The sequence below is a fragment of the Pinus tabuliformis genome, chromosome 5_1 (assembly GCF_031772625.1).
Source record: "Pinus tabuliformis cultivar Carrire ecotype Pingquan chromosome 5_1, CPIR1, whole genome shotgun sequence".
NCBI classification, from domain to species: domain Eukaryota; kingdom Viridiplantae; phylum Streptophyta; class Pinopsida; order Pinales; family Pinaceae; genus Pinus; species Pinus tabuliformis.
Genome location: NC_142305.1, coordinates 692,384,243 through 692,528,421, shown reverse-complemented (window position 1 = coordinate 692,528,421; position 144,179 = coordinate 692,384,243). Strand labels below are relative to the sequence as shown.

The following is a 144,179-nucleotide window of genomic DNA, read 5'->3' as shown; positions in this document are numbered from 1 at the left end:
CGCAAATCCCGACGGCCTCCCATGGCGGACGAGAAGAAAGAAGAGGGGGCAGGAGATCCCATCAAAATATTGCTCGAAGAAGCCCTCGAGCGACAACGGAACGCGATGATGGACAGCTTTGCCCAGATCCTTCAGCGGCTACCCAGAAGCGGCGCATCGGCTTCCAGCAGCTCCTCTGGAAACGCCACACCCTTTAAGGTACAAGTTAATTTTGAAATCCCCATATTCGAGGGTCAGATAGACGCCGATGCCGTAGATAAATGGTTAAATCTGCTAGAGGGTTATTTTTCTGTTCATGAATTTTCGAGTCGGGAAAAGATTGTTTTTGCTCTTCTCAAAGCAGCCCCCCACGTCAAGGACTGGTGGGAAACCTACTGCGAGCAGAAGGATGAAAGTACTGGCTCACTATTTTCAGCCGCACCCACCTGGGATTCGTTCCGGGATGCCATCAAGGAGCAGTACTACCCTGTCAGAAGCTATGAGGATGAATACATAAAGTGGACCACGCTGCGGCAGGGAAGGGACCAAGATGTGTCGGAGTTCACCAATCTTTTCCATACCCTTCGCACAAAGTTGGGTATCAAGGATTCGGAGCAACATTTGATACTCAAATACCGTGGCTGCCTGCACAAGTACATCCAGGAAGAAATACAATTCCTAAACATCCCCTCGCTCGGCGCAGCATACCGATATGCCGTCAATGTCGAGCAGAAGTTTAAACAAAAGAAGCGAGACTTTGGATCTGCGAATTCAAAGCAGGGGAAAGGTGCCCCTAAACCACAGAACAAAGGACAGAGCCAAGGCGGGACAGCCCAAGACAACCAGCCGAAGCTGCAAGCAAAGAACAACGCCGCGAAGCCGAGAAAGGACACTGGAAAATGGTGCGAGTTCCATAAGAGCTCCACTCACAACACAAGTGAGTGTCGGGCCAAGCAGTCACTGGTGGCTGAGCTAAAGGTTTCAGAATCAGATGCATGTTCCGACTCTGAGTCAGAACCCGATAAGGGGTATGAAAAAGGGAAGCAGATCATTGATGCGGATCCCAACGCCACTGTTGCTACCGCAAAGATCCAGAAAAATGAACCCGAAGATCCAGAGGAGGAGGAGCGTCTCTTCCACTCCCAGATGTGGGTAAAGGGCTCCCCGATACAGTTCATTGTTGATAGCGGGAGTCAAAAGAACCTCATTTCGGCAGAGGTCGTGAAGCGGTTGGGCTTACCGACCACAGCACATCCACAACCATACACCATTGGGTGGCTTCACCAAGGGCGAGATCTTCGCGTGAGCCAGCAGTGTCGCCTTCCATACAACATCAAGCCCTTCACGGATGAGGTATTGTGTGACATTGCTCCCCTTGAAGTTTGTGATGTATTACTAGGACAACCATACTTGTGGAAGCGACATGCTGTGTATGAATCAAGGCCCCGTGCTGTTATTATTACATTGGGAAAAAAGTTGTTCAGGATACCAGAGGTAGCACCACCTGCCGCCATCTCTTTGATTACTGCAAAACAGTGCAGTAAGATCATTTCCAAAACCAGGAAATTTGTTTTCCTGATGATACGCCCTCAAGGGAAGAAAAAGACAGTGGCCGCGGCCTCCAAACGGGGTCCCTCTGCACGACAGCTACAGATGGACAAGATTGTGGAGGAGTACGAAGACATCTTCACCTCCCCGGCAGGGGTTCCTCTGCACTATCAAGTCAAGCACTCCATCGATCTGACCCCAGGTGCGCCGCTACCCAATGGACCAACTTATCGGCGCTCCATTCTAGAGAACAATGAAATCAAGAGGCAGATTCAGGAGCTCCTGCAGAAAGGTCACATCCGTCCGAGTTCATCGCCCTGTGGGAGCCCGATTGTGCTGGTACAAAAGAAGGACGGGACGTGGAGACTCTGTATTGACTATCGAGCGCTGAACAAGATCACTGTCCGTAATAGGTACCCGATCCCGCGGATTGATGACCTCCTAGACCAACTAAAGGGGGCGAAATATTTCAGCAAGATCGATCTGAAGTCAGGATATCACCAGGTACCAATCGAACCCTCAGATGTGTGGAAGACTGCCTTCAAATCCAAGGAGGGCCTCTTCGAATGGTTGGTCATGCCTTTCGGATTGACGAATGCTCCTGCAACCTTCATGAGGCTAATGGATGACATCTTGCGGCCATTCACCAACTCCTTTGTAGTAGTATACTTGGATGACATTCTGATCTTCAGCCAGAGTTGGGAAGAGCACCTCCACCACATCCGACAGGTTCTCCAAACACTGCGGCAACACAAGCTATGTGCCAATTTGGAGAAATGCACTTTTGGCATGACCGAGGTTCAGTATCTGGGATACATCATTGATGAACAGGGGGTGCATGTCGATCCAGCCAAGGTCCAAGTCATTCGGGATTGGCCCTCTCCAACCACTCTAACAGAGCTCCGCAGCTTTCTAGGTCTTGCCAACTTCTACCGCAGGTTTGTGCTGGGGTTTTCTCATATTTCTTGGCCCTTGAGTCAAGTCACCAAGGGAGGGGCGAAAGCCAAATTCTTTTGGTCTGAATCTCAACAGAAGGCATTCAGGGAGTTGAAGGATCGCCTCTGCACGGCACCAGTGCTCGCGTTACCATATTTACAACAACCATTTGAGGTCGAGACAGATGCCTCTAACTATGCTATTGGGGCAGTCCTTACTCAACATGGACATCCAGTGGCATATCACAGTGAAACGCTTTCAGACACAGTCCGGAAGTACCCCACTTATGATAAAGAGATGTATTCCATTGTACAGGCCTGCCGACAATGGAAGCATTACATTTTGGGGAAGGAAACGGTCATCCACACAGACCACCGACCCCTGCAGTTCATACAGACCCAAGGGAAATTGCAGAATGATCGCCATCAGAAGTGGTCTACATACCTGCGACAGTTTCACTTGAATATCAAGTATAAAAAGGGCAGCACTAATCATGTTGCAGATTGCCTCAGTCGACCACCGATCATGGCGCTGACCACCGTGCTCAACTCTTGTGGGCACGAGACTTCTGATTGGCCACTTCTTTACAAAAACGACCCAGAATTCGGCCACATATACCAGACACTCTTGGAGGGTCGGCATGTTGCAGATTTTCACCTCCAGGATGCCCTATTATGCCACCTCGGTCACCTTTGTGTTCCTTCAAGCGAGCGTGCCAAGATGATTTGGGAAGCACACTACAGTCGGGCTGCTGGGCATTTCGGGGTTGAGAAAACAGTGGCAGTACTGCAAAATTATTTCTATTGGCCGAATCTTCGACAGGATGTTGGGAAGTACATCCGATCATGTACTGCCTGTGCCATTGCCAAACCGACCATTAAGAAGCAAGGCCTCTATACCCCGTTGCCTACCCCTAGTCGACCTTGGGAATCCATCTCCATGGATTACATGTCAGGCCTTCCTTCCACTAAGCATGGAAATGACTGTGTTTTTGTGGTCGTCGACAGGTTCTCGAAGATGGCCATTATGGTGGCCTGCAAGAAGAATATCACAGCAGAAGCCACTGCTAAACTCTTCTTTGAACGAGTGTGGGTGCACTTTGGGATCCCACAATCTATCATCTCAGATCGGGACAGTCGGTTTCTCAGCACATTTTGGTCCAGTCTCTGGTCAATGCTGGACACCAAACTCACGAAGTCCACAGCCTTCCATCCTCAAACTGATGGCCAAACAGAGGTGGTCAATAGGATGATTGTGCACATCCTGTGCATGTATAACTCAAAGCATCCACGCACATGGGACGAGAGCCTCCCCTATGTTCAGCACAGCTACAACCGAGCTCTTCACAGCTCCACTGCCCATAGCCCTTTTCAGGTGGGTTTGGGATTCCAGCCACTATGCCCCATTGATGTGGCCATGCCACTTGCAGCTACTCACATGAATTCAGCTCATGTCCAGTCCGAAACAGATAAGGCCACCAGCTTCATTGAGCGCATCCAACATATTCGCCAGCAGGTCCATGACATTCTTGAGAAATCAAATGCCAAGTACAAGCAGCGACATGATCAACATCGGGTGCCACACAAGTTTCAGGTGGGCGACAAAGTCTGGTTGCATTTGCAAAAGGAACGCCTTACTGGAGCCTATCGGAAATTGAGACCACTCCGATATGGTCCTTACACCATTATTAAGGCTATGGGAGACAATGCATTTGAGCTCAGCATTCCCCCATTCCTTGGCCTGCACCCAGTGTTCAATGTGGACCGCCTTCGGCCATACTTTCCACCATTGTTAGACACATCCGACATTGCAGAACAGCTCAAACCCACAGAATTAAATCCAGATTGCATGGAACAAGCTGCAACTGATCGAATCATGGACACACAGATCAAGAACACTCGCCAACAGAATATCCAACTGTATCGAGTTGTCAAAGCAGGCCAACTCCTTCAGCAGGGCAAGTGGCTCACCAGGGAACAAGTTCAGCAGAAGTTCCCTCATCTCATGGAGGAGCTCAACGCAATGGGGACCATTGCTTCCTAAGGGGGGAGGAATGATCCAGGTGGATATTGGTGGCCACCTGCCAAGTCCACCTGGACCCCCACCATTGTCTTTCTCTGCATTTTCAGTTTCCTTAATTGTAGCACAACTTACTATTTTTAGCAGTTTTTCAGGTCCTGAACTTCCGGAGCCGTTTTGAGGCCCTAAACGACGTTTTTTGGGGAATCCAGGGGCAAAATGGGTCCATGGAATGGACCGATGTTGCCCGTTCCAACAATGATAGTGCTCGGATAGATCTTTCTAATGAGCTATTGTACGCGTCAAACGGAGATCATATGCCAAAGTTACGACCCCGGGAAGTTGATGTACCAATTTACCCCAAACAGGGCCCACAGTTTGGCGTTTCATCTCCTAGGGTTAGGTTTTGGAATGTTAAGGGTTTTTCCATTGTTTCTCAACAATAAATAGGCCTTCGAGCCTCATTGTAATACAGTTCAGAGGCATGTAGCCATCACATCTCTTCTCAGAGATAAGCTACCATCGCCCTAGCTGGTTTATTTCCATTTTCTGGTTGTAAGCATATTTCAGTATTTTCCATTAATGAAATGAAGTATTATTTCCGCTGCATCTTTGTGTATATGGTTATCTCTGTAATTTGTTGCGTTCCTGTTTAAATCCGGCTCAATTCCCCTTGAATTCCTTCAAATTAATTTTTCAAACCAATCTTATGCAAAATTAAAAAAAAAACTACACACCTTTTTTTTCACTTTGTAAGACCTCGATATTGAATCTGTTGTATACCTATAACTGCAGATCTCAAATATCTAAAATCTCATCCTGTGGTAGCCCTTTGAGTCCTCTTTCTAACCCCGCAATTCTGATCAAGATTGGATTCTCCAAGGAAGAGTTATGCCAAATCTCCCATGGTGACCTGATTATAGACTAGTTCAGTAGAGCAAACTTGTATGACGTGCCACGTGTCACTATTTTGACCTTAGTACCTAAAACTGGTACACAGAAAACTACATGCCATCCTCCTTCTGAAACTTCTTACGAAATTTCAATCTAATGCTCAAAACAAAAGTTATGACGATTTTCCCTAAGTCACCTATTTGGAATGTAATTCGAGAGTATGCAAAAACCCTAACTTCCTCAGATCATATCTCCGCCACTATAGCGAGACAATATCTAAAATTTGGATCCGAAATTCAAAACGATTTCGGCTCAAATGGGTTTTTTTTGTAGCTTCTGAAATGTCGCAGAAAAAACGTTATAGTGAAAATTCCACGATGACCTGTTTGGAGCAACGAAACCCTAGAATCCAAAGCTCTGATACCAAATGTTATGAAACCAGCTCACAAACAGATAGAAAAAATAGATCAACGTCTTAGAAATAAGCCTCTTCGAGGAATCAACCTCCTTTACATTACACAAATGAACAATTCTTAGATGATTCAAATGACAAAACCTCATTTCTATATATAAGAGTCTAAGGGGTCACAATATAACCAAGCCGAACTAACAATAATAATATAAAGGCACAAAAATAACAATAGAGGGATTCTATGGGGCACAATAATAACAATATGGGGACAATAGGGGCACAACAATAATAATAAGGGATACAACGACAATGGTAATGGGGGAATCACTAGTATTATAGGGACCTAACACTCTGGAATCTCTTGTTGATGTGAGAGTGGAGGTATTAACTCTTGATTTCCTTTGTTGTTTTGAGGGTGTAGGCATAGCCTCTAGATTCCCTTGTTGAATTGAAGGGTGGAGGTGGTGGGTCTCTAGATTCCCTATGAGATTTTGACTGCATGAAGTAGTTGGTGGGTGGACGTGGATGGTCCTATGGAGTCCCTGTTTCAGCAAGTAGATTTGGTTTAATCCCTTAAGCACTCATCCTCAATCTCTAGAATGTGTCTTGGGGGTGACTACTGCAAGAAAGGCATGGTTGCAGTGTATCTAAGGTGGGGTGGAGAGTTGAAGTCCTAGTCTCAGTTGCCTGGTTCAACCTATCAAAGATACGTATATGCTTATGAATATTATGTTCTAAATGCTTTATGATTGTTTAATGTATAAAATTATCATGGCTTATAATGCTAAGGTATGAGGAATTCTTGTATGAATGGACATTGTTGTTTTAAACACATAGAGATAGAATGGTTTAGATTCTTCTGTTAAATTGAGCATAATCCTAATCTAAATGGCTTGTATGCAAAGAATGTGTGAATCTTGTAAGTGCTTGAAACAACGATTGTTGAAAATGGCAACAAGAAATGCTAAAAATAGAAATCTTATAAATAGCATTGCTATAAATAGCATTTCAGGATATACTCCAACTCTGTTGGAAATAGCAAAAAATAGAAATGCTAAAAATAGCATTGCTATAAATAGCATTTCGAGATAGATTCCAATTTTAATTAGTCCTTGAATTAAAATTTGAATTTGATCTCACTAGTTGTTTGAAAAATAATTAATTAATTCATCTTGAGTTAATTAGTTGGACAAAATCAAACATGAAGTCTATGTGAAGACATGCAACAGGTTTCCCTTTGATTGAGGAAGTTATCCCTTGATCAAAGGAGATCATGATGAGTTGTACTTTGAGTTGTAATTAGTTAGCTCAATTATCTGAGTTAAGTCCAGTTAGATTAGTTCCAACAGTTTGTGGAACTGATTGTGAGTTACATTAGTTAATGCATGCATGCATGTAACTGCTGCACTTCAGATAACTGAATATTCTCTCATAAGTAACTCATGCATGTCAGTTCAGTCAGAGACCCAGTTGAGATCAAAGGAAGGAACAGTGTACTATCAGTTGGAGGATTTTTCCTATATAGGAAACTCATCCATGCAGAAGGAATTATCTCCTTCAAGTTTGTGCAGTTATTTCTAAGTCAATTGAGCAGTGTGAGGTGGGAATTCACACAAGTGGAAGCACTGGACCCCAGGAAAAACTGCGCAAGGAAATAGGAGGCTTGGAGGGCAAAGGAGAAGGTTTGTGAGAAGCCTTTGACTGTCTACGAGTAGCAGAGGGATTGTATTGAGAGCTGGATAGCTTGTGAGCTAAAACTTTGTGTAATCCGAACATATTTCCAGTTGTATGATAATACAAATAGCGAGGTTTTTAGCTGAGGCTTTCCCCAAAGTATTCTTTTGTGTTCATGTGTGATTGATTTCTCATTCTCTGTTATATGTGTTCTATTTGATCTTGCTCAAATCGATTAAGCTTCTGCAAGTTTGTTTGTAGAAGTAGATCAAGTATTTTGCTTTAGTATATTGCATTATCTGGTGATCTACAGTGGGAAATTCTACATGGTATCAAAGCTAGCTGATCTATAGAGAAATTTCTACAAGGATATGGTCTGAGTGCTTACGTACCAAAGAGGTATGTGAATCTCTCCAATTATTATACTCGATTAAAAGAATGGCTAGTAGTTTTTGTTCCTAATCTATAAGCCTAGCAAGACTAGAGATTTGCATAGGGTAACGTGCTAGTTTAATTCCTATGTTATTGTTGAGGAATGCTAAATTGTGAGGTGAATGAATCATGTTGAATTCTATTCAAATGATGAGGGATGGTTAATCCCTAAACACTAGTATATTAATGTTTGGTCATGCTCTTTGTATTATTGTTACATGTTGGAACAATGTTGATAATTGCTTAAGTTAATATGTAGGAGTGGGTTACTCATGTATTCATCCTGAGTCCTTATGTTGGTCTATTGGCTGAGTATAGAGAAGATAGACAAATCTTTGATGATCAAGTAAATGTATGCCTGCATTAAAATGACTTGGTTAACAAGTTGGTATTTACTAGTAATCTCAAGAGAGATAGCCTCGTAAACGTATCTGTGAACAAATAGTTATGTTATGCATTTGCAAGACAATTTTGGACCAAAGTAGTACAAGCTTAGGAGGGATAGACGAGACAGCTTACATATACTATCATATGCCTATATACTATGCATCGGAGCCTAGGCAAAGTCCCCTTATGTATGCATTAATAATTACCAAGTCATGGTGAGGGGGCTAGAAACATAGAGATTCGGAGGAAAAGGTTTAAGACTTGATAAACCATGCAACATTAGAGTCATGACCAAGGGCATAGCTGAGAGAGATCTTAGTCATCGGACTCACAATGAGTGAGTTGTCCACATGTCCCAGAGGTTTGGTGCCTCTGAGATTTTGATGGGAGGCTAGGAAAGTCCTATCGAGAAAGAAATGTCGGAACAATGTGGAAAATAGGATCAGTTGGTGCATTGAGGCAAAGGACCCCCAAAATACTTATAATTTGAAGATTAAATTTCAGTATGCATAGATAGACTTGTGTGGGACCTGGGCCATGTGAAGGGCGTGGAAATGGATGACGTCATCCCGGACTCCTAAACCCATAAGATTTCGAATGGAGAGCAAGGAAGAACGCCCAGGATCTAAGTCCTGGGGTGACATGATGAGCCAGGTCTATTGAGTGAGGAAAATTGTTGTGTGGAGTGAATGTGTTCATTTATATGCCAATGGGGAGACAAAGCTCTATAGAAAGGTGTACATTGTCGTGTAACCTCGGTACTTTTGTAGGAGATACCCCAGAACTTTACAAGGGAGCCTTGGGAAGAAATTCCTAGGATTTAATCCTTGGGGTAAGGCATTAGTGGTGGAGAGCGTGTTACGGTAACCAATGGCCTTGGGATGTGTCGAGGAGGGACCACCAAGGATCCACATAGCCTACAAGGAACCATTGGGATTTTGTTCCCGGGGTGATGTGGCCATAGAGGGGCTCGCACCTGCATCCCTTGTGTATTACGCACATATATATATTACATGATGGGCTTGTTAAACCATGGGTCAGGGTCAACAGGTGGTATAGTGTGAATGGGTCATCAACAGGGTAGTACTGCCATGTGGAAGTGAGGTGGATGACTAGTAGTCAAATGGGCGCCATGTGGCAGGTTAGGTGAGGTGGATCTATCTAATATGATAATATTTGATTGGTCGTATATTTTGATCTTGGAGTTAGATTGGGACAAAATTTATATCGTTGGAAAGCTCTCGATGAGACGAACACAACAATATTATTTGTTCTAAGTTAAAAATATCGAAAATTTTAAACCCCGTTTCCATAACTAGACTTTGGATTTTGGGTCGTCATGGTAACTGCCTCCTTCTACCCTTGGTAGTGGTTAGGGATAGTAAGGGGGTGTGTTAGAGAGTGGTATTAGAGTTTCTAGGTTCAACACTTGGCGTAGATGAAATGAAGACAAGGTTCAACTCAAGACCTTAAAGAGATCAAATTAGGTTATAGCACATGCAATATGAGTCAAGCTTGATTGTAGCATGGATTGATTATGCATGTTGTTTGGTATGCCTTCATTGTGGTGTACATATGTATGTAGGATGGTACTAATGAGTAAATATGCTTGTACTAATATTGATGTGCAAATTGAATTGTAATGTTGTAGCTAGCTTTACATCAACATATTTCTGACAACAAGCCAAGATGATAATATTTATTATGCATTTGAATTTTGTTAAATATATAAAAACTAGCAATTGTCCCAAAAGGTACAAATAGAGGCCGATAGGATTATTAAATTGGAATTGTTGAATTTTTTTAGAAGAGATATTGGTTCAATCAGCCTGGTTGCCTACACTGCCACAACTCTTCCCGGTAAACCCTGACAACGATTCTGCTTTTGTGAAAAATTAAAATTTGCACCAGTAAACGTCACACATATACCTATACAGCTGGATTGTTGATTGATATCTTTGGACATTGAATATTTTAAGGTAAATCTATACGCTATTACGCATTTGTGAAAAAATGAAAATTTGCACCAGTAAGCATCACAAATATATACAGTTGGATTGTTGATTCATACCTTTGGACATGCTCGATTAATGAATAATTTAGGGTATAATCTATTACGTAAACAAAGGATCAAAGGGGGAAGGGGTGGGGTTTTTGTACTGTATCAAGCCTCTGAGATTCATGGGAGAAACGAAGGAAGAATCCCCGCCCAAAACCTCCTTTGCAATCATCCATTGTACCCTCTCAGTTGGATGAAATTTGTCCCAGTAAACATATTCCTTGGGATCCTTGCAGATTGAGCACCCTGGATCCAACCCACAGCCTACATGGCCATTGTATGGACCATCTCCACAGAAAAGCTGTTGACCCACCCCGTACCTCCTAGTCTTCGTCATCCAAAATGAGGTCTAGTCTGCAGCACCCTAGGCCGATGGCCTAGGCTACCCTGGTTCGAGTCCTCCTGCCGACAGAACCCTCATCGCTCTCTTTTTCACATCCCCCCTCAAGTGAGAAAGGATTCATAACCCTATATAATCTTATTAATGAATATTATTATATATAATATTATATTAATATTAAGGTTTAATCCTATTCATATTACCAAAAATAATTTAAGAGAGTCATAAACTAAGCAATATGGGGATTAATACAAAAAATTAATTAATTAATCTATAAATAAATAAAAATAATTTTTTAGGAAGAAAGCGCAGGAATCTAGCATCTGTTGATACTCCAGCCATCATCTCTATTTAAATTAACAAGTCTTTTTTTTCAATTTCTAAGGCCTCTCTAAATTTACAATAATGAAAATGGTCAATCCTCGCAATGACCTTAGCCTCTTCAATGGAGATGTGATGATTGGTTTTTTCTGCATGCTCTACCAAAGCAGAGGAGCGAGACCTTCCATGCCTGATGTCGGCAGCATGTTCACAAATCCTTTGGTTAATGGATTGACCGGTCTCGCCAATATAAGGAGCTCGACAAGAACAGGGAATGATATAAACACCCTTCTAATCCTTAGGGTTAATCGGATCCTTAACAAAATGAAGAGAACTTCATATAGTTTTAAGAGGTCTAAAAGAAGAATGAATCTCATGCTTCCTCAAGATCCTAGCAATTTTATCCGTGGTCCCTTGAATAAAGGGAAGATGAACACCGGAAGACCAATCCTTGGGGTCAATCTTACTCTTAGGACCCTTTTCAGCATTTTGAAAAGCCTTAAGACCTTGAGACCTACTATAACATTCTTATTAAAAACTTCCAGGAGATCAGTTTTCTCATCTTCAAGGTGATTTTCGTCATAAACTTGCAACGCCCGCCGAAGTAGCTAAGGTGTTGAGAACGCCTATCTTTTGAGCAGGAAAATGATGGGAGCTAGCATGGAATTAAATTGAATTTAATTATTTTAGAGAGATGTTACAATGTTTAACGTTTTGACTTAGTCAAATTAAAATTAAAATATAAAATATAAAATTTTCCAACCCATGGTTTTTCCTTATCATATTTTTAATCTATGGTTTTTTCCCATGGTATTTTTCTCTAATGTGAGTTATTTAAAGGTTAATATTTAAACTAATCTAAATTCATTTTAACTCTACATCTACCAAATGCCAAAAAAAATCAAATCTCTTTTCACTCTTAAAAAATATATACCTCAAAAAAAAATCCCTCTTAACACATAATAAACTTACAACTAAAAATAAATCTAAACTAATTTTTAAATTTAAAATTTAAAATTTATATTTCAATTAAATTATAAAAATAAATTAATAATACATTGCATTTAAAAAATAAAAATCCTCAAAAATTTTTGCTTTTCTGAGCTTTTTTCTTTCGATCTTTGATTTTTATGATCTTTTTCGTGCTTTCTTGATTTTTTTTGCATAGAATCTTTTTTGAGCTTTTGTGCTTTCTTGACTTTCGGTGCTTTTTTGATTTTCCATTGTTTTGTTTTCTGGTTCAGATCAACGGTTGAAAGTGTTTCATCTGATCTAACGGATCAAAGTAAAAGTGTTGACGAAAAGTTGATGCATAGGAAAGGCCTATCGGCCTAATTATGTGTGTGTATTGCAACACATAAAATACACTAAGATTCAAAGGAGATGAGGAAAGGAATTGTGAAATATAGCTTTAATCAATCACAACATGGATATGAAGTAGAAAGGATAGTTGAAGAGAAAAGAGCAGTTGGACAACAAGGGGAAGCAGACTCTCCTGATTGGATGGATACTCTGAGGAGCTTAAGCATTGAAAGAAGGAGTTGTAAGGCTGATATGAAAGGCTTTTCAAAGGATAGGAAAGGAAAGCAAAAGTGAATGTTGTCATATTGCAAAGCCTCTTGGACTTTCAAAGGAAAGAGCATCACGAATTGGGAGCTAGTCATAGAAACAAGAAAAGTCCTTTGGGAATATAAGAAGAAAGAAATAATGGCGTAGATAGTAGTGGATCCAGGAAAAGGCACAAGTTGTCAAGTGAAGACACAATGAAAGGAGGCACTTGTTACGTACTCTTGAAAGGAGGGCAAGCACCCGCGAACAGTAGTATGAAAATACTCATAGAAGACCACAACATCATCAACAACAACAACACCATGAAGAAAGGAGGGGAAAAGGTTGTATGCCATAAGACTTTAGGAAGGTCAAGCCTCCTACATTTGATGGTGAAGTGAATAAATCAGAAGATGTTGAGCATGTCTCCTTGGGATGCAGAAGTTATTCAAAATTCTTAACTATTCAAAGAACATAAAAGCAAGTATAGTCATCTTCAGCTTGAAAGGTAAAGCTCACATATGGTGGGAAGATTTAAGGAATGTAAAGGGAATAAAAGAAGAAGAGTTATCCTAGAAGGAATTTGAGGAATATTCCTAGGACAAGTATCTCTCTGAGATATACTTTGATAGCAAGACTAAGGATTTCTATGAGCTTAGATTGGGTCAAATGACAGATGAGAAGTATACCACCAAGTTCTTAGAACTTTAAAGGTATGTTCCCTAACTAAAGGAAGAAAAAGCAAAGATTAAAAGGTATGTCAGTGGACTGCCACAATCCTTCAAGGATATAATTGAATTCGATGAGCCTAAGACTTTGGAGGATGTAATACGAAAACTAAAGCACTATTATGAACAGTAAAAGCACAGGCTAGAATTCAAGAGGTATTGGAAGGTGAAAGGCATGCTGAAATATAAAGAAAAGGAGCATACTAGAAATCCCAAACGGCAGACAAGAGAGAAAATATAACTTCAACTGGTCAAGGTTGACCTAGTAGAGAGGGAATGCAATAGATAGAGGTCGTGTTAATCACCCCGTGGGAGGAAAAAATAAGGGCTAAATAAGGGAGCCACTAAATTGCTAGACTTGTGGAGGAAATCACTAGAAAGTAGATTGTCCATAACATAGGGATGTTGGGTCACACCTTTACAATACTCAAGAAGCCCAAATAGTGGGAGGTATGGCTCACAGCTTGCCCAAAATATATGTAGTGGTGGATAACAGGGAGGCTGACCACCAAGCTTAGATAATCGAAATGGAAGGTAATCTTTGCAATCAAATAATTTTTGTTTTGATTGACCCTATATCAAATTTCAATTACATTAGCCTCGTGCTCGTAGAGCACCATCAATCAACCTAGGAGGTACATGAATAATCATGGATAATTCAATTGAAAACAAGGACAAGGAGAAGAGTTGAGTATTGGGTGAGAGATTACCCAATTGAATTGAATGCCATGCCAATTGTTGCAAATCTTAATGTGCTTCCACTAGGAGCATATAATGTATTGTTGGGTATGGATTGGTTGTACATGCATCACACCAAGGAATATTTCTTTGAAGAGGAAATCAAGTGCTTAGATGAGCGCGGGGAAGAAGGATATTGCAAGGAAAACAGAATCCCATATCAGTAAGATTAGTTATAACCATGCAAGCTAAGAGAAGCTACAAGAAGAGATGCACCCTATTTGTTGTGCAAATTTCTAGCGGTGTTGAAGCTAACAACAATGTTGGGGATAAAGACAATGATGTTCTGTCAAAATATCCCATTTTGAAACGATTCCAAGGTGTCTTTCATGAAGAGATACCTGGGTTGCCTCCTCATAGAGAGGTGGATTTCTATATTGAATTAATGTCAGGAGCAACTCCAACATCCAAGGCTCCATATAGAATGAACACTCCAGAATTAGTTGAGTTGAAGCTACAACTCAAGGAGATGTTGGAAAAGGGATACATAAGACCAAGCATGTCTCCATGGGGAGCACCACTTCTATTCATGAAGAATAAGGATGACACATTCAAGCTATGCATTGATTATAGGCAATTGATTAAAGTGACCATCAAGCATAGGTATCCCTTAACACAAATTGATGATCTATTTGATTAGTTAAGGGGAGTAACAATCTTCTCCAAGATTGACCTGAGATCAGGTTATCATCAAGTGTGCATTAAACATGAGAATATCCATAAAACAACCTTCAGAACAAGGTATGGGAATTACAAGTTTGTGGTAGTGCCCTTTGGGCTTACCAATGCACCTGCAACTTTTATGTGCCTTATGAACAATGTGTTACACCCTTACTTGGATAAGTTTGTATGGTTTTGTTGGTGACATTTTGGTCTTTTTAAAGAACAAGGAGGAACATGAAGAGCATTTGGTCACAATACTATACTTTCTAAGAGAACATAAGATTTATGCAAACCTTAATAAATGTGATTTCTTTCAATCACAGATCCACCATTAGGGAACGTTGTCACAAAAGAGGGAGTAGCAGTTGATCTAGAGAAGGTCAAGGCCATCATGGAATGACCAACACCTAATAATGTGGCAAAAACTAGGTGTTTTATGGGACTGACAGGCTATTATAGGAGGTTCATCAAGAATTAATGCATTGCAAAAGAAGGGAAATAAGTTCGAATGGACAGTTGATTGTGTTGTGAGCTTTTATCAGTTGAAAAGAGTTGTTAACTAATGTACCAATGCTAAGAATAACATATTCAAAGAAGGATTGCGTTGTATGCATAGATGCCTGCAACAAGCGACTTGGTGTAGTCCTGATACAGGAAGGCCAAGTGGTTTGTTACGAGTCTTGAGAATTAAATGAGCATGAGAAAAACTATGTAACTCATGACTTGGGAATGCCATCATCCATGCATTGAAAATGTGGAGACACTACCTCCTTGGTAGAAGATTTACTCTGATGGCTGATCATGGAGGGTTGAAATATTTGTTTGATCAACCTAAGTTAAATGTAATTCAAGCTAAATGGTTGGCCACACTCGACGAATTTGATTTTTAGATCAAATACATTAAAGGTAAGAATAACAAAGTGGTTGAAGCACTTAGCAGAAGAATGCAAATAAACCATATAGTGACCATAATTTTCTGTGAAACTAATCTTGAGAAAGGATCAGAGATGTTGGGCAACAAGATGAAAAATATTAGCAGTTGAAGGAGAAATTCCGGCAGGAGTCTAAGGGTGATCATGATAAGGAATATTGCCTCTCATAAAATGGGTTGATTAGATTCAATAATATAATCTATGTTCCAAATGAGGGCAATCTAAAGAAGATGATATTGAAGGAGTTTCATGCTAAACCATACTCTGATCACTCGGGTTATCAAAAGACTTTAACAACCATCAATAAATTCTACTATTAGCCCAAAATAAAAAGGGAAGTGGTTGATTTCATCTCCAAGTGCATACAGTGGCAACAAGTAAAGGTTGAGTGCATGCACCCAACTGGATTATTGCAGCCTATTTCATTTCCAAAATGGAAGTGGGAAGTGATTTCTATGGACTCTGTTTCAGGATTGCCAAAGAATTCTAAATAACATAATGCAATCATGGTAGTGGTTGATAAGCTGAGAAAACTGGCTGACTTTGTAGTTGCTAAGACTACAAATTCAGCTAGCGATGTGGCTCAAATTTTCATAGAGGAAATCATGAGATTGCATGGATTTCCTAAGAAAATCATCTCTAATAGAGATCCCAATTTTACTTCAAAGTTTTGAAAATAATTATTCGCAAGTTTGGGAACAAAATTGGACTTTAGTACAACTTACCATCCTCAAACTAATGGGCAAACAGAGAGGACAAATATAATTCTTAAGGGCATGTTAAGAATGTATGCAATGCACCAACCAAGGAAGTGGGGATAATATCTTCCACTTGTAGAAATTGCATATAACAATGGTGTTATGAAACCAGCTCCCCAAACAAAAATAGAAAATATAGATGAACGCCTTAGAAATAAGCCTCTTCAAGGGGGCAACCTCCTTTACATTACACAAATGAACAATTCTTGGATGATACAAATGACAAGACCTCCTTTCTATATATAGGAGTCTAAGGGGTCATAATATAATCAAAGCCAACATAACAATAATAATGTAAGGGCACAATAATAACAATAGTGGGCTTTTGAATAATTTGGAAGTAGCGCTATGCAACCTGCGAGATCCTCTTTTTGCACGATCTAAGCCTGCGAGCGCTCCCGCTATTCGTGCGTTCTGAGCCTACGGGGTGTCCGCGGAAGTCCTACTTGGAGCCTGCGAGGGAGCTTGCAGCGGGATCTGCTCTGTGCCTGCGGGGGTCCGCCGAGGGTTCGGCTTCAGGCCGCGGCCGCCCTGGCTGGAGCTATTGGCTCTCCATGGAGGAGCCATCTCCCCTTCCTCCTTCACCTTCCGTAGCAAAGGCCTTCAAAACCCTGTTGGCCTCCCTTCCTAAGAAGAAATGCATGGAAGCAGCGAAGTTTGTGAAAAGACTTGAAGACATCCCTGAGATCGCTCTTCTGCCAGAAGGACCGATCCAAGTAGCACTTTCTCTGGCAGATCGGGCTCTGGTTGGACAGTTTACAGGACTTTGGCCTTCCCCGAAGTCGACCGAGAACTGGGTAGCCAGGAATTGGGCACCTCTGATCCAAGAAAAGGTAACCTCTTACTTCCTCGGGAGAGGATATTTTTTGTTCGAATTCTCTGCAAAAGAAGACAAAGATCTCATTTTCGAGAATGGCCCCTACTTCATGGGACCCAAGGGCTGTACTTAAACAAGTGGACACTAGACTTCGATCCGGCGATGGATGTACCCACAATGGTCCCAGTGTGGGTGAGACTCCCCAATCTCCCAGTTCATTGCTGGAACTGCGATTCGTTGAAGCACATCGGAAATACCCTGGCAAAATTTATAGACAAGGCTAACAGTAAGGACCAGTACGATTGTGTAAGAATCTGTGTGGAGGTAGACCTAGAGGTCAGACTACCGGAAGCCATCAAAATAGTTGTAGGTCCCTAGACTCATATATAGAAACTGGATTATGAGCAGCCGCCATTCAAATGTCGGAAGTGCCACGTATACAGGCATTTTTCCAGGGACTACCTGTCCAAAGGGGTGGAAGAAAAAGGAAAGGAAGATGCATGGAATTAGGCAAAGCAATCCAAAACCGCCCACAGGAAGAACACAAATGGAAGTGCAAAAACTCCTCAAGAGGGCCCTGCTCAAAAACCAACCAGGAAAAGCCAAGGAAATAAATTTGAAATCCTCGGATCTGAAATCATGAACACTTAGGAGACAGAAGTTCCAAAGGAGGCCTCCCCTCTTAAAGCCTCCCCCTCCATCAAAATCATTCCAGAGAGATCCAAAGAGAAGGCTTCAGAAGAAGAGGAGGAAACCCAAGAATCCGAGGAATCAGAGGAACAAGGGGAAATCGAGGAATCCCAATCCTCTCCTAGAAGATCTACAAGAGGACGCAAATTGGCAAAAGAAAAGAGAGAACAATAAACCTATAAAGACAAGCTCCAGGGCAGCTAGCCAACGCTAGAGAAGCTTTTAGCGAAAACTCCGAAGATGACTAGGATTCAATCCCAGGGCTCTAAGGGAGCCCACCAAGGCAAAAATAAATGATGAAGATAGTCTCCTGGAATTGTAGGGGAATGGGTACCACAGCTAAGGAATAAGCAATGCAGAGCCTAATAAGATTGTAATCCCCAGATATCCTCCTCATCGAGGAGACCAAATTCGAGGACGCAGCCTTCCTCCAAGCAAGCAAAAAAATTTGGAATAAAAATGGAGCGCATGCAATCTCTGCCTGCGGAGCATCGGGAGGGCTTGGGTCACTCTGGAACACAAATAAGTTTTTATTAATCTCTGAGTCCTTGAATACCCATTGGATTTTTTAAAAAATGCAACATTTAGAATCAAAGGAGATTATTTGTCTATTCAATGTGTATGCTCCTAACAATGCAGGTGAGAAAAAGAACTGCTGGGACTCCATAAAAAGTCTAGCAGATCGAGAAAATTTGGAAAATATAATTATAGTTGGAGATCTAAATCTCACCCTTCTCGCATCAGAAAAAAGAGGAGGAAGCATAGTCAGGGATCCGGCAAGAGAATGGGTGGAAGACATCATGCAAGACTGGGATCTGCTAGACATAAAACCAGTCACAGGCACATTCACCTGGTCAAACAAGAGAGTGGGACCGGGTCATGTAGCGGCAAGACTTGTTTGATTTCTTGTTCAAATCTCCTTCCTCCTTCTGGGTTTAGAGGCTAGAATGTGTATTCTTCATAGTAGTGTCTCAGATCACAAGCCTATCAGCCTAGATCTGATATCTACTAAGGATCTAGGACCTATACCTTTTAGATTTAGCTCTCTATGGATCAAAGAGACAGATTTCTTGCAAAAAGTCAGAGATGGCTGGAAAGAGCCAGTCAAGGGCTCCCCATTCTTTGTATGGGAGGAAAAACTTTGCAGAGTTAAAATGATGCTGAAAGGCTGGGTAAAGACCTTGCCCAATCCTGCATTAGAAAGGAAAAAAATTCAAATCGACCTGGAAAATCATCATCTCCACCTGGAAGTTGCCGAAATCACCAAAGAAGAGCTAGACAAGGAATATCAGATCCAGCAAAAATTCCATAGGGCTTGCCTGGCATAAGAAGAATTCTGGAGGCTCAAGTCAAGGAGCTTATGGCTCAAGGTTGGATGAAATTCCTCCTTTTTCCACAAGCAGGCTCAAGCTAGAAAATGTTGAAACTGTATATCAAAAATTAAAAATGATAACAACACGCTAAAAGACTTTGCCAGCATCAAGAGGGCAGCTTCAAACCACTTTGAGAAGATGTATACTGAGGACGTGGAGGCCAGCCTAAACGACAATCTGATAGACACAGTCCCCAAGCTCATCACTGCAAAAATGAACCAGGTTCTCGAAGATAAAATCACCACAAATGAAGTTAAAGAAGCTCTCTTTGCAATGGAGCCCGATAAAGCCCCAGGTCCAGATGGATTCACGCCCAGATTTCTTCAAACGTGCTGGCAGATAGTTGAGAAGGAATTTATGAAAATGATCCAAAAGTCTCAAGAGTGCCAGAAGATTGGAGGCTGCACAAACTCAGCATTCCTCGCCCTCATTCCTAAAGAAAAAGGTGCTAATTCTTTCAATAGATTTCGTCCTATATCCTTATGTAACATTGGATACAAAGTGATCACAAAGGTTATAGCAAACATATTGAAGAAAATCCTCCCTAAAGTCATCCCGGAGAGTCAAGGCGACTTTATACAGGGCAGGAAATTGGTAGATAATTTCATTTTGGTCCAAGAGGCGATCCACTCGAGTCTTCGTCGAAAAGAAAAGGGTATGGTTATTAAACTCGATCTAGCCGATGCATTTGATCGTGTAAGACATAGATTTCTATTTGATGTAATGCACAGACTTGGTTTTAGTCAAAAATTCATCAAGTGGATCAGAGCTTGTATTTTCGAACCCTGGATTGCACCTTTAGTGAATGGCAGGGCTGCAGATTTCTTTAAAGCATCGAGAGGGCTGAGGCAGGGGTGCCCTCTGTCACCTCTCCTCTTTGTGTTGCAGGCCTCTGTCCTCAATTTTCACTTAAACAAGAAACAACAAGATCAAGAGATAGGTGGACTATGCATAGCAAGGGGGATCAAAAGCATCAACCATGCCCTCTTTGCAGATGATACTCTGCTTCTTGGGGCTGCATCTCATTTGTCGGCAAGTAAATTCAAAGAAGTGCTGGAAGACTACTGCCAAGCATCGGGCAATGAACTGAACAAGGGTAAGTGCCATGTTTATTGCTGGAATATTTCAGCTGTTGCTGCAAGTTCCATAGCTAGATGCCTAAGCTTTGCAGCTTCAGTATCTTGGACCTCATTTAAGTACCTTGGGCTACCCATCTTTCATAAGAGGGCTCTAAGCAAGGATTGGCTCCCACAGATAGAAAAATTCAAAACAAAAATGCAAGCCTGGTGGTCAACTTGGCTCAACATTGCCGGGAAATCAGTGCTTATCAAATCCGTATTAAGCAGCCTGCCACTCTTTAATTTCTATGTTCTTTTGGTGCCAATGGGAATTATCAAAAACATGGAGGAGCTTATTAGAAAATTTCTTTGGAAAGGAGGCAAGAATAATGAGAAAAGACTCTCCTTAGTAAACTGGGAAACAGTCTCCAGGCCACTTCAGGAAGGAGGATTAAATTTTAATAATCTAAACACTCAGAATTTAGCAATGGGAGCCAAACTGATTTGGAAGACCATAGCGCTAAAGCCAGGATGGGTTCAGCTGATGATGTGGAGGAAATATTTCAGAGGTCAGAGGCTCCGGTGCCTGGAGTAGCCCAAAGACCATATTCAATCCCCTCTCAGCAATCTAATTTTTAAAGTGGGGCCGCTTATAAGAGATAATGCATATTGGATACCTGGGAATGGTAAACGTATCAGAATTTGGGAGGACAACATTATGAACAGGCCTCTTCTAGTGAACTCGAGCCTCAGGAATGAGCTGAAGGTGTTAATGGAAGAAGAAAATATTAAAATGCTCTGGGACATATCAACTTGGCGTGGAGACAGCTAGGCGGGCTGGAAAAAGATCAATGTGCTATTTGCGTGGCTGCCAGACTATGATACGCTGCTACAGATGTAACATGGAGTAGCACCTCTTCACGCAAGAAGGAAAGACTCTAGAGGTTGGGGAACAAAGCAGATTGGGTACTCGATGGCTCAGGGCTATGCTAAAATCATGAAGAGACCCCACATTCCTCCTAACCCGATGCCCTGGACTGGTATCTAGAATTTCTCCACCATTCCAAAGATTTATTTTTTCTGCTGGCTACTATGCCACCAAAAAATTCTAACAGATGATAGGCTTCAGAAAAGGGGATTTCTAGGACCATCAAGATGCACTCTATGCAAAGAAAATCCAAAATCTATTGTTCACCTTGCATTGGAATGCAAATTTACAGGTCTAGTCTAGTATGAGCTCCTTGGAACTTCGAATTATATTCCCATCTTCCCCCACTCAGTCCCAAATTTGTTTGCTGGATGGTTGGCTAGATATCCAGGCCCAGGCCCAAAAAACAGGATCGTCAAATTAGCATGGAACGCACTGCCCAAATTTATCAGCTAGCAAGTCTGGTTGGAGAGGAATAGAAGGATTTTCAGGGATAAGGAATAGAACTACAAGCTTGTTGCAAATACAGCTAAAGGTCAACTAAATGAGTGGCTGAGAGATAAAACTGATGACACAAATCTCAACCAGCATGACATCGAGTTCGGAGCAACACTCAATCTAAATTTCCAAAAATCGAAAATATCGCCATTCGTCTCAAAGACTGGCAAATAAAGAAAAATGAGGAATATTTCAAGCTTGGTTGTTCAATCAAATACTCTCCTCTCTGTTCTTCGACAGGGCAGCCAAGGGAAATCCAGGTTTGGCTGGAGCAGGAGGCCTAATTATAAACCCAAAAGAATCTTCCACCCACAGGTTTGCATGGGGTCTGGGCCACACCACAAGCATCCAAGCTAAATTCATGGCTCTATTCCAAGGAATCAAAATGCTTAAAGATCTGGGGCACACAGAATCAATTGTTTTCGGAGATTCCCAAGTCATCATCAATGCAATCGTGACCAATACAAATCTGGCAGATCTTCGACTTGCAAGGACAATCTCAAGAATTAAAGGCTTGACCAAGCTCTTAAGACTGGAATTCTTCCACATCCTAAGAATCAATAACAAGGAAGCAGACGTAGAAGCGAATAAGGCAGCCCTATTAGACGCTGGAACTATTCTCAGAGATAATGATATCTCTTGGGAACCAATTCCCTAAAAATATCTATGTTTTTTCGTCTTTTGCTAAAGAAGTTCGTTTCTATCTATAAGCTTGGGAATTCAGCAGAAAAATTCCATGGGAAAATTGTAAAAAGATGCGATTCACAAGCGTTTGGGGCATGATCAGCTGGTTGGAGAAATACCAAGAAACCAGTCTCAGCTCATGTAACCGAATTCATGGTATTTTGTCAGATAGTTAATGAAAGACCCATAACCGTTTCTATTACAAAAAAAACAATAGTGGGCTTCTATGGGGCACAATAATAACAATATGGGGACTACATGGGTACAAAAATATAATAAGGGGGTTGTACTAATAACAATAAGGGGTTACACTAGTAGTATAGGGGCCTAACATGCCCCTCTCCTTCAAAAAGTGTTGTCCTCAATGCTTGAGTAGTTCTTGATGATTCTGTATAAGATTTTTGTCCTCCCATGTGGAATCTTCAGCGAGTAAGTTCTTCCACTTGATGAGATACTCTGAAATTGATCGATTTCATAATTGTCGGGTTCTTGTTTCTGTGACTGCTCCAGGTTCCAAGATGATTTTTCCTTCCTCTTCAAGTTCTGGAAATATTGTTGAATTGGGATATTCTGCAACTTTTGAATGAGTGGCCACACTTCTTTGTCTTTCTTCCATTCATCCCTTGCTTCGTTTATCCAATCTGGTTGGATAATAGAAATAGCACAAAACAATGCTTCCACATCCTCATCCTTTCTTGAGAGTGCATCTGCAACAAAAATTTTCTTCCCTTTTATGTAGATGATGTCAAAGTCATAACCCAACATATTTGTGACCCATTTTTTCTATTCTTCAAAAGATAATATTTGTTCTAAAATGTATTTAAGACTATCATGATCCATTTTTACCTTGAAGTGTCTTCCCATTGGATAAGGTCGCCATTTCTTAAGTGCATGTAGTATTGCCAACATTTCCTTCTCATAAATAGCTTGCTTGAAATGTCGCTGTAAAAATACCTAATCACCTACATCAAATTTTTTTCACTGCGATGTTGATCTACTTGTTGTTTCATTCGATTATGCACCAAAGTGGCGTTATCCTTTAAAAGTTGGAGAACTTGTTGTTGATGCTTGATGTGATCTTTCACTTCTTGAACCTTTTTCTTCTTGATATGTCCTTCTATCTTGAGAGTTTCAGGAGTGGTAATTTCTTCCAATGCTTTACAAGATATGGTCGGATTCATTTCTTGATGCTCGATGTGATCTTTCACTTCTTGAACATTTTTCTTCTTGATATGTCCTTCTATCTTGATAGTTTGAGGAGTGGTAATTCCATCCAATGCATTACAAGATATGGTTGGATTCATTTCTTCTTTCTCGATGTGATCTTTCACTTCTTGAACCTTTTTCTTCTTGATATGTCCTTCTATCTTGAGAGTTTGAGGAGTGGTAATTCTTGCCAATGCTTTACAAGATATGGTCGGATTCATTTCTTCTTTCTCTGGGGTTGGGTCCTGCCGTATATCCTCTTCCTTTGATGTTTCTTTATCCTTTTCTTCCTCCTCTTCATACTCTATGTAAAATAATTTCTTCTCAGCACACTTATGACCTTTAGTGCATTTGCTATCACAATTGTAACAAAGCCCTTTTTCTCTTTTTTTCTTCCAATTGTTGTGGTGTAAACCTTGTAGGTTGTGGAAGGCTAGGAGAAGAAACACTTCCATAATTATAGTCATGAGTGGTGGGATTCCTTGTTTCCATAAGTTTGCTTTCAATTTTTCTTGCCCACCTGAATGCCTTCTTCAGTGAATCAGGTTCCCAAAGACGAACCTCATGTTGAATGTTATCCTTTAAAGTATCTATGAAGACATCAATCCTTTGCTTATTTGGAATATCATTTACTCTTATATTCAATTTTTGAAAGTCCTCAATGTTCTCTGCCATTGAACACTTTTGTTTGAGATTTATCAATTGGCTAAAGAAGGTGTTTCTCTTTGTATCCTCAGAATGTGCTATCATTTCCTCCGTGAAAATTGACCATGTAACAAGTGGTTTACGAGAACAAAACCCTTTATACCGTAAAAATTGATCCGGTTCTAAATATGAAGATGCAATATGTACCTTTTGTACTAGTTTCACCTTATGTAGATCAAAATATTGCTCCATCTGTCGTATCCAATTTACCAGATCCTTGCCATCAAACTTCCTCATATCGCCTTTTCTTGATTTTAGGAGCTCAATCTTGAAATGACTATAAATCTGTAATTTCGGCTCTTCCAGTTCTGAAATTTCGACCTGAAGTAGCCCTCTATGTCCTCTTTCCAATTCCACCAGTCTGATCAAAATTGGATTCTCCAAGAAAGAGTTATCTACAATCTCCCAAGATGACTTGATTATATACCTTTTCAGAAGAGCGAACTTGTATGAAGTGCCACGTGTCATTGTTTTGACCTTTGGATCTGAAAAATATACAAAAGAAAATACAGTCTGTCCTCTTTCTGTAACTTCTTACGAAATTTCAATCTGATGCTCAAAGAGACAGTTATGACGATTTTCCCAAGGTGACCTGTTTGGAATGTAATTTGGGGGTCTATAAAAAAACCTAACTTCCTCAGACTATATCTCTGAAACTGTAGTGAGACAGGATCTGAAATTCGGAGCCGAGGTTCAGACCGATTTCTTCTCAAATGGGTTTTTGTTTTAGCTTCTGAAACTTCATAGTGAAAGAGTTATAGCGAAAATCCCATGATGACCTATTTTAGTTGAAATTCTGGAGCTTGCAAAATAGTAGAATCCAAAGCTCTGATACCAAATGTTATAAAAGCAGCTCACAAAAAGATAGAAAAGATATATGAACACCTTAGAAATAAGCCTCTTCAAGGGGGCAACCTCCTTTACATTACACAAATGAACAATTATTGGATGATACAAATGACAAGACCTCCTTTCTATATATAGGAGTCTAAGGGGTCATAATATAATCAGAGTCGACATAACAATAATAATGTAAGGGCACAATAATAACAATAGTGGTCTTCTATGGGGCACAATAATAACAATATGGGGACTACATGGGTACAACAATATAATAAGGGGGTTGTACTAATAACAATAAGGGGTTACACTAGTAGTATAGGGGCCTAACAAATAGGTACAAGGAATCACTGAGAATGAGCCCATTTGAATCATTGTATGGGAGAATTTGTAATACCCCTATCAGTTGGAGTGATCCAATGAATAAGGCCTATATTGGGCCTGATATGTTAGAGGATATGGAGCAAGAAATTCAAACCATTAGAAGGAATTTAAAGGTGGCACAGGATAGGCAAAAGAGCTATGTAGATCAATATAGAGTTCACAAGGTGTTCCAATTTGGGTAACATGTTTACCTGTGAGTTAGACCCAAGAAAATCCCCTTGAAATTTGGGTCGTGTGCCAGGTTGGCAGCACAATTTTGTGGGCCATTTGAAGTGATTGATGTTGAAAAATGTGTAACTAGGTTCGGTCTTCATAAGTATGAAATGTATTCTTGTAAATATAAAATGAAAAATAAATTATTATTATTATTATTATTGGATAATGGGTTTCATGCTCAAGTTCTTCTATTTTATAGGTCAAGCACCCATTGAGTACTTCTAAGGTTTGTCCTATGTATAAGAGTCATTGGCATATATTGAAGACCCTATGGGCACATTGTAAATTGTAAATAAAAAATTATTTTGTCTTTAAAGTGTCAAAATACCTCCAAGATCAAGTCAACCTAATGAGATGTCAAGTTGGCCTACATGAAGAGCCACATCCACCCTTGAAGAAGCCTAGATATAAGAGGAACTCATCCTCCATTTGGATCACTCACTCTCTCATCTCTTATGCGAAGAAGTAGAAGAAGGAGAAGTCGAAGGAGGAAGTGAGAAAAAGAGGAAGTCAAAGAAGTCGAAATGTTTCTGGGCTTGATCTATTCTTCTGGAAGATCGAAGTTAGAGTTTCTGTGCTGGATGTTTTGGAGTTCGATTTTGAAGCAAAAGAGAAGGGAAGGCTAGCGAAGGTCTCTTAGGGCATCTTACTAGCCCTAGGACTCAAGTCAAAGGTAAGCAACGCGAAGAGGAAGGCTATTAGAGGGAGATCGAAGTCTCATAGAGAAGCAACAGCAGTTGCTGGGGAGCGGAATTTCAGATCTACTGGGAGGACAAAGATATTACAGTAGGAGGCCATGGTAGACTTGATCTTGAAGGGTATTTGTCTGAGTCTAGGTCATGGTATTCATCAATTGAAAGATTTGATATATAAAGAAGAGACTTGCGGGTTTTCCCCTCAAGAGGAGGGGTTTAGGTCCTGGCTTGTAGCCTATATACTGTGTCACTGTTCTTACTGTTTTGGTAGTTGTTTGATGTATTGGACATTGGAATAATAACGAATAAAGCTAATAATTAAAAGGTAACACAAATAATTATCAAGTTAAGAGTATTAACATATTCATTTCCCTATTGAATTCTCAACATGGTTTCAGAGCTTTGGTTCTCTAAGGGCATCATGAAGATCTCCTCTACAATGAAGAAGTTCATCAAGGAAATTGCAAGCCATCTCAAGAAAGGTATCAAGGAAGCATGGAGTTTCTTATTCTCTTCAAAGAAGGCATCAATCAATGAAATGGATGAAGGTCTCTTCTTGGCTCTCTCTAGTACATTCCAAGATGAAGACATTTGGGTAATTGATAGTGGTGCATCAAGGCACATGACTAGTCACTCCAACCAATTGAATACCTTATCAAAAGGAAAATTTGCTTACTCTGTGGAACTTGGAGACAACAAAAGCTATATGGTGAAGGGCATTGGATAAAATTCCATAAAACTTAAGTATGGAAGCAACATCCACCTCGACAACATTTTATTTGTTCCATGTTTGCACAAAAAATTACTTTCTAATTCAAGTTTAGAAGATAAAGGAGATAGAGTAGCCTTCATTGATGGAAAATTAGTTGTTTGGGGAAAAGACTCAAGCATAGATCAATCTAAAGTTATTGGTATCCAAGAAGGAAGGCTTTACAGATTAATATACCAAGCCCTAGTTCACACTGAGATTAGTCCATGTGAACTTTGGCATCGAAGGTTTGGTCATCTACATTTCAAAATACTTCCAACTTTAAGTTCCATAGTAGATGGAATCCCAAATCTAAGGGAAGATCATGAAGGTGTCTGCGAGGGATGTGCATTGAGCAAGAATACCAAGAGACCATTTGGAAGCAGTGCTTCATGGTTGAAAGAAATCTTGGATCTCATTCACTCTAATGTGTGTGGCCCTATGACTCCAAATCACTTGAAGGCCATATATACTATGTCACATTCATAGATGATCATTCAAGAAAGAACTGGGTTTACTTAATGAAAAATAAGGATGAAGTATTTACAAAATTTCAAGAATTCAAATCTGAAGTGGAGAATCTTACAGGAAGAAGAATCAAGATACTAAGATCTGATAATGGAGGAGAATATACATCCAAAGAGATTATAGCATTCCGTAAGGAGTCTGGGATTAGGAGGGAGTTGATAGTCCCATACAATCCCAAACAAATTGGAGTTGTAGAAAGAAAGAACAGATCATTGAAGAAAATGTAAAAGCAATGTTACACGATCAAGATCTCCCTAAGTTTTTGTGGGAGAGGCAATAAAGACAACAATATATATTCAAAATCGATGTCTCATAGATCTCTAGATAACAAGACTCCAGAAGAAGTGTTCATTGGGAAGAATCCATCTATAGATCATCTCCGAGTCTTTGGGTGTCTTGTGTATATTCATATACCAAAGGAAAAAATAAAGAAGTTCGATCCTTCCGGTATGAAGGGAATATTTGTTGGATATAATAACTCATCGAAATCTTACAGAATCTATATGAAAGATGGACATCACATTGAAGTTAGTCGTGATGTCATATTTGATGAGAGTATAGCATTCAATAAGTCAAAATAAATTTCCATAGATTCTGATGATGAAGAACTTCTAATATTTGAGGAGGAAGTTGATAAGGAAGGAGAAGAATCACACCATGAAGAAGAAGGGCCTAGTGAACCTGTTCAACCCATGGTCATTCCAGAAACAAGGAAAAGACCTAATTGGTTGAAATCCATATTACTTTATGTAGAAGGTCATGGGGCAACACAAGGATCATTTAGAGAAAGTAAGAGACACAAGAAATATTTTGGGTATGCTACATACATGACAATATTAATAGAAGCAGAACCATCCACCTTTGAAGAGGTTGTAGAACATCGAGAATGGAAGGATTCCATGAATGAGAGTATCAATCTATAATGAAGAGTGGAGTCCTGGAGATCATACCTAGGCCCGAAGGCGAATCTGTGGTTACTTCCAAGTGGATCTATAAGATCAAGCATGCAACTAATGGAAGTATAGATAAGTATAAAGCAAGATTTTTGGCTATAGGGTTCTCTCAACTTGAAGGCATCGACTATGAAGAAACATTTTCTCCAACAACAAGATATACAATGATTTGATCATTAGTCTCTCCGGCAGCATCGATGGGATGGAACATCCACCAAATGGATGTCAAGATTGTGTTTTTGAATGGCACTATATATGAAGAAGTCTATATAGAACAACCCTAGGGATTTGAAGTCAAAGCTATGAAGGCATATGTTTGCAAATTGAAGAAAGAATTATATGGCCTCAAGAAAGCACCAAGGGCATGGTATGCTAGAATGGATGCATACCTACAGAGAATAGGCTTCACAAAAAGTTTTGTTGACTCAAACCTTTATATTAAGGTTGTAAATAATGAACCTATAATTATTCTTTTGTATGTAGATGATCTTCTCTTGACAGGTGTAGAAGGTCAAATTGAAGAATGTAAGAAGCAACTGGCAACAAAATTTGACATGAAGGATCTTGGGCTGATGTATTAATATTTGGGACTAGAAGTCTGGCAAGGACCAAATGAAATAAATTTGGGTCAAGGAAATTATGTGATCGAGATTATAAAGAAGTTCGACATGATGGACTGTAAACCTATGACCACTCTGATGATCACAAACTTGAAGAGACTAAGGAGTTATAAATTAAGCCCTGTGGATCCTTCCAGGTATAGACAACTCATTCGCTCATTGATGTACTTGGTGAATACTCGACCACACATATGTTTTGTAGTAATGTACTCAGTCAATTCCAAGTGGAGGAGAAGCATCATCATTGGACAACAACAAAACATATTCCGAGATATCTGCGAGGAGCCATCAACTACTATCTGAAATATGATAGAAGGAATGATGTTCAATTGATTGGATTTACAGATTCTGACTCGGGAGGCAGTGAACATGATGGAAGAAGCACTATGGGAGGATGTTTCAGTTTAGGATCCTCCATGGTCTCATGGATGAGAAGAAAGCAAGACATTGTTGCTTTGAGTAGTGTTGAAGTTGAATATGTTGCAGCATGTGAAGTAAGAAGAGAAGCAGTATGGTTAAGGAAGTTGTTATCCAACTTGTTTGAAGGATCGATGAACCCTACAGTGATACTTTGTGATAACACTAGTTGTATTCTTTTGTCTAAGAATCCAATGTTTCATGGAAAGACAAAGCACATCAACAACAAGTATCAGTATATTCGAGAGCTAGTAAAAATGGTGTGATGCAACTACGGTATATCTCCACTAATGAATAGGTAGCTAGCATATTGACAAAATCACTTCTGAAAAAGAAGATTGTATACTTAAGGGACAAGGTTGGTATTGTGGATTTGTCCTCCCTAATTGACAGGGGGAGATATACACTACATTATTGTCTTCACTTGGGAAGAAAGAATGGAGGATTGGGTAACCATCTGCCATTTGATACTCTTTGAGAATGTGGTGGGAATTTAAGACAAGAGTAGTCATGGACCGATATTCTTTGAGGATTAGCTACCCAAAATAAGAATCCAATGGGAGGTCATACTCTGTGAACACCCAGGTGGGGTATGTACCTTGGGAGACAATGATGATGGTGTCAATACTTCATTGGTCTCACCAGCATTGTGCTCTGATATTGTGGAGAGATAGAGCAGTTAGTCAATGCCTTGCTATGTGATAATGCTGGTTAATATGATGCTAGACAGATGGGTTACCAATCTGACTCTTCTTATGAGATCTCTTCATATTGAGAATGACCATGTACCTCTTATGAATACCTCCCTAGTTAAGATGGAGCGTTGAAAAATGTGTAACTGGGTTCGGCCTTCATAAGTATGAAATGTACTCTTGTAAATATAAATGAAAAGGAAATTATTATTATTATTGGAGCATGGGTTTCATGCTCAAGTTATTTTATTTTAAAAGTCAAGCATCGATTGAGTGCTTATAGGGTTTGTCCTAGGTATAAGAGTCATTGTCAAATATTTAAGACCCTATGGGCATATTGTAAATTGTAAAGAAAAAATTATTTTGTCTTTAAAGTGTCAAAATACCTCCAAGATAAAGTCGACCTAATGAGGTGTCAAGTTAGTCTACATGAAGAGCCACGTCCACCCTTGAAGAAGCCTATATATAAGAGGAACTCGTCCTCCATTTGGATCACTCACTCTCTCATCTCTTATGCGAAGAAGTAAAAGAAGGAAGTGAGAAGAAGAGGAAGTCAAAGAAGTCGAAGTGTTTTTGGGCCTTGTCTATTCTTCTGGAAAATCGAAGTTAGGGTTTATGCGTTGGATCTTTTGGGGTTCAATTTTGAAGCAAAAGAGAAGGGAAGGCTAGCGAAGGTCTCTTAGGGCATCTTACTAGCCCTGAGTCTCAAGTTAAAGGCAAGCGAAGTGAATAAGAAGGCTATTAGAGGGAGATCGAAGTCTCCTAAAGAAGCAACAGTAGTTGCTGGGTAGCAAAATTTTGGATCTACTAGGAGGTCGAAGACATTGCATCAGGAGGTCGTGGTAGACTTGATCTTGGAGGGTATTTGTCTAAGTCTAGGTCATGGTATTCGTCAATTGAAAGATCTGAAAGATAAAGAAGATATTTACGCGTTTTCCCCTGAAGAGGAGGGGTTTTGGCCCTGGCTTGCAGCTTATATACTGTGTCACTGTTCTTACTGTTTTGGTAGTTGTTTGATGTATTTCACATTGGAGTAATAATGAATGATGCTAATAAGTAAAAGGTAACACAAACAGTTATCAAGTTAAGAGAATTAACATATTCATTTCCCTATTGAATTCTCAAAGATTGAAAGGACAAGGATAATAGCCTATAGGTTGGCCTTACATCCATCAATGAAAGTTCATGATGTTTTCCATGTTTCTTTGCTTAAAGGATATGTACAGGATGTTAATCATATAATTGATTAGTTATGTTATAAGTAGATTTAGAGTGAGAGTTCCAACTAAAACCTCTATGCATCTTAAATAAGAGGTAGCTCACGTTCCAAAATAGAGCAAGTCAAAGTGTAGTGGAGGCACTTTGGGCCCGAGAAAGCTATGTAGGAAATGGTTGACCAGATGTGGGGAGCATATCCTTTTTTGTTTATTGGTTGAGGAAAAAGTATATATATTATAAATATTGTATAGAGTTGTGTATATAGAGCTCCAAATCAATTGTGCTTGGTTTTAGAGCATGTTTCTACTTTTTGTTCTGTTATAAAACACCGAGGAAGATGTTCCTCCATGAGGGGTTTGTGATAGCCCCGAGCTCATTCCACTTTATTGTAAATATTTCATATATTTTTATTATGATAAAAAAAGGCCTGAGAATTGGGACACAGATTCCAGAGTTTGAGGAAGGAGGTTGCTTGGGATTTGAAGGAAGCTTGACTTGTTTCATGACAACCATTCAAGGTTGGCAGGTGCACCTTAAATAGATTGGTTTTTCAAATTAATTGGGCTGGAAAGAAGGATAGCAAAACCATGTTAGACCTAGATAAATCCATAAGGCAGGAATGACAAAATTAAATAGAGAATGGGTTGCATTGGCAATTGGGGGACAAAGAAGTCAACCAATAAGAAGTGGGGAGGAAGGAAGTGTTGACACGCAATATTCTCACCACCACTCATGACATAACCATTGTAGCCGAGAAGGAAGAGAGGCGATAACAATGTCTACTCATGCAACCAAAAAAAAAACAATTGCAACAACATAAGGCAAATGACAAGCATTCTTAGATAGAGACATTCCATGCACGACAAGAGGAAGAGAGCACTCTCACGTAGAGAGGAAGAGGAATGTTGATACAAAGGTTGATAAAAATAAAAAATAGAGAGAACGTAGGAGGGCACAACTAAATAAGAACAAAAAAAGAAAACTATGTGATGTTATCAGAACGTAGGGAGTAGAGCCATCCTTCGGTTGAGTATTGGGAGGTGTAAGAATAGCTCTCAGGTGAGGGTAATAGTCTCTAGATTCCCTATAAGGGTGGAGGGTGGAAATGGTTTTCTTTGGATTCCCTTAATAGCTTGGGTGGAGGCTTATTCATTAGACTCATAGAAGGAGAGTTCTTTAACCCCCTCTGCTTTTTTTCTTGGTTTTTTTTTTTTTTTTATAGTGAGCTATGGACTCCCTATTCTTTGAGAATGGAGGTATAACCTTTAGATTCTCTTGCTATTTTGAGGGTGGAGGTATAACCTTTGGATTCCCTTATTGTTTTGAGGGTGGACGTATAGCCTTTGGACTTCCTTTCTATTTTGAGGATGGAGGTATAGCCTCTGGATTCCCTTGCTAATTTGAGGATGGAGGTATAGCCTCTAGATTCCCTTGTTACTTTGAGGGTGGAGGTATAACCTCTCGACTCCCTTGCAGATTTGAGGGTGGAGGTATAGCCTTTGGATTCCATTGTTATTTTGAGGATGGAGGTATAGCCTTTGGATTCCTTTGTTGTTTTGAGGATGGAGGATTATGCCTCTGGATTCCCTTGTTGATTTGAGGGTGGATATATAGCCTCTAGATTCCCTTGCTACTTTGAGGGTGGAGGTATAGCCTCTAGACTCCCTTGTTGATTTGAGGGTGGAGGTATAGCCTCTGGATTCCCTTGTTGATTTGAAGGGTGGAGGTGGTGGGCCTATGGATTCCCCATGAGATATTGAATGCATGAAGTAGCTAGTGGGTAGAGGTGGATGATCCTATGGAGTCCTTGTTTCAGCTGGAATATTTGGTTTAATCCCCTAGGCACCCATCCTCAAGCTCTAGAATCTAGCTTGGGGGTGACTACTGCAAGAAAGGCTTGGTTGTATTGTGTCTAAGGCTAGGTGGAGAGTTGAAGTCCCAATATCAATTGCTTATATTTTGAATAAGTATAAGTATATGCTTATGAATCTTATGTTTTGAATGCTTTATGCTTGTTTAATGTATTGACTTACTGTGCCTTGTAATGTTGAAGAATGAGGTGTTCCTATATGAATGAACATTGTTGTTTTAAAGGAATGGATATGGAGTGGTTTAGATTCATGTGTTAAATTAAGCATAATCCTACTTTAAATGGCTTGTATGCAAAGAATGTGTGAATCTTGTAGGTGCTTGAATCGGGGATATGGTTCAAGTGCCTACATATCAAATATATAGGTGAATCTCTGCAACGACTATACTCGGTTAAGATAATGGATATGTTCCAAATCTATAAGCTCAGGAAGGCTAGAGATTTGCTTAGGGTAATGTGTTAGTTTAATGCCTATGTTACTGTTGAGGAATGTTAAATTCCTAGGTGAATGAATCTTGTTGAATGTTGTGCAAATGACGAGTGATGTTTGATCCCCGAAGAAAGATATATTAATGCTTATTCATGCTCTTTGTATTATTGTTACCAGTTGGCAACAAGGCTAATAATTGCTCAAGTTAATATGTAGGAGTGGGTTACACCTGTATTCATCTCAAGTCCTTAAATTACTCTAATGGTTGAGTATATAGGAGATAGACAAATCTCTAATGAACAAGTAAATGCTTGTGTGCATTAAAGTGACTTGCTTAATAGGCTAGTATTTACCCGTAACCTTAGGAGACAGAGCCTTGTAAACATGTGTGTGTGTGTGTGAAAAAATAGTTCAGTTATGCATTTGTAGGTCAAGTTTGGACCAAAGTAGTACAAGCTGGGGAGGGATAGCCCAGTAGGGCTTGCATATACTCTCATATGCATATATGTTATCTGTCGGAGCCTGGGAAAAGTCCCCTTATGTATGAATTAACACTTACCAAGGCATAGTGAGGGGGATAGAAACATAAAGATTCAAAGGAAAAGGTTTAAGACTTGTATAAACCATGTAAATTGGACCATGACCAAGGGTGTAGGTAGGAGAGATCCTAGCTGTCGGATGTCACAATGTGTGGGATCCATCCACGTGTCTCGGAGGTTTGGTACCCTAGATATTTCGATGGGAGGTTGGGCAAGTCCCATTGGGAATGAAATGTTGGGATGACATGACGAATGAGATTGGTTGGCGCGTTGAGGCGAAGGACCCCCAAAATACTTATAACATGAAGATTCAATTTCATTGTGTGGATGAAGATTTACATGGGACCCAGGCCACATGAAGGGAATGATAATGGATGACATCGCCTCAGACCCTCGAGGTTTCGAATAAAGGGCATTGCAAAATGCCTGGGATCTAAGTCTTAGGGTGACATGCCAAGCAGGGCATGTTCAGTGGGGACAAGTGTCCATTTATAGGTCAAGGAGGGGGACAAAGCTCTATTGCAAGTTGTACAATGCGACATAACCTCAATACTTTCACAGGTTTACGGGAGAGCCTTGGGAAGAAATTTCCAGGATTCAATCCTCAGAGTGAGGCGACAATGGTGGAGTCCAAGCGTGTTATGTTAACCAATGGCCTTGGGATACGTGGAGGAGGCACCACCAAGGATCTGTGTAGCTCGGAAGGCCATCCCCATCAGTTTGAATGGGGGTCTGTATTGGAACCCGTCGAGATTTTTTTTCTCGGGGTAACATGGCCATAGAGGGGCCTGCACCCGCATCCCTTGTGATATATATATATATATACCCAACTTCCAACTCGTTCACACCATACCACATGGGGAAAACATGTGGTATGGTGTGAACGAGTTGGCAGTTGGGTAGCACTTCCATGTGGCAGTGACGTAGCTATTGGGAAGCCACATGGCTGGTTAGGTGACGTGGCTCTATCTAATAGGCCAATCTTTGAGCGATCATATCTTTTGATCCGGGAGTCGAATTGGGACAAATTCTATATCATTGGAAAGATCTTGATGAGACAAACATAACAATATTATCCATTTTAAGTTTTGAGGAAGACGAAAATGATCGAAAAATTTAGACCCCATTTCCATAACTGGACTTTGGAGGTTGGGTTAGCATAGTAATTGTCTCCTTCTACCCTTAGTATGGGTGAGGGATGGTAAGGGGATGTGTAACAATTGTTATATTTGCCCAATACTCGAGTTGGCAGGGTCAGTCCTTAGTAGAACAGCCAAGGAAAAGTCCTTAGTAGAGTGGCCAAGGAAAACAATGAAATTAACACGAGGCAAGGGTAGTCTACCCTAGCCAAAACTCAGCCTAATTTTCCTCCACCGTTGGATCGCCTTATGCGATCTCAGTAGTACCTCGATGCATCATTGTTTACCAACACCGCCAAATGTATATGTAGAACAAAGTAATGAATTAGTCAAGACTCAAGGTCCACCAAAGGATTAAATTATATACTATTTTACAAAGTATTCCCCTTTCTTTTGACTAACTTTATGGTTGATAATTGGAACAATATTTCCATTGATCATGATATTAATATGATAGAATGTAATTATACTCTAATGATAATAGAAGCATAAATGTGAATAAAGAGAAGTGTCATAGAACTCACAATGTCTCATTATAGAAAGAAAAGTTTGTTGGCGTTCCCATTGCAAGGGTCATCTACTTTAACAATTTTGTTGAATGGTTTTTGACCACATTTTTATTTTCAATAAGGATTGAACAATATCCAAAGAGAACACATATATTTCATTTTGTCGACCCCAACCACAAATATCATCTCAGAGACAAAACCCAATTAAAATGATTTTATTGAATAAAAGAGAGATCAAGCCAGTGAGTCATTAAAGAAATTGACATACACGTTTAACATGAAAACATATTGTCCATCTTGAAAATTACTATAAAACAAAGGATGAACACACATAACATAGGTTTAACATATTGTTAAAGAACGAAACATATATAACACATCAACCCACAAATTTGAATATAATAGAACAACCAACAATTGGACAACAATGATGCAATCTTCAAATTCCAAAGCATTGATCTTGAAGCCATTTCCTCATCCAACTTGGCCTTCACACGTGCAAAAAAGTTGAACACTCAGTGTTTGATGGCCGAGAATAAGAAGTTGGCAAAGAACTTGCAAGCTGTCAGGCAAGAGGTTGAACAACTCCGCATAGCAGCTCATAACACAACTTCCGCACAAGTCTACTTGGAGGAAATGAAAGCAATTATACTTAATGAAGTATTGGCACTTGGAGAGACCACGTGGGATCTCTATGAGGAGCTTGTTACCATGCATAAGGCAATCGTCTGCATGCTTGGCTTGCAACAGCAGTGTAAATACTTTGTCAAAACTCTCAGAAATGTGCAAGCTGCAATCGTTGTCGTGCATGAATGGACAATGTGATACAAAGGGGCACCGCTTGACTTGGGTAAGAAGATGAAGCCACAGGAAGAGCTGGAGAAAGCAAGAGTGTGGATGTTGATCTAGAACAACAAACAACTCACCTCATTCATTGGTAACATTTAGTCCTCGTATGCACGGATATACAACAATTTGGATTTCTTGGTGAAGACCCATAAGATCCCATCAGTTGGCTCACTCACTGAAGCCAAACCTAGGAACCAAGTCAGAAAGGAGATAGAAGAATACTTGGAGTAGCTGAGACAAATTTCCACCAAGGAGGAATTGGACGTGAATAGATAGAACATGCATAACTACAATGGTGGCCCTGTCCAAGTGCGGATGATGTTGACCATGCTTCAAAAGGAAATAGAAACTGGTTCCAAATCATTGTACCCAAATGCCATGGAGAGTAGAGTCTGCTTCCAGCTAGACACCATCACACAGTTTAGGGATGTCATCGCACAGTACCAACCTTAGCATCGCTACCTAACTGACAAACATCAAGTCGAAGTTTTTGATCTAGAGTTTCCCCAAACTCAAGCATCATAGTACTTTGTCATGTTAGGCCGTCAAGTTGTCTCTACCTTATTTTGTCTTATATGGGTACTAGTGTAAATTGTAATATTATTTGTAATTAATTTGTAAGTGTAATTCCAAGTGTCAATATTGGAATGTGAAGAGTCATGATGTAATGTAATGAGTTGTTTTGTCACAAAGGGGAGTTGAAGGGTCACCCCCTCTTGTTATAAATAGAATCTCATAACTCATGTAAATTACTTTGGGAACCAAGGTTTTGGCTAGGCTTATGCTTAGAAAGAGCTTGGGAGTTTTGTGAGAACCTTGGCTTCTTCGTAGCATAGAGGGATTATACTTCTTTGGAGGAGCAGGTGTTGTTGACTTCACGTTCCACTATTGAGGCTAGTGGTTCGTCAATGGTGTATGTATGATTTGAACTTTCACTTTTAATAAAAGCTCAGAGCTGACACACTTTCATGCATATGTTATGAATATAGTAGGACTATTCTTGTTTTATATGCAGTATATGTTATTTAACTTATGCTTATGCTTATGAACTATTTTGTTTACATTCGTATGAATCTCATTGAATGTGTGTTGTTGTATTAATTCGTCAACTTTAACTTGTGGACTATTCTGCATATTATCTTGTGATGTCATTATCCATGTGTGTTCCTTTCAAGTTATGTACTATTACAGGCTTCTAAGGGCTCACTTCCTTTTCCCTTCATGTGTTGGAACCTTCATACATCACACTTGACCTTCCGCATGGTCACACACTTGTTCTTACCAAAGACATCGTGCACCACTCTATGTGTATTCGCAACCAAGGCATAACATTAACACCCCATTGTTGGGACTCCTACTCCAAATGGTACGAAGTCTAGTTGGGACTTCATATCAAGGAGATCCCCTGAATTCTAGTGGGTCCAACACTCTCAACACCTGCTTTGATAACCCGACATATTCGTATGTGTTTCTAACAATTATCCTTTATCTTGGCTTCCATGATCTGATCCATTATAGCCTATTCAATACAATCATGATTGAGTTATATGGGGGCCAATTGCTTGACTGCCTCTAAGGTGTCCATCATAGGTGGAAAATATGATCAAAGCAACTCCACAGTAAGTATTGGGTGCAAACCAAGGAAAGGGGATACTCAAATCAAAAGTATTTTCACTCACAACTCTTGTGATCAAAGGCCTGTCATCAATGTGGATTATTGTATCCTTTCCTATAATATAATGCTTCCACCATCGGTATTCCTACATGATGGATTGCATCTCCTTGTCACAGGTGGGGTATCTTTGGATAGTATCAAAGAGATTTTCACTACAATAGCTCGCAATATGTCCTTGCTAAGTGAGGACTACATTGATAACATAATTGGTGGCATCTATTTCAATATCAAATGGTTGTTGCAGGTCTGGAAAAATGAGGATTGATGTACAACAAAGGCAGTTTTTGAGATCCTCGATGCTTTCTATTGTGAATCGGACCAGGACAACTTTTCTTTAGCTCCATCCTTGGTCACTTTACTTAAGGCACAAGTGGTATGAGAGAACCCCAATACGAAGCTTTGATAGAAGTTATTAAGGCCTGAGAAGCTACAAAATTCTGTTCGAGTCATTGGGGGCGACCACTCTTAAATGACTTGGATCTTAGATGGGTCCACATGCTCCCCTCGCTCGTGCACAATTTATCCCAAATGTTGAATTCTTTGCATGCCAAATGAGAATTTCTACATACTGGCATACAACTTGTGTTGTCATAGGGTGTTAAAAGCCTACTGAATGTGATACAAAAGTTGCACATTTTGTCCAAGAATGTTTGGGATTGGGGAATGATTTTTCCATGAGAATTTTGAAGTCCAAGAAAATTGATTTCAAAGACTTCAATTGACATTTTATTGGACTTATTTGAGAGCAATATCCAATTACTATATACAAGATAATGGAACTTATTTAGTTGTTATATGTGCTCCTAATTCCTAGTAAAATCAAAATGTTACACACACACATCCAAGGGACAAAATCAAGAAATTTTATTGAGACAACAAAATTACATAGAAAGGTGTATTTGCACATTGATGGGTTGATACCCACTATTGAGTCGAAAAATATGATCCAAAAATCTCTTAGCCATATACTTCCTATAATAACTATACATAGTTAAACAATATTCAATTTATGTCTCATAAGTACTCTTATTAGGGTTCATAGTAGAATCAAGGTGCATCAAAAGAGATAGGAAAGAGAAATATATGTTGCATATTTACATTATTTGTTTAGGAGAAGCCAAGAGTTGTGATTATATTCTCATTGGACACCATCTTTTGATTCTTTAAACTTTCATATACATTTGTCGAGAACTAGTCACAACTTGGAAAGTAAGTTTGCATCCTATTTTTTCCCTATAAACATGATCAAATGTGATGTGAGAAAGACATGAAGTGAGATTTTCTATTTCTTGAAAGAGGGTTTAAAGGGGTTAGTTTTGTAGAACTGAAAGAACTTTCATCCATTTTATGGCTAGTAATGTGTCCCCATATATATGAATTTGATAAGCACCCTATTCATAAGCATTGTGTATGAGGAGTTTTAGAGGCATGAGTTCTGCAAATTTGTTAGGTGACTCCTTGTAACCTGCATAGAAAGTAAAATAATGAGAGTCAAAGAGGAAAATAATAGCCCCATTTCCACCATGTGGAGGGACACCTTGGGTTGACCCATTAATAAAATCCCATGGGAAGTTAGTCTTAATTTGTATATCAGGATGGGGATCCTTATTATTTGGCTTGAGCGATTTTCGAAAAGCATCGAAAATTGCAATACTATTTATGGCCACCTAGAGGGTAAAGGGATCCTTCTTTTCAAAGATAACTTGATTCCAATCTAACCAGGCTCCCTGAGAAATGGTTAGGGAAATAAATATATGGTGTTTCTTTCATTGGGTGAAGATCCAAGTTTGTAGACTAGACACAATGGAAAAACCATTCCACTCATATTCTTTCCCTATATACTTCCTTAATCCTCCCCAAACATTTTGGATGAATGGATAGGAAAGAAAAATATGTTCAATCAATTCCTTTTTTTATTTTCGCAACATACATATTCTTGGCCCATGGAAATATCTTTTTTGGACGTTATCCCATGTGAGAGTTTCGTTTTTTGATATCAACCACGTGAAGAGCTTGGATTTTTTCAACAATTTTAATTTCCGTGACATTTTCCCCTGCCAAGGATCTGGTCCCTGATGATTTTCCTAAATCAAAGTAGAGTATTTGGATTTTGGAGTGTACTCACTAGAAGAGTTGAGCTCCCAAATCAATTGCTCAGGAGAATCCAAAAGGGAGACATAGGAATTTTGTATTTCCATACAAGAGGTAGTTCCTCGTCCAACTATAAATTTGGACTTGAAAGCCACTTAGTGCTTTCTTGAATCATGTATCTTCTCACTACTTGATCCATGCAGTAAAATCCTTCTCTATTGATTATTATAATTAGTTAATATGGAAGAAGGTGGTTATTGAAACTACAAATCCATGGATCCTTACCAATTAATATATATGAGCTATCTCCAAATTTCTATTGCAATGCTTGTCTAATTAAGGGAAAAGTATGTACTATAGCTTTCCAAATAATTGACACATTCCTTGAGGCTTTTACTAGTGATCTAATCCAATCCACCATGGTGGATGGGTCAATGTATTTTACTTTTTTCACTCTGGCCGAAAGACCATCACCCTTGATTAAACACTATACATTTTTCGTAGCAAGAGATTTTGAGAATAATAAAATGTTTGAGGCCCTAACTACCCTAGACCTTTGGGACTACTATTTTTTTCTAGGAAGCAAGAACCATAGTTTGTTTTTCCTCTTTACTAGCCCAGATAAATTGAAAATATAATTGCATGATTTTTTCCAAGTTTCCTTTTGGATCCATTCCAATGATGCCCAATAAATGTGGATAGCCTCAATGACTGTTCTAATCAATCCTAGTCTCCCAGCTAAAGAAAGCCACCTTTTGCACCAAATATCAATGGTTTTTTCAATTTTCACAATGAGTGAGTTCCTATCGGCTTTCTTGCAATTGTTTGGCTTTAGAATGAAGCCTATATATTTGAAACCTTGTCCAATATCCTCAATCTATAGACAGAGGATATTGGAGATGTGTTGTCATTCTTTTGCTAACAATGCCCAAGAGAACTGTTTGGTCAATTTAGTGTGTTCTAAATTGCTATTTAAAATGTCAATCCGGGGTTCGTAAACTAACGAAGTGAAGTGTACTATATGTACTAGATAACCATTTCCTTAGTCTTTTGTAGTTTTTGAGTTTTTTTTAGTTTGTTTTTGGATTTATCTTTCCCTAATGTGTGGTGGCGAAAATGAAAGTTAAGTATGGATGGTGATGGTGATTTTCTACAGTGATTTTCCAAAACTTAAAAGTGCTCAAAAAGAAAGCTTTGAAACAACTGTAATGAAATCAATTCTTAAGAGGAAGTCAATGTATTAAACAGTGAACTAATGACAATGGCCCAGTATCCTTGCTGTTGAATGAAAAAGAAAGTAAAAACTGAACTTAAAGCAACTCAAACTAAAAGCAAAGCAACTAATTCACACTACTTCAACTATTCAGATCCTTTACCCTTCAGCTCAATCTACCTTGTGGGAAGCAATCATGAACAAGTCAAGCAATATGATATCTAGATGGCAAGAAATTAAATTGCAGAAAGGAAACTAATCACACTACTTCAACTCTTCTGATCCTTTACCCTTCAGCTCAATCTACCTTGTGGGAAGCAATCATGAACAAGTCAAGCAATATGATATATAGATGGCAAGAAATTAAATTGCAAAAAGGAAACTAATCACACTACTTCAACTCTTCTGATCCTTTACCCTTCAGCTCAATCTACCTTGTGGGAAGCAATCATGAATGAGTTTAAGCAATATGATAACTAAATCACACTACAATAAGTAATATTCTGATTTCTTACTAATAGAGTCACTTGACTATAGAAAGAAACCATAAACTGATGAGTAGTATGATGTCCAAGTAACAGAAAAATAAATAAGCAAATCACAACTTGAAAAAGAACATTTTTGGAATTAAACTTCAGAAAATGAAAGTTAGCAGGAAGGACAAGATGATCTCATATGTCAATAGTTATCAAAAAGATGAAAATTTGCCTGGGCTGCCTAAGAAAACCTGCAAAAAAGCATTGATCAGCTGACAGCTATAAAAACGGAAGTGAGCATGTAAACAGTAGTGAATTTAAAAACATCTAAACAGCATGTTATATACAAGCTAATGATTATGAAGACAAAAACATAATGAAATCAAATGACAACTATACTGGGCTTTAGTGCACAGGGGCCCTCTGCCACCTCAACCAGTCAACGAACAGTCACAATAACGAGCTCAACAAAGTAGTTTTCTCATGTATTAAAGCAGCAGCAACATATATAAAACAAAGTACAGTGGGGTGCTAATAGAAACAATTCCAAAAATTACATCGCAAAAGCTTCTACACAGCGTTCATCAACGCGTTATTTATAATGAAAAAGTGTTGAAACTAACTAACTGAATCCTATGCTATTAACTGTGTTGCCAAGGACACGTAGATCTCCTCAGCCGAGATCTAGCGTAACTGTCATCATGTCTATTAAAGCTTCGGAGTGGTAGCAGGTTACGGGGATGATCTCCAGGTGTGCCGGTGTCTTCGTGGGCTGAGGACTATGCCACGTAAACGTTCACGTGCTCAAAACAGAGACGTGCCACCACTAAAATCCTTGGTTGGCTTTGCCTTTGACCCTTGTTGACCGTGACCTTCTATGGATGATTTGGCTGATTTGAAGGGACATGTTCCATGTACCTGTCACCTGTAGCTTGCCCATGTGGCTCATTTCTTCATAGGACACCTGTAGCATAGCTTTTAACAAAATAGCTGCGGAATCCTGTGCTGGCTGCGGAAACTTGTGCTGGCTGCGGAAACTGACAAGTTTCCGCAGCTGCCTGAACAAATATCTAAACCAAACAACAGTCATAAGCATAGTCAGAAAACCATGTAAAAAGCTCTTTTTAGACTATAATGCAATGATTTTAACAGCTTGGTGGATGAAGTAAGTGGAAAAAGAAGGCTGAGAGGGTGTATAGGAAGGTGCAGGTTTGAGGCTCAACACACCCCCACTGTGAAGGTGTTGCATGTCCTCATGCAACCAAAATTTAGTTATTTCCCTCTAATCCATATGTTCTGAGGCTTCTACAAGGACATCTAGCCCTCTTTTCTTCTTCTTTGATGCTAACACCATCCTTGGTTTCCTGACTAGACATTTGAACTTGAGATTAATCAATGCTCTGCTTAACTTTTTGCACTTTTTCTTCAGCCTCCTGTTTTTCTTTTGCCACAGTCCTAAATGGAGCATAGTGTTATCATGGACAATCTTGTCTACCTTACTCTGCTCTTTGAGTGCTTCATTTTCCTGTTTGATATGCCTATTTAGGACTTCTAATTCAAATACTTCCTGTTTCAAAGACTGAACTTGTGCATCAAGTGGCAAAGTGGTACTTGGTCCTGCAGCTGATTGTTCTAAGGATTCCAGGTAGTTATATACCTCTTGCTGATTAGGATCTACCTCAGGTGTCTTTCTCGGACTAGGCTCAAAATCTGGTGGAGGAGGAAGACTGCTCTCTCTTTCCGGCCGAAAAGGGCTTTCCTCACGTGGAGGACTTGATTCAATGCTTGGCTGAGCTGGAGATTTCTCAAGTGTCTCTTCACCTAAATCAATAAAGTGAGATTGTTTTTCTTGGATTTTATTCCCTCTCCCTTTTAGCCTAGTGCTCCTCCTTAAGTATGGACTAATACTCTTCTCTTATGCACTCCGTTTTCCTTTTTGTTTTTTCTTGGCTATAGCAGCAGCCTGAAGGTGTACTAATCTTTCTGACAGAGGTTGATAATCCTCTTCTATGGATTGCTCAGGGGATGGATAGACTTCTTGAATGGTTCTTTTGCCTTTTTCTTTCTTCTGTTTCTTATTTTTAGCTCTATCTTCTTCCTCTTTTTGGACAGTTTCTTGAATTTCTATTGTAGGGGAGTCTTGGACTGTAATGTTCTTTTCTTTCCTCCTACTTTTCCTTGGAATCTTTGGTGGACTGCTTCCAGAGGCCTCAGACGGCTCTTGGAAGTAGTTCCTTGTCAAGAATTGCTCCCAAGTATCCTTAGTTTTCTTTAACTGGTCCTCAATAAGAATTTTTATGAATCCATGATGGTAAAGATGAGGTTCAATGTTGCCTACGTGTTTTTGAACTATAAAACTCATCTTTTTCAAACTTAATAGCAGAAAATGAGGCAAATTAAGAGTGTGACCCTCTATGAAATTCATCATCAGTCTGGCATGATACATATACATAGAACTAAAACGACCTTCACATGTGATAAATTTCTGGATCACTAACAGTAAACTAGACCATTCCTCTTTTAGTGCATGAACAGGGATGCCTCTTGTAAATACGGTGGTATCCATACCTTGGTTTTGTAGCATGATTCTCCATATTTGATCGTCCACACTTCTATTTTTAAACCACCTTTCACCTTCTTGAGGTAGGCCTGTGGCAGCTGCTACTGTGGCCTCAGTCACTGTAAACTTTAAGTCTCCACTCTCCGCTGTTGTCCATCAAAAGACCTCGCAAAAGCTTTGGTCACCTCCTTGTTATGCCCTTTAAACTTTTGGATAAATCGTAGCCATCTGGCTTTCTTCAACAATTCCTTAGTTTGAGGATAACCCTCCAAGTATTTCGGTCCTTCTGGCTCGGCTCTCAGTAATTTTCCCATCTGCTGTTTTAAATTCCAACTGAGAGTTCTTCTGCGTGTGAGGGTTCAGAAAAAAACGGCTCTGTTATAGGGTTTAGGATAGACTGTAGTGACTGCAGTCGGGGTTTTAGGATGACTGTAGTGACTGCAGTCGGAAATGGAGAACAGGGAATGGAAGTACTCAAATTACCGGAAGAACAGAGGGTGAGCAGCAGTGAACAAGTTTAAAATGTGGATGCATGCGAGGAGTATGGTATTAGTGGAGTGGTAAACAAGTGGAATAACGGCGGGATTCTTTCGAATCGGGTGACTGTGTATGAAATTTTTACACGTCTCAACAGACGACTGCGGAAATTACGGCTAAGAAAAGTCGTAACACAATAGGTCACGTCTCAAGAGTATGGGTAATAAATAGAAGTGCATTCAGTCTTGAGTTTAAACTTGGAATAATCATGAGACCGTTGGAGAAATGAATGCAAGGTGTGTGGAGTGATATCGTGGAATAGGAGTGGTAGTGGAGTTATCGTATCAAATCATTGCACATAGTAGAACTTGTTATGGTTTAATAACTATGCATAATTACGACTTGTATTGTTATTTGATAAAGATTTTTTATCATACCTTTAGGAACTTTGTCATTTCTAGCTCAAGGCTTCTAACCAATTGCTCTTCTTTGATGTCTTGGAGATGCCCCATGTCTTTAGCTCAATTACACCTGCATTTCATGATTATGGCACTAACAGTTGATTGTGAATTTTGAAAACAGAGTGATGCTGGCTGCGAAAATTGTTTCTGGCTGCGGAAACGGTTTCCAGCTGCGGAAACTGAGACAGCACCCCCTTAACTGCACAAAGATAGTTAGAGAGAACTAACTGAATGAAAATAGTCCTGGATGGGACTTTTATTGATGGAGTGAAATGGAATGAGTGGAATGAAATGAAAATGAAGTGGAATGAAGTGAAATGGAAATGAGAATGAGATGGAGGTGAAGTGAAATGGCAAATGAGATGGAGTGAAGATGGCAAGAGAAGGAGAGGAGATTTTTTTTTGGAAAATATAGAGTGTCAGGTGTCCCTGATTTTCACTCTATATTTTCTGTATAAGACTGCCAATCTATGATTGGTTTTCAGGCCTATACGATTTTTTTTTTTTTTTTTTTTTTTAGCTGAAAGAAACAAAGGCTAGGCTGATGGGGAAGAAGGATTCTTCTCCACCAGCCTTATTGCAGAATTCTCTTGGAACATTTTGACAAATTCCTCTTTTGAGAGTGGCTTATGATAAATTTTCAATCGGTAGCCATTCACAATGAGAGGAGTTTGAAACTCATCAATGGTCTTGATTCTTACCGCTCCATTGTTAAAGACTTTGTCAATCTCATATGGCCCTAGCCAATGAGTCTGAAATTTTCCTTTGAAGTCTTTAAACTTGGAATCAAACAGTAACGCCCAATCTCCCTCTTGAAACTTTCTCTCTTTGATATATTTGTCATGCCACTTAGCTCTTTGATGTTGAACTAGATCAGTCCTTAAAATTGCATCTTGTCTGATCTCATCTAGCTAATTCAGCTACTCCATTCTGTGCTTTTGGGCTTCTGATAGATTCATCCCCAACTGAACTGCCATCTTGAAAGTCTTGACTTGAAACTCAATGGGGAGCAGGACTTCTTTCCCATAAACAAGTTCATAGGGAGAATGTCCTGTTGTGTTCCTCCATGTAGTTCTGTAGGCCCATAAGGCTTCAGGGAGCCTTTCTGCCCAATCTCTTCTGTGTAGTTGAACAGTTCTGGTGATGATATTCTCAAGAACTTTGTTTGTAGATTCCACTTGGCCATTTGCTTGCGGATGGTAAGGAGTAGATTTTTTGTGCTTGATTTTGTATTCTTCCATCAGCTTCTCCATCAAGTTAGATGTAAATTGACTTCCCTGATCTGTCACAATTTCTCTTGGGACACCAAAACGAGTAAAAATATCCTCAAAAAGAAATTAAACAGTTGAATTTTCAGTGGCAGAAGGCAATGCTTTAGCTTCTACCCATTTAGTGACATAATCAGTGCATACCAATATATACTTCTTTTGTTTAGATGGTGGATTAATGGGTCCAATGAAATCTAAAGCCCATTTTTCAAAGGGTTCGATGAGTACCTGTGGTTGTAATGGCATTTCATTCGAAAGAGTCGGTCTCCCAACTCTTTGGCAGCTGTCACACCTTCTGACATATTGTTTTGCATCTTTGAAAAAGGAAGGCCAATAATATCTTAAAGAAAGGATTTTATAGGCCGTCCTTTTGTCAGCAAAGTGTCCATCGCATGGTTCATCATGACATGCCTTGAGGATGTCAGGTATTTCGTCTTCCCGAACACATCTTCTGATCACACAATCTAGCCCTGTTTTAAACAATTCATTAGAAATCCATGAATAACTTGAGCTCTCCTGAATAATTTTTCTTTTTTCACCAGGAAATAGATGTGGAGGTAGCTTCCCTGTAACCAAGTAGTTAGCAATATCTGCATACCAAGGAGTCTTAGTAGTTACTGCAAACAAATATTCATCTGGAAACTTATCCTCTACAGGAGAATCTTCGTTAGTATTTTGGATTCTAGACAAGAAATCAGCTACTGTATTTTGTTTTCCTGGCCTATCCAACACAGTAATATTGAATTCTTGTAAAAGTAAAAGCCATCTTGTAACTTTGCCATTAGTAACAGGTTTGTTTATGAGATATCTAATTGCAGAATGATCAGTATGGACAAAAGTTTCATAGCCTGTTATATAATGTCTAAACTTGTTGATTGCATGAACAACAGCTAAGAACTCTTTCTCAGTCACAGTATAGTTTAACTCAGTGGCAGTCAAATTTTTACTGGTGTAGTAAATGGCATAGGGAACTAAATCCTTTTGTCCCAACACAGCCCCTAGAGCTGTATCTGAAGCATTTGTAGAAATATGGAAAGGAAGTTTCCAATTTGGACCTCTCAAAATGGGTGCTTCATATATTCTTGTTTTCAAAGTTTCAAATGCAGATTGACAATTAGGATCCCATTTGAATTCACTGTCTTTTGTAAGTAATTTGAAGAGTGGAGATGCTATTTTGGTGAAGTTTTCAATAAATCTTCTATAGTATCCAGTAAATCCAAGAAAACTTCTAACATATTTTTGACAATTTGGAATAGGCAACTTGGAGATGACCTCAACTTTTGATCTATCAACTTTAATCCCATCTCCTAAAATATGATGTCCTAAAACAATCCCTTCAGTAAACATCATAAAGCATTTTTCATGACTTAATGATAGGTTTGTTTCTTTACATCTTATAAGGACTTTTTCCAAATTCTCTAATGCCTCTTCAAACGAATTACCATAAACTGTAAAATCATCCATATAAACCTCTACACAATCATGGATTAGATCGGAAAAGATTCCTAGTACTGCCCTTTGAAATGTTGCGGGTGCATTACATAATCCAAAAGGAAGTACTCGGTAAGCAAAAGTTCCCCATGGACAGGTAAATGTGGTCTTGTCCTGATCTTCAGGTGCTACCTGAATCTGATTGTAACCACTAAAACCATCCAAAAATGAAAAATACTTTTTGCCTGCTAAAGTATCTAATACCTGATCGATAAAGGGTAAAGGAAAGTGATCCTTCAAAGTTGCTTTGTTCAATTCCCTGTAATCAATGCATACTCTCCATTTACCATTCTTTTTAGGTACTATAACCAAAGGAGAAACCCGTCGGCTATCTGAAATTGGATAAATGAAGTTCACATTAAGTAACTTTTGGAGCTCTTCTTTCACGATCTCCCTAAGGTTTGGATTCATCCTTCTCTGAGGTTGTCTGATTGGTCTACTGTTTTCCTCAATGTAGATGTGATGAATGCAAGTCTTAGGGTCAATACCTTTCATATCGGTATACTCCCATGCAAATGCAGTAGAATGTTTTTGCAAGATTTTGGTTAGTTCTTCCTGTTGTGATCTTTCCAAATTTTTGTTGATATTCAATGTTTTTCCTGGAAAGATCTCAATGGCGGAACTACCAAATTCTTCCATAGAGGAAAGAGACATTTGTCTAGATGATAGATACTCAATGTCGGAATCTAACTGAAATTGTGTGTGGTCATATTCTGAAGATGTTTCAAGATTTTCTAATGTGTTCAGAATTTGACTATCTTCACTAACTTCAGAAATGGTAAAGACAGGTTGTATAGTATCTTCGTCATCAACCCACTCACTATCTCCTATTTCTGTAATTGCTTTTGCTGGAGGATACAGATTGAATTTCTTTGTCGAATTACCATCAGAAATATACATATCCCCAGACCTACAACTGATGAAAGCATCGGCTGTGGCTAGCCAAGGTCTTCCTAAGATGAGAGGATGTCCTCCTAAATTACTCTTGGGAGTTAAAATCATGAAATCCACTAGATATTCCCAAGAGTCTAAGGAGACCGAAATGTCTTCTAATACACCATCTGGTTTAATAATTGATCGATCTGCAAGTTGCAGTAAAGTAGGTGTAAAGAGAAGATTAGGAAGTTTCAGCTGTTCCATAGTCTGTCTACTCATAATGTTGATAGCAGCCCCTAAATCAATCAAAGTATTTGGAATTTCAACCCCATTGATATGTGTTTTGACAATTGGACTACCGGGATCTACATACTTCTGCATAGTAATTTTTCCCATCATGATGCCTGCAATTTTCCCTACCAGGTGGATTCTTCTTGTGTCTCTAGGTTTCCTTCCTGGTCTTTTAAGACTCAACTCCTTTATTGTTTTTGTTAGAATAGGAATCTCTTTAATGGCTTGTAACAAGGGAATCTTGATACAGACATTATTCAATTCATCTAGAAAATCATAGTCAGGCAACAAGATTTGTTTTTCCACCCCTTTGTCAATTTGTAATCTTTCAGGAAAAGGAGGTGTGGATGAAGATGCAGGTTGCTCAACTATAGGAGTTGTGGGGGTTAGCTCTTTTTCTTTTTCTTTCTGAGTGTTTGGGTTTTGAAGAGATGCTTCAGAACCCTTATTGGCTTCAAGAGACTCTTCCTCAGAAATGCTTTGATTTTGGGCATCTATAGAAGGTTTATCTAGAACTCTACCAGATCTGAGTTGTACATCATTGAGAGGAACAATCATATAGGCAGGAAATTGTTGACCTTCTATCATGTAAGCATTTTGAGGGTTTTTATTATTGGAGTTTGGCAATGGCTGAGAAGGAAGTTGATTTGACTTCTGTTGGAATGGAAGCAAGAGTTGAGAATTTGGGTTTTGTTGAGAAGGTTGTTGTTGTTGAAATGGCAATGATAGTTGTGGGTTTTGATTTGGAAGTTGTGGAGCTTGTTGGTTTTGAAAAGATGGAGGATATTGATAAAATTAAGCAAATCTCCCATAAGGATTTTGCATACCTTGTACCCATGATTGAAAAGGATTCTGAGGTTGGGACCAAGGTTATTGCTAAGTATTCCAATTTGGTGGGGGTTGAAAGTTCATAGAGTTGTTAAACCCTTGATTTTGTTGCCCCTGCCAAGGTCTCCTTGCAACAAAACAAAGAGACTCAATTGTATTTGGATCTTCTTGAAAGACAGCTTTGAGCCCAGGAATTGAAGGACAATCCTTGGTCTCATGATTCTCTGAACAGATCACACATGTTTCTACAACTTTTTCATCCAAGGGACATTCCCTGAGAGCATGCTTTTTTCTACATTTTGGGAAAAATATGGCTAAAGCTTCAGCTTCTGCTTTCTGCTTATTGTGGATCTTAAGAGTGTCTAGTTGCTCATTAAGACTCCCTAAGATATCATTTTTGAATTCATCAAGCATGTTGCCAATCTCAGCCCTACTTACTGATCCAGTTGCAGATTTGTTTGCTATGATGAGAGAAGGATCTCTAGGCCCTTTTCCAGTTTTAGATTTTCCTCTTGAGAGATGGACACACAGTTCTGCTATATCATGAAGTGGAAGTTGAGATATGTCTCCTTTCCCATCATGTTCAAAATATCTATCCATTCATCTCTAATGGCTTTTAATAGAAGGGCTTTCAAGGTCTCCTCATCTAAGTTACTCATTTTTGCTCTTTTCAGGTTGTATTGAAATCTTTCAAGTAAATCCTCCAAGTTTTCATCTTCTTTTTGTACCATTTTGAATACCTCATCCTTGTGATTGGTGGGCATACAATAGTCCAGGTATCTATCCAAAAATGTTTGTTTCATATCATTCCAAGTCCTAATCGATTGAGTGAGTAATCCCATGAACCATTTCAAAGCTGCTCCTTTCAATGTTGAAGGAAACAGTCTGAGTTTTTGAGAGTCTTCCAGATAATCATAGGTTTGACACACGACCTCAAACTCAAATAGAAATGTTTCAGGATCTTCATTTCCTAACCCATGAAAGTTTGGGAGGACAGATGGTGAAATATTTTTCATTGTTGCTTGAGAATCCTCATCGACTATAGGAAATCCGAATGAGTTATCTCCATCCCTATTTCCCCCATTGTTACCTCTACCTCCTCCATTATTTCCTCCTCCTCCTCCTCTACCTCTACCTCTACCAAATCCGTTTACTCCCTCTTCTGTCATGGTAGTTTTCTCAGAGATTTCAGAGTCCTCTGGTTCTTCTACTAATGGCGAATGAGGAGGAATTTCTCCCTCTTCTTCCTCGGGATTCTACTTCTTCAATTACAATGTGTCTCCTTGTAGAAGAAAAGAAAGGATCTATTCCTAATTCATATTCGATGGATGGCGTGGGAGAGTCAACTACTGCCTCTTGAATTCCAGGAATCCTAGGGCTAGGAGTGTAGGTTGGAGATGATGGAGGTGTCTCTTGTCTATTCCTTGAAGTAGAAGGAGTTGTAAAAATCGAACTCTTGGCTCTAGCTAAAAACCTTCCCCTAGAGTCTCTTGCTCTATGCATGTCATTTTTTTTTATTTTTTTTTCTTCAAGTCGGGCTAATAATTCTCTTTCTGATCTTCCAGGTCACTCTAGGTGCAAGAAGAGAGCATGCTCAAGAAACTATTAAACCAATAACTTTCTCTTTTCTGATCCTCCAGATCACACTAAGTGCAAGAGGAGAGCATACTTTGAGAGGTTATCAATTCTCCTTCCTTGAAATTTTCTTGTGTGTGTGTTTTTTTTTAAGAAATTGGCTACCTAATTTCACTTCCCCGGCAACGACGCCAAAATGTTTGGTCAATTTAGTGTGTTCTAAATTGCTATTTAAAATGTCAATCCGGGGTTCGTAAACTGACGAAGTGAAGTGTACTATATGTACTAGATAACCATTTCCTTAGTCTTTTGTCGTTTTTGAGTTTTTTTTAGTTTGTTTTTGGATTTATCTTTCCCTAATGTGTGATGGCGAAAATGAAAGTTAAGTATGGATGGTGATGGTGATTTTCTACAGTGATTTTCCAAAACTTAAAAGTGCTCAAAAAGAAAGCTTTAAAACAACTGTAATGAAATCAATTCTTAAGAGGAAGTTAATGTATTAAACAGTGAACTAATGACAATGGCCCAGTATCCTTGCTGCTGAATGAAAAAGAAAGTAAAAACTGAACTTAAAGTAACTCAAACTAAAAGCAAAGCAACTAATTCACACTACTTCAACTCTTCAAATCCTTTACCCTTCAGCTCAATCTACCTTGTGGGAAGCAATCATGAACAAGTCAAGCAATATGATATCTAGATGGCAAGAAATTAAATTGCAGAAAGGAAACTAATCACACTACTTCAACTCTTCTGATCCTTTACCCTTCAGCTCAATCTACCTTATGGGAAGCAATCATGAACAAGTCAAGCAATATGATATCTAGATGGCAAGAAATTAAATTGCAGAAAGGAAACTAATCACACTACTTCAACTCTTCTGATCCTTTACCCTTCAGCTCAATCTACCTTGTGGGAAGCAATCATGAATGAGTTTAAGCAATATGATAACTAAATTGCACTACAATAAGTAATATTCTGATTTCTTACTAATAGAGTCACTTGACTATAGAAAGAAACCATAAACTGATGAGTAGTATGATCTCCAAGTAACAGAAAAATAAATAAGAAAATCACAACTTGAAAAAGAACATTGCTGGAATTAAACTTCAAAAAATGAAAGTTAGCAGGAAGGACAAGATGATCTCATATGTCAATAGTTATCAAAAAGATGAAAATTTGCCCGGGTTGCCTAAGAAAACCTGCAGAAAAGCATTGATCAGCTGACAGCTATAAAAACGGAAGTGAACATGTAAACAGTAGTGAATTTAAAAACATCTAAACAGCATGTTATATACAAGCTAATGATTATGAAGACAAAAACATAATGAAATCAAATGACAACTATACAGGGCTTTAGTGCGCAGGTGCCCTCAGCCACCTCAGCCAGTCAACGAACAGTCACAATAACGAGCTCAGCAAAGTAGTTTTCTCATGTATTAAAGTAGCAGCAACATATATAAAACAAAGTACAGTGGGGTGCTAATAGAAACAGTTCCAAAAATTACATCGCAAAAGCTTCTACACAGCGTTCATCAACGCGTTATTTATAATGAAAAAGTGTTGAAACTAACTAACTGAATCCTATGTTATTAACTGTGTTGCCAAGGACACGTAGATCTCCTCAGCCGAGATCTAGCGTAACTGTCATCATGTCTATTACAGCTTCGGAGTGGTAGAAGGTTACGGGGATGATCTCCAGGTGTGCCGGTGTCTTCGTGGGCTGAGGATTGTGCCACGTAAACGTTCACGTGCTCAAAACAGAGACGTGCCACCGCTAAAATCCTTGGTTGGCTTTGCCTTTGTCCCTTGTTGACCGTGACCTTCTATGGATGATTTGGTTGATTTGAAGGGACACGTTCCATGTACACGTCACCTGTAGCTTGCCCATGTGGCTCATTTCTTCATAGGACACCTGTAGCATAGCTTTTAACAAAATAGCTGCGGAATCCTGTGCTGGCTGCAAAAACCTGTGCTGGCTGCGGAAACTGACAAGTTTCTGCAGCTGCCTGAACAAAAATATAAACCAAACAACAGTCATAAGCATAGTCAGAAAACCATGTAAAAAACTCTTTTTAGACTATAATGCAATGATTTTAACAGCTTGGTGGATGAAGTAAGTGGAAAAAGAAGGCTGAGAGGGTGTATAGGAAGGTGTGGGTTTGAGGCTCAACAAGAACATTAAACATTTTAACCAATTTATAGACTCCCCATGGCCTTGTAGAAGATGTCAAGTAGGTCCTCCATCTTTTCAATGTATCTAAAACGTCCTTCACAAATAGTTAGGATGTCATCCACAAAAAAGTAAGTGAGAGAGTAGTCAATTTTGGTTTACAACTATGACTTTGAAAGTATTCTTGTATGAGGCATAAAAAATAAGTCTATTGAGCCATTCAACTACAATAAGAAAAGGGAGCAGTAAGATGGGACATCCTTATCTTTGTCCCCTTTCTGCATAGAAGAAAGAAGTGGTAGACCCATTGATAAGAATAAAAAAAGAAGCATAATTGATGTATTTTAATACCCAAGATACAAAGGAGTGACAAAACCGCAATTTTATAAGCAAAAGATGAATGTATATCCAACTAACTCTATGAAAATCTTTGAAAATATCCACTTTATAAACAACAAATTTCTAATTGTAGGTGTGGATGGAATGTATTCGTTCTTGGGAAAGACTAATTGCCTCATGAATTGGTCTACCTTTTATAAAATTGAATTGCTCCAGGGATATGTGGTCAGAGAAGATATTGTTAATGTCGAGAGAGATGAATTTTGAGATAATCTTGTAGATAGATTTTCTAAGAGATATTAGGTAAAATTATTCAAAAGATGATGGATCTTATTCTTTGGAAATGAGGATAGTAAAAGTGGCATTAATGGGGGTTGGAATTGGACTAAGAGTCTCAGAATATTCCAACACCATAATCAAATCATCACCTAAACAATTGAAACATCAGTGATAAAATTCAATAGGGAGGCCATCTTAACCATGGCCCTTATTGTTTTGGAAATTATGGAGATAGATTCCAATTACTCCATAGAAATCAGGGAAGAAATATGCCACTTGGAGAGTAATATTTACAGCAGCTCTCGAGTCCTCCTTATAGAGATTTTTAAAATATGATACGCCTTCTTTAGCCAACTCTTGCAACAAGGTGTCTTATGAGCCATATGATTTTGTGATAGGTTGTTCAAATTTATATTCTTCATGTGATTTGCAAATTTGTGGAAGAATTTTGTATTTTTGACACTTGCTTGGAGCCAAAGAGATGACTTTTAATCCTCCATTCTTTCTCTTTGTTTAAGATATTATTCTGACATTTTTCTTCAAGATATTTGAGAAAATTTTTTCTCTAGGTTAAAGAATACCTCATCCCCTCTTCTTGAAAAATATTCCTTAGTTGAATTTCAACATCCCCAAGGAGTTTGTTGTCTCTTTCCTTGTTTTATATTTCCCATGCATAGGTGGTAGCTTTCATTCATTTTAGACTTTGTTGAAATTGCAGAGGGGGAGAACCCCTTTCAATTTAATCGAAAGGTCTCCAAGATTCCTTAAGGGCTTAAAAAAGGGAAAGGTATTTGAACCAATGTAGGTTCAATTTGAAGGGGTGTGAAGGTTTTTGCATAGAGGATTCCAACTCCAAAATGATAGGGATGTGATCTAATCCCCCCACCCCCCCATCTGATACCCATCAGTGGATTCTCATATTATCTTCTAAGAAGTGTTATGAAATTAAGAATCTATCCAACCTTTTGGAAAATTTTCTCTTCCCCACTCTTTTGTTCCTCTAGGTTTGAGAGATCTCAACAACTAGATGTCTACTAGGCCAAATCCCAAGATTTTATGAAAGAAAATATGAAAAAGGCTCAATTTGCATAATTGGACCAAAGATTTCACTTGCTCTTAGAGTAAAATTTAGATCATCTCTAATTATGATCCTTTTTTCAACAGGAAAAAATCAAACTTTGATTTATATAAAATCAAGTTTACATAATATATATGGGTTTATTATATGTCACTAGGAAATAAGCATCATCAACTGTTAATAGAGTGACAAAAACATCCAAAAAGGACCAATTGAAAAAACTAGGAATACAGGCTACAGTCCTCGAAACATTCACTAGGAGATATAATAATAGTCTACAAAAAACATCAACAAAAGGAAGCAAAGCATTGCCTCGCTGATAGTACCATCATCCAATAAAGATATATCACATAATAGAAAGACATTGCAATGAGAGTCAATCCTCCATACCATACCGTGACCTGAGTAGCAGAGATTCACCCCCATGGAATCTGATCTGAGGCCAGTAGACAACCCAAGCGAAACGATTGGAACCAGATGTATCTTGGAGCCTTATGTAGACTTTGTTTGGACTAATCATCAACATATAGGTTGTGTTCATGGTGAATATGTGAGATAGTAATAAGTCAAAATAAGCCTTTATCTTGTGAATCCACTATCTAGTGCCCCATGAGTGGGGGGGGGGGGGGATTCCATACCTTTGTTGATTCAATCAATTGTAACTTGTGAATTGCCATATATATGTACCTCATCGAGGTTCAATCACCTAACATAGTAAAGGCCCCCCAGAGGCCAATGATATATGTCTTGTTATTCATACATGCACCAACATTCCAATAAAATTTCCAATAGTTGTTTGTGTTAATGGCAATCATAATGCCACAACCACATATAGAGTTTTGTGTTGCCCCATCAAAATGACTAGAAGGAAGAGAGAATGGGTTATCCATGTAAGCAACTATTCTTAGGGACTTTGGTGTTGGTATTTTCCTGCACTCCCTGAAGAAGACACAAATATATGTACCAACACGTTCACTATTAAAAGGTTTGTCTTTGAAGATTTGGGCATTTCGTTCCTTCCATATGCCCCAACAAATATGAAAGGGAAGAATTATGTTTTCTATTGGCCCATCAAACCAAAATTTGAAACAAGACTCAATTATTGTATAGTTATGATCCGCATTTATTCACAGCAACTGTAGAACATAAGTCCAAGTATTTATAGACACAAAGCATTCATTGAATAGATGCAAATTATTCTTGCCCGTTCCATGACATAATGAACATATACTAGGGCCCTGAAACTCTCTCTTGCATAGATTGTCGCACGTCATAATCCTATTTCTCTAGACAATTCAGCTAAACAACAAGACCCTTTTTGGTAAATGTCATTTCCATGCTTTGGAAAACCAACATTTGTCCTTTGGGCCTCTACAAGAGGAGGAAATGAAATTATAAATGTCATTAGCATAAATATGACCATTTGTAGGGGTGTCGAACCAAAATACCTTGTCAACATCTTTGCCAATTGTAACGTAGATTAGGGATAAATGAGAGATGTATCTGTCCCAAGTTTCAGCTAGTACACCATGGATGTCCAAATCGGTCAAGTTCATCCATGTAGGAAAATTTTCAAGGGGGTCCCAACCCTTCAAGATCTGTGAGAAAAGATATATATTTCTTGTGTGTAAGAATTCAATGATTCCAATGGGGATCACTTGTTCTCCAATGACTCCATAAATTTGGTCTCTCCCAACCAGGGCCTTCCTACGCGAACCAATGAACCAACAAAGGTTCTCAAATGACCACTTCCTAGTCATTAACAAACTCCTCCAAATGTAAGATGTTGTTTTTGTGTATTTTGCACCCTGCCTCATCCAGTCCACAGGGTCTCTATTTTTTAAGTACTTAAATCCCCCCCAATTATGATCCTATCAACATGAAGGAGGATATTTTGAAAGCTGACCTTCCAAAATATATTCTTGTCAACATATGGACTCATGCATGTTTATACAGAGAAAGATGATGTCCAGTTCCATAGCAAATAAATGAATAACTAGATTGGATTTTATTAACCAACCAATGTTGAGGCTCGTGGACCATTGTTCCCAATTAAGCATCACAACACTTGAATGTCCAATTGCCACTAAGGATAAGACTTGTGAGTGTTTTTTTCCCTCGTGAGAAGAAATCATGGCTTATGAAATACCACTAAGCACTAAATTGCCAATTTTTTAAAGGAGTTGGAATGCTCCCTACTATTTAGGGAGAGACAAGCCATTTGGAAGGATCTGATGGGCCTAGAGCTCTAAGGCCCCCTACAATTGATTTTTGCTTTATGGATCTAATTTTTGCATCTGCTCGTCGTTGAGTGAGAGATATATAGGTTTTCCTACCTCTAATCGAGGGTTTTAACTTAGATTCTTCAAGAGTCCCTAGTTGCCTTATAGAGTTGTGATCATAGGGAAGGTCATTTGTGGTGATGGGATTCAAAGGAAAACACCCTTTTATTATGGAACAAAGGTTATACTTCAGCCCAAAATTAGACGACTGAGAACTCTTAGAGGGAAGGGAAGAGGAAAGAGAAGGGGAAACCGTAAAAAAAGGCAACACAATTGGCTCTTCGAGGGAAGAGGAATAGGGATTAATGAAAATGAAAGAAGAATGGAAATCACAAATAAATTGGATAAGAAATACCTAATAGGAAAAATAGGAGGGGACAATCCTGAAACCACAAGGGATGAGATTTCAATAAAAAATAGTTGAAGATAAAGGAGGAGAAGAAAAGGAGGTTGTAAATTGTGTACATGAGGAGGAAGTAGCCATAGCTAAAGTGACTGCACTATCTATGAGGGATGCCATGACTTCCACCTCCACTCGCTTGTTGACTGGAGACTGACTTATTGTATTCAAATGACTCACTGGAGAGGCACACTTCTATTGATCTTCTTTGACCCTTGAAACCTTCCTGACTCACTTTTTCCTCTTCGGGTGAAGAGAGTAATTGACCCCAAGATGATTATAGGCCTGACAACGACCACATTTAAAGGGAATACCATTATAGTGAAGTACTTACATGTATACTCGATTGGTGTTACTAATTGTGATAATATTTGCAAGTCCATTAAATAGGTTTAGGCCCACCAATATATGGGTCATGCCCACGTACCTTGTCTACTAAAATGAAATATATACCCATATTAAAACTTGGGTGATTATTGGTGTCCTTGAAAACATCCTTAGATTAGAAAATGAATAGAAGCTTAAGGAGACTAGCCCATACGAAATTCCCTCTAACTTCTCTGAACGAGCATCACAGTCAACCTTCCACTTCTTTAAGTACAATGCTTATGAACATTAGTGCCATCATGACAGGAGAGGCTTCTGTGCACTTTCTTTCGAGGTTGTGACCCACAACATCTAGCCTTTGTCCAAAAGCATGCACCAAGGAGAGTAGCCCAAAAATCCTACAAAGTTTCCCTTTGTCCATTTTTTTAGGTAAACCATGGACATTCTCTTGTTAGCAAACCACCCTATGACTGCAATGTTTTCCACGACTTGTATTTCATTTAGCTTAATTCCTTCTCTTGAGACTAGATTAGGTTCTTCAACTTTCTGGTTAATGCATTTCTATGATTTTTATGTTGGACCAATGACATATGGTGACATGGAAGTTGATGTTGGACAGTTGGAAAGGACAAGTCTATCATCACTAAGAATCTCTACCATAAGAAAATTTTTAATAAAGCTAACTGATTGTAACAACCCCGAGTTAAAAGTTCGTGTAATAAAAGTCAATAAAGGTAAACTAAGACCACAGCCAAGGGACACTTATTCCAAGCTTAATGTTGGGCAAAATATCCTAGTGGGCATCACTCGCTGTGTTTTATGGCTAAGGGGAAATTGGAAAAGGCAATTGTTAAGGCTTTGGAAAGACAAAAAGGTATTTTTGGCACATTATTTATGAAAATGATGGAAATTAGGAGAAAAGGAAAGTGAAAGGTCACAGGTTGCATGTGAGGAGTAAAATGAAGGAAAATAACAGAAAATTGAAGAAATTAGAGGCCTCATCGATACAAAGACCTCAGAGCATCAGTTGGTAGCTTTCATTAGCCTTTTGTCAGTGTTGAAAATAGCAACAAGAAATGCTAAAAATAGAAGTGCTAAAATTAGCACTACTATAAATAGCATTTCGGGATACATTCCAATTTTGATCTTAGCAGCTGTTTGTAAAATAATTAATTAATTCATCTTGAGTTAATTAGCTGTAGAAAATCAAACATGAAGTCTATGTGAAGACATGCAACATTTTCTCCATTGATTGAGGAAGTTATCCCTTGATTAATGGAGATCAGGATGAGTTTTACTTTGAGTTGTAATTAGTTAGCTTAGTTAACTAAGTTAAGTCCAGTTAGATTAGTTCAAATAGTTTGTTGAACTAATTGTGAGTTAAGTTAGTTAATGCATGCATGCATGTAACTGCTGCACTTCAGATAACTGAATATTCTCTCATAAATAACTCATGCATGTCAGTTCAGTCAGAGACCTAGTTGAGATCAGAGGAAGGGACAATGTACTATCAGTTGGAGGACTTTTCCTATATAGGAAACTCATCCATGCAGAAGGAATTATCTCCTTCAAGATTGCATAGTTATTTCTGAGGTTGGTGAGTTGTGTGAGAGGTGAATTCACATAGGTGGCAGCATTGGACCCAGGAGAAACTACGCAAGGAAATAGGAGGCTTGGAGGGCAGAGGAGAAGGTTTGTGAGAAGCCTTTGACTGTTTATGAGTAGCAGAGGGATTGTGCTAAGAGCTGGATAGCTTGTGAGCTACAGCTTTGTGTAATCCGGACATATTCCACTTGTATGATAATACATATAGTGGGGTTTTTAGCTGAGGCTTTCCCCATAGTATCCTTCTGTGTTTCATGTGTGATTGATTCTACTTCTCTGTTATATGTGTCTTGATTGATCTAGCTCAAATTGATTAAGCTTTCACAAAGTTTGATTGTAGAAGTAGATCTAGTATTTTGCTTTAGTATATTGCACTATCAGGTGATCTATAGTGGGAAATTCTACATGGTATCAGAGCAAATGTGATCAAAGCGAAGAACAATATGCAAAGAAGTTTGAATTTCGAAGTTTGAAGTTCCTGATTATAGAATTCAAATTCTTATCACATCTCAAATTTCACCAATGGCATTCAACGGTTTAAGACTCAAGGATGCCCTTGATGGCAGCTCGAATTATATAGCTTGGAAGGATCACATGGAAGTAATATTAGAGGACAACGGTCTAAAGGACTTCATTGATCAAGAAGTCCCCAAGCCAGCAACAGCTAATGCCCAAGAATTGGTGGAATGGAAGAAATGTGTGGCTAGAGCGAGGAGAATCCTTCTGGAGGGAGTTCGAGACCACATAGTCTCAAGTCTCCATGGGAAGGAGACACCGTTTTCAACATGGAAAACATTGAAAGATCTATATCAGAACAACAGTGATCAGAGGAAGCTGGCGCTGAAAGACAAGCTTCGGAAAATCAAGTGTGAAAAGGGCGACACGATCTCTACATATCTGAACAAGCTCACCACCTGTAGGGAAGAGCTTGGAAGTGTAGGGATCATGATTTCTGATGATGACATGGTGAGTCTTGCTCTCCTTGGTCTTCCTAAGAGCTGGCACAGCTATTAAGACTCGGTAAATGGAAGAGAGAAATTGCCAGATTGGGAACAACTTTGGTCGGATCTGATGCAGGAGGAGATAAGATGAAGCACCAAAGATGGTTCTTCATCCAAGGAGGATGAAGAAAATTGAGCATTGGCGAGTAAGGCAAAGAAAGGGAAGGAGAAGGATTCTCATCCCAAATCGAGTTCTTCCCATGGTGGGAAGAAGTTTGACAAATTGAAAGTTTGATGCTTTCATTACCATGAGGTGGGCCATTATGCAACAAATTGTCCATTGAAGAAATCCAAGATGGGATCCAAGGAAGGATCTAAAGGTGAGGCATTGGCCTCTCAGTTCGAATTGGATTTTACCCATATCGCATGCATGGTTTCACCGATGATGGGTTGTGGTTGGTTTCTTGACAGTGGAGCCTCATCCCACATGACCGACGATAAGAGTTTGTTCAGTACCTTGGAGGAGAAAGACCTTCAGATACTCATAGTGATGGGTAATGATGAAAAGTATAGTGTTTCAAGTGTGGGCACGGTTTCTTTTTAGAGGGAGCATGGAGCTCGCATTGCCTTGACAGATGTGAAGTATGTGCCAGGACTGAAGAAGAACTTGGTATCGATCGCAATGCTGGAAGACAAAGGCTATGATGTAGTCTTCAGTAAGAGAAAGGTTTTCCTTAGACACATCACCATGAGACAAGTGAAGCAGATCAGTTCACGAGTCAAGAACCTGTATGCTCTTGAGGTTCAAGATTTATGCAAAGCCTTGAGGAGCAAGGCAACTGTTGGAGACTTGGTGGTTGAGAGGGAAAGTACATTACCTCTCAACATGCAACGCCTGAAGAAGTCTTAGACAATTATGGAGGAGCCACAATTGGTGAAGCAGCTTCAGGAAGTTGTGGATCAGCCACAACTAGAGAAGCCAAGAGGAGACTCAATGGAGGCATCCGCTCATGCAGAGACCTCCAGTAGGGGGAAATTCCGAGCCAAGTGGGCAGAGGGATCACATGCATCCATATCTCTAGGTCGGAGGTGGGGCGATGTGGAGTGACAGTCCCAAGAAGGCTGAAATAGGGGCAGGATCATTGAGGTACCCAACCTCTTTGATTAGACCTTGCTACGGGAGTCCCGGTGAGGAGTAGCAGGATTGGCTGAGTGGGTAGAGACAAATGCGGATGGAGCGACAGAGGAAGCCTCAACATCAGAGGATGTTCTAGCTCAACAGGGAGGTTAGTTGGGAGATCAGTTACTTACTTCTCAGTAACTAAGTTGCAGTGCAGTAATGGGCAGCACGATGCAACATGATGAGAGGAGGTGCAGTGCTGGGAGATAGGACCAGCAGCAGCACGGATGCAGTAGAAGGAATCAGTGTGATTGATGCAGTCAGAGATCAAATGATAGAGGCTAGAGCAGTCAGATACTGAAGAGCACAGAGGTGAAGAGTTTTCAATCGACAGAGGCAATAGCAGTCAGAGACTTTGATGATAGAGGCATCATTATGATTCAAGTTAGATATTTTTTTTGTTTCTAGAGTTGCTAAAGCAACAACGCTAGGGAGAAGTGTTGGATGCAGAACATTCCAAAGGTTCAGGATCGGGTTCGAGTTGAATGCCTTTCTTGTTGAGAGAGAGTGTTGAAAATAGAAACAAGAAATGCTAAAAATAGAAGTGCTAAAATTAACACTGCTATAAAAAGCATTTCGGGATACATTCCAATTTTAGTCAGTCCCTAAACTAAAATTGTGAATTAAAATTCGAATTTGATCTTAGCAGTTGTTTGTAAAATAATTAATTAATTCATCTTGAGTTAATTAGTTGTAGAAAATCAAACATGAAGTCTATGTGAAGACATGCAACAATTTCTCCATTAATTGAGGAAGTTATCCCTTGATTAAAGGAGATCAGGATGAGTTGTACTTTGAGTTGTAATTAGTTAGCTCAGTTAACTGAGTTAAGTCCAGTTAGATTAATTCAAATAGTTTGTTGAACTAATTGGGAGTTCAGTTAGTTAATGCATGCATGCATGTAACTGCTGCACTTCAGATAACTAAATATTCTCTCATAAATAACTCATGCATGTCAGTTCAGTCAGGGACCTAGTTGAGATCAGAGGAAGGGACAGTGTACTATCAGTTGGAGGATTTTTCCTATATATGAAACTCATCCATGCAAAAGGAATTATCTCCTTCAGGATTGCACAGTTATTTCTGAGGTTGGTGAGTTGTGTGAGAGGTGAATTCACACAGGTGGTAGCATTGGACCCCAGGAGAAACTGCACAAGGAAATAGGAGGCTTGGAGGGCAGAGAAGAAGGTTTGTGAGAAGCCTTTGACTGTCTATGTGCAGCAGAGGGATTGTACTGAGAGTTGGATAGCTTGTGAGCTAAAGCTTTGTGTAATCCGGACATATTTCCACTTGTATGATAATACAGATAGTGGGGTTTTTAGCTGAGGCTTTCCCCATAGTATTCTTTTGTGTTTCATGTGTGATTGATTCTACTTCTCTGTTATATGTGTTCTGATTGATCTAGCTCAAATTGATTAAGCTTTCGCAAAGTTTGATTGTAGAAGTAGATCTAGTATTTTGCTTTAGTATATTGCATTATCAGGTGATCTACAGTGGGAAATTCTACAATCAGTTTAGTGTTAGAATTTTTCTAAAAGAGGAGCAAGCACCAAGAGGAGAAGAGAGTAAGCGAGGAAGGAAAAGAAAGGAAAAGCAAGGAAAGGAAAGCAAAGGAAGGAAAGAATAAAACAACCTAAGTGGGAATAGTTGCAGGTAACATATTGCACGAGTGATTTCTTAGTTGGTTTGACATGCATGGTATGTGCATGTTGGTATTTGGTTCTTTTGCTATCATTGGCATGTATTTTATTGGGATTCGACATTGGATTTTAGCCTAGCCTTGCCATTTCCGGATAGCCATGGTGTGATGAGATTGTTCTCGATTTGAGATTTAGATTGCCAGATGGTTTTTGGAATCCAGGGTGAGGTGGTCTTAGGGAAAATTCCCAAAGTCCTAGGAATCCCTTGACTAGTAATGGCGGGATACACAGTAAAGCCTGAGGGTGGAGACATGAAAAATCATCAAGGATGGTGAAGAAATTCTGAGGCATCCAAGCTCGGTTCAGTTTTGTGTTCTCGACATCGGTTTCGGTGTGATCATGATATGGAGAGGGTGGAGGTGGTTTAACCTCGGGATTCCCTTGGTTGTCCTTGGATTGGTTTATCCCATGAGATCACACATTCATGTTTGGAATATGGCACAAGGATGATTGGATGAAACAAAGAGATGGTTTAGCTAATCTATGGTTGGGTGGAACGTGGAGGTATCGAACCTGGTTGGTAATTTCCTATGTTCAATAAAAGTTAAGTTTTTCTTGCTTTGATGAGTAAATGTAATTGTGATTATGTGGATTTAATAATTGTTCTCTTATGGTTATTTATCTCGTTGTATGTTGGTTATTAGCATGGTTTTATGACAATTCTCTATCATGGCTCTATTCATGTTTTCACTTGTAACTGAATAAATAATGAATGCAAGACCTAATTGATGTTATGACATCTAAATGTGACAAGGTAGAGACCCTTCTTGTTAAACCCCATATAAGTTTTCAGTCCCTTAGGTTCAGACTTGCATTCATGACCTGTAAGTGGCATATCTACCAAGTGTTTGACAAAATGTCAGTCCCGATTGGGGATGGTCAAGTCAAGTCATGGTTCCGGTCTTTTGGTTTACAAGCATTGTCTTCATGTCTTTTACGAGTTACGGAAGTTTCATAGCTTTCTGGGCAGAACCTGAACCCCAACCCTGAAAAGTAGCCTTAATTCTCGTAGTCACTAGCACAACACTGCTAGAAAAAGGCCACAGTCGCATTGATGTAGGCCTATGGGAGCGACTGGGAACCCATAGTTGTAGGGAGGCCTTGACAAGGGAGTGGATGGGGCTCTCGGTCAGGGAAAAGGTGAGTTGTCTCAGGGGTTGGAGACCTAGAGGGGTTGGGTTACTCCTGGAGGTCCTATGGCACCTTAGGGAAGTCAGTAAAGTCTTGTTGTGTCAAATCCATTTCCTTAAGGTCATCTAGGAGGTTGAGTCATGTCAGAGTAACCCCTCATCTCATATTTACCTCGGGTAAGCCAGTGAAAGTGGGTAGATGTGAGGGGAGGTGAAGTTACGGGGTGGCATCAAAGCGGGTTACACTCTCTTTGTGTCATATCTGATACCACAAGGTGGTATCATAGCGTGGTTTCACTCTCTTTAGGTAAGTCTGATGTTGCCAAGGTTATGGTTGTCATTCATGGGATCAGGGTATACAGTTGGTATGATCATGCTAGATGTTGTTGTGATGTTATGTTATTACATGAATATGGTTATGATTATACATGTACATGCTAATGTGGACTAATCTTGCAAATGAGATAAGCCTCGCCTAAACATCACTAAGGTATGGATTTGCTTTTGGTATCTATTTTGTTTATCTGACATGGTATACTTGCAAGAAGAAGAGAATTCAAGATGACAAGAAAAATGGTAGACTACGGTTCCCGTGACTCTCCCTACATATCTGTTGGGTAGCAAGGAGAAGAGTATTCTTTTGGTATAGCAGATACATTGAGGAGATTGAGGGCAGAGACCAGAAGTTGCTAATCAGACAATGACAGGTTGGTTGAGGCTCAGGAGAAGCAGGTAGAGGTTAATGCAGCAATCCTTAAGAGCTTGTGAGAGTTACATATACAGGGACAGTTGAGAATCAGCGAAGAGAAGAAAGAGAAATGAATGGAGCCTGTGGTAGCAGGTCTCAGTCCGGATACATGTTAGATAGAGGGGACACAGTTAGAGGTGGCAGATACTTAGATACACCTGATTGGAGGACAGGTATGTATGGGCATGATTCTATTTCCTCATCCAAGAGACATCATCACAGTCATTGTCGTCATCATCCTTATAGGAGGGGTGAGTATTTGCCTGAGGAGTTCAAGAAGGTGAAGCCTCCTACATTTGATGGAGAGATGAAGAAGCTAGAAGATGCAAAGGCATGGTTATTTGGAATGAAGAATTTATTTAGATTGCATAGCTATTTAGAGAACATGAAAGCTAAGATAACCACTATCAGTCTTAAAGGGAAGGCACATCTCTGGTGGGAGGATGTAAAGAATGTTAAAGGTATTCAGGAAGAAGACTTAATTTGGGATGAGTTAGATAGGCTCTTCAAGAAGAAGTACTTATTAGAGAGGTACTATGATGCTAGAGCTAAGGAGTTTTATGAGCTATAGATGGGTTCTATGACAAATGATGAGTATATTAGTATATTCTTGGAGGTGTTGAGGTTGTTCCATATCTTAAGGAGTAGAAGGTTAAGGTTCAAAGATTCGTCTGTGGATTGGCAACAACATATAAAGACCAGATTGAGTTTGATGAGCCTAGATCATTAGAGGAAGCGATCTATAAATTGAAGGTCAAAGCGAAAAGCTGAGCCTAAACTTGACTTGCATGGAAATGATAAAGTAAAAGGAAAATGGCCATCGAAGCGGGGAAGACCTCGAGATGCAGGTGAGAAAGAAAATGTTGCTCCTTACAAGAAGTTTAGTACAGTTGAGAAGGGACATGTGTCGCAGCCTAGCGTGAAACAAACTAGAGGTGAGCACCATTGCAGTGTTGGATATGTGGCAAAGATCATCGTAAGAAGGATTGTCCACTATACCAGGGAGGTAGGCCTCAAATCTATAGTGCTCAGAAGGCACAAATAGTTGGGGATGTTGGTCAAAGTATTCCTTAGATTCATGTGGTTGTGGACAACATCCAGGCGGATCACCAAGCATCTATCACTGAGATGGACGGTAAGATTTCTGATCAAGTTATTTCTATTTCTATTTATCCTGGATCTAATTATAGTTATGTTAATCCTGACCTGGTGGATAAGTGTGGCCTGAGAAAAGAAGTGCATGCAGAGTCTTGGTTGGTGCAGTTGTCTACAAGTACGAAGAAGAGAGTTCATCATTGGGTAAGAGCTTGTGCATTTGGGTTGAATGGTATGCATACAACAACACATTTGAACGTACTTCCATTGGGATCGTATAATATGATTTTGGGTATGGATTGGTTGTATCTTCAAAAGACCAAAGTATATTGATATGACAAGGCTATTTATTGTCTAGATGATAATGGAGAGAAGAGAATCTTGTAGGGGAAGAAGAAGGCTACATCAGTGAGGATGGTCAAAGTTATGGAGGCTAACACAATTGTAGAAAAGAGTGTGTGATGTTTGCAATTCATATTTCCAGTGACAAGGGTAAGGATGTTGAGGATGCAGAAATATTCAAGAAGTACCTTGTATTGTAGCAGTTTCTGGATGTGTTTCCATCAGAGATTCCAGAGTTGCCTCCGCACAGGGAAATAAAATTTTATATCGAGTTGGTACCAGGGGCAGCACCAACATCGAAGGCACCTTATAGGATGAACACTCCAGAATTAGTAGAGTTGAAGTTGCAGCTGAAGGAAATGCTTGACAAGGGATACATTAGGCCACGTGTATCGCCTTGGGGTGCACTAGTATTGTTCGTAAAGAAGAAAGATGGTACTCTCACATTATGCATTGATTACAAGTAGCTGAAGAAGGTGACGATCAAGAACAAGTATCCATTGTCGAGGATTAATGACTTGTTTGATTAGTTGAAGGGAGCAACAATGTTCTCAAAGATAGATCTGCGACTAGGGTACCATCAGGTACGCATCAAAGAAGAGGACATCTACAAGATTGCCTTTAGGACCAGGTATGGGCATTATGAGTTTGTTGTAGCTCCATTCCGTTTGACTAATGCTCCAACTACCTTTATGTGTTTGATGAATAGTGTGTTGCACCCTTATCTGGACAAGTTTGTTATTGTATTCATTGATGACATCTTGATATATTCTAAAAATGAAGAAGAGCACGCTGAGCATTTAGTAGCAGTGTTGAGATTGCTAAGAGAGCATCAATTGTATGCTAATCTTAACAAGCATAATTTCTTTCAGACAAAAGTACACTACTTGGGAAATGGTGTTTCCAAGAATGGCATAACAGTAGATCCAGAGAAGATAAAGGCTATCATGGAGTGGGAAAATCCTAAAAATGTGGAGGAAGTTAGATCATTCATGGGCTTAACAGGTTACTATAGGAGGTTCATTAGGAACTTCTCACACATTGCATATCCTATTACATCATTATAGAGGAAAGGTAAGAAGTTTGAATGGACAGAGGAGTGTGCAGCCAATTTTGAGTGGTTGAAGCAGTTGTTGGCAAATGCTCTAAGGTTGAAGATTGTAGATCCAAATAAAGAGTTTGTAGTATGTACAAATGCTTGAAAGAGAGGGCTTGGTGGAGTCCTTATGCAGGAGGGACAAGTGATATGCTATGAGTCTAGGAAACTGAATGAGCACGAGCAGAACTACGTGACTCATGACCTTGAGTTGGCAGCTATTATTCATGCCTTGAAGATGTGGAGACATTATCTTATTGGCAAGAGGTTTGTGTTGATGAGCGATCACAGTGGATTGAGATATCTATTTGACCAACCGAATTTGAATGCAAGGCAAGCTAAATGGTTGGATACCCTTAGTGAATTTGATTTTGAGATCAGGTACATTAAGGGAAAGGAGAACAAGGTTGTGGATGCTCTTAGCAGGAAAGTGCAGTTGAAAATGTCGCAACAGTGAGCTCATATGGGACAGATTTACAGGATCATATCTTACAGGCAGGACAATAGGATGATAGGTACATGGATCTTATTATGGATTATCATCTTACAAGAGATGGCTTGGTGAGATTTAGGGACAAGATCTATGTGTCGGAACTCAAGAAGCTTATCTTGAGGGAGTTTCATGTAAAACCATATTCAAGCCACTCATAATATCAAAAAACGTTGACAACAGTTAATAAGTCATACTACTGGATGAATCTGAAGAAGGAAGTGGCAGAGTTCGTGGCGAGATGTTTAGACTGTCAACATGTCAAAGCAGAGTGTAAGCATCCAGGTGGGTTGCTTCAACCTATTCCGATTCCAGAGTGGAAATGGGAGGTCATTTCCATGGATTTCATTACAGGTCTTCCGAGGACATCGAGGCAACATGATTCTATCATGGTTGTGGTAGATAGGTTGAGCAAGGTAGCTCACTTAATTCCAGTGAATACTACCTATTCAACTAGTGAGGTAGCACAAGTCTTCATCAGGGAGATCATGAGATTGCATGGTGTTCCAAAGAAGATTGTGTTAGATAGGGATGCCAAGTTCACTTCCAAGTTTTGGAAGGAGTTGTTTGTAGGATTGGGGATAGAGTTGGCCTTCAACACAACTTATCACCCACAACAGATGGACATATAGAGAGGGTCAACATGCTATTGGAGGACATGTTGAGGATGTATGTCATGCATCAACAAAGGAGATGGGAGGAGTACCTTCCAATGGATGAGTTTGCATACAACAAATGTTATCAGAAGTCACTGAGGATGAGTCCATTTGAGGCACCATATGAGCGAAGTTGTAACACTCCCATTAGCTGGAGTGATCCAGTGAACATGGTACTTATTGGACTGAACATGTTGGTAGATATGGAATAGGAAATGCAGGTTATAAAGAAGAATCTAAAGGCAACACAAGACATGCATAAAAGTTATGTAGACCAGCACAGGGTATTTAAGGAGTTTCAGGTTGGGGGGCATGTGTATCATGTGCCAAGTTGGCATCATGTTATTGTGGGCCTTTTGAGATCCTTGAGAGGATTGGCCTAGTGGCCTACAGACTTGCACTGCATCCAATAGTGAAAGTCCATGATGTTTTTCATGTTTCATTGCTTAAAATATATGTAATTGATGTTGATCATGTCATTGATTGGTTTATATTGTAGGTGGAGCAAGAAGGAAAATTTCAACCGGAACCCCAATGCATATTGCAGCGGAAACATTTCGTGCTCTAAAATAGAGCACTTGAGCAGGTTAAAGTGCAGTGGAAGCACTTTGGGTCTGATGAAGCTACATGGGAGATGGTTGATAAGATGCAAGCTATGTATCCTTCATTGTTTGTTGGTGAAGGCAAATGAGTCTTGGTATTTGTACATATTTATGTATGGTTTCTATTGTAAATACCATAATGAGCTAAGTTATAAAGCTCCAATAAGTGGTATGGTTGTCATGTTGTCATATTTTACATGATGGTTTTGCTTTTGAGCAAGATGTTATTGTAAATACTGCAACGAGTTGGGTTATAAAGCTCCATAGACAATATGTTTTACTGTTCAACGGTTTTTCTGGGTCTAGGTGTGGTTTAACACCAAGGACAGTGTTCCCCTAAGGGGGAGGGGTTTGTAACAACCTTGGGTTAAAAGTTCATGTAATAAAAGTTAATAAAGGTAAAATAAGACCACAGGCAAGGGACACTTATTCCAAGTTGAATGTTGGGCAAAATATCCTAGTGGGCATCACTTGTTATGTTTTATGGCTAAGGCTTTGGAAAGGCAAAAACTGTATTTTTGGCACATTATTTATGAAAATAATGGAAATTAGGAGAAAAGGAAGGTGAAAGGTCACAGGTTGCATGTGAGGAGGAAAATGAAGGAAAATAATGGAAAATTGAAGAAATTAGAGGCCTCATCAATAAAAAGACCTCAGAGCATCAGTTGGTAGCTTTTTTCAATTTAGTGTTAGAATTTGTCTCAAAGAGGAGAAAGCACCAAGAGGAGAAGAAAGTAAGCAAGCGAGGAAAGGAAAGGAAAATCAGGGAAAGGAAAGGAAAGGAAAGGAAAATCAGGGAAAGGAAAGGAAAGGAAAGGAAAGCAAAGGAAAGCAAAGGAAAGCAAAGGAGGACAAGGAAAGCAAAGGAAGGCAAGAATCAAGTAGCTTCAACGTGAATACTTGCAGGTAACAGATTGCATGTGTGATTTCCTAGCTCGTTTTGACATGCATGGTATGTGCATGTTGGTATTTGGTTCTTTTGTTGCCACTGGCATGGATTTTGTCGAGATTCGACAATAGATTTTAGCCTAGCCTTGCCATTTCTAGATAGCCATCATGTGATGGGATTGTTCTCAGTTTGAGCTTTGGATTTCCGGATGGTTTTGGAATCTGGGGTGAGGTGGTCTCAAGAAAAATTCCCAAAGGCCTAGGAATCCCTTAACTGATAATGGAGGGATACACGGTAAATCCTGAGGGCAGAGATAGGAAAATTCCTCAAGGATGGTGAAGAAATTATGAGGCATCCAAGCTCGGTTCGGTTTTGTGATCTCGACACCGGTTTAGATGTGATCACGGCATGGAGAGGGTGGAGGTGGTTTAACCTTTGGATTCCTTGGTTGTCTTTGGATTGGTTTATCCAATTAGATGCCACATTCATGATTGGAATATGGCACAAGGGTGATTGGTTGAAAGAAAGATTTGGTTCAACCAATCTATGATAGGGTGGAATGTGGAAGTCCTAAACCTAGTTGGTAATTGCCTATGTTTAATAAAAGCTAAGTTTCTCTTGCTTTGATGAGTAAATGTACTTGTTATTATGTGGTTTTAATGGTTGTTCTCTTATGGTTATTTATCTGGTTGTATGCTGGTTATAAGCATGGTTTTATGACAGCTCTAAGTCATGGCTCTATTCATGTTTTTACTTGCAACTGAATAAATAATGAATGTAAGACCTAATTGATGTTACGACAACTAATGTGAGAAGGCAAATACCCTTCTTGTTAAACCTCATATAAGTTTTCAGTCCCTTAGGTTCAAACTTGCATTCATGACCTGTAGGTGGCATATCTACCAAGTGTTTGATATAATGTCAGTCACAGCTGGGGATGGTCAGGTCAAGTCCTGGTGCTAGTTTTTTGGTTTACAAGCATTGTCTTCATGTCTTTTATGAGTTTTGGAAGTTTCATAGATTTATGGGCAAAGCCTAAGCCCCAACCCTGGAAAGTAGCCTTAATTCTCGCAGTCACTGGCACAACACTGGCAGAAAAAGGCCACAGTTGCACTGATGCAGGCCTATGGGAGCGACTGGGAACCCATAGTCGCATGGAGGCCTTGGAAAGGGAGCGATTGGGGCTCTAGGTCATGGAAAATGTGATTTGTCTTAGGGGTTGTACAGCTGGAGGGGTTGGGTTACTCCTGGAGATCCTGTGGCACCCGAGGGAAGTTAGTAAAGTCTTGTTGTTTTGGCTCCATTTCCTTAAGGTCATCTAGGAGGTTGAGTCATGTCATAATAATCCCTCATCTCATATTCACCCCATGTAAGCCGGTGAAAGTGGGTAGATGTGAGAGGAGGCGACATTACACTAATAACATATCAATAATGGGAGATAAAAAGTATATTGGAAGACCTATATAGAGACATCAAAGCTAGAATTTGGGGAGGGTGAGTCACTATAGGGAGACATATGGGATGTATCCACAGGTTGGAGTGAAAATTGAGGGGAGGAAGAATTACAAGTAAGCCATCATGAGAATATTTAGACATGGAAGAGTTGCAATTTGTTCGAAGCAAAAGAAATGCAGGATTTGATGAGGGAGTGATGGGGCCTAAGGCCATATAAGGAAATATCTCCACGAGAAGAGCATTACATGATGCGATATTATCTAGAGGCAATTAAGATACGTGAGAAGGACTGATAGGCAGTGCCCAAATCTACACTTCCACAAGGGGATCATTGGAGAAGTCCACCAAGTCATCCTTTGTGACTAGGAATTAAAGTGAGCTAAGTCAATAGTTGATAATAGAAGGGAGAAGGGGACAACATGACTGATTTAATATGGCTTTCGGCAACAGGGAAAACCATAGAGCCAAAGGGCTGAGGAAACCCTATTACTGAGCCATAGATTTATCTCTATATCTAAACATTGTATACACCCAACCAAAATGTCACACACACACACATATGGCATGGTAGCCCATTCATACTATCTCATAGACACGACAATTGTTGTTTTATATCTATCTTCAAGCTTGATAGCAATTTGCCAAAATCTATATTGTATAGAAAACTTGGAAAATATATGACATCCTTTCATTCTTATAATTAAATCATCTTTGTCAAGAACATGATATTTGATATATTTGGGAAACTTATTGAGAGGAGAATAATCAACTACCATTTTTATCTTAACTCTCCTTTGGAAAAACGATTGTCAACGTACAACCTTATGCATGCCCAACTTGAATTTTGAAGGAACGATTAGTCCTTTAGCCAAGAGGTCATAATCTTTTTGGCATTTGCTAAGTTTTTAGGCTTCATTTATTGGTGATTCACTTTTGTAGGTTTGAATATGGAACTTTAGGTGAATTGGATGCATACATTTCTCTTTTCCAAAATGCATTAGGTTGTTTTGAACAATAATCTTTTAAAATATTATTCTTGATCAATTTTAATTATTTTTCATGCTTAGATTTTTCACTATGGCCGATCCTTTGGTTGTGCTTCTCAGGGGATTTTGGGTTTCTTATATTGGAAATGTCCTTGTTAACTTTTACTTGAAATTTCCTTTTAGTAGGAATAAAAACAAGTTGTCCATCAACTTGCAAAGTGACATTCTCATCACAAATAGTTAGTGGTAGATGCACACCTAAATATTCATTTCCTACAAGAAGATCCATCCTTTGTTCCTTAATTGAATGAAACTAAGTGGAGATGTTATTTTTGAGAACTTGATCAAAATAAGCTTATTATGCACCAAAGACCTTTTTTGCTACCTACATACAAAAGTTGACACGTTAGTGCTAAGAATACATTCATCTAATGGGAAGCCATCTAATTTTGCTAAAGAAAGAACTATTTAATGTCAACAAGAGCATCTAAGCATCAAACCTTCATTATTTTGAATTGAAATTTACGACTTTCAAATACTTACTTTGATTCTTGGATAAAAGACATCGAAGACTTGATCATTCAAGTATCTTCCTCTAAATACACTGTATCATTAAAGTGCATATAGTTTTTTATTTCAAAATTTTCCACTTTTAAATATCGTTATTTATGGATGGGGTTTAGATTCATTTTCTTTCTCCAAATATTTTTCTTTTCACAATTCTTTAATCCTTTTACATTTTTGTGAATTCTTTGATATTCTTTATCCATCAAAGTTAGTAGCACATAATTAATTAGCGATTTTTAGTTCTTTTGTCATGCATTCTTTTTACAACATTTCTTCTTTTAGTCTTATTTTTATTTTTGCAAGTTGATTATCTGACGTTGCCTTTCTCTCTTTCAAGGAGCCTTGCATACTTTTCTCCTAATAATTTGCTAACATTTGTTTTTTCATTGCATACTGAGAGGATGATGATGGGAGTAAAGATTGATAAGCTAGGTCCTTGGGGAGGGGGGTGTGCTTTAAACTTTGGCTATGATACCAAGGGAGCGTGCTTCACAAGCCCAATCACTAGATCGCTTCTATGCTAGTAAGATCAATTCACTACTTACATAAACATATAAGAATAATAATATAAATGTAGAATAATAATTTAAACATAATTCTAATAACAAGATAACAATTAGAGAAAAACATAAACAAATGCTCATTCTAATAGAAAAACTTACATGACACAAAATGCTTGAAATTCAATATGGTATATGCTCTAAGACTCTCCCTAAACCCACACTCATTTATGATGACTTATCCATTAACCCACTTGGAATTGGAATTAGTCTATTATATATTAAAAAACAACAAAATGATAGATTCACTAAAAACACTATAGAGTCATAAACAATAAAACACCTATACACTACTTAATTTTTATCACTATCTATTCAACTTTTATTATTGGCTTGATGCACCTTGATCTTGGACTTGTGTCACTTAAATTTCAAACATTAAAAAAATGATGTGCACACTATACTTACCAATATATTAATAGGGGAAAATTAAAACGTTTAAAATCCCTTGCTTTCATTTATAAAATTTTATAGCAATTTACCGTACACCTGCTTTGACAAAAATACATTTAAAATTTAAGAGTTTAACAATTTACTGTACATCAACTTTGACTAAAATGCATATACCAACCAAACCCTACCCGATCGACCAACGCAAATCTCGAATGACAATTTTTATCAATAAAAACAGTAAATGTATTAACAGCTATAAGAAATCGAAAACCAAATTCTTTACTTCTTTTACGCTGCCTGTCAGCGGGCGTTGGACTATCTCATCCAATCAAAACACCATAGCCCAAATTATCTTTCTTCTAGATCTCTGTCCGGTTACTGGTTCGAATCTCTGCGTGGATTGCTCTCAATTTTGCTGTTGATTCGGTAAATATAAAACCAGCCGCAAAAGATCCTCTCCTTTCTATTGAATTTCGGAGGATTTTGAACTAAGCCTTTACCGCTTTCAGACCTCAGACCAAGCGGGACAAACACCGAGGTAGGGCATTTCGCCAGGTTTTACGAGGGGTTTTTGAAGAAAGAAAGAAAATAAGTATTTGAAATTGCATTTGAACTTAGTCTATTAGTTTATCAGGAGGGATTTTATCCATGATGTCCCATGCCCTTACCTCGGTACCATTGCCTCAAGCGACCATGTCATTGCCATCTCAGTTTCTTCATAAAACCCTCGAGCCGGCCTCGCCCTCGGCTTCGGTCCCGGCAAATTCGAAGCCGTGTTTCCCTTGTCCTCATAGCGTCAAGTTTAAATTGGGACCGCAGAAACACAAGCGCATGTCCGGTCGGCAGTTTGTTCTGAAATTTTGGGTTCCTTCGAGGGTCCGGCTTGAGGCCGTGACTGCGGGTATGTCCGGCGTGGTAGATGATAATTCTACAGTGATGTTTGATGGGAATTGGAGCGGTTCGCTAGAAGTTTTGAAAGCTTCCGTTTCTATGGGGCCTGTGATGAAGAAGGGTTACAGTTCTCTTGGGGGAGTCACGCTCGAGAAGGCTAAGTTGGATTTGTCGCAAACTTCTAAGACTTTTACTCCTCAGGTACGCTGTGTTAACCATCTATTACAATTTATATTTAAATTTGTTGGTAAAGGTCCCTTTGTCAATTCCGCTTAGGTGCAAGACCCTGGGGGCAATATTCTTTTAAAACCACTTCGGACTTGCACCTGCGGGCACTGAGATCCATTGCCTAGGATGAATTGTCTACTCTCAGTTAACCATAAGATATCACAAGATGGAACAACAATTGGCCACATCATCACAACATCATGTTCTTGGGGGCATTGGATCCAGGTCTCTGTGAAGGAAGCGGACTTGATTTACCACTTGATCATAACCCACCAGGCATTCTCAAACAATCTCAGTTAATTTTCAACGATTCTAGAATCAAATCTTCATGTGAACAAAGGGTGTTTGGTGTGATTTTCCTGTAGGAATATCCAGATAATATTATTCTCTTGGTGATTTTGCAATAGTGATATCAGTTTGGCACTGTAAAATTTAGGATCCATTTTTATTCGGGAAATGCGTCAAAAAACACGTCCCAGAGGGTTGCACAACGTAGAGCAGGCTTCCTCTTGCTTAGATGCCAGGTCCAAGGGTAATTTTATGCCAAAATTGAACTGGACCTGCCCCAAGCCTCATTCCCTTGAAACTCATACCATTCAGGTGGCGCAGACCACAGCTAGATTTATGTTACTTGGATTGTTATTTTATTGAAGTTTGGCAATAATGAACTTTGGAAAAATATTGAGAGTGCAAAGAAATACGATAAAACCCATGATTAAGTTTGAGACAGAGAATTAGCCAGGGAGCATCTATTAGGATGGAGGCATTACAGCTAGAGGCATCCTGCCTTTTCAAATCTGGAATAGATGATTATGAAGAACAATAATGCTAATTCAAAAAATTAATGATGACTAGTATTACAAAAGAGGATGCCCTTATAGAGGTTAAAGCAGGGGTCAACAAATTATTTCGCTTAATAACCTGCTCCCTGAGGGGATTGGCTTGGACCTGTAGATTTTCCAATAATAGTTTGCCTCCGAGGTGCATAACTTTTTATGCCCTCCTTGTGACATTTTCCATCTGGCTGCCCTGAAACATTGTGAGCCATCCTCCTTCCAACACTGATTCCCTGTTGATGCTGCTGTAAGAAGTACAGCTGAGAAAGGAGTGTTGTTCTGTTTCCAGCTCCTCGGAACTGCATGCCTGGCAAGTCCTGCTGTTCCACTCCTCCTTTGGTCTTTGCCCATTCCCGTCTAACATTTTAACCTGTGTAAGCTTGTCCTGAGTTGAGCCAAGAAGTGTATTTCTCTCAAGTTATTCTTGCACTTTGATGTCTACTGCTGGGGTAAACTGTTCATTATGCTACTGTTGTTTCTATGCACTATTCTCGTCCATTCCCCCCTCCTATAGCAGTTGGCGGTGTCCTGGTGTATTTTTTTAATTATTATTATTATTTATTTATTTATCTAGAGGATAGTCCTCTTCTTTTATGTCCTGACATTTCAGCCATCTTTTGCACTGAAGCTTCCGTGTATTCTTCATTCTTTCCAATGTTTCTTTGCTGTTTTGGTCATAGATCATGCACCCCAAGACAAATTAATACATTGGTTTTAGATGGTTCCATAACTAAGGCCCACTTGGACATCTAATTTCCCTACAATTTCAGCTTGGTAGCTAGGTTTTTGTAAGTGTTTTTTTCCCAATGGCCTGGATAGCTGAAGAGCGAGGCTCCCTCGATCTTATGCTTCCCCTAGGATTGTATAGTTTGGTGCCTTCAATCTTGATCATTCCTTAAAAGGGTATCATTTGTATTTACATGACCTTTTCATAGGGTATCATCTCAGTCTCCCCTCATGTCCTCGATCACCAGGTCTAGTGGGTCTTGACATCCTCTTCTCTTGCTCAACAACAAGGTCTCTACTCTGTTGCATTCTTATTCTATCATTGTACTTTCTATCCTATCATTTTATTAGGTTGTTTGTTTATAGATTTTTGCTAGGCTCTTACATCTTTATCATTTTGCTTTCAATATTTATTATTGATCTAGGAGTTATTCTCACACTTACACATTGTATTTACCCTAGTTGCACCTTTTAATCCCATTGGCCTATTTTTGTAGACATTTGATGGACTTTAATAAACTTATTCTACAACATTTGCCCCATTTATTTGTTCGCAACATCTGTATTAGCATATGTTGGCCCAAATAATATGTTATACAAAACTAAAAATATACTAGTAATAAATCTAATGTGGGCTAAATAATAAACATTCTCAAATCTCTCTGTATAAAAATAACACTATAAAAACTAAATCATATAAACTTTTGGAAGAAGAGGAATATGAGTCAACTAAATAATGCACAGCAACGTAGATCCATCCTAACTTGGGATCTTTTAAGCATCGAGAGATTTGTAGCTCAATTGTTTTCTAATCCCTCGTTGTGCTTAATATATCTTGAGTCAAGATAGATCTATGTTGGTCTTATCTTATCTATCACCTTTGCAGTCCCATGTTTTCTCCATCATGTGTCATAAGGTGAGGCAATGGTTGATGGTGGAGGGCTTGCCTTTGACCTCTTTTGTCTACCTTCTTTTCCCATTTACGAAGTTTCTTTTCCAATGTTCCTTCCATTAGTTTTGCGATCATTGAATTGATCATTATTGCTCTAATTTCTTAGGTTTTTCTTCTCTCCTCCTTTGAAGATTAATAAGATGAGATTTTTTTGGTGTGAATTAGTTAGTTCAATTTAAGGTGATAAAATTTGTGGTATCAAGAAAAGCTAATTGCAAGTGCTTGAGATTTGGTGCTAAAAGATCATCAAATGTGGCTTCTAAAGCTTCATATTTCGTTGACCATAATAGTGAGCCTAAAGCCTTGTTTGCATGTGTCAAGGGTATCGTTGTGGTTTAGAAATTATTCACACCATTGCTTTTATGGAACATGATAGAATATGATTCACTATTTCTACCATATGGTTTTGTTGATTATTGGTATTTAGTAATTATTGAATCACATTGCTTTTGCGCATTTTGCCATAAGCCTAATTTGGGTATCAAGGTATTTATCAATTTGACATAGTGTTTTAAAAGTTGTTTGTCTTTTGGAATTTGTTTCATGTTTTGTGGGGCTACAATCTAATTGTTGGGAACTTATTTAGTTTCCCTTCATTCACTTTTTTACCTTTGTTCTAGTTGCATATTTTTTTTTGAAAAATTGAAGGTTTGCTTTCATGGAAACATATCTTCCCAAAATTGCAAAAGATGTCTCTAAAAAATTGACAATTCAAATAAAAGATATTGATGAGGAAAGAATAAATTTAGTTGAAGATTTTATTTATTGAACATTTCTCTTGGGTAGGGATTTCCTATTATATTGAACTTGGTGAATTAAAATGTACATTTGTTGTTTAATAACCAAAAGGGTAAGTGGCCCCCGGGGGTAGCTCAACTAGCAATAACTATGTAAATGAAGTATTATGTGTGAGGAGGTCCGGTGTTCAAATCCCCCTGATTCACCTTGTGCGTATGGATAAGGGCCTATGTACGCACCTAAAGTTTATATAGTGATAGTGGTTGGAATCGACCCTATGTCACGCGAGTACAAGACTAGCCTATAGCTGTCAATTCTTCTAGTCACAAAAAAGGGCAAGTGCTTTGTGATTTGTAAGCTACCTTGCATATTCTAATGGTTGGTTCATCAAAACAATTCTCAAACTGTTAGTTTTTGAGCAACTTGGACAAGCGTTCTAGTCTCTATTGGCCTCTAAGAGGCTAAGGAACATAAGAGGATAATTATCTCCAAGACCCAAGAAAAGTTTCCAAGTAAAATGCCTTAATTAGATTATTTAGTCAATTATTAAATATTTTCCTAAGTCTAACTTAGGAAAATTGGTAAATCGGATTAATTGAGGTAAATCGAATTTGCTCTAGAGACTTTTGGAAAAGTCACTTGATGGGGTCAAGATGATCTTAGCCATCGATTGTGAGTAGATCATGGCTGTTGGTTGCCCAATGAGAAATTATAAGAGCAAATTGATGGGTTAGTTGGAGGCACATCAAGGAGTTTGAATTACCTAGTTGCAGAGTTAGCAAGGGCGCAATTTGAGCGAGGGAGACACTGACAAAAAGGTTTTAGTAGAGAAGATTGAGTAGAGAATTCCAAAGAAATTCTCCACAGAAATTCCAACATTCCGAGAGAAGGAAGGAGGCCAAATTATTCTACAAGCGGGAGGTGATTTAGCGAGTGCGCATTGCTATTTTATCCAGTGCGAGTTGCAGAGGCTACAATTTGATTTCCAGTGCCAGAGTTAGCTATTGGAGGAGGTGTGAGTGGCTTTAGAGTCTTGCAGGAGGCTATTTATTTGCCAGAATGAATTTCTAGAGGCTGAGAGAATTCTTAGAGCAGGTCGTGCAAATTTTTCTAATTAGCAGTACGAGCAACAAGAGGAGGTGCGAATAGCCAGAGGGAGCCCAAATTGTTTTTTGCAGAAGGAAACTTGAATTTCTAGTTGATTTTGCCAGTGAAGAAAATATTTGCCGGAGCTTTGCCAGTGAGAGGCAAGGATATTGTAATTCTCATGCTGAAGATTAATAATAAAACCCTCATTTGGAGAATTGGTTTTCCCTACACTAGGGTTTTTCTAGGGACAATTTGTCCAAAAATATTGGTGTCAATTATTTGTTTCCTGTTATTATTTGTGAGAATTGTAGTAGTGATTTAATCATTATATGCCATAATTAAATTTTGAAGTAAATAATCTACAATAGATAGAAGATTAAATTCTAATTGCTGCATTAAGGAAATTTCACACAAATTACAACTATTATAGGAATTTGTTGGGGCTTTTCGACCTCTCTTTTTGCCTTAGTGTGTTGATCTGGAAAACCTTTCTTTGCTGAGTTGAATACACAAGTCATCTAGTGCATAATGAGCCAAGTTTGTGCCCTTTTCCTCTTTATAAAGTCGACTTGGCCGTCCATCTTCCACGAAAGGTTGAGATTAAATCTCAATGGATGGCTGGGATTGATTCACTTTTTGACTATAGGAAAATTAGAATTTCCTAAATTAAAGTTAAGAAAAAGTAAAATTGTGTCTTTGCTTCACTTGTGGTGTTGAGAAATGTTACTAGTGTGGGTCTTCATAATTGTTGTACTCACTTCAATATGTATCCTATGTAACAAACCTGAAAAAGAAAAGAAAAATTATTATTATTAAAGCATGGGTTTCATGCTCATTATTGATGGTCTTCTAGGTAAAAGCGTGTTCTTCGTGCTTCTAGGGTTTTGTTAGGTCTTAGGATTTATTGTCATAAGTCAATGGAGTCAACATCATGTTTATGAGACCCTTCCGAGCAATTTGTAATTTAAAAGAATTATTTTTGAGTCTAGAAATTTATGTAATCTCCAAGAGTACAAGTCAGCTTTGGGATCCTCAAGTTGGCCTAAAGGAGGGAATTCAACCCCTTAAGAAGGTTATATAAAGAGTAGTTCGACTTCATTTGGAGACACACTCACTAACAAGTTCGATCTACAAGAAAGAGTTCGATCTATAGCTAGGTAGCTGGAAGAAGGAGAGCGAAGGTCAAGAAGGAGGAAGGACAAAATTTATTGTTTTTTGGGCTCTATCTCTCTCACACATGCAAAATTCTAGGGTTTTGGGCTGCAGGAAGAGGCTGAAGTTGTAGGGCCGAGTTACAATAGGACGAAGTGTAGAAACTGGTAGTTGGAAGGAAGGAAACTTTGTTTAGACCTCACAGACCTTAGGAAGAGTTGTCTTGCTCTTGGAAGGTCCTAAAAGAAGGTAAAATTAGGGTTTCTTCAGGACTTGTTCGACTGAAGTTGCAGGTTGAGTAGCAGTGCTGTAGTTGACAGATAGAAGTTGCAGTGTGTAGCAGTTTGGTGCAAATTCAAGGACTTGAGGAAGGGATGAATTGGTACTAGGAGGACTTGGTCTAGGGATTGGGTCTTTGTATCTCATTTGAAGTAGATTCTAAGAAGAGAAGAGTTTCCGGGTTTTCCCCTTCGAGGGATTTTGCCTTGGCTAGAACCTACATCTGTGTCCTCTTTTGTTGTTATTACTTCTTGATATTGTTTGATGAATAGATCTAACTAAAAGAACATAAAGAAGATAACTAAGATTCATAAGCAAGTATCAAGGTCAGAGAAAATAAGTTTAATAAGCTGCCACTTTATCATTTTCTAACATGTGGGCCCATCTGCAAAATTTAGTGTACCTCTAAATTTAGCGGAACCCTTCCTTCTCTAACTCCATCTAACACTCCCTCTTAGAGAGGAAGGTTTTATGCAGTACACCCAGTTTATCTTTGAAATAAGCGAGTCTACCTCTTGCCAATGCCTTGGTTAAGATATTTGTTTTCTACTCCTTGTAGGGATGTACTGGTTTTTGACTTTACCTCTTTGATATGGTGATACCTGATCTCGATGTGCTTCAACCAATCATGAGAGCTTGATGTGGCTGTGAATATCATAGTTTATGACTGTGGGCTACAACCTTTGACTGAACAAATCCAACAAGTAGCTTCCTTAACCAAATGGCCTCGTAAGCTGCCAAGCTGGCAACCATGTACGTAGCCTTAGTTGAGTTCGGTGCCACTGATCTCTGTTTCCTACTGAACCCGGAAACAACTACTAATCCAATACTGAAGGTACAACCTGAAGTGCTTTTCTTATCTATTGCATGCCCTACCCAATCTGCATCTATGAAACCTTGAAGTCTCACACCATTAATCTTCTTGTACAACAACCCATAATTTGTTGTGCCCTTGACATACCTCAACACGTGCTTGGAAGCAACCCAATGCACTCTGGTCAGCTCAACCATAAACTAGCTAAACTAGTTGATTGCAAAGCAAATGACTGGTCATCTAAGTCCCCTGACACGGGGATTCGAGATTCATAGGATTCAGGATTCATAGTGTTGGATTCAGACACGTTGACCCCCTAGAATAGGACACGTAGGATTCGTTATATATTATTTGATATATATATATATTAAAAATTAGATATTTCTTACACAAATTTTAATTAATGATACAAATTTATTGATTTCAAACATAGATCTTCATCTATAGCATGCATAGTACATACAAAATTCAAATACATGTTAGTGGTGACATAAATCATGATTCATAATTCATAAATGAAAGACAATTTACAACTACAAGATAGTAAGATAAACACACTGACAACTGTAGTTTTCTCATGAAGTCATCAAATCAAAATGTGTTACATAGGTAGTGCTAGTGCAATGCCAATGGCAAATAGAAATAGAAAATATAAAACAACTACAGGTATACAAGCCTCAAGGCATCAATCCTCATCATCAGCATTAGAATCAACATCAATGTCCTCATCATCATGGTCCCCACTGCTCTCCTCTGCATCCTCCTCCTCCCCTGTATCCATAGTCGCCTCTGCATCTGTTCGTGTGGAGGATGACCCTTCTAAGCCATCAAATCTAACAGGCTCTAGCACTGGATCATTGAGATCTATGTTGGCCAATGCCAACTCAACACTAGTGTCCAGACCCATATCATCAGGAAAGACATCCCACATCTTTGTCTTTCTCCTCAACCAGTCTTCCCTCTGCCTGTAAATAAGACGAAGGTTGGTGTGCACATATGCCATTGTCTCTGCCCTGGACTGCTCAAGCTTGCTCTTCTTCACACTATACAAATTCCCATATGTGCTCCAATTCCTCTCACAACAAGAGGATGAAGCTATGTTGCTTGGGAGCGGGAGCGACCATTTTCAGAAGCTCTCGGTTTGGGAGCGAATCCGGGAGCGATTTTTTAAAAATATATATATTTTTTATATTTTTTAATTTTTGATACATATATGTCAACAAAAACATGTAGAATGATGAATTAGACATAAAAAACATAAAAAGACATAGATTGATCATTGAACCATATCACATCAGTCATCTAGAAATTATAATCGTCATCAACCATGTCCACAAGTTAGTAAAATACATATTACAACTGCAACATATTGAGTCTCATGAATCATGATTTATCAAATTCAATCTTAAAGTTTCAACTTCAAGCTTTCAAAATTGAAAATTCAATAACATTTATCATCATTGATCACCAAAGTTGTACTTGTAAGCTAAGTTTAACCATTACAAGAAGTAATATCTAAGATATTTCTAAATCATAACTTCTAACTGTTAACATGATATGAAATGTTATAAATTTATAAAATGAAACATGAATAATGAAATGAAATGAAACAACTTTAGTCTTTCACGAAGCATCATATTCATAATTCACATCATTACCAATGAGTTATAATTGCCAAGGCCCAACTTCAAACTTCAAATTTTCATTGTCACAGTGATATATTGTTTACAAAAAATATTATTATGATATGAAAGAGTCAAGAGTCAAGAGTCAAGGACTCAAAACTCAAATCTATCTCTGTCGTCCATTGCATGGAAGTTACCATACAAACCAGTGCCACTGAAGTATCTGCCTATTTCAAAGCGCACAGCGGCACATTCCTCCCTATCAGGTACCAACTTTTCTCATGCTTCCAAATATCCTTTAGTTACCTCTGGATCTAAATGGGGTTTGGTCCTAACCCCACCCCCTGCTGCAGGTTGGCCCAACCAAGATGTAGAGTAGTATTTTGGCGTAAGGATATACGCCAAGCAATGTAGTGGAAGATTAAGCCTATTCCACCGTTCACACACACAATCATGAATCAGTTTGTACAAGTTGGGATCTCTATTATGAACAATGTCTTTTATTTCCCCCAACATGGTATCCATTTGCTCATACACCTCGCCAATCACTGGTTTGTCTGTATCTGCAAATCGAATCATGTGATAAATTGGCTTGGTGAAATCCAATACCTGCCTCACAATTGTCCAAAACTGCCCATCAAGAGCGGCCTCCTCCACCATTTCAAAACCTGCCATGTCAGCTACATTTGTAGCCCTTTCCTTTAACACCTGCCAATGTGGACTTGATACCATGCTAGCTAATGCCTCTCTTACCTTCAAAAGGCGCCTGAAGGTGAGGTAATAGCTACCAAATCTGGTCTTCGCAATCTTCAACAACTCCAATCTTGAGTGACTGCGGAAAAGGCCATGGGTATTGCTATGATTTGTAATAAATTTTATCATTTGTTTGCCTTTCTTGTACAAATCACCAATCCATTGGTATTGTTCATTTTTGTTCTTGACAATATCATGCAACAGAAGGTTCAATGTGTGAACCAAACATCCAGACCAAAATATGTTGGGGTATTTATCCTCAATAATTGCTCCCGCTGCCTTACAATTAGGAGCATTATTAGTGATGACTTGGATGACATTGTATGGGCCAATATGCTCAATTGTTTCAAGTAATGCTTCTACAATGTTGATGGCGGTCTTGAACTTGTTTGAGTAATCATGTGCAGCTAGAAAGATGGGACCACTAACAGACACAGCGAGAACACTTATCAATGGCTTGCCTTTTACATTTGTCCATCCATTAGATACAATGGACACCCCATGGTCAGTCCAAGAACTTGTCATTCTATTCAAAGAATGTGATATTTTTGCTTTTTCATGATCAAGGCCAACGGTTTTTGCCTTGTCATACCCAGGGCTCTTGTATCCTTTAGGGGCATCATTTATGGCAGAAACCATTTCGTGCCAATAAGGTGAGCGAAGAACATTGAATGGTATCCCACATGAATAGAGAAACCTGTAAACCTTTGAATCCACATCATTCCTACACCCCTCATCAAGGAAATCTGATATGGTTCTACGTCTTAAAGATGATGACCCTGTGCCTCCATATCCACTGCCTTGGGAGGATGCTGAAGGAGTTCTTTGTGATTGTGAGCTTGGTTCAAAGAAACCCCTTGATTTTTTTGATCTGTGTTGGGCTTCCTCCTCTTCCCTTATGTATTTGGCTCTATCCGCCGCTGACACCGCTGTACAAGTTTTGATTCCTATTTGTTTGTCTCCATCCCATGGCCTTTTCCCGCAGAGGTGTCTTCTAGCACGGGTGTATGAACTTGTGTAATCAGTGTTGCAATGGGGGCAATGAAATTTAGTGGTTCCACCCCCTCTCCATTTTTCAGCCCTGTTAACATATTTCCACAATGGAGTTTGGTCTTGTTTAGTTTTTTGAGGGTCATGTTCACCCTCCTCCAGCTCCTCCTCATCGGGGTTTTCACCAATTTGACTTTCTCCAGCTTCTTCATCCCCCTCTTCAGTTTGGCCCCTCCGTTTCCTACTCTCCAGCACCATAATAACCATAAAAGGGACCAGGAAGAGGAAAATGCCAAGAAATATAGCCAGGTCCATGGTGTTTGATGTTTGTAGGGTTTTGATTCTTGAATCTGCAAATTAATTTAATTTATTGGGATTAATTAATTTAATTTAAATTTATGATTTTTAAACTCAATAAACTAAATTAAATTAACTAAATTACTACCTAACTAACTAAACTAACTAAATTACTAAGTTACTTACCTCTGCAGGCTTGCTCCTCGCTCCTCGGCACTTGCTCCTCGCTCCTCAGCACTTGCTCCTCGCTCCTTTGCTCTTGCTCTTGCTCCAAACTCTTGCTCAATGAAGTCACAATGAAATTTTTTTAGGCCCATTGGGCTTTTAAAACCATTTTTTTTTTTTTGAAGTTTGATTTTTTTGGCATCCACGGAAATTTTTTCTGCCGGATCGCTCCCGGTGCCCGTCAAAACGCTCCTGGAGCGATTTTTTTATGCCTGGGAGCAATCGCTCCCGGGCGTTAAAAATCGCTCTGGGAGCGACGGAGCAATCGCTCCCCGAAACGCTCCCGTCCGGGAGTGATTTTGGGAGCGCGCTCCCGAGCCGCTTCTGCCCGGAGCGCGATTCGGGAGCGGGTTCGAGGGGGGCGCTCCCCCGCAACTATGGGATGAAGTCACCTAAGAGAGGAGCCTCATGACTAACTGCTGAAGAGGAGGGCTTTTTGCCCCATGATTTGCCCACCAAGAATAGGGCTTCATAGCCCCCCTGTCTCTAATCACATCATAACCTCCAAATCGACCACTGCGAGTGGAAAACTCTGCAAAGGCATCCTCCACCTCATCAAGCAATGCACTATCCTGAAAAATCTGCCTAAATGCCTCTTTCCTCCCCTGTGAGATTTCACCATCCATGTGAGGAAGGAATCTGCGGGAAGGTCCACCATTCAGCCACTCATGGTTGTAGTATTTGGGGTTCAATGAGTGAGCCAAACAATGTAAAGGTGTACAATTCTTGTCCCATCTGCTGATAAGAATATTCTGTATAGTATCACAAAAGGCCTTTGGTGATGTCTCATACTCGGGGCACTCACTCTGTAGAATAATGCTCCTCACAGACTCAATCATGGAATCCCATCCCTCATAAACCTCTCCTAGGATGGGTTTGTCTGTATCTGCAAATCGAAGCAAAGAAATGATAGGGTCCATGATCCGAATAATTAGATCTACCCTCTCCTACCAAGCATCATCTAGCACTGTGTCCTTCACTCTTTTAGAGGCTCACTGATCTGTCTTTCTCCAAAAAGACCAAAACTCAAAAATAACCATGGACCTAAGAGCAGTCTTGACCTCCCTCAACCTCTTCAACATCATGAATGAAGAGGCAAACCGTGTATCAACAATCTTCAACAATGATAGATTGGTGTATTCCTTGTAGATAGTGAGGGCATTTGTATGATTTTGCACAAAGTTACGGATATGTCTTGCATCCTCAATAATGTTACGAATCCAAAGCACATCAGAAGCAATGGATTTCAGTGCTAAGTTCAATGAATGGACAATGCAAGGTGTCCAAAACACTTGTGGATATTTAGCTTCCACAATCATGCCAACATCCTTGCAAACAGGTGCATTATCTGTAATGATTTGCACACAAGAATCAACACCTACATCTTCAATAACTTTAATAAATAACTCACCAATAAATTGTGCATCCTTGTATTCTCCAAGTGTATCCACTGCTTTCATGAAAACTGGACCAGTCAAGGAAGACACCATGAAGTTGATGATTGGGTGTCGTGCTGGATCTGTCCATCCATCAGAAACAATGCTAACCTCAGATGTTGGCCATGATGCTACAATAGGCTCAAGCATTTTTTGCACCTCTTTTTTTGCCTTTGTTAACAATGTGGTTTCAGCTTCTCTGACCTAGGAGGCACATACACTGATGGAGCCCCTTGAGTTGGAGCTCGACACATCTCAATAAATAGAGGTGAGTGTGCAACATTAAATGATATGAAGTTTTGATAGAAGAAGAAGGCAATGGTGAGATCAAGCTCTTCCCGTCTCTCTTTTTGGAAAATCTTGTCCATTGGACCAAGTGCAATTGCTCTTCTTTTTGCTGCTTGTCCCCCAATAGAACTCTCAAATGGAAATTTGGTGGTGGCTTTCCTCAAAAATGGAAGGGGGTCTTCATTCTTGGGTTTTCTTGATTTTGAAGCCACATTTTCCATACCAACAATGGACTCCTTTTCCAATTCTTTTCTCTTTTGTAAAGGAACAACTTTACAAGCTCCAATCCCACAACCCGGTAAAGCCAACAAATGTGCTTTCACACGGAAATATGTGCTTTTGAAAGCAATGTGACAAAAGTTGCATCTCCATTGCACATTGCCTCCTCCCTTCCCCTTGGTGCTTGTCCCATCCTCTCTTGTGACATATTTCCACAATGGATATTTATCAATGTTGTCTCTAGGTCCTCCTCTTCCATCAACATTACTTGCAGCAGACTCTGATGATATTGGGGGAGGAGGGGCATCTCCAATGGAGACATTCTTTCCCTTCCTTTACCCCCTAAATGCTGCCTTTGATTGAGCCATGAATACTGTAAAAGAAATGAACAAAACATGCGCAAATTTGTAAACAAAAAGTCATATACAAACTGCTGTAATAGAATAAGAAATGCAAAAAAATGGAGCTGAAATGCACTTACTTGGTGCTTGAATCTCCTTGCCGAACACTCTACTCCCTTAGCTCCTTGCTCCAAACCCTTCTCTCCTTGTAAACAACTCAAACAATGCAGACCCAAATGACAAACAACGTGAAAGAAATGAAGAAATGCGTCCTTTTTAACCTGCGACAGTCACTTTTCTAGGATACGAATCCTAAAATCGTGATTCGCTGGCCAATCACGGGATTCGTATGAATCCTAATAGGACACGTCGAATCCGAGTTTAGGATACGATTTTCAAGAGAATCGTATCGGACACGTAGGATTTGGGTTCGCCGGCTATATGGATGAATCCGGTTACTTAGCTAGTCATGTGTTCCCTAGATACAATAACGACCCAATGAGCTGCATAAAGTGTGGGATCCACTCGCTCACCTCTGGTAGTGTCCACATTCCTCCAATTTGTGACTAGAGGTGTGGTCATGGCCCTGCAATCTTGCATGTGGAATCTCTTGAGAATCTCTTGCTTGTACTTTCCCTGTCCCAAGAATATTTCCCTATCACACTGCTATACCTCCAATCTAAGTAAATAGTACATAAGCCCTATATCCTTCATCTCAATCTCTTCTGCAAGATCTCTCTTGTAGTCATGGATGAGCTCTACGTCCCTTGTCAATATCAAATCATCAGCATATAACACAAGAATGAGAGGCTGGCCCTCAACCACAATATAATATAGGTTAGGGTCAACTTTGCTCTTGGTGAAGCCCAATCCAAGAAGGTAGCTGTCTATCCTGGCATACCATGCCCTCGATGCCTGCTTGAGCCCACAAAGAGCTCTCTTCAGCCTACAAACATGTGTGTCTCTGCTGAAAGTATCGAACCCTTGAGGATGCTCAACATATATCACATCCTCAACAACTCTGTTAAGGAAGGCAGTCTTCACATCCATTTGGTGGACTTTCCACCCCATCTACGTTGCTAGTGCCAATATGGTCCTAATGGACGAATATCGGGCCACTGGTGCGAACATCTCATCATAGTCTATCCCTTTGATTAAGAGAAACCTTTGGCCTCAAATCTAGCCTTGCACTTCTCCACACTCCCATCCGCCACATGCTTAATCTTATAAACCCAACAAGAACCAACCACTGACTTGCCAACTGGTCTTGGCACAATTTCCTAGATGTCATTTTGCATGATAGATGAATACTCCACCATGGCATCTCGCCATGCCTACTGAGAAGCTGGCTCCTTATAACAAGAAGGCTCTGAGTCTATCACCTCAATCATAAGTGCCATGTACCCTGTATATATCTCTGTGGCTATTTACTTTGTTTGAATGTGGAGCTGGGGGCTCCAACTCTCTCCTGAACCTCTCTAATCAACTGATCTGCCCACCTAGCTCATCCTCTCCTTGCACTGGGAGTCATTGTCTGAATGGGCCCCTCTAGCTCTACTCTTTCCTCCTGTTCTTGCGCTTTCATCTCATTTGCATGTTGATTGTCCTGCCCAACAATCGACTGTGATGAAGATAGAGAAGATGGCTGAGCCTCCTACTTGGGAGCTTGCTTCTCATCCTCCTGTGCTACACCCTACTCAAGCTCCAAGGATTTCTTAAGAGCCCGTTCCTCCTCAAATCTCACACCATGCCTGATCATTGTCTTCATGAGTGCTGGAATATACACCCTATACACCCTGGATGTCTTGCTGTAGCCCATGAAATGCTCTTCTCTGATGCGTGCTCTAGCTTCTTCCGGTTTTCAGAAGACACATGGCAGTAAACAAGGTTGCCAAAGATCTAAGAGTGAGACACATCAGGGTTCTTGCTCGTGAAAGCCTTCTTTGTTGTGACTCTACCTTGCACATTGTGTGGACTTCTGCAAAAAGATTTTGCAGTGTTGCATGCCTATGCTCGAAGAAACATAGGTAGCCCCTAGTCATGCAACATAGCCTTGGTCGCTCCAACAATGATCTGATTCTTGCTCTTAGCCACCTCATTCTGCTGGGGGTTATGAGGTGCGATGAGCTCTCTCTTGATGCCCTCCTTGGCACACAAGTGTCTGAAGGCATTGGAGATGTGCTCCCACCATTGTCTAACCTCAGCGCCTTGATCTTCCTACTAGTCTGGTTTTCCACCAATGCTTTGAACTCCACAAACTTCGAGAAGACCTGATCTTTCTTCTTCATGAAGATGATCCATGTCTTTCTTGAGTGGTCATCAATGAAGGTGATATAATATTTGTATCCCATTAGCGATGGAGAGGAAAATGGTCTGCATACATCCGAATGTACCAGCTCCAAGATGCTCTTGGCCTTGCTGTCTCTACTAGGAAAGGATGTCTTGGCATACATGTAAGCGTGCAACCCTCGCACACATCAGATCATGCTGATCTACACTGTACTGTGGCAGCCCTGTGGCAATCTCCCAAAAAATCTTCAGCGCTCCATGGTGTAAGTGACCCATGCGCCTATGCCAAAGCTCCTTAAGGTCACATCTCTGTGCATTGATCTCCCTATTGCTCTAGGTTGCGTCTGTCTCAAACTGTAAACTGTAGAGGTTCGTCACCCTAAATTCAATCTACTTAGCTGCTCCAGAGTTGAAAGGCTTGAGAAAGGCCTTCCCTCTGTTGAAGATAACCTCATAACCTTTCTTCTCCAAGGTTGAGTTACTAAACCATGCAACGAAAAATGCGGGAACCCTAAAAGTTAAAACCCTTGCTCGCTCAGTTGAGGGCTAAAAATCGCCTTAGTGTCTTAAATCACAATTAATGAGTGAGTTGCAAGTCAAAATCATGTTGACCACGAGTCAAACTCGGTCAATGCGAGTTTGACTCGCCCAGAGTTGAATCGGATCGTTTGAGGGAAGAGCAGAGTTTAATCGCGAGTGATCGGAGATTCATGTTTCACTGGTTGAGACTGAAACAAGGTTTTTCTTCAACCCTGGTACGTAGATGACATCTCTAAGGTAGAGAGGATTCCTAGACCCCCTCTCAAACTTGATAGTACGCACGCCCTGTGCTTGGTACCTTCCATCATCCCCCATCTCTATATGAAACTGCATGTCCTTTTCTGTTAATTGACTGAGATAACTCTTGTTACCGGTCATATGACAGGATGCTCCACTATCAATATACCACACGCTGCTGGCCATTGAGCTTACCATGCAAGCTATGAGTGAAAACTCCCTCTCAAACTGAGAAGTGAACTCCACTTCTGCTGATGCTGCCACATGATCCTTCTTGGATCACTTCTTTTTGTTTGGACACTTGGTGGAGTAGTGCCCAAATTGATGATAAGAGAAGCAGTTAACTTTGCTGAGATTTTTCTTCTTCTTGCCTCTTGAACTGGACTCAACTCCTCCTGGATTTTTCTTGCTCTTGGCCTTGACCCTCTGCCAGCTAGGGCAAAAATTTCCTCTTCCTCAGTCTTTGCATGAGACCCAAATTTGGATTGTTTCCGGATCTTCTCTTGCATGCAATCACTCCATAGCCTCTCTCATCCTGGTAGGTTTTCTCTACCACTAATAATATCAGTAAAATTTTCCCGTGACTTGGGAAAACCCAACAGTGCAAAACTGACAAGGTCTTTGTCTGAGACTGTCTCCCCAACCCTGACTAACTCATCTTTCACTTTGGTGAATCTGGTCAGGTAAGAGATCACAGACTCAGACTTAGTCATCTTGATATTTCTGAGTTTATCTCTGAGTACCACCTTCCTAGCCTCACTTGTCCCCTGGTACAATCCTAAGACAATTGTCGACAAGTGAAAATAAGCTTGGATGCAGCTATGCATTTTGTTGATTTCAGATGATTAACTGATAATAGATACTGCTATGGGTGTGTCCTGTGTATGTAGTTTGTGTGATTTAGGGGTTTTGCAGTTTTAGATAGAAATTTGCTTTCTGTCCTGCTTTTTCTTGTTTAATGTTTTTGTCTACTTAACAGTAGCAAGTTCAATTATAAAGGAATAAAATGTCTTTCATGGGCAGCACGGTATTCATGGCATTGCGATTGGTTCATATTTGTTTTGGTTCTCTAGATCAGTTTTTATACTGCCAGTGAGTAATATCACATCCGCAACTCTGATTAGGTTTCTGTCCATTTGCAAACATACCTAGCTTGATCGTGAGCCCCTTCTCAATCTCAAATAAGGTTATTGGCTTAATTTTTATGCTGTGCACTTGTTTATTTGATTGTTTTTCTTTATTAGGGGGTTGTTAGTTCTTTTCCTGAATCGTACCATATATTGCTGAAGGGATCAGCATATGGGATACTTTTGGTATCTAGGTCTTAGTAATTTCATGTTATGTTTCCCTTTTTGCAGACAGCAGATGGTGATGGAGGTGGGGACATTGGGAAGAAAAACAGTCACGGGGGAGGTGATGGGGGTGATGATGGTGGTGATGATGATGACTACTTTGGTGATTTTGATGAAGGAGATGATGGAGATGAGGGCGGTTTCTTTAGGAGGAGGACAGTTTTCCAAGAGGTTTGCACAAATTGTTTTTTTTTTTTTGATTTCTGAGATTATTGGAGCATACATGTTTTTATTATCGAGTTTTTTGACATTAAAAATGATATTGCACTTGGGCTTGCAGGTTTTTGATAGAAAAATTGTAGAGGCTGTCATGCAAGAGTGGTATAGGACCATGAGTGACTTACCAGCTGGACTTCTTCAAGCTTTTGAAATGGTGACTGATTGCAAACAGTTTCACCTTATTGAATTCATCGTATGGCATAGAAGTTAATGTGAAATAGAGATTTTCACACATATTGAGATAGACTAAATTGTTGATTGCGTTGCAGGGGTTGATAAGCTCAGCTCAGATGGTCAGGTATTTATCAATGAATGCAAGGCCAACTGTGGCCAGGTTTGTTTCACGGGCTTTACCTCAAGCTGTTTCAAGGGCATTTATTGGACGGTAATTTCATGATCAGCCTATGTTCATTCGGAATTTAGTTTTGTTCAGTGTGCAATTCAGCTTGCCCAAAATTGTTGTCTGGAAGTTACAACTGTGCTTTTTCTGTGATTCATCTCATTTGACTGTATATATATATATGGCCAATCTCCTTGCAATTAGGATGATGCACAGGCCCAGTGTATCCTCCTATCCTTCCTCCTTGATATCCATTTCGATATCCTCCTCCTCCCTTGCCTCTATCTTGTCCTCCTCCCTGGCACATTCTCCCCCAATGATTAGTAGGGAATGTGAACTGGCTTTATATTATTTAAGGGGTTGGAGTAATTGAGCCGGAACGATACAGGGTTGTAGTGGAACCATTTCCCTCTCAAATTGATATCTTTCTCATCATTTTCCGAATGAGTTTCGCTCGGTCGGTCAAACTCAATGTTCCTCCATAAGATGAAGTTAGTAATCAAGGTCAAAGTCAAGGTTGTTTTATGCCATCCAAATTCATGCGCCATGCTGGATGCTACTAGCTCCATTATACATTACACTGGCACATTCAATGGTTTCATAATCCCGAGGCTTAGTACCTGCCTCATACATGTATCAAGTGGTTATGGTATAGGTATTGCTTTACCATTTTACTCTATTCGAACACCAAAGCGAATGGATATCAGGATGGATTGGAGAGCATACAGGTCAAAAATTGATGGCATATATATATATATATTCACTTAATGTAAAGCATTTATAGTTATGGGCTCTGTAGAGCTTTCTAAAACATTGTTACACTTTTCCCGTAGCTCAGGGTTTGAACACTTTATGGCAAATATTAGCTGGAACCACTATCCAATTTCAAAAGTGTTTTTGAAAATTTTATACCAACAATAAACTGGCAACTGTTTTCCTCTGGTAGTTTTCTGTTTAGAAATCTCATATGTTTGTCCTCTTCTGCCATTTCTTTTCATCATTGGTTTTAGAAGTAAATGTCTCCCAATTGCAGGATGATTGCGGATCCAGCCTTCCTTCATAAAATGTTTTTGGAGCAAGCCACAACTATTTGTTGTAGTGCTTGGTGGGAATTAAACCATCGGAAAGATAGGTAAGTGCGTTTGTCTGTTTAATGTTAGTAGAATCACAGTAATTCCTCTGCAGAAACACCCCAGGTGTAAATACATAAACTGATGATTTATAATGGTTTCATTGTATCAGGATAAAACAGGAGTGGGACTTAGCTCTGATGAATGTGTTAACTGTTTCACTCTGCAATGCAGCAATAGTTTGGTCTCTTGCTCCCTGCCGCTCATATGGAACCACATTTCAGTTTAATCTGCAAAATACTTTACAGAAGCTTCCCAACAATATTTTTGAAAGAAATTATCCTCTTCGAGAATTTGATTTGCAAAAAAGGATACATTCCTTTTTCTATAAGGCTGCAGAGTTGTGCATGGTTGGCATGGCTGCTGGAGCTGCGAATGGTGCACTATCAAATCTCATCTCTTCAAAAAAGGAGGGAAGGTACTTTTTGTGACAGTGTAGTATCCATCATCTCTGCTGCCCTTTTATTTGCAGTATGCTTTGATTGTTGAGAGCTCACTTTTCTTGTACTGTAGGAGTTCAATAGTAGTACCATCTGTGAGTACGAGTTCTCTGAGTTATGGAGCATTTCTGGGTTTGTCTGGGAACTTGAGATACCAAATGCTGTATGGATTAGAACGAGCATTGCATGATCACTTTGATGTTCTTGGAGTAGTTATATTTGCCAGTGCTGCTTTAAGGTGCGTTTTTAGTATTGTCTATTTTTGTTACATGTTGGTCAGTGTTTTTCTTTTGCATTGCAAATCAAATCCGTTTGGAATCTTGGGGAAGAGCAACAGGAGTTCCTATACCTATTGAGTTTTGATCATAAATATATGCTTTTCTTTTTCCCTCAGAAATAAGGTGTTTATATTAGTATAGGTTCCATGTAAGGGTTTCAGAGTACATACAATATTAAATGGGCCAGTGGTTCAAACTGGGGATCATCAAAATCTGGCTTAACACCTAATTAGACAGCAGGCCTGGGTGAGAATCTGCATCTGACCTGTGCTTCATATAAACTAAGAAAAATGAAGTATTTATGATTCTGCCTATATATCCTGATTTCAAAAACAATACAACTAGAGTGGATATAATAGACACAAAAATGTGTACAAAAACACCAAAACTGTACTTCAGATAGTTTGTGTGAAACTGTTAGAACTATCTGCAGTATTGATTATGAACGAGACGTTGAGTGGGGACAGACTGAGCTGAACCTTGTGACGTCTGAGGATCCTTGGGCTGCTTTTGGATGGCTCTGCTGGGACTTTCCCTGTTATCAGCAGCAGGAGGGACCCTGTTAGCAGGAGACAAAAGCAGTGTTTGAGAAAATTGATTTAGTAGCACAATTCGAATGCAAGACTAGAGACATCTGTACTGGTCTGTGTCACTTTATCCTTGATTTGCGAAGCCTGGAATATATGTAAACATGGTCATCTTTCTGGGTTGCTTCTATCTACTTGAGCTTTACTCAGTTCTTTCCAGTCTGGCTCCCAGTACATTTCAAGAGCTTTCTGTGCTCCTTCTCTGAGTTGGACAAGTGCATTGAACACATTTGTTAGACTTTGTGTGGACCGGGTGTTGTGGCCAAGTTATGCCTCTGTATCAGGCCAGCTTCCTGGATGAACAGGCTGTACAAACCCAGGACAAACCCATATTTGTGCTAAAAATGGATTGGGTGAATTGGTAGTGGAAGGCTTTGTTGAAGGAAATAGGTTCATGGAATAAAACTTTCGGATGTTGACCTTGCTTAAGAATGATACAAGTAGAAATTTGCTAAGTGACAAGTAGGAGAAGCACCGGTGCAAAACATACTCTAGTATTGTAGAAAAGACATTACTAGGAACTCTTTCTGGTTTCTTCTATGGAGCACGCATTTTAATTTGCTGCAAAGATAGAAATCAAGATAACTAGATCTAACCTTATAAGCTATAATAAGAAGACAATGTGGGAGTGCAATCACATCTCCTAGAGATTGCCTAGAATAACACAAAAAAAGAAAGAAAGAAACCTGTAATATTATAGCCTCAAAATACATGTATATAATTGTGACAAAGGTACGTTGACACGAAATACTAAGTGAATTTGTCCAAGACTGAAAAAGTGGACGGCTCGAGCTTGTTAAGAGAGAGAGAGAGAGAGTGGGAAAGAGAGATTTGATGTTGGAGCTAATGATGTCAAGGTCTCTTAGGTTTGATGGTTGTGGGCGAGGGGGGTGAACTAGGCACTGTCTCGCTGTCGGAGTCCTCTGGAACCATTGGGGATCCAACTGTATGACCATGGGGATGTAGAAGCGAGGGATACTCCTAGCATTTGAGGTAGAAAGAAAGAAACTTTAGATAGATCTATGGCTACTCCTCTATATCTAGGAGGTAATCTGATGGATGGAGGTGCCTTGCTTTGGGTCTGTCTGGAGCTAAATCCTCTAAGGCTATGAGGATGTATGTATTGGTGTATGGTTTGGCACCTTTGAATTGGTAATTATAATGGTCGGTCTTCTAGAGGGGGAGTTTGGGGAGAGACTCGAGGTCAAACCAATCTATTGTTTGGTGCATGTTGGGACTCTGCGGGCTGCTTGTTGCTTCAATCTGATGGATCAACAAGAAAGTAGGAAGTGACCATCTTATCATCCCAAGGCATGGCATGGCATGTAGGAACTAAGATTTGTGGTTGAAGATCTTCCTAATGAATAGGGCTAGGCATCTTTGGTCTCAATACTAGAAGAAAGTAGAGAGCGAGCCCCCTGAGTTTTTATAGAGGTAGTATAAGAGGCATCCTTTGATCTCATAGTATAAGAGGCACCTAAAAATAATTTGCTTCTTTGTCTCTGGCTCCTATAGGAAAATCCTATCAGACTGCGGTATATGGTGGTCTATCTCTATCTGGAGTTGATGAGAACTGATTCAGAGTTGTCTTAAAGGGATCCTGAGCAATTGCATCCAATGTTTGCTCATATATGGGGGGGTTGGGATGTTAATGTCATCCCGTAGCTCCAAAAAATGTTCTAGTTAGAAGGGCATCTTTCGTCCCAGGCTCGTCGCAAGTGAGGTCTAAGTGACTTGAATGTACAATCTGTATATGTCCTCTCTGATAACTTGATTCAGTACTTGTCTAGTCGACAAGAGATGGTTCAAAATATCAAGGGAGAATCTGAACAGGGGGAGGTCCTCTGGGGAGATTGTCATCAACTAGAGAATCTGAGATGCCTTTGAGAACCACCCTCATTTATAGCTTGAGGGGGATCCAAAGCAAGAGCTTTTGGGAGCAAAGTGCAAGGTAGGGTACCTATCTTTCCATGTGGTAGTGTCTTTGAAAGGCCTAACACTATGAAGGAAAGATACCAAGTACAAAATGACCTTGAGGCGAAATGGATGGACATCGAACTCTGCCTAAATAGTGGGGCTGTAGAACTGTATGCTTTTGGCGGATGATGTGCCTGAGAAGCAAGGTCTAGATTCTATCCATCATGGTCCAGTTTATTTGGAAAGGGTAGGTAAACATGTTCTTTGTATAGGACAGTTACTTTGAAGATCCATATAGCTCATTTTTCAATCCATTATATTTCCATTAGCAATCACATAAATCATTTTGACAATAATTGAAGAAAAAACATAAACGAAAAATGCTGAAGATAGGCCAAGACAAGAGAACACAAGAATATGACTCAAGCCAGGCAAAAACCCCAAGATGGGGAAAACCGTTGATCAGTTCTTATTATTCATATAAAATGTTCAGCAGAGAGAGAAGAGAGAGAAAGTACATCAATTCAAAGTCAAAATTGACCTCCCAATCACTGTTCTTAGATAAATAGATGGTCTGTTCAAAGTTGCAATTCTGGAGCAGTCAAATAGCGTCCTCTGAAGCTGGTGACATACTGCTGTAGAAGCTTGGTCAGATTAGGGCTATTTACAGTCTATCCATCCAAGAGACTCTTTGCAAAGCGCTGCTGCTGCTCAAGGGTTTGTGCAAACTTCTGAGCTCTAGTTAGGGCATCACAACAACCCTAATTCTGCTCCAAGTCACTGTGATTCTTTGTACAAACTGACTGCCCTTCAATGCTGCCTTCCTGCACTATTGTAGGCCTTGGAACCTTCACAAGTCACCCAACAATAGACAGATTTGCTACAACACTATATGCGACCTCCCTAGGACATGAAAAAACCTTGTTTCAGCCTTCGCTACCCCTGTACATCCACGGCTTGCTGTAGGTTGACTTTGGCTAGGGAAAACACCCCAAGACTAGGTCTGTCGGCCCTCACAACAGTCCCCAACTATGTTGCTTGCGGCCTACTGAACAGAGATAATAATCCAAAAAACAAGCACACAAACACACCCAACTCACCTCTGCTCCTGCGTCCTGATCTGGCCAGAAGTGCGCTTCCCTAAACCATCTTGAATCAGCCCTAAAACACCTCCTTGCTGACTGCTCCAAGCCCAGATATCTGCGGCCTCTCTTTGCAAGACATCCACACCTAAGAGGGAGACAACCTTCTCCCCAAACTCGTGCTAGCTGCCTCCTTGCCCTAGCCTCAGATCCGCTGCCCTATTTCAGATATTAGATGCTCATAGGATGTGTCCCAAATGAGGTTGGAGGGCACCTATATATACAAATTGGTGAGGGTCAATAGACATGACGATTGGTCCTTATGCAGGTGAAGCCGACCTTGACACTTTGCATATGAATGGACAAAAATTAAAAAATGCAGTTCTCCTTATACGAATTTGATGATCTTTAGGTCGATTTTGGTTCTCTCAAAAAGGGGAATTTAATGCAATAATCATTTTCATCAAATGAGCTGTCCAGAGTGGAATTTGGCCCTAGTTGCCAATTTTAACACGTAGCTCCAAAAATGTTCTAGGTAGAGGACATCTTTCGTCCCAGGCTCGTTGCAAGTGAGGTCTAAGTGACTTGAATGTACAATCTGTATGTCCTCTCTGATAGCTTGATTTAGTACTTGTCTAGTCGAAAAGAGATGGTTCGAAACATCAAGGGACAATCTGAACAGGGGGAGGTCCTTTAGGGAGATTGTCATCGACTAGAGAATCTGAGACGCCTTTTTAGATCCAACCTCGTTTACGACTTGAGGAAGATCCAAAGCGAGAGCTTTTGAGGAGCAAAGTGCAAGGTAGGGGTACCTATCTTTCCCTGTGGCAGAGTCTTTGAAAGGCCTAATACTATGAAGGAAAGATACCAAGTAGAAAATGACCTTGACGTGAAGTGGATAGACATCAAACTCTGCCTCAATAGTGGGGATGTAGAACTGAATGCTTTTGGCAGATGATGTGCGTGAGAAGCAAGGTCTAGATTCTATCCATCATGGCCCAATTTATTTGGAACAAGCGTGGCCCCCAAGTTTTGGAGCCATAGAGAACTGTGGGTTTTGTATTAGTCTCCATGAGGTAGATTTTGGATTAGATGTCTTGAAACCGACCCTAGAAGCTGTCTCTTGTTGAGTGCTAGTGAGCTATGCCCAGGGTTGCAGGGGCATGACTCCCCCCTCTCGAACCTGCTCCCGAAGCACGCTCTGGGTGGGAGCGCATCGAGAGTGACCCCCGGGAGCGAAGCAAATTTCAAGATTGCGCTCCCTAAATTTATTTTTTCGCTCCCTGCCTATTTAGGAGTGATAGAGGGAGCTATTGAAGATTGGAAACAATTTTTTTTGAGTGGGGCAATCTAATGTTCAAGCCTATGGCCCTAGTATTGATATGTAGTTCATGGTAATGTTAAATAATTAATCCGTTTACTTAAATTTTTAACATTACCATGAAATGACTCAGGATGCTTGTGGGTGGTTTCGACCTCATTGGATTTCATATGGAGAAAGTAGAATTTTAGATCTCACTCAAAATCCAGCAAACTTGTCATTTTTTTAGGATTTCAGGATTGGGGGGATTGCAATGTTTCTATTGGATTTTGTCATATACTAGGGTATGGAACTTGTATTTAATCAAGAGCACCAAGCCCTCTATGCGGGGGAGATTCCCAATAATCAAGAGCACCTAGGGTACTAGGGTATGGAACTTGTATTTAATCAAGAGCACCAAGGTCGTTCGACTATGCAGGAGGAGACTCCAAATAAAGCACGAGACAAGAAATTAGAAATTTCTCGTGGCAAGAGAGTCTAACAATAGATAATATATTTACTTGTCTTTTCTACTTTCTAGTACTTTTTATAAGTATTGACACTTTCATATTTATTATGGTATTTCTTGTAAACAATATATGACAATTTAAGTTTGAAGTTTGAAGTTGGCATTTATAACTCATTGGTAATGAATTATGAATATGATGCTTCGTGAAAGTTGAAAATTGAAAAATTTCATTTCATGTTAGATATTCTTTGCTATCGTTTGGTTAATTGGTAATGGTAATGGTTACAAGTACAAGTTACAACTTTAGTGATCAATAATGATAAATGTTATATATTGAATTTTGTCATTTGAAAGCATAAAACATTAAGATTGATGAATCATGAGACTTGATATGTTACATGTTACTAACTTGTGGACGTGGTTGATGAAGATTATAACTTCTAGATGATTGATGTTATATGGTTCAATCGATGCTTTTTTTTTTTCGGTTTGTTTATTTTGTTGTTTCTTTTTATTATTATTATTTATTTATTTTCTGTTATATCTCTAATTCATCATTCTACATGCTTTTATTGACATATATGCATAAACAAATGTCGCTCCTCGTTCCCATTTACTCTCCCGCTCCCCACTTTTGCTCCCACTCCCACTCCCAAGTAACCTTGACTATGCCGTCTCTCGAGCCAAGGTTGGAGGGCCTGTTGCATACCAAAACGAGGCCCTGTGAACTATATTCCCTAGTAAATGACTAAAAGGATAATAAGACCTAAGAACAAGATAGAAATAAGATGTTGAATTTCTAGATAAGATAAAGTACAAAATAAGTTGGTGGTACAATAAAAATGCTAGTAATTGAAACTCGAAGCTTTGAACAAAAGAGAGAGGATGTCAAAGCTTGTTGAAGTTGGGGGCCGAGGACAAGTGACTGGAATGAGATGTTGTTGGAGTTGTCAAGCACAATGAAAGGGTTAATGCATTGGTGGATGATATCTTGTGGGGAGTAATCAAGATTGTGGGGCTTGGTTGTGTGATCCTTGGGGGAGCATAACGATGAGGGAGTCTATCTCTTCCAATAATACGAGGTCGAAGGGAAGAATCTCTTAATAAAAACTTGGCTCCTTGGCTCAACCTAGGGATTAATACGCTGGGAGGGGGAGTTCACTCTAGGGTTGCATAAAAATGGTTTATTTTGTTGGTTTGCTGGTGTATGCCTTGTGACTTAGAACAACGATCCATAGCGGGTCTTGAAAATGTTAGTTGACCCCTTGGGGGGAGGTTGCAAGGAGATACAGGGCCTCACCAATCCGAAATTTGAGTATGTTGGGTCTGTATATTTTGTTTGTTGCTTCCATAGGATGGGTGAACTAGGAAAGAAATTGTTTAATTGTTCTACAATTGCATACATAAACAACCAAAATATGTCAAATCACGACGGAAAAAGGTCAATAAATGACCAAAATGGGTCCAAATTGTAGAATTTAGGCAATTCCCAATTAGGAAATATGAGGTGATCCTCTTAAGGGCCTCCAATTGAGGCGAACCTTGTAAAGATTGAGATCTATGCTTGAACACCTCTTTCACAAATTGAGCAAGGGATCTCTAGTTGTAATAGTGAAAGGTGGAAAGGGAGCTCTTGGAGTCTTGGAATAAGCAACAATATCTACCTCTGTACTCATATAACTGGGGACAGTGGAATAAGAGGCAAAATTTGGTGAGTGGTCTCCACTTGAAGTTTGTGAGGATCCATAGGGGGACTTTGAGGGCATGCATCTAATTTATTTGTGTGTATGGAGGTGAAAAGGACCAAGGATTTGGTCGTTTGTTGGGTGATAATCCCTCATAATGAGGCCTCACCAATCCGAACTTTGAGTATGTTGGGTCTCTATCTTTTGTGTTGCTTCCATATGGCTCAACTAGGAAAGGAATTGTTCAAATGTTCTAGGATTGCATACATATACGACCAAAGTTAGTCAAATCATGACCAAAACGGGTCAATAAATGGCTAAAACGGGTCCAAATTGTAGAGCATTTAGACAATTCCCATTAAGGAAATATGAGGTGATCCTCTTAAGGGCCTCCAGTTGAGGTGAACCTTATAAAGATTGAGATCTATGCTTGAACAACTCTCTCACAAATAGAGGAAGGGGTCTCTAGTTGTAATAGTGAAAGGAGGTGGAAAGGGAGCTGTTGTAGTCTTGGAATAAGCAACAATATCTACCTTTGTCCTCATAGAACCAGGGACATTGGAATAGGAGGCAAAAGGTGGTGAGGGGTCTCCACCTAAAGTTTTTGAGCATCATTAGAGGGATCCTGAGGGCATGCTTCCAATGTTCGTGTGTACGGAAGTCAAAAGGACCAAGGCTCTGGTCGTTTAATAATCCCTCCTCTTGGTTCCATGTGCATTTTGTGTGGCTCTATCTTCTATTAGATGATTGTCACTTCTGTGAATACTAGTTAGAAGCCAAATTGGTAGAGATAAATATCAATTGCAACACTCGAATAGTCGAAAAATATAAGGTTCAAGGGGTCAATTTTTAGCTTTCTGGTAAATATGTTGCTAATTTTAAGAATAAGTATAAAGTCTAGACATAATATCAAACCCAAGTTCTATATTTTGGAAATGGTTTTTCTTTTTGTTAGTGTTAGTAGTTGAGACAAGTATTTCCATGAGGGTGTGTACTTATGGAAATTGTCATTAAAAGTATCCTATGTTTTTTCAGAAGTTCAATTAATTAATTAATTAATTAATAAAGTGAACTTTCAGATCTCAATTGTTGAAGATTAGGTTTTTGGCTCATGTCAAAGTTATAAAAGAAAGAGAGGGCAAAGGAAAAAGACAAACAAAGAGCATTCATTTCACAAGTCATGTGAGTGAAGAAGAAAATCAAAGATCTGATTTTTAGCCATTGGTGAGGATTTTAACAATAGTTTAGCAAGGAGAAGGCAACCAATCTTCAACCAAAACTTGTGGCAAGCAAAAGAACAACCATACAACCCCGTAGAGTAGCTTGTACAAACATCCATACGGATTTCGTACAACTGTACAAATTGTAGGGTAGGGTAGGTTGCCTCGATTTATGGGCAGATTGAAATTTCAGGCTTGTTCATTTGATTGATTTCTCAAAGCCATTTTCCTTGTAAGGGAGCTCTTGTAAGTTCTGAAGATAATTTTAAATGATGAACTGATCTAGAAGAGCAAAAATAATTGTGCACTATGTGTGATTGCTTTTCTCGTTTTTTGCTGCATGCAAGAGTTAATAATTCCAACTAGATCTGATCTATTTTCTTAGATAGTTGATTTTAGGATAATTTAACATGGCATCAATTGCTTTGAGAGAAAAGCATATCTATTGTTTTCCAAGTTACTTCAACAAGCTTGAGAGACAAAGCTCAGGACAGCCATGTTAGTAACCAATGTGAAAGTTGAGGATCAACTTGATGGGGTTTCAAATTTCTTGCCATGGAAGGAAAGAATCTCAATGATCTTGAAGGAGCACCCCAACACAGACCCTAAGGAGCACGTAGACAACAATAATAGTAGACCCTGTAGTGTAGGCAGTGTGGGATAAGAAGAACATAAATGCATAAAAGGTGATGCTTGAAGCTATTAAGATCATTTGATTCCGCATATTGCAAAAAAGACCAAATTTAAGGAGATGTTTGATTCCCAGGTATCACTTTTTCAGAGTGATAAAATGAGTCGGAATTTGATTCTCAAAACTAAGCTCAAAGAGTGCAGAATGAACCCCTCTGCCAATGTGACCAACTACCTTACGAATATCACATAGATTTTTGATTGGCTTGCAACTATTGGAGAAGCTGTATTGGATGCAAAGCTAGTGAATGTTGCTTTGAATGGGTTCACCAAAGCTTAGGAACCATTCATCATGGGCATTTGTGCTAAGGAGCGTCTTCCCAATTGGGAAAGAGTTTGGGATGACTGTATCCAAGAGACTCGTAAAGGGTCCAAGACCAACAAGCAGGGAGGAGGAGCAAGAGATGAAAACTTAGCCTTGGTTAGCAAGACAGTGAGGGAGAGGGACAACAATCCAGACAAAAGAGAGATATGAACAAATATCAAATGTTATATCTGCCATAAGACTGGCAAGGGGAAGTTGTAGACAGTTGCAGCGACAACAAAGACAGTTGAGCGAGCTTGCTTCCAAGTTCGAGAGTGACTTTTCACTTATGTCTTGCCTTTCTACTAGCACTATTGCTAGAAGCGCGTGGTACTTGGACAACGCTACCTCTTGACACATGACGGAGGCTAGAGAGCTATTCAGGAGTTTTGTAGAGGATGACTCAGGGATCCATATTGAGTTTGGCGATGATGCCACGAATGTAGTGAGGGGACATTTCAGTTGAGTTAAGAGGGTCCTTTAACGCGCAAGAGGTATTTTATGTACTAGGCCTAAAGAAGAACCTTTTGTCCATCTCAATCATGGAAGACAAAGGTTATGAGGTTAGCTTTGAGAGGGGGCAAGTGTTCATCTGCCCAGAGGGAGCCAGTCCAGTGATTGCAACGAGGATTGGAGTTTGGGAGGGGAATCTTTATAGACTTTAGGGTTAGCCTACTCAGGCACTAGTGAACACCAGTGAGAGCATGTGTAAGATTTGGCACAAGAGAATGGGGCATGTCCATCACAAAGCTCTACCATTATTATGATAGATGGTCATTGGGCTTCCAAAATTTAGGCTAGACCAGTAGGGGGTGTGCAAAGGGTGTGTGTATTTGGCAAGAATGTCAAGGCATCTTGTCCTAGTAGCGAGACTCGATCCAAAGGCATTTTGGATTTGACCCATCCCAATTTAGCATGTGCCAGGGCCTATGTTAGTATCTTTAGTAAAGGGTGCATCTTACTAAGTGAACTTCATTGATGACTTCTCTAGGAAGATTTGGATCTACTTCATGAAGACCAAGGGTGAGGTCTTCAGTGATTTCATAGCTTTCAAAGCTCAGGTGGAGAACATGATAGGAAGGAATATCAAGGTGCTAGGGACAAACAACATGGGTGAATACACCTCTCATGAGTTCGTTGATTTCTATAAGGAGGCAGAGATCAAGAGGGAGAAGACAATGGCCTACAACTCGTAACAAATGGTGTTGCAGAGAAAAAGAACGGTCTATCATCAATGTTTGTTGATGATTTTGTGGGTCAAGTTATGCGACACAACTGTGTATTTACAGAGTAGGAGCCCACACTGAATTATGAAGGACAAGACACCGGAGGAAGCATTCATAGGCAAGAAACTCGTATAGGAAATCTTAGGATATTTGGTTGTCTAGTCTACATCCACATACTCGTGGAAAAGAGGACAAAGTTACAATCCTTAGGTGAGAGGGGCATTCTAGTGGGATACAACAAGGATTCAAAGGCTTATAGAGTCTTCTTGACAGATCAACGGAAGATAGTGGTGAGCCGAGATGTCAAGTTTGAGGAGAACTTGGCATCTATGAAATCTCAAGACCTACCAGTTATCGCAGAGGGGTCTCAAGAGGAGGAAACAAAGGAGGAGCCAAGAGTAGAGACTTCCAATATCAGAGATAAATAGCAAATATTGAAGATTTGGTGGTGTTGGGAGATTCACAGCTAGCTATCCATCACCTTGTTCATGGATCTTTGCGTAAGGATTGCAAGTTGTGAAGCATTATTGATCGAATGAAGAATCTAAAACTACCCTTCTCTACTATTAGCTTCTTCCATGTTTTGAGAATAAACATTTCTGCTGCACATGATCTCTCATATAACGGTATAAACTTGGACATAGGAGTCCTAGTGAGAAATGGTATTCCTTCCCTCACAACTATCCCTTAACAATGGGTCTGTGTTGTCATGTAAATTTTGTCTGTATCTACAACTCTTTTGGAGAATCTACACCTCCAAAGACCTTGTGTCCTTTAGGATAGTAAAACAACTAATAGATATTGAGAATGAAGATTGTCATAAGGTTACAATTATCACTGGCCTTTAAGGATTTTAATTGTACTCACTTGCTCTATAGGCTGCGATCCAAGCACAAATTTTGATTTAATACAATATTCTCATCACAGTTAAAAAAAATAGTTTCATTTCATAACAATTAAATTATAAAATAATGTACACAATTGGTTGCACTAGTGAGTGTACTTGAAGTTGCCCCTTAGTTTTAACTTGGTTTTGATCCCCTTTTACTTTTGTGTCTATCATTTGACTGCAAATTTATACCAAGTATCCGTTGGAACAATATCAACAAAATTATATATTATAGTAGAAGGTCTAAACTTTGGTTACCGACCCTTTTCCATTCATCCCCTTGGTGATCTGTAATATTCTGAAATCTTTTATTATGTAGGTTTAATTCCTTATATCTCAAATTTAATATCACTAACTTATTGCACTAATTTATGAAAATCACTGAATACGAAATGAAAGAAAAAAGAACTGAATACACATCCCCACACAAATGAACACAAGATTTATCCCGGGAAACCCATTAGAGGAGAAGACCCAGTTAGACGGCGAGGCCTATGATTTGCTTATTTTTTTTTATCAGTTAAGAAAATGCAAATACAAAGAAAGGGGCACTCACTATGTAGATGCCCAAAGCACTGCTGGAAGCAAGTCCTTGGTCAAGAGGGAGCTTGGGTATATTCCTTTTATAGGAATGGGTACATTCCTTCATTGGAATGGGCATATCCTCCCTAATTGAGAGGGAGAGATAGACATATCATTCTTTTCTTCACTTGGGAAGATAGAATGGAGGATTGGGTAAGCATCTGGCATTTGATACTCTTTGAGGATGTGGTAGGGCATCCAATATAAGAGTAGTCGTAAAGGACCGATATTCTTTGAGGACTGGGAATCCAAGATAAGGATAGTCTTGATGGAACATACTCTGAGAGAACCCGAGTGTCTATAAATCATTGGTCTTGCCAACATTGTGCTCTGATCTTGTGTAGAGATAGAGTTGTTAGTTAAGGCCTTGCTATGTGACAATGCTGGATGATATGATTCCATACAGATGGGTTACCAATCTGACTCTTCTTATGAGAATTATTTAGATTGAGAATGTCCAAATACCTTGTATGGATTATGAGACTGCATCTGCCACAACATTTTGCTTCCCTTTTTTATATATGATTTCAAAGTCATAACCCAACATCTTTGTGACCCATTTTTGCTGCTCTTCCGAAGATAATTTTTGTTCTAAAAAGTATTTAAGACTATCATGATCCATTTTTACCTTGAAGTGTCTTCCCATTAGGTAGGGTCGCCATTTCTTAAGAGCATGTAGTATTGCCAACATTTCCTTTTCATAAATAGCTTTGTGTAAATACTTTCCTTTTGATTGGACGACTTTCGAAAGCAATGGGTCTTTCTTCTTGCATTAAAAGAACACCAATTCCATTTCCCGAGGCATCACATTCCACAATAAAGGTTTTTGTGAAGTCGTGCGTAGCTAAAACCGGTGCTTGGCACATCACTTCTTTAAGATGTTCAAAGGCCTTTGTAGTCCATGAAAATGCATCTTTCTTCAATGTTGTTAGAGGTGCTGCTATTCTCCCATAATTCTTAACAAACTTTCCATAATACCCTATCAACCCGAGAAATCCTTGCAGATGCTTTATGGATGTGGGGATTTTCCATTCCTTAATGGCTTTAATTTTGCTAGGGTCTACCTTAACACCTTCATGAGATACAATATGACCTAGATATTCCACCTTTTGTACTCCAAAGAAACATTTGGAACTTTTTGCATATAATTGTTTCTCCTCCAATAGTTTGAGCACCCTGTCAACATGTTGAACATGATCCTTCCAAGACTTGCTATAGATTAGTATATCATAAAAAATACTAACACAAATTTTCTAAGGAAGGGTTTGAAAATGGAATTCATCAAACCTTGAAATGTAGAAGGTGCATTGGTAAGGCCAAAAGGCATGACCAAAAATTCATAATGACCCTCATGAATTCTAAATGCTGTTTTCGGAATGTCTTCAGTTTGAAATTGGAGACTCTGAAACAAGAAAATGGTCAAGTCTCTTAGAAATACTTGCCTCCGTAGCATGATTATTCTACTAAGTTGGTCTTAACTTTTTAGGCTCTCAATCTACAAATCCTGCTTTTATTTTATGCCTGAAGTATTTAGCTTGAGGGTCTGGTTGAGAACTCGTTCCCAAAACTTTCGACTTGGATAACACAAAATTCATATTACCACATAAAATTGCATACTCCCAAATAGTGCAATCCAAAGAGAAAAAAGGATCTTAGAAAGCCTTCCTAGAACTATATAGCCTATAACTATTTGTAACTGAAATCAGATCCATTTCCTTGTAGAAGAGTTTAGTGTAGAGATTTGAATTAAGCAGATAAGAGTTTAGCAATGGGCAAACATTCATTAACTCCCTTGAATTTTGATTGGCATCTAGAGACAAGAAACCCCGCTCACTCAAGAACCTCTATAAAGGCTAATAATTCTAACACCTTTCTCCATCATATCTTGTAGTAGAGTAACATCCTGGTCTATTAACCTCTACAATTTTGCCTAAAGCCAATAGTTTTACAATACTGTCTAGGTCTCTAATATTTAGAGATAAAATGATCATTTTAAACCAACACTGCAAATGAACCTTGCTCTAAGGACCCCATTAAGTGTTCTCTTATGGCTTTTTCCTGGGCATGAAATAAATAGGATCTTCTTCCCCTTGAAGAGGATACAAAAGCTTTGGCAAAACCCAAACAAATACCTAGACCCCCTAATTGACACTTATTCCCTTGGTTGCGAAGCCTTAGAGAAAGCCTACAATAGGAGAATGTTTTAGAAGAATCCTCCAAAAGACCGCACACTTGACAAGAAACCTCAGGAATAGATGATTGAACCTTCAAAGAAACTTCCAACTTTGGAACTAAACCTACCTTTGTTGATACCAATTGAAGCAACAAGACCCTTCTTAGTGCTTACCCCTAACATAAGTATGAATCTTGGAAAATTGATCATGAACTTTAGGTAGAGTTGGCCAAACATTCTCATTTCCCAAGTCCGATACATTTCTCTCCAAATCAAAAAGAGGAGCAAGAGAGGCAATGTTAGAGTTACAAGCATGGTCTTGTGAAAGATCCTTCAACTCTTGATGATCACTCACATGAGATACCACGGTCTTTAGACTGGACATCTAGGACAAAAATTTTTGGAAGGGGGTGAATTTCTAGGATTAAGTATATCCCGATCTTTCGAGCTTGTAACCCCAACGAGGAAACCCATTTCAGAGATACAAACAACACCCCTTGAACCAAACTGAATGACAACATCTTTTGGCACTTCAATAATTGTTGTAGGCGTGTTGAGAGACACCATTCAAAGAACCAAATTTTGCGGGTCTTTCAACTGAACTACCACTCGCTTGTTGAAGAGCAACATCATCATTTAATGAGAAAAGGCCTTGGGTTTGGGACGAAAGATGAAAATGACTGAGAGAGAGAGCCATTTAGCTCTGACTTATTGCCCCTTGATGCCAAAACAAACTCCTTTTTCCTCCATAGCTTTTGCAGAAGAAGTTTAGAACAATCTACAACATGGCCATAACGATGGTAACAAACACACCTAAACAAGATTCTTTTAGAATCAACAATATTCCTATAAGTCATATCCCCCAACAAAAATCTCCATTGAGTTGGGAAAACCCTCTCCCACGTTCATTTCAACCACAACTCAAGTCACCCTCCAAAAACACTAGATTTAAACTAAGCATCCACATCCACATCCACAGTCTTCGTCAAAGAATCCCTAATGGATTTCAAATTATTTTCAGAGAAAAAGGCCTGACAAATGAACCCAAATTGGAATAAGCCCTCCAAAAACACTAGATTTAAACTAAGCATCCACATCCTCATCCACAGTCTTCGTCAAAGAATCCCTAATGGATTTCAAATTATTTTCAGAGAAAAAGGCCTGACAAATGAACCCAAATTGGAATAAGCTTTACCTCTTCGGATCTTAGATCAAAACACGCAGTCCACTTCTTTAAAGCTAGATAAGCATATCCCCAATACCAACACCCTTTCAAATATCTTTTTTGGATCAAATTCCAAGTGGAATAGAATACCTATCAACCAAGAGGCAGTAAGTGGAAGACCAGACCATAATCCAAAAGAGGAAACTGGAATTTCTCAATCCAGTTATTTATCTTATATATTCCTCCCATGAAATTTACCTATCAGAACTTACTTGACATTTGATTCGTTGTTTGGTTCATATATCCTCACTTAATAACATTTTAACCCTGACTTTCTTTTTCCTCACCACCTTTTGAGCCCATCCTCTCTTCCTATCTTCAGATACTGCTTTTGTGGGTTTAATAGCCAAGGGAAAGCCTCAAAATTTGTCAAAATATAAACTTTACCCCACAAATCTAGAGCCTGACGACCCAAACCTTGAGGAAACAAGGAGATTTAAAGACTTCTGATTTGGAATAGATGACAAAGGTTCAACTCACAATATAGTAGATGACCTAATAAATTCTTCCAGTGTTATGTACTGTTGGCATGTCAACATTACTTTAGCCATCGGGATCCTAAGCCATATCTGCAAACTCAGATCCATCACTCAACAGGCTTACTCCCAACAAATCTTGGCTTATACAAAAAGATTTAGCACTTTTGACTTGCCCTGACATCTCTGACGCCACCTTGTCCCCACCTACTAAGGGCCTAAAATCTGTGGTCTCAGATGCCCATCCATGGACACTCCCAAACCTTCCAAAGAGTGCGTGCCCCCTAAGCCACCAAGACAAGAAAATCTAGTAGGTGGATCGTTGAAGAGTTTTGACTCTTTAGTGAATCATTATAATATTCCACCAGATCCTTGGCAAGTCCATCTATGGTTTTTTTTAGTCCCCTAGTGTGCCAATAATGATTGTTGCTAATTAATTGATTCAACTTTTGAAAAGGTAGCAAGAAATGGATTCCTTAATTTGTGCCTTAATTCAAGGAATCAAATTCGAGTTCCTTCTTGTGCATGCTCAAGTTCCTAAAGATTAGGAGATTCCCTAAAAATTAGGACGAGCTATGATGCAGTTAACTAATGTGCTCAAGTGGAAGGATGAGTTACTTGTCTTCTAATGCGAGTTGATTGAGGAAAAGGACGAGTGGTTGAGTGTCAAGTCTTAGATTTGAGACAAGATGAGTTGCATGTGAGTTTTGACTTATTTAACTCAGTCAATCACAAAAGCAACTTTTCTTATTTAGAAATTTGCTAAACTTGGCATATGAATTGCATTAAAAGGAAGAACGAAGGCACTGGTTGAATCATAATTTGTGTGAGCTTGTGAGAGAAAGGTGCCAAGACATTTGTGCAAATTATTGGAGAGAAAGGCAATTTCCCAAGGAACTGTGCATAGAAATAGGAGGTGAATTTGCGTGAGGAATTTGGGCTTCTAGTGCACACAGACTTAGGAGGAGAGGATCAGCATTCTTGCAGATTGTTTCAAGCCTGGTCTAAGGCTGAAGCAAGTGTATTTGTAAGAGATCTATTTCTCAAAATTCTTCAATGAAGTTCTCAAGCAAGCAAGGGTTTTCCAAGTTGGGTTCCCTAGAAAAACCATGTTGTTCTATCGTGTGAACTGTGCATTTATTTCTGTTCTATTCTGCTGCAAATTTAGTAGAGAAATTCTGTGTCTATATGAAAAGAAAGTGTTTTTCAGATTGTTCATATTAGCAGATCAGAATTTCGTGGAATTTCTACATCAACTACCATTACATAAATGGTCTTGTCTTATTGTTTGGAGGATATTTTGTACCTAATCAACTAAATGCTCCACCAGATCTTTATCAATAGAAGATCCTCCATTGCCTGAGAATAATATTCTCTTACAAGCCTTTTGAAGTTTGAATAAATTGTATTCCAGGAATCGTAGATTTGTTTTCATTAACTGTGAGTCAAGAATTGTTTGCATGCGCTGGAAGTTCCCTTGTGAGGCCCCTGAATGATTTTCCAGATGTTCTCAGCAAATAAACAAGAGAAACAAGGGACCAAGAGTTTATTCTGCTTCTCTACAGTGGACACAAATGGATGGACCTTGAATGCCTCTTTTTCAAAATTTGCCCGTTATAAGAAAAGAACCTTTGGCTCATCAATGACATTGGATGTGATCCTTTGTTGTGTTAAAAGAATGAAAGTGGATTGATTTTAAATTGGAGAGGCATTGTATTTGAGCTTTCTCAGTTCTGTTGAAGCTATCTCAGATGTATGAAGTTGGGTCTTCCCACTGTCTTTTCAATGACATCCAACCTTATTAGATTTGGGTACTTTTCTTACAGGATGTTCCTTTTATCACTTCTTCAGGGGGACTAATCAGTGGCACTATTGTTTTAGTAGTGTGTTGTATTGCTGGAATTTGCTTTTCAACCCTCATCCATTGGATGAGCAGGTCAGTGACTGTGTTTTTAGTAGGTGAGCAGTTGGTGGCAGCATTCCTTCAGCAAACAAGCAATCTGGTGATCACTTTCCTTTAGAGGATGAGCAACTCAATGTTTTTTCCTATGAATATTGTTTCTTCTGGCACTTATTTTTCGTATGAGCAGTTTGGGATTGTAGTCTCCCATATGATGAACAGGCTGTTGGCAACATTCTTCTACCAGGTTATTGGGTCCATTTTTATACATAGTTTTAAAAACAGGTCCGGTTTGACTTTGAACTGGTCAAACTGGCTGAGTAGGTGACCAGGACGGGTCGAACTTCAACTTGGCTCGGGGTGGTGGTGTAGGCCGGTTTGGTACCAAACCTGCCTGAACCAGTTGAGTCCATTCTGAACTGGCTGAGTCACCTCCGGATGCCAGCAGAAAATAGAGCTAGGATAATGATGAAATTTTGGAATTGAGCATTTATTCTCCTGATGATGTTCGTCATGAGGGATCAAAATGTTGAGATAAAGACCAATGGTAGCACAGATTCCTATCTTTCGCTAAAAGCTGCCGGGATCCATTTTCTTATGTTTTTATTGTCCCATTTATATTCAAAGGAATATCGTGACAGCTGTGAGAAATTTGAACACCATAACTTGAATTTTTACATTCCTAAAAATGTTCTTAATTTGTTTTGTCAGTTTGGAACTTCAACCTGAGTGCAAAGTCACTTGAGATAAATAGCTCTCCTGTGCCACAATCTCGTTTTCTACGTATCTCCTTGTTGATAATGCATTTTGGATGCGTTAGCAAATTTACACTTCCTATGACAGGAATGCTTGTATACTACATAAATAAGGAGTTGATCAACCCTTGGAATTCTAAGTTTCATATATATCCTTTAGACACCAGACCCTGCATGGTCAGTGAAAAGCATTGAAATCAGTAATGCCACTATCCTCTGTTGCCTCCAGAAAACTCAAACTAATATTTGTGCTTTTTTCCAATTTGTTTGTGTCTTAAAGTATGCTGACTTTGGCACTTGCAAGGGTCTAATAGAAGAAATATTTAACCAAGTGGTAATTATAGGTGTATGCCATTTGTTTAAATTCGTCACGTAAAGCAGCTCACTGTTCTTTCTGTTAACAAGTTGCAATCAGATTCACTGAAGTTCTATCTCATATCAAAATCGTGGGCGTTTCCCAAGGATTACATCATTTACCTCAAATGGGGTTTTGACTCTCGAGAGAGCTCCCATCAAGTTATTTGTTTATTATATGAAACGTTTACATATTACCTTAGAATTTACAATGTCACAATTAAGGGTACTGCATGTGCATGCAAAGATAATGAAGTATCTATTTATTTTGAGCCTTTTGAGTCAATAGTAGACTTTGAGTTGTATTGTACTTTTGTTACTGATATGTATTGCGCTCAGTGCCATTTTGATATATTCACCCTTACAGGGTAGTATATGGATGAGAAAACTTTGCATATTTGTTCGTAATGGTCTCGAATCATGGTTTAAAATCTTGAAAATATTATTTTATCAAAATATAGTATTATTTAATGTATTTTTTGAAAACAAGTCATTGAAATCAAACTGGTCCAAGTCAATTTGGGTTCAATTTGAAACCTGAGTTGATAGGTTGGGAAGTCAAGGTCTGAGTCTGAGTTTTAAAACTATGCTTTTATATTGAATTGGGTCATCACAAATCCATTCCCTCTCACTTCAGCTACGATTGACTCTTCATTGAATTGGGTATGCCCACTCACTTTCATACACTCCTCTTGTATGTATGCTTCTTTACAACACTTCCTTATCAAATGAATAGATCAATATCATACTCTGGATGTTGAGCAATTCAGTGGTTCATGGGTTCCCTCTCTCTCTCATGCACACTCTCATGCTCGCTCTCTTCTGCATGTGTGTGCTCCTGATTTACTCTTAAATAATGCTACTATAAATCTGAAATGTTTTACTTAGTTGAATTATGGTTTGCTGAAGTTATTATTGTAGATCCATGACCTCAACAATAGGTTCACTCTTTTCTGTTCTTCACTGCAAACAAGGATGCTTAATGGGCAAATACTGCTTTTTTCTATAGAGATTTTACGAAGATACCTAAATTGATGAAATCTCATCAACCACTAGTCAAGATGTTGCCATGGTATTTTAACATGTTCCTCAATGGGTTATACATTGCCACTCTAAGTGCATCATTATTAATCATTTCTAATAGTGCAAGAATCCAGCATGGATCTCTGGTCCTGTCCTGGAAGGCCACTGTACTTAACTTTGATGGTTACGTTAGCATTATTGTGTACCAACTGTTTCATTTTCCTATGGATGTGGTTTTGCTGTACTTTCATGATGAAAAGGATTAACTCTTCATTTTTACAAGCAAGTCTTGAAAGTTCCAATTTCTGATCTTCCAATTCCTAGCCATTAAGTTACATGTTAACATTGACTAAAAACATATCCTGAACCAACCCCATAGGTTCGGCATCATTATTTTTTGCTAGATAATTTCTAAGGTGTATGTGAGAATTAACCCATTGTCTTGTTTTCAATCACCCTTCTTCCTCCAGCCTTCCCTTTTGTTATACGTCCAACTCTCTAGTTAAAAATGAATTGAGGATCTTATAGCGACCATCTGTCTTGTTTTCTGTGACCCTTCCTCCTCCAGTCTTCCCTTCGTTACATGTCCAACTTTCTCTGGTTAAAAACGAGTCGAGGATCTTACAGCGACCTATTTATTCCTGTTTTTCAAATTCAAAAATGTAAGGTAACATGATTCTATTAACTTCATATTGTTTGCCTTTAGGATTAAACAATGTCCATTTACATGCATTATTTTTAAATTGTATTTTCTGTTGATGTATTGCCATTCCATTTGCATTTACGTAACAAAGTGTGTAGCTACTTCATGCAGGCAAATCAGGAAAATTTTTATATTTCTTCTTCTAACGTGTTGCTTGTATGGCCTTAAATACAGGATTCTAAATATTCAAATTGGAGATTTTACTCGCCTCGCCTGGCTAGGCCTTGATGTTGATCCCATGTTCAAGTCAGATAGCATGCTTGGAGCCTACAGCAGACCATCGCAGGATACACAGAAATCTGATTCTAAGTGGTTCATTGCAAAGAAGGCTATTATCTCTGGTCTTTTTGGGGGCAAACAAGAGAACAAGGAAAACATTCAGGAAGAAAGTGCGACTTCTAAAGCACCTAGGAAAAGAAAAGTAAAAAGGAAAGTTACAGCCACTTACTGAGAGGATTTTAGATAATTCTGGGCATGTTATGTAATGGAACTGGATTCATTTAAATCATTGACGAAGTTGTATAACTTCTATTTCCCTGATGAGTAAAATAATTTCGGATGAAAGTTTTGATTGGAAATTTTGTGTACTCGTGACCTTTGGTTTCTTTCAACACATGCTTGTAGGCAACTCAGCCTGCTTTGGTGAATCTCTTGGAGTGTGTTGCAAGGACTCTTGTGCATGCAGGAAATGTCATCCTTGTGTTCATCAGGAAATCATATTTCATAACAGTGGAGCACTAGGTTATTTTCTGTGTTAATTAGTTGCTATACTTCCTCCTGAGCATGACAAGGTAACACCTCTTGTGGTCTACATCTCTGTTTCATGCATCATAGGAAAGGTGCACCATTTTCATTGTGCGACATGTTTAATTCCGATGGAATCTTCCTTCATACCTGAGTTATCTACATTGCAAAAGGTTTTATGTCTAGTAGTTTGAGCCTGGATATATTGACTAATTTTTGATGTGCAGGAGCATTTTGAGGACTGCTAAAGTTTCGCCAGTATGACCTTTGTTCCTTTTCAAGGAGTCAGTAAAAATTAGTCATCTCTTCATCATTTGGAAATTAACATCAGCGAATCAGTGTAATTGATCAAAGACATGAAAGTGAATTGTAGTACCGGAGCATTTTGTAGCAATGGAGCACAAATGTTCTGAATTATATTTTGATTGGTAAACCTCCTTAAATGTTGGTACAATTTCACAAATAGAGTGAACACGTTTTCAACTTGAAGAATCTTTGTAAAGTAGTATTAAAATGGTGGAGTAAGGCAGAGGCTTATAGCAAATAAGGTCATACAAGATCCTTCGATGTTGGTACAATTTCACAAATAGAGTGAATGTATTTTCAACTTGAAGAATCTTTGTAAGTAGTATTAAAATGGTGGTAGAGTAATGCAAGAGCCATTTAACAAATAAGGTCATACAAGATCCTTCAATCCAAGACCCATGGTCGAGGATTATTGATCTGTTTTTAAACATAATTAACATACCAAGAAACACAGTAACTTACTATTCTGGATATATGCATGTACATAAGGTGCTTGTGATTGAATTAGTGTCATCCCGTGCTTCTCCAGGTTGCTGGGACAGGTTTGAGCCCTTGAGGAATTCATTGTTTTGGTTGAATAAGTTTTGTGGACCATGAAAACTAGTAAAATCTATCTCCAAATGTCTTGAATTATGGTTCGGCCGATGTAAATAAAATGCTTGCAACTGAAAAGTTGGCCATCCTGAGTACTGTCAGGATGTTGAGAGAGGTTTAAGGCGATATATTGTATGGTGGAATGTGTTTGAACCATGAAAATTAAATTAAATTCATCACCAGGATCATTCAACAAAGGTTTAGCCGATGTTCAATCATTTTTTGACTAATATTCATTAAAACAGAATATGATCTGATGTCATATATAATATTGTAATATATGCTAATATTTTGTATCTACGAAAAATAAGTTTGAGATCGGACTTCCTGATATATGTGGAGACAGTACATAACATGTTTGATTTATTTTGTTTCCCCTTGCAAGGGAGATAGCAGGGCCTTGTAGAAGGGAGGATACTAATTTTTTAGTGCATAAGATGCTGCTTGATGGCCAAGCTGGGACAGCTAGCTGCTCTTGTACAAGGGAGGATGCTGATTCTCTAGTGCATAAGCTACTGCTTGATGTCCAAATATGACATCAGATACAATTTTAATACATCACAATCAAACAAAAGCATTTTTAAAATTTTTCATTTTGGCCTTTTATTTTCTGCAAAAAATTTAAATGCTTTGGATCCATTGTTATGCGAATTTCAAAAATTTTATAAATAATTTTATTTTTTAAAACTTTATAGAACTTTACAAATTTGTTTATAGAACAAAAGGTCAATGGTCTTTGGACAAGAAAGCAACTAGAATTACAATATAACATGCTATAAGCAAGTATAATAAAAATGAAAATGTATTTAAATATTAAATTTTTATATTTAAATTTAAATTATCATGTTGAAAGGACAATATAAACCTAATCCTATGGGACGTTCATAAATATAATCTACTTAAGATAGCTATTGTTAATCTTAAATGAAACATTAATTCCTTCTTTCTACATATAAATCAGTACACATTCCGTGAAAGTCGCTCATTTAATGCTAACTTCGTTATACACTTGAAATGCTTGAAGAAATGTGTGGGAATTAACCCTCTGTTTTTTAAGCAGTAACCATCTTAATTTTATGATAGACATGACAATGGTGTGCCATTATTTTGTGTTCCAAGAGAAATGCCAAGTGCAAAAGATAGGTATGTGTTATTAGCATGTTGACAAGTAGGTAAGTCTGCAAACTTAAAATGCGTAGTGGATCACGTGAAAGTGAGGAGATGCATGGATGTGAGTGTGCGGGAAATATGAAAGTGAGGAGATGCATGGATGTGAGTGTGCGGGAAATATGGATTAACATTCTTGTTGTAATATCTTCGCCAAATTAAATGGTCAATTCCTCGCACATTTGATTCAACTTGGTCATTAAAACTTTAACATTAGTATTGTACACGAACCCTCATTAACATTTATGATTAATTTACATTTACCTTAATGCATCTATTAACAAATAATATTAAGGTAAAGGCTAGCAGCCTTGATAACTATCGTTCATATTTAAAGACTAACTGCCTTGATAACTATCATTCTTATTTAGATATTTACTTAAAACATTATTTAGAAAGAGAAAGAGTATATAATGTTTAGTTTAGGTTAGCTTAAATATATAAGCAATTAGGAAAAGGTTTTAAATTTCAATAAGCAATTAGGAAAAGGTTTTAAATTTCAATAGTGAGAAGATATAATGGAGATTGCTGGTTTATGAATTTGCTCCTATAATTTGAATTTGGGTAACATATTCACTTGTACGTTTTATGTTTAGTTGGGTTTTTTTAATAAACATTGCCCATGCTATGTAGGAAAAATGTTTTATGTTTAGTTGGGTGTTGCCCACCTTATGTGGGAAGAATTAGGGTACAAGGGTGATCAATCCACTTCTAGTGTGTGTATTAAATATAATTTTTTGTTTTTGGATAATATTAATAATAAACTAAGCATATTAGTAAGTGTTAAAATATGAGAAAATTACCATTTTGAGCTGTTGATTTCAACATTAATTGCCACATTCACCACAATTCTCCAAGCAATTTGCCTCTTAGCTATCTTTTATGACTCTAAATCAACTAAGAAGCTTAAAGGTAGGTTTCACTCATAATCTCTCTTGTTCTATAAGAGGAAGAGTTTAATAAAACATTTTTGTTAATCCATACTATAATATAATAATATGTTTTATAAAAATTCTTTTTTTTTGTTATTTTAATTTTATTTTTCGGTTGAGATTAGTGGGTTTTATATCAGTAATATATGTGTTGATATGACATAGAAAATATATAAAAATTGGAAAATATAATCAGTAGAAGCTATTCCAAGATTTCTAGCTCAAAATTGTCCATATTTCTTGCTACTACATGTGGTGGATAATTGTATTCAAGATTATGATTAACTAAATAATCTCTATAGAAGATATTGAGAATTAGGATAACAAAACACTTCATTTATCATAACCTAGATTGAGAGGAATCCATTGCACATTGGTGTAGTATTGTACTTTGATGGAGATTGAAGTTTTTAGGTTGAACATGAATTGAGGGCCTTGTGAAGACAATATCGTGGATGAGTGGGTCGAGGAGGGGTTCCTTTGATGTTCTCCCAACCACACAAACCTAAGGTCGTTAAGTATGAAATGGAGAGCATTGACCTTATTAATCAATTTTTAGATGGATTATTTATGTTGATATAGTGTCTCAAGTAGGGCTTCCACCTTATATTCTAAGCTCCTAATGAATAAGTGGAGTCATTCGTGTTGCAAGGAGGATAAATCAAGATCCTCTAAAGAAAATTTTTGGATTGTCACTTAAGGAGATAAGGGTTTTAATACCATAGAGCTTGTGACAATAGGGAGAATGAGGGGTGCAGCTTGGAAATGGCCAGAGAAGAACAAGAGCCAACAAATAGGGAATGCAAACGAGAATAACATTACCGCCTAAAACAACATAGATATTCATCATAATACGACCTAAGAGGGACTCCGTTGCAAGGGTAAACCATGGAAGGGCCTTCAAAGAGAGTGGGAGAGGTACCCAATAAATGTCAAAGAGTGATGAGAGGACAAGTAATGATGGAGGGGATATAATGCATGCATGTGGGTGTTGGAGGGTAGTTATGTGGGAGCCCATGATGCCACTAAATGGAGCACTTCTTAACATTAAGGGGTCAATCATGAGGATTGGGTGTCATTCATAATAAGCATGCCCTCCATTGATTGTAGAGCACAATTGTGATAGTGGTATGTTAGGTGGCTATTGACTCAAATGACGTGAAAAAATCACACCCTAGGAAGGGAACGAAGGGCTATTCTTGTTTGATAGAGAAGTCATTAGAAAAATTTTGAGATCTAAAATGAGCCTCTTAAGGAATATTATAAAATAATAATGGAAATAATAAAATAATATTAGATTATCTCATCAAGTCTTTTTGAGGAGAAGAAAAAACTATTTTTCCAACTTATAGTTTCAACTTATCTCTCTATGATTTTACTCAAATTTTGAGTGGTTGCACTAGATGGATGCTGAATTTAATTTTGCATCCAAGGAGTATCCGTGTTGCATATTTTCAATGGACCTTACTACAAAAAAAATGTAAAATACATGAAAAACATGATTGCAATAACGTTTTTTCATGTATTTCACATTTTTCGTGTAGTAGGGTCCATCAGAAGTATGCAACATGGGTACTCCTTACATGCAAAATTAATCACATTTTTTCATATATTTCACATTTTTTGTGCGGTAGAGTCCATCGAAAGTATGCAACATGAAAAACATGATTGCAATAACGTTTTTTCATGTATTTCACATTTTTCGTGTAGTAGGGTCCATCGAAAGTATGCAACATGGGTACTCCTTACATGCAAAATTAATCACATTTTTTCATATATTTCACATTTTTTGTGCGGTAGAGTCCATCGAAAATATGCAACATGGGTATTCTTTACATGCAAAATTAAATTATGCATCCAATGATTTCTCTTACTCGAAATTTGAGTAAAATCATAGGGAGATAAGTTGAAAAATTAGTTTTTTGTTTGTTTGTTAATATTATTATTATTGTTATTATCTTTTTTACCTTTTTACTCTAAAAATGGTGAATCACCCCCATTGTCGACATCATCATATTGAATCCTATTGGTTCTTATAAAGTTGATTTTTGTTGTATATTTTTGTTTTGAGACTCGTGTTTTACTTCAAAATTTCTCTAATGAAATTTAATTGGGCATAAGAGGAAGAAGAATATGTTTGGAAATATCTAATGGTGTTTTTAAAGTCTCCTACTACTAAAGAAGGTGAATGGGAAAAAGAGAGGAGAAAAGAACCCCTTAGAATAAGGTATAGGCTTCATCAATGTTATTTGAGGCTATTCCCAAACTCTATGAGAAAGAGAAGCTTGTGTTATTTTTTGAGTCAAAAAACAACCCTCCCACACCTATCACCTAAAAATATTTCATTTTTAATTTTATTAATAAATATCAACAATCTTGGGGGAGGTAGAAAGGGGAGGGGTTATATTCAATCTTGAAGGAGAAACAGTGACAAAATTCACTTGGGGACTAGGAAACACTACAAACAATTAAGCGGAAGCTCTTGCACTATGGCAGGATCTCAAGATAGCATTGTCCTATGGGATTCAATAACTCACTATATTTGGGGATTCACAGGTAACAATTCAAAAGTTTTATTATTCAAAGAACCCATTGGGGGAAGGCCAACTCCCTCTAGATGAAAGAATTAGAATGCAATTAAATAAATTTGAGACAACCAATCTATTCCATGTCAAAAGAGGAAACAACGAAATGGCTGATGATCAAGCCAATATAGGAGCAACCTTGGAGGAGGGGACCCTCTCCCTTGATGAAGGTATCACCCATACATGTCATGTCCCATGAATCCAAAAATTAATTGGATGAGAAAGCGGCAGGCTCAAAACCTTATGGAACTAATACAAGAATTAAATTCTAAGCTTATGATAAGACAACCTTGATGTGTGTCGTGCAAGCTCCAACGTCAGGATGAAGCATCCAGATGGTTAGGCAACATGTCAAATTTCATACGGGAGGACAAGTGGGAATCAAGCTTGGTTCGCATTAAATTCCTTGCAATTGAATTAATCGTCAGTGTCATTACCACTCTAATTAATCATAGGGGTTTGTTGGTTGTTCGATGCAACTACTAATCAAAGGCATTAAATTTGAAGCAATGGTGTTAGGAGACCAAGGAGCCGATAAGACCTGGTATTTAAGAGGTATACCGCCTTCCTCTTATGCATTGTTTACGGTTAAATTCTCAGTGTCAGGTAGAATGGCCACTCCAGGCACTAAGAGCAGTGGAAACGATGGAAAGGAATTTATGTTTAGTTCATTGGAGGCAAGGAATTTATGTTTAGTTGTGGAGGGAAATGGAATGCTTCAATGTTATGGTGACCATGTTGGTGAGGAAGATTGACATGTTAAAAATCAAGGTGGAAGGTATTAAGGTCAAAGTTGAGTTGGCGGTTGTTGGAATTCTAAAGGAAGGCTACGGCTTGTGTGATCGCCCGCTAGGAACCATTTTATTAGTGTGTTGTTCAGAATATGCATAGATCCAATTTTATTTTAGATCTATCAAGAGTCTGAGAGGAATCAAATCTCTTAAGGTAGAAAGGTTAAGATGTTTGCATCTTGAGATATTTGATTCCTCTTGACACTTGGTAGATTTGGTGTTAAGATAAATCAATGCTAATTTAATAATATTCTATTTCAATTTTTTTATATTATTTAAATAATTTAAAAATAAATAAATTTATATAACACTTAATAAATTAACAAAAAAAAGTTATATATACATATATTCAACTTAGATATTGTGCATCATCTTATTTGCATTGGTTAATGTGGAGGAAATTACCATATATCTCTTTCATTTATAAAAAGTTGATAAAAGGTTAAAATTATATTTGAGGTTTATTTTTTTATTATATTTGAAATCCATTATATATATATATACACACACAACTTAGATATTGTGCATCATCTTATTTGTATGGGTTAATTGGGAGGACATTACCATATATCTCTTTTATTTATAAAAAGTTGATAAAAGGTTAAAATTATATCTGAGGTTTAATTTTTTTATTATATTTGAAATGTATTATAAGAGTTTTATTTTATTTTATTTTAGAGGATGATATTTTAGTTTTAAGTAAAATTCCAATATTTCATTTGTGTATTTTTCTTCATTTAATATTAGGCATTATGTACCTATTCTATATTTTGAAGTGGAGGCGAAAAACTGCTTGGGATGTAGACTTGTTTGGAGGCAGACAACTAGCAAGCAAGAGACAAAGGGTTAAGTGGCACCATGGTGATTGGCCTACATGACTTGGTAGGCAAACACAAAAAGAAACTAAAGATGACAAGGCTAACAAACAGAAAAATTAGGGGACAAAAGACAGCTGGAGCAGTGAGGATTGGTAAAAAAGGAATTAGGCCACACTGGAAAATAACTATTGGGAAGTGGAATCAAAGGCAACAAAGGGGAGGAAAGCTCGAATGACATTGGACCTCTTTTGTCTTCTTTGCAGAATCTCGTGTCACTAAGTTCGGGAGTAATTCGAGTTTGGGAATTTTTTTACTCTACCTCTTACTGATTCAAGGTCTCATACTATTTATTTAATCTGCATTATAGCCATTGCAACTACCCTTCTCCTCCCTCTCCTCTACTTCCCAAAATCATGTTTGGGTAGTGAGTACCACAATTGTCTGTGGGATACATGTAGAGATTTTGAATTCAACTACACTTTTTGCAAAAAAAAAAGAAGAAATTAATAGCGATTGTGGCGATCCTCAGTTTCATATATGTTGTGAACATAACATATGTCTTTTACTTTACATCAATGGATATGAGTACTTTATATTGAAGCTTTCACTCTTTCAAAAAGACATGAATAATCCTAGCATAACGAGTTATTAACTACGATCTAACCAATATTATGTGCAAGAAGGAGAATAGTTCAATATTGGAAGTTACATTCTTTCTTTCCAAGATTAATATTGAGGAGCTCACTCTTCTAGTGGTTCGATTTCCAGTGACGTGGGAGAGATTCAAGAATTAGTTATAATGGATTTGAGCAAAAACGTGCTTGTTGGAAAGTTTCTGGAAAGCTTAGGAGGCTTCTAAAATTCCTAGAACTGGACATGAGCTTGAGTAATCCAAGTATGCTGATTTATCTGAAGGTGGAGAGGATTGTCCTCTCGAAGCTCATGTCGATTTTCTAATGCAATTAGGATTAACACAATATTTATGAAATTATAATAATTACTTTTGACGTAAATCTCATTTTAAATTGTTCCAATATATCATTAACAATTATACTTCAGAAATTCAACAATAAAGAACGGTAGAGATCACAATGCACAAAAGAAAGGCAAGATTTACCTTGGGAAAAGCCACTACGGGGAAAAACCCAACAACCTTTTTAATAAAGAAATCTGTCTTGTTCAATGAGAGACACACCTAGACCTATGGTCAAACCTGGTCTTCTCCTCCAAGTCAAGTCACCCAAATATGATCTTGCACTTTTAGCCCTCCTACAATACTAGTTGCCCCAGTAACCCAGAAAATTTTGACCCTCTTACAAAAGTTGCCTTAGAAACTGCAAATCACGGAGAGAGAGATTCCTTCACACAGGCGAGTTTCTAGAGGGAGATAAGAGAGAGAAAATTCACCCTTCTTCTTCGTCCTTCTTTGTCCTTTGTTCACTTCCCTATAAACTGTCTTGAGAGAGGAATGTGAATTGCCCAAATGAGGAGCTCAAGATGCCTTTATATAGTAGTTTGTTTATGGTGAATGTACATGTCTCTTGGACAAGGTCGACTTGACTTGGAGGGAAGCCGACTTGTCACTTTTGGAGCTAAAAAAATTGTTTTAAAAATTCAAATTTACATCTTTTTAGAAGTCGCAATGGGACTTTGACTCAAAATAAATTTTCCTTTGACTCAAGGAATTGTAAATATGCTTTACAATGATACCTATTATTACATCAAGTGACCACAAGTACATTATGAAAACCGACCATAGTTACAAATTTAACACTCCATCTTAAATAGGGAGGTATTCATAATCATTTTCATTGATGTTTTCAAATTGAATAAATTTCTCTAAAGAAAAGGTTATCCATTATTACCAACATCATCATTTATCATCAACATCCAATAGCGTCCATAAAGTACCAAACCCATGGCAATGTCATCATCATATCAGGACTCATTCCAGAGTGATCGATCCTCAAATCGCATGCCACCACCTAGGCAAAAATGTTGAGACCCTCAACAAGAAAGCACTCACTCGCCCTTCTTGGTGAGCACTCTGGGCCAAGACCTCACTCAACCGCTTCCTGGTTGGTGATCATGTTGATTTGTGGTAGCATCGGATGTGCTATATCCATGAAAATTCGTGGAGAGGCTAAGGCACATAAGATCTCTAAGACCCATAAATGGTTTGGGGAAATTCCACCCGGTTGAAGAGATATTAAAGTAATTAATATTTCTAATGGGGTTCCTAAGTCTAAACTTAGGAAAATTAAAATATTAATGGGTATTAATATAAAACTGGGTGAGAATATTCTAAATGACATGGATCAAGCCAAATCTAATCTTAGTCGTTGATCAGGGACTTAATTTCGGCCGTTGAAGACTCAACAGGAAAAGTATAAGAGGAGGCTTGAGGGTCAGTTGGAGATACACCATATTGATCAGTCAGTTCGATTTTCTGGAGAGGGGTTTTGCTAAGACAATTGAACCAGTGATCTGTTGCAATGAGGGGAAGTTTAGCACGAAGTTGAGAATACATAGTAGAGAGGCAAAGAGTGCCAAAGAGACTGCGTAGAGCCTGGGAAGGTTGACACAGAGGCAACTGGGACTTACACAGAGGTTGAGGAGGCTAGCGTGGGTGACACAGAGGGTTAGAGGGCTGATGTAGAAAGCCAAGAGGCTGACACAATGGCATCAGTAGTTGCGCAGAGGTTAGCAGAGCTGATGCAGGGCCAAGGCGCAGCGCTGGGTGATTTTCGTGGGGCAGATTGAGTGCTGGCAAGCTGAGAGAGTGATGTAGAGCAGTGGAGAAGCTTGGAGCATCTTTCGTTGTCCAGCTAAGGAGATTCCGTATTTGCTGTGGGATCATTCATCTAGTGACTGATTAGATGGAATATCTATCTCCGAGGAGAGGTATTACTGCCGAGGACATTCTCTATTTGGTGATCCATTTCTAGAACTCTAGATGTATTCAGAAACTGCATAATAATAAAATCCTCATATCTGATGCACCGGTTTTCCCGCATTGGGCTTTTCCAAGGAAGATTGTCCAAAAATAACGGTGTCCCTTGTGTATTTGTCTCAGTTATTTCAGTTGTTGATCTGTATATGTGTTAAGACTGCATTTGTGTTTATTTTCGGTATTTATATTTATAAATAGCTTGTTAATGAAAAGAAAAAGTAGGAGAAAATAAGCCATATAATGCAGTAGGGATTTCTGACGCATCAGACTTAGAAATTTCAACATGGTATTAGAGCGTTGCAGATCATAGGAGAACTGAAGCCACCAACAGTAATCTGAAGAATTTGCAGCTGTCTCGAGAGACCACACTGTTCAAAGCAGAAGCAACAGAGAAGAAGTGTCGCAGAGGGTTTGCGTCATCATTTCAAGCTAGGAAGAGGGTCAGCGCAGAGGCAGAGGGGGGAAGATCAAACCTACGCAGTGCCCGGTCATCTTTCTCAGCCAGGAAGGATTGACGCTGTGTCCAGGAGGAGCAAATTCTGTTGTTGTCGGGGCTTAGGGAGCTGTGGGTAGATTGTGATTGAGAAGCTGGTGAGGTGTTGTTTCTATCGGTGAAAAACAATACCCAAGGGGACAAAACCAAGGTAGAGGGAGTCGCTACCTTGACATATTTCTAGCCAAGAAATCCAAGTTCGAGTTGTAGTGGCAAGGAGGATTGGAGATGAGCGGTTTGACATTTGGCGGGAGGATTTCCAGTAGGGAAATTAATACTTAGAGGGATATTTCTAGGAGGGGAGTTGAAACTTAGAGGGAGTCCAGAAGAGGAGCTGAAATGGCAGTAAATAGACTGATGGATCAGGATAGGTTAGATGGGGCTTCCAACTTTGTCATCTGGAAGGCCATGATCCTGGCAGTCCTTGATTGACATCGCATCAAGGACTTTGCCTTGAGAACCATGGCTATCTCGGTCGACTTAAATGAGAATGAGAAGTATGAAGATGCAATGACGAGGGCGAAGTGCATGATACTTGAGGGGGTCAAAGATCATTTCGTACCACATATTACTGAAAAGAACACAACAAAGGAGATGTGGGATACTTTGAAGACCTTGTATCATGGCTCTTCCGTGCAGTGGAAGATGTTATTGGAAAATCAACTGTGGTCGTATCAGATGTAGAAGGGGGAGTAGATAGATTCATTCCTTCTTAGGTTGCAGGAGATTTGCGACCAACTCACTTTCGTGGGGTCTACACTAGATCCAAAATTTATGGTTAGGACTGCCCTGAACGCAGTCTCCGAGGAGTGGGAGACATTCGTCCAAAGTATTTTGGGTAGGGCCACTCTTCCAGGATGGGAGGAGATGTGGGCAACTCTTCGCCAAGAAGAGATCAGACAGATGACCAAGGTGGGGATTAGTGGCAAGGGAAGTCGAATCAAGAAAGAGGAGGAGGAGGATGCGGCTCTAGCATCTGCGGTACAACAGGGGAAGAGGAAGAAGAAGGAAATCTCCAAGGTGAATTGTTTCCACTGTGGGGAGCTAGGACATTATGCATCCCAGTTTCCTAGGAAGAAAGGGAGAGGCTTCCGACTCCAAGGCAGCTCCAGCTAAGCTGGAGAAAGAAGCCGAGACTAATGACGACTGTGCCATGAATGCTCATGCACCTCTAGAGAAGAGGTGGGGAGACATCGAGTTGTAGTCAGGAGGACTACATACTAGGGGCAAGATCCTTGAGGTGCCCAAACTCTTGTCCCTTACGTGTTTGTCTCAGTTATTTCAGTTGTTGATCTATATATGTGTTAATGATGCATTTGTGTTTATTTTCAGTATTCATATTTATAAATAACTTGTTAATGAAAAGAAAAAGTAGGAGAAAATAAACCAGATAATGCAGTAGGGATTTCTAACGTGTTAGAATTAGAAATTTCAACAGATCGAGTCTCGATGTTGAATCATATCTCACTCCACCCTACCCGGTGTGTGATCAAGGTCCAAGACCTCACTCCACCATTTTGGCATGTGATAAGGGCCCAGATGTTGAAGGAAATCACGCCATCATGTCTGGTGTGTGATCAGTGTCCAAGACCTCACTCCAACATTTATGGCGTGTGATTAGGGTCTTCCTCCAAGAGACACTCACTCAACATAGTCTTTTAATCCCTCTATGTCTCTTGGACCCATTCTCCCTTTCAGGAGAATGTCCATCCGTGTTGCAGATAAATTAGCACTCCCTCTTAGTGAGATGGGTGATCTCCACAAGCCCCATCTTGTCTATGAAGTACATGAACTTGTCCCTTGGCAATGGCTTCATCATAACATTAGTTGTCTGCTCATCGGTGGAGATGTATTCTAGCCTTATTACTGTCCTTTGCACAATGTCATGGATGTAGTGGTACTTGATCTCAATATGCTTCGACATGTCATGAAACACGAGATTATATGAAAGATTCACATAACTTTTATTATTACAGTGTATCGTTGTTGGTTCCAATGCTTGGCCGAACAATCCTTTAAACAACTTCTGAATCCATACTACCTCGGTATAGGCCTCATTGGCTATGATGTATTTTGCTTCAACAATGTTGAGTGCAATCGACCTCTGCTTCCTTCCAAACCACGATATCATAATGGATCCCAAACTTAAGCATACTCCTGAGGTACTTTTCCTATCTTTAGCACTTCCTGCCCAATCAATGGTTGTATATCCCTGAAGTTGTACATCCTTGTTTGCAACAAACCTCAAGCCATAGTTCATTGTACCACACAAATATCTTAAGATGTGCTTTGTTGCAATCCAATACTTGTGTCTCGGTTCTACTTGGAACTAGCTCAAGGTGTTCACAACAAAGAAAATGTTCATTATGATGTTAACCAAATACATCAACATACCAATCAGTGACTGGTACATACATGGATTCAACAATCTGGAGTCAGAGCCTGTTAACTTCTTTAGGTTAGTCACCATAGGAGTTGCCATGGATTTTTTATCCACCATACTGAATCTCTAAAGTATCTCTATCACATAATTTCCTTGGCTAAGGAAGACTTCACTAGGTTTCTACCATACTTATAATCCCAGGTAATAGTGCATCAACACAAGATCCTTCATGTCAAACTTAAAAGCCAACTTCTTCTTGCAATGAATTATAAGAGGCTTGACACCTACCAAAAACAAATCATCAACATATAATAATAAGTTCACATGTTCTTCTTCACAACCTTAAAGTAAAGGTTTGGATTGACTTTGCTTTTGATGAATCCCATTCTCATCAGATAGTTGTCTATATGAGCATACCAAGCTCTTGGAGCTTGCTTAAGTCCATACAAGGTCTTTTTCAACCTGCGAATATGAGACTTCTTTCCATATACCTCAAATCCTTGAGGTTTATCTATGTATAAGTCTTCCTCAATTAGTCCATTGAGAAAAGTAGTCTTTACATCCATCTGGTATAGTTCCCATCCCATGGAAGCAATAAGTGAAATGATGGATCTAATAGAGGTGTACCTAGAAATTGGACAAAAATTCTCATCATAGTATTCTCCCTCTTTTTGGGAGAATCCTCTAGCCACCAACCATGCCTTGTATTTGTCAGTACTACCATATGCATCATGCTTCATCTTATAGATGCACTTGAAAGTCACTACTCAGTTCCCCTTAGTCCTTGACACAATATCCAAGATGTCATTCTTCATGATCGATTGGTAATCCTCATTCATCATCTCCTTCCACACTTGTTGGCTAGTTGCTTCTTCATATATGGAGGGTTCTTCATCAATGAGTTTTGTCACGAGGGCTGCATAGCTTGAGAACCTTTTAGGTTTCTTCACTTCTCTAGAGGTCCCATCAGGAGTTGCATGTCCTTCCGCCTCTTCTAATGTGGATCTAAGACATGTTGGTCTCTTCTTGATATCTGGAACTATGAATGGTTCTGCTATATTTTGAGTCCCTTCTAGCCTTCTAATACATTATGTAGAACATGAGTTCTCCTCCCTTGAGGCTTCCTATTTAACTTCTTCCAAGGAATCTATGGATACTTACTTAGACCTCCAATATGCCACTTTCTCATCGAAGGTGACATCTTGGTTGACCTCAATTCGACATTGTTCTGGAATGTATATTCTGTAGCCTTTTGAAGATTCATTATATCCAACAAATATGCCTTTCTTTCCTTAAGGCTCAAGCTTTCTCCTCTTATCCTTAGGAACATGAATATATATAGGACAACAAAATATTCTCATGTGCCCGACCTCAAGATTTCTCCTTTGGCTTCCTTTTGGAGAAGGCTTCTTCACGAGTCATACCTTCCAGAACTCTATGAGAACTTCGATTTTGAATGTACACAACTACCATTGATGCTTCGCCCCATAAGAACAACAAGAAGTCTAAATCATGCATCATGGCCTAGAAAAATTCTTCAATGAACCTATTCTTTCATCTTCTACACCATTTTGTTGTGGATATCATGCATCATGGCCTTGACAAACTATTCAATGAACCTATTCTTTCATTCTACCACACCCTTTTTTTGTGGATTATAAGGGAAAATTAGATCCCTGTTAATCCCAACTTGCTTTCAGAAAGAAACAAGCTCCTTTAAGGTGTGATCTCCTCCATTTTCAGATCTCAATATCTTGATATTTTTACCTGTCAATTTTTCCACTTCAGATTTGAATTCTTGAAACTTGTCGAATACCTTATCTTTTGACTTCAAGAGATATACCCATGTCTTCCTAGAGAAGTCATCAATGAATTTCACATAGTATAATGAACCTCCAACTGATTTTACAGGAATCAGACCACAAACATCATAATGAATCAAGTCCAAAGCTTCCTTAGATTTGTTGTCATTGTTTGGAAATGGTTTCTTGATGTTCTTCTCAAGTGCATAACCTTTACATACACCATCATTATTTATTTGTAGTTCAGGAACCCGTGACACTATTTCACTTAATTCAGGCAATGATCTAAAATGAAGATATCCATACCTTTTGTGCCATAACTCACTTGGATTTATTTCATCATTTACTAATGCTTGATTTAGTTGACTCACAAGTCTATACATTCTTCAATCACGAATCCAAATAACCCTAGCATCATCTATACTATATCCCTTTCACTATACAAGTACTTTTCCATCCACAAAATCAATCCTATCTCCTTTATCTTCTAAGCAAGAAACATATACAAGATTCTTTTTCAAACTTGGTACATAAAGGACATTGTTGAGATGTACATGGTTACTAGATTCTAGCTCTATAGATGCCTTTCCAACTCCTTTCTCAATTCAACCCTTTGAGACAACTTCTTATTTATCATCTTTGAAATATTCTCACGCTCTCTGGTCATGCGTCTTGATGCTCCACTATCTACTAGCCACATGTTATCATCATCCACAAAGGAATGTGTCAAAACATAATAGTAGAAGAAATATTTTTCACCTTTGGGATTTTTCGGCTTTTCATCTTCTTCAACTTCTGTTGTGGAAGCATGTTGTTTCCCTTTTCTTGTTAGCCATATTAGGACAATATCTCTTGAAATGTCCATATCCTTGACAACCATAGCATTGTATCTTAAATAAGCCTTTCTTCTTCGTAGAGGAAGAAGATCCCTTCCCTAACTTCTTATGTTGGGGTCCAAACTTCTTTTTTCTCTCATTCTTGAACCAAGTTATAAGGGTTTGAACTTCTTCATTTTGACGATCTCTAGTCATCAATCTTGCTTATTTTTGAGCACATGATGTATATAATTTCTCAAATGCAGGAGCTTCTTTCCAGCTGCTTATGCTTGCTACAAATGCATCCCATGATCTAGGAAGACCATTGAGTGTTGTAGTCACGAGTTCTTCATTGGGAAAAGATTCTCCAATAGCTGAAATTTGATCTTTGATTTGTGAAATCCTTATGAAGTATGAAGCCACAATCTTGTCATTTGTCATTTTTGTATTTCGAAGCTCATTCTTCAAACTTGTGGACTGACCAACGTTCTTGATAGTGTAGATATTTATTAGGGCATCATACATCTTCTTGGAGGTATCATGCTTTGCAATGTAGGGAATGAGATGATCTCTAATGGACTTGACTATTAGACTCATGAAAGTAATATCATCCTCCTTGAACTTCTCTTTTCCAGCTGCACCGTTTAGTTCAGTAGTCTTTCCTATCACAATATCCAACACTTTGTTTTTGGCAAGAATAAGATCTATTCTGACTTTCCAAGCTCTAAAGTTTGATGCTCCCTCTAGCCTGTTTTTGGATTTCATGGAAGAAGCCATAGATGCCAATGTACATGAATAAATTTAATAAAATTCTCTCTCTAGGGTTTTTTTAAAAGTGATATCAATGTACCTTCCTTTTGTCACCAAAGCTTTGATACTGTGTTGATTTTCTAGTGCAAATAGGTTTAATACAATATTTCTGAAATTCCGATAATTACTTTTGATGTAGATCTTCTTTTAACTTGTTCCAAAATGTTATTCAATAATTGTACTTTAGAAATTGAATAATAAAGAACAGTAGAATAATAGATATCACACTGCACAAAAGAGAGACAAGATTTACCCTGGGAAAACTCACTACAAGGAAAAACCTAACAGCGTTTTCAATAGATAAATTTTCTTTGTTCAATGAGAGACACACCTAGACCTATGGTCAAACTTAGTCTTCTCCTCTAAGTCAAGTCGCCCAAATATGATCCTGCACTTCGCTCTTGATTTTTCACTTCTAGAATTTTATCCCTCCTGCAATACCAGTTGCCCAAAAATTTCAGCCCTGCAACAGTTGCGCCAGTAACCCAGAAAATTTCAGCGCCCATTAAACAGTTTCCCCAGAAACTATGAATCAGAGAGAGAGAGAGATTTTTTCACATGTGTGAGTTGCTAGAGAGAGATAGGAAATAGAAAAGTCAACCTTCTTCCTCATCCTTCTTTGTCCTTCTTTTCCTTTGCTCACTTGCCCATAAACGATCTCGAGAGAGGAATGTGAGTTGTGCAAATGAGGAGCTCGAGTTGCCTTTATATAGTAGTTTGTCTAGGGTGAATGGACGTGTCCCTTGGTGAGGGCTGAATTGACTTGGAGGGAAGCTGACTTGTCACTTTTGGAGCCAAAATTTTCATTTTAAAAATTCAAATTTACATCTTTTTAAAAGTCGCAATGGTACTTTGAATCAAAATAATTTTTCCTTTGATTCAAGCATTTATAAGTATGCTTTACAATGATAAATATAATTACATCAAGTGACCATGTTAGGTCCCTATAATACCAGTGATTACCCCATTACTATTGTAGTTGTATCCCTTATTAATATTGTTGTGCCCCTATTGTCCCCATATTGTTATTACTATGCCCCATAGAATCCCTTTATTATTATTTTTGTGCCTTCATATTATTATTGTTAGGTCGGCTGGGTTATATTGTGACTCTTTAGACTCCTATATATAGAAAGGAGGTTTTGTCATTTGAATCATCAAGGAATCATTCATTTGTGTAATATAAAGGAGGTTGCCCCCTCGAAGAGGCTGAATTCTAAGGCATTGATCTATCTTTTCTATCTTTTTGTGAGTTGGTTTCATAACAGACCACAAGTACATTATGAAGACCGACCATAGTTACAAATTCAACAACTCATCCTAAAAGCAAGTTCCTTACTCATGCTCTAGAATCTGGCTCGAGGGTGACAATTGCAAGCGAATCTAGCTGCAACTCATCTATCATTGAGTGGAGGTTCAGAGTCCCCATCTCAATTTATGGTTCCAACATTAAAATTTAAGTATTTCTCCTACCTTATATGTCATTGCATCGTTGTGGTGCATGCTAATAATATGAATTTTTGCTTGGCAATATTGAGTAATAAGCTTTCTCTTGTATGTTGAAGCTATAATGTCTTCTCGTTCCTCTACACACTGTCTTATATGTCTATAAGGAGACAATGAATCCTCCTTGTACACCATATATTTGATCATATTAAATGAATTCATGTTTTTCTTTGTCTATGTTACTCCAGTGCAAAGTTCTTTTGGTCATCTAATCAACTCCTAACTTTATTCTATATTCAATTTATTGCAAGAATTATTTGGCCCATTTTCTAATATACTTGATTACTATCTCTCAACTCCTATCGTTCATAGATTATACCTGGAATCTGCCATGTGATGGGATTGGGTACCAGAGATTCATAATTATAAAAGCTTAAAGGGAGATATTCTCAGTGATAATGGGCTATTACATTGTCAAGATGAATTTGTGAATTACTTTCTATACACTTAGAAAACAGGTTAGATCTTCTGGTGATAAATAAGTACATCTATGTGTTAGCGTCCAAAAAACTAAAAGATTTTTCAAGATTATGGTGAAATATTGAGTTACATACACAATCAAACCTTTCAATGCATTATGTCTCTAAGAATAACTATTAATATCTTTTGTGTGGGTTTAGGTCACCGTATGCATTGTTATGGTGCCCACGTAATAACCTTATGGGTGCCCAACGATGGCCAATTGTTTCCATGTTAGATTGACTAGTAGTTTCCTTTTCAATAATACTTCCATTTGTCTAATGTTAAACATGTAGTATATATATCTTGTCATCATTGAGTTTGTTAGTCTTAATGGAAAAGATGCAATATAATTACCGGTTTTTCTTCTTATCAATTAGGGTGTGTCTATTGAGACTATTGCAACCTGTTGGTGGTTTTAGCATTGTACCTATTTGGTGGTTTGATGCATTATGCCAGATTTTTGTATTTCAAGATTATCTACATAAAGCCTAGCACGTTTTTATCATCTAGCATGTTTTTATCTACATAAAGCCTAGCACGAAGGTGCTTAGTATCAGCCATTTTTGGAATCAGTTTCCTGTCTCAAGATAGCAACAGGTCAGCAAATGATATTTACAGGAAAATGGTGATTTTTGTGTGGAATTTCCCAGAGTGAACTTCAATTCCAGATCAGGAAACAAATAGGGTGCATAGTTTTAGTTCTTTTACATCTATTTTATCATTTTTCTATGGTTCCCAATCAATATTTAACACCGCTTATTTCCGAATTAAAACAATAGTTCGGAAAGTGGTTTTATGGTAAGGAAGAGCCCACCTCTATTTCATTTCCAGAACATCTAAGGTGACATGTTTTTTTGGATTATTAGTGGTATTTTTATGGTGATTGTGAATGCATAAATCAGTGTATGTTATATTTTATTCCAGATCTGAAAGGTCCATGGAAAAGAGTGCTTGGTTAAAGATAATTGAATTATTTTGGAGAGATCAAAGAAGAATGAGTCTATTTAATAGAAATCTATTATCAAGAAGGGTTGCTCACTTAAATTCGTCAGAAGGGTTGCTCACTTAAATTCGATCATGGAGCCTAGTTGTTCCTATTTGATTGTAATATTGTGTTGGAAACATATCACCATATTTGATTCGTGATCTCACTCTTGGCTTTGAGGTTCTTTTATGGTAATAAAAAGATCACATAGTTAAACCGTTGGGGTTATCCAATGGTAGAAGGCTTTCAAGTATGACTTACTCATAATTAGCCTCCTAGAGAAGTCCAATGTAATATCTCATTTAATTAATTAATTAAATTTTTTTTTCTAAATAAGGTTAATCTATTGATATAATACAAAAAAGTTACATAGTAGCCCGGCCGTAGAGGGTTCCGGCCTTAATTAGCACACAACCATGAAAAATGTCTGAGACTGCCCCTACAAAGGGGAAACCAGTCCATTAAACATCCAAAAATTAACCCACAAGTTCCTGAATAAACCAGCCTATCAGCTAACAACAAAACCAACCTGAAAACGAGCAAAACCACCCAGAAAAACCACAAATTGTCCTGACTGGACCGCCCAGCCATCAAATTTCCTTGAGGACACAAAAGCAAGACAGAAAAAAACCAAAGCTAAGTGAATTGCCACCTGTCAGGAGTGACATACGGCGCCAGGTCATCCGGAGTGGGTACCTCCACGACAGGACACGCCCAGTCATCCGGGTTGTCTGCCCCTCCACGTCCCTCAGCCTGACGATCTCCCTCCCTGCTACCATCTGCATCCTGCTGGCGCGACGTGTTCTCCAGACGGCTGTCCACTGCCCGCGTGTCACTAGGAACGCCTGAAGCATCATGCGAGCTGCCAGCAATGGCTTTTCCATGTCTTCTATGCTGACCTCCATTACCATTCAGCTCGTCAATGTTATCTCTGTGCCGGCTTGGACCGGCTCTGTTCGTCTCTTCCAGGGAAGTAGTCATGGGTATTTGCGGCTCAGGCTCTTCAGAAATGCAGATGGAGATGGTGGCGACTATGACCGGGCAATTCATGGAGCTCCGGAACCGGAACTGCATCGTGTGGGGGACATGATGCGGAGGCAGAGGGAAGGTAGCAGTGCGCATAGCTGCCTCGTCGCGTCTGGAGCAATGGAGGCAAGCTTTGCTTCTACCACTTCTGGTGTTTAGATAATGACCAACAACATTGAACAGGCAGGGGAAGCCGAATTGTGGTTGTGTAAAGCAAAAGAGCGGGAGCTACCGTCGCGCATGCCACTGCGACGGCTGCGCATGTGGTGGCGGACCATGGTGGAGGTAGGCGTAGTTGCAGAGTCAGGGGGGGCGGAAGAAGAGATGACAGAGGAATGCTGAGCAGAATTTACAGAGTGCTGAGGGGAATGGTGGAAGCCAGAGTACTGAGCAGAAGAGCAGAAGTTAGTATGGGAATGGTGGAAGCCATTACCCAAATCCAGACAGCAAACAAGCCAGCATTTGCGTCCCATGCTGGTTCGCTAAGTCGATGCTTCCGCCTGCAGAGGGCATGCACAATGAAACAGGGGGAGAATGATCGGGTGAATCACCGGAGCCATGGTTATGCAGTTGATGATTTTGCCTCGGCAAGAGCAGGCATTAAATGCCGCCTGCGAGGTGCTGTGAGGATTAATCAGGCTGGTCTTGGAATGGTTGCAGGGGGCCAAGTGGCCATCTTGCCCGCCGTCGCCCCGTATCATAGCCTTAAATGCTTTAATTGCCACCCGCATTCGGGGGTAACATCTCATTTAAATAATTTCCATAAATTTAAAGATTTTCTCACTTACAAAAATTATGTCATATTTTTTTTTTTTTCAATTCCAAGTTAAAATTATATGTTCGCACCATGAAATTATTAGTATAACAAATAACATTTGCAAGAAAAACCCAAAAATGCCACAATTACATATAACACGAGAAATGGATAATAACGTAGCTTTATTTATTTACTTAAGCAATTACATTCAAAGCTTTCGATAGAAATAGTTGCGATGATGGCCATAAAATATCGAGTATAATACTATATCAGGCCTCCGAACACAAATTGAAAATCAGTAAGTTGTGCCTATGAATTCTGGATGAATTCACCAAGGGATGAGGTGGGTTTTCGTCCTAGGGCTTTTCTAAAGCTTGGAGCTCCACTCTCCAAACCTCCTTATAAAAAATGAATAACCAAACTAAGATATCCCAAATGATATTCTTCTACTCCTTTTATAGATATGATGGATCCCCCTCTAACCTTCTGAAAACCTTTATTTTATTATTTCTTTCCGCTCTAGAAACTTCTCCTTTTACCCCCCTTTCTTAAATGGTTTTTATTTTATGTTAGTCATTTGGTCTTTTTCTTAATTTAGCACTTTTTCCCTTCTTTTATTAATTAAAGTGACTAAATAAAGTCACTTTTAATCTAGGAAAATGGTAAATTGACACCATCCTTTCCCTGGTCACTGAAATCTATTTTTCACTATCCCATCTTGTAGATATTCTTCTCTCGGTTCGAACAAATTATTACACTAAGGTGTTTTATTAAATAATCCTTTCGAAATGACACCTTAAGCATACTTGTTTTAAATGGGCTCAATAATAACTCAGATTTACTGAAATTATCATAATGTAGCAGAACCAAAAGAAAGTTGTGCATATGATATGATATGTTAAGTGAACATCATTGAATCCCATAAAACTTCTCAAAACCCCTCTAGGACCTCTAATGACATTTTCCCTGCTCCAGTGACCTGGCCACCACGTACCCTAAAAATCCATCCTGATTGTACTATAGATAAAGTTGAAAAATGGGGACATTACAAGTCCTTCCACCTTAAGATTGCTTGCCCTCAAGCAATTTATATCTGACCACTGCAGAGGAAAATGTATACCAATACCAAGATCCCATACAAACCATTGTGTCACATGCCTCCAAATCATCCAATCATGCATGGATCCCTTAATACCTGGATCCCAAACAAATATCTAACTTACGCTCTTAACAATAAATCCACCTATATCCCAATACCACCATGCTCAATCATCATGGCCCATACCCCATGTTTCTAATTGTGCTTTGTCTTTGGATAAATAAGTTGCTCCATCTATCAAATACTAACTCATCACTTCTCTCCAATCTTATCCTTAATATAGACCAAGGTCATCCTAGGAATTGTAAGTCAATCCTATAGCTACAAACACTACATAACCATCCATGAAAAGCCCTACAAATTGGCCTCAATACCATCAATCATGTCGGCCATGATCTATATCATGTCGGCTCTACCTCATGACTATGCAACACACATAAACAAGTATAAATAAGAATCTAGTAGAATCCTTTTGAATACAATTCATCTACAGTTTAAAGAGAGTAAGAAGACGAGAAAAGGAAAATAATTTGAAGAGGGAATCAAAGCTCAAAAATGTTTACTCAGATCCGAGATCTAGCATGTTTCAGAAGACTCGAGAATCACAAGATTCCAAGACTGCAAGAATATTACGGGGGTCCGAACATCAGATTACAAGGGTCTGACCTTCACAAAATTACAGGGAGTCGAGTATAGTGGTCCAACACTGAAGAAGAACAGCGGTACGAAGGAACAATGAGAAGTTCGAGATTACAGAAGGAACAAAGGTCTGAAATAACAATGAGAAGTATGAGATTGCAGTAGGAACAGAGGTCTAAAGGTACAGTGAGAAGTACGAGATTGTAGATGAATAAAAGCCTGAATATTGCAGTAAGAGGTTCAGAGACCTGAAGCTTGTAATAAGAAAACTCTTAAAGAAGCATTGACTTGTGGCTAGAAAGTTGGACTTGGTTATTGGGTCGTGAGAAGTCTTTTCTTTGATCTAATTCAATAAGAAGGAGATTGTTTGGGTTTTCTCCAAGTTGTGGGGTTTTTCCCTGGTGAGGAGCCTACATTGGTGTATTTTGTCTCTTGTATTTGTCATTTTTGGTAATTTCTTGATGAAAGTAAAACAAGATAATTAATAAGAAGGCATAAAATTCATAAATAATGATCAAGCAAAGGAAAATCACCCTTTACTCAAAACTACTTTGATTTTCTAACATGGTTTCAAAGCTAAGGTGAAGGAAAGTCACCTAATCTAGAGAGCTGAAAGACGATCATCAATGTAGCTGTCACTTTTGTAGACTTATTTTGAAGGTGCCTCTAAATAAGTGGTTCACCTCCAAGGCTTTATGTCCAATCCAATGAAATATACGTGCAAGGAAAGATATATGTTAGAAGGAGCATCCAACTACAAGGCATGGAAAAAGAGAATGCACTTAGCCCTCTTAGAGAATGATGTCATGAAGTAAGTTCTTGGAAAGGTCCTTGTTCCACATCGAGAGGATGAAGAAGTTGAAAAATATGAAAAAGGGGATGTATTAGAAATGTCTACATCCAAACAAGTCTATGATAACTTGGTGAAATTATACTCTGTCAACACAAAAATTCACGTGATAGCTTTAAGGAATCAACTATATCAATAAAAAATGACAAATGAAGATGTTATAGCTTCCTTTTTCATGAAGCTATAAAAAATCAGAGGTCAAGTCCTTAAAACTGGTGAAAAAAAAATTAATTCTAAATTAATCACAGTAGCAATCAATGCTTTACCTAAAGAGTGGGATGGTTTTGCAAGTAGCATTTTTGCAAGGAAAGATCCTCCATCATTTGAAGAACTATGGTCTCAATGCTCAACATAAGAATCCAAAATAAAAGCTAGAAGTAATGATCGTCCTAAAAATGAAACTTCTCAAGCCTTTGTAGATAAATCAAAGAAAGTTTTTAATAAGAAAAAGAAACCTAGAGACATGTCCAAAGTTCAATGCTTTGGTTGTCATGAATATGGACACATCAAAGTCAATTGTCCCAAGAATCCTAAAAATAATAAAAGGAAGGAAATGTTTGAAGCTTTAGTAACTGAAGTTGAATAACCCTCAACGAAGCAGAAGGAAGAAGTCAAGGATCTCCTTTATTAGAATGATGATTGGTTTGCAACATAAAGATTTAGAAAAATGGTCTAGCATGAAGAAGACATGCTTAGAAGAATTGTTCTTAATTTGGCATTGAAGAATAGAAGTGACAATACCTTAGATTGTGATGAAGACTTTGTAGCAAGCTTCCAGTAATCATGATGGACTAAGTTATGCAATCCTTGAGGTACGTATAATTGTTTTTGTACATATAAAGATTTATTAGGGTTTTGGGACATGTTTGGTTCTAGGGTTTGTAGCTTTTATCTTATTAAAAGTTGTTGGCATCTAGGTTTTTGTAGAACTTTGCTAGTACTTGGAAATCCTAATCAAAATACAAACCATAATCCTAATTGGTTTATTTTCTCATAGAAACCCTAGCCCTTGGTCTCTAGGGTTTGTAGATAGGCTAGGATGTGTGGCGATCCCCAGCAAGGGTGGAATTGGTTGGGAGACTCAAATGTTAGGGATGATGTTTCATAGGGAATTATTAAGGAACTTAGGGTTTGAATCTAAAAACCCTGGAATTCCCCCTCTCTCAGATTCTATAGAAACCCTAGGTTGTGCTATTTTACTTGTATATTTTGCTTGGTTATACTTATCGGTGAATTTTGCAGGTACACAATAAGGAAACAAAATGAGAAATATATGTTGATCTTATCCCATGAAGAGAATAATGAATGAAGGGAATGATCACTTGGTAATCGAGTTGGATCCTTGGGCACTCTGATAAAGAAGTTGTAGGTATACATGATAAATGTTAAGGAAAATCTCAACATCTGGTAACTAACATCTATAAATATCAAGATGTGCTCATTTTGGGATTGAAAGATAATAGTGAGAAGGTAAACTAAAGTACAGAAGGGAAATCACTTACGAAGGTATGATTAGGTTGAAGTCTAGAAAAGGTTCAATATAAATACCTCATTAATAAGGTCAAGACAAAAGGTGATGCGTAAGATGTATGACTTAAAATATGTCATGAGAAGATGGCTCCATGATCCTTGAAAGAAAGCAGTTAGGTTTTACAAGTGAGATGGGAAGGAAACAGGGAACCATGCAAGAACTGATAGCTAGTGCTTTTATGAAAGACAAGTAAGAAGTCTTATAGCTATGAAATCGAAAATCTCCTCTAGTCTTGAGAGGGAGTAAAAGGAGTCTCCTTGAATAGGAGCACGATCTATTCTTTTATTACAAAGAGAATACGGATGTCCTCCCTGATTGAGATGGAGTATGGTTGGATATCGGTTTTCCCTGTGTCATGTACTAGACCAAGACTAACATTCATAAGTCTAGCACGTGCATAACAAATAGCGAGAATGATAATTTTTTTGGTTCTCCTTGTGTTAGGTGCTTTGATGGATTAACATTGATGTCTTATGTCAAGTACATAGAAATGGATAAGGAGAATGTTGGATGGGATAAGCATCTTGGAAAAACATCCTTGGAGTCATGAAATGTGATGGATTAGGATGAAAATCCTAGGTCACACGGAGTTGAAAAAGAGTGGTCCTATGGTAGGATTACTTCGGATATCCTAGGTGGAGTATATACTATGATGAGTTTGTATGGTGTCATTGTGCTCTGATCTCATGAGAGATAGAGTGTACCTATCAAGGCCTTGGGTAATATGACATTGTTGGTTATGATGAGTGATGCTTATCAATCTGGATCCCTTCTTATGAGAATATTTCAATTTGAGATAGACCTATTGAGTCATTATGAATACCTCCATAGTTAAGAGGAAGTGTTGGAAAAGTAATTAGGTTTGATCTTCATAATTGTATATAATGTAAAATAATATAAGAAAATTATTTATTTATTAAGCATAAGTTAAGCATGAATGTCATGCTTATTTTATTAATCATATAGTTCAGGGATTCCATTGCATGCCTCTAGTAATTGTCATGAAAATTCAATGTAATATTATATTGTAATTCAGTCCTATAGCGACAAGTCAACACTACATAATAATCCATGAAAAACACTACAATTCGGCCTCAACACTAGTAATCATGTCGTCCAATATCTCTATCATGTCAGCTCTGCCTCATGACTATTCAACACACAAAATAAGTATAAATAAGAAGATAGTTGAATACTTTTGAAGAAAATTTGTCTGCTGTTTAGAGAGAGTAATAAGATGAGACGAGGAACATAAATTGAAGAGGAATTGAAGCTCAAAAATGTTTACTCGAATCCAAGAT

General features: G+C 38.9%; 2 protein-coding genes across 2 annotated transcripts; one reads left to right on the top strand and one right to left on the bottom strand.

Annotated features, from left to right (window-relative positions):
- Positions 1 to 75,839: 75,839 nt before the first annotated feature.
- On the top strand, positions 75,840 to 117,408 carry LOC149166839 (plant/protein, putative (DUF3411)). The gene is made up of 8 exons (XM_089432770.1): positions 75,840 to 76,658; positions 93,870 to 94,034; positions 94,144 to 94,236; positions 94,352 to 94,467; positions 95,456 to 95,554; positions 95,665 to 95,970; positions 96,066 to 96,230; positions 117,005 to 117,408. Exons 1-8 carry the CDS (start codon positions 76,215 to 76,217, stop codon positions 117,279 to 117,281), a joined length of 1,665 nt encoding a protein of 554 aa, XP_089288896.1. The 5' UTR covers positions 75,840 to 76,214; the 3' UTR covers positions 117,282 to 117,408.
- Positions 117,409 to 133,438: 16,030 nt separating this feature from the next.
- On the bottom strand, positions 133,439 to 133,990 carry LOC149166838 (uncharacterized). Its single transcript, XM_089430277.1, has one exon. The coding sequence runs from the start codon at positions 133,988 to 133,990 to the stop codon at positions 133,439 to 133,441; it is 552 nt and encodes a 183-aa protein (XP_089286403.1).
- Between the last annotated feature and the right edge of the window lie 10,189 nt (positions 133,991 to 144,179).

Coding starts and splice junctions, on each gene's coding strand:
- LOC149166838 (XM_089430277.1), bottom strand. CDS start 133,990: ATGGCTTCTTCCATGAAATCCAAAAACAGGCTAGAGGGAGCATCAAAC.
- LOC149166839 (XM_089432770.1), top strand. CDS start 76,215: ATGATGTCCCATGCCCTTACCTCGGTACCATTGCCTCAAGCGACCATG. Junction 76,659..93,869: donor CTAAGACTTTTACTCCTCAG/GTACGCTGTGTT, acceptor CCCTTTTTGCAG/ACAGCAGATGGTGATGGAGG. Junction 94,237..94,351: donor TTCTTCAAGCTTTTGAAATG/GTGACTGATTGC, acceptor ATTGCGTTGCAG/GGGTTGATAAGCTCAGCTCA.